The 144179-nt window shown below is 34.3% G+C and overlaps 11 protein-coding genes across 23 annotated transcripts in view; 8 read left to right on the plus strand and 3 right to left on the minus strand.

Moving 5' to 3' along the window:
- Positions 1-9932: 9932 nt before the first annotated feature.
- LOC105321586 (uncharacterized) lies at positions 9933-14263 on the plus strand. Its single transcript, XM_034480703.2, has 7 exons — positions 9933-10264; positions 10699-10821; positions 11091-11353; positions 11532-11628; positions 11786-11905; positions 12758-12842; positions 13114-14263. The coding sequence occupies exons 1-7, from the start codon at positions 10204-10206 to the stop codon at positions 13694-13696; spliced, it is 1332 nt and encodes a 443-aa protein (XP_034336594.2). The 5' UTR covers positions 9933-10203; the 3' UTR covers positions 13697-14263.
- A 13069-nt stretch (positions 14264-27332) lies between these two features.
- Positions 27333-33146, plus strand: LOC117692530 (uncharacterized). Of its 6 annotated transcripts, none has more exons than XM_034480706.2 (3): positions 27333-27485; positions 30346-30433; positions 31575-33146. In XM_034480706.2, the coding sequence occupies exon 3, from the start codon at positions 31671-31673 to the stop codon at positions 33006-33008; it is 1338 nt and encodes a 445-aa protein (XP_034336597.2). In that variant the 5' UTR covers positions 27333-27485; positions 30346-30433; positions 31575-31670; the 3' UTR covers positions 33009-33146. The 6 variants fall into 6 exon arrangements, with proteins under 6 accessions (XP_034336597.2, XP_034336598.2, XP_034336596.2 ...); XM_034480707.2 differs by lacking the exon at positions 27333-27485 and adding an exon at positions 27913-27936; XM_034480705.2 differs by lacking the exon at positions 27333-27485 and adding an exon at positions 28463-28776.
- A 4231-nt stretch (positions 33147-37377) lies between these two features.
- LOC105321652 (telomerase-binding protein EST1A) lies at positions 37378-53546 on the minus strand. Its single transcript, XM_020064607.3, has 20 exons — positions 53387-53546; positions 50886-51052; positions 47795-50199; positions 47502-47663; positions 46469-46655; positions 45952-46175; positions 45700-45778; positions 45494-45604; positions 45182-45358; positions 44977-45038; positions 44721-44860; positions 44053-44308; positions 43051-43148; positions 42747-42850; positions 41855-42031; positions 41614-41754; positions 41149-41299; positions 40790-41004; positions 39740-39821; positions 37378-39529 (listed from the first exon to the last, which is right to left on the minus strand). The coding sequence occupies exons 1-20, from the start codon at positions 53490-53492 to the stop codon at positions 39399-39401; spliced, it is 5175 nt and encodes a 1724-aa protein (XP_019920166.3). The 5' UTR covers positions 53493-53546; the 3' UTR covers positions 37378-39398.
- Positions 53547-57337: 3791 nt separating this feature from the next.
- LOC105321584 (cysteine sulfinic acid decarboxylase) lies at positions 57338-61068 on the plus strand. Its single transcript, XM_011419925.3, has 6 exons — positions 57338-57485; positions 58544-58966; positions 59091-59404; positions 59527-59922; positions 60033-60284; positions 60396-61068. Exons 1-6 carry the CDS (start codon positions 57467-57469, stop codon positions 60657-60659), a joined length of 1668 nt encoding a protein of 555 aa, XP_011418227.3. The 5' UTR covers positions 57338-57466; the 3' UTR covers positions 60660-61068.
- A 2373-nt stretch (positions 61069-63441) lies between these two features.
- LOC105321582 (armadillo repeat-containing protein 5) lies at positions 63442-71009 on the minus strand. Of its 2 annotated transcripts, none has more exons than XM_011419924.4 (6): positions 70668-71009; positions 69502-69535; positions 69149-69335; positions 68511-68651; positions 65204-67096; positions 63442-64416 (listed from the first exon to the last, which is right to left on the minus strand). In XM_011419924.4, exons 1-6 carry the CDS (start codon positions 70935-70937, stop codon positions 63636-63638), a joined length of 3306 nt encoding a protein of 1101 aa, XP_011418226.3. In that variant the 5' UTR covers positions 70938-71009; the 3' UTR covers positions 63442-63635. The 2 variants fall into 2 exon arrangements, with proteins under 2 accessions (XP_011418226.3, XP_065936246.1); XM_066080174.1 differs by having other exon boundaries at positions 68469-68651.
- Positions 71010-76523: 5514 nt separating this feature from the next.
- LOC105321580 (ras-like protein family member 10B) lies at positions 76524-84802 on the plus strand. 6 transcript variants are annotated; one of them, XR_010712352.1, is made up of 4 exons: positions 76524-77074; positions 77159-77209; positions 81997-83008; positions 84345-84802. XR_010712352.1 is itself a non-coding variant. In XM_011419918.4 (2 exons), exon 2 carries the CDS (start codon positions 82024-82026, stop codon positions 82654-82656), a length of 633 nt encoding a protein of 210 aa, XP_011418220.1. In that variant the 5' UTR covers positions 76527-77074; positions 81997-82023; the 3' UTR covers positions 82657-84212. The 6 variants fall into 6 exon arrangements, 1 of the variants encoding a protein (XP_011418220.1); XR_002198845.3 differs by lacking the exon at positions 77159-77209 and having other exon boundaries at positions 76527-77074; positions 84345-84747; XR_004603864.2 differs by lacking the exons at positions 76524-77074; positions 77159-77209 and adding an exon at positions 77378-77483 and having other exon boundaries at positions 84345-84801.
- A 12508-nt stretch (positions 84803-97310) lies between these two features.
- Positions 97311-105955, minus strand: LOC105321579 (MAP kinase-activated protein kinase 5). Its single transcript, XM_034480716.2, has 12 exons — positions 105796-105955; positions 105378-105451; positions 104925-105098; positions 104359-104557; positions 103860-103955; positions 102718-102795; positions 102360-102547; positions 100463-100577; positions 99863-99990; positions 99350-99462; positions 99068-99169; positions 97311-98085 (listed from the first exon to the last, which is right to left on the minus strand). The coding sequence occupies exons 1-12, from the start codon at positions 105835-105837 to the stop codon at positions 97982-97984; spliced, it is 1413 nt and encodes a 470-aa protein (XP_034336607.2). The 5' UTR covers positions 105838-105955; the 3' UTR covers positions 97311-97981.
- A 411-nt stretch (positions 105956-106366) lies between these two features.
- LOC105331906 (ubiquitin carboxyl-terminal hydrolase 30) lies at positions 106367-114119 on the plus strand. Of its 2 annotated transcripts, XM_034480713.2 has the most exons (12): positions 106367-106546; positions 108291-108416; positions 108748-108846; positions 109010-109108; positions 109272-109340; positions 109590-109754; positions 110257-110357; positions 110808-110891; positions 111384-111587; positions 111791-111949; positions 112263-112447; positions 113364-114119. In XM_034480713.2, the coding sequence occupies exons 1-12, from the start codon at positions 106447-106449 to the stop codon at positions 113758-113760; spliced, it is 1788 nt and encodes a 595-aa protein (XP_034336604.2). In that variant the 5' UTR covers positions 106367-106446; the 3' UTR covers positions 113761-114119. The 2 variants fall into 2 exon arrangements, with proteins under 2 accessions (XP_034336604.2, XP_065936247.1); XM_066080175.1 differs by lacking the exons at positions 108748-108846; positions 109010-109108 and having other exon boundaries at positions 106368-106546.
- A 5212-nt stretch (positions 114120-119331) lies between these two features.
- On the plus strand, positions 119332-133609 carry LOC105331903 (atrial natriuretic peptide receptor 2). The gene is made up of 22 exons (XM_011434266.4): positions 119332-120382; positions 123030-123203; positions 124133-124291; positions 125657-125901; positions 126337-126454; positions 127511-127717; positions 128729-128822; positions 129036-129168; positions 129269-129349; positions 129458-129535; positions 129640-129744; positions 129937-130008; positions 130099-130264; positions 130495-130647; positions 130769-130946; positions 131322-131462; positions 131576-131699; positions 131932-132000; positions 132186-132459; positions 132584-132678; positions 132790-132866; positions 132957-133609. The coding sequence occupies exons 1-22, from the start codon at positions 120100-120102 to the stop codon at positions 133420-133422; spliced, it is 3492 nt and encodes a 1163-aa protein (XP_011432568.3). The 5' UTR covers positions 119332-120099; the 3' UTR covers positions 133423-133609.
- A 2038-nt stretch (positions 133610-135647) lies between these two features.
- On the plus strand, positions 135648-137312 carry LOC105331904 (uncharacterized). The gene is made up of 5 exons (XM_011434267.4): positions 135648-135882; positions 136074-136238; positions 136371-136544; positions 136649-136790; positions 136934-137312. Exons 1-5 carry the CDS (start codon positions 135703-135705, stop codon positions 137050-137052), a joined length of 780 nt encoding a protein of 259 aa, XP_011432569.3. The 5' UTR covers positions 135648-135702; the 3' UTR covers positions 137053-137312.
- A 5087-nt stretch (positions 137313-142399) lies between these two features.
- Positions 142400-144179, plus strand: part of LOC105323644 (small ribosomal subunit protein mS23) — a 3497-nt gene continuing 1717 nt past the window's right edge. Inside the window, exons 1-3 of the mRNA XM_034480719.2 lie at positions 142400-142517; positions 143297-143464; positions 144085-144156. Of these exons, the coding sequence (XP_034336610.2) occupies positions 142474-142517; positions 143297-143464; positions 144085-144156 (284 nt within the window). The 5' untranslated portion in view covers positions 142400-142473. The remainder of the gene's footprint in view (positions 142518-143296; positions 143465-144084; positions 144157-144179) is intronic.

A 144179-nucleotide genomic window follows, 5' to 3' on the forward strand; every position in this document is an offset into this window, starting at 1 on the left:
TCACTCCTTGTATGTGTCAAATTTCCATTTTATCATGCAACTTGATAAACTGGTTCACAGTTTCCAAAACTCGGAAGTGGAGTGAAGAAAAACGAGGGGAATAATTTTGTTATCATGAGCAGTAAGTACATGTTTGTTCTTAATTATTTTCTTCACCCAATTTTAGCCCCAAGCGAGTTCACCTGTGTCACGTGTTTCTGTTCAATCTGGTTTCTGCTCGCACGTGTCTTACACGTGTATATCTCCATTCTTTGTAGAACAATAGGGTGCTAATTAATATACACAGACTGACACCTGTAGATACTGCCATGTAAATTGGTAGATGCTTTAGGACAATAGGATAGTTATTAGGTATACACAGAATGTGTCTCCTTGGTCAGTTGACTTATCTATAAGGAATTCATAATGAACACAACAAAGACTTTTGATGCTACATGTAAAGCTTATTTGTAATTGACATCAACACAATATTTAAAAGTTATTAAAAAGATATTATAAATGAAATGAATGTGCAAGTAATAAAATGTTGAAAAAGTATATTATCATATATAGTCAATGTAATACAAATCATTGCATTCCTAAAACTATATGCATTGATCTAAATTGATAACGTTTAAATACAGTTTTGTTACTTTACTTGTATTGTTTTTATTTTAAGGAAATATTTATAAGTAATATGAACAGAACCATATTTTAATTTTGTCATTAGTACAATTGGCAACATTTTAAAAAACATTATATAGTCTGGCATCATGTCTATTATAGCTATTATAGACTGTGCACTGTTGTATTCTCTCATTGGGGGGGGGGGGGGGGGGGGGGGAGTGAAGACTTTTGTTAGGAACCGTTTCTATTGTTATAGTCAAATTATTTTACTACTCCTATTACAAAGTAAACTCATATATCAACTTATATTCTTCGAATAATATTAATTATACATGTGTATAAAATTATCGATTATTAATGTCTTTATGCAAAGCATATTTTTACCAAAAATTATTAATTTGATGTAATATATCATATACCATATGATGATTGTAAAACCTTGAATAACTTAATTGAATGAGCTGGACATCTAAGATAGTCTTACCAAACTAATTCAAATTTATATAAGTCCGTTGAATAATTTAAGTTATATGTAAGTAAGTAAATAATTTATTATTGTGACATGTGTATCTTTTACAACTGAGTAGTAAACAATTACATAAATCAAACACCTGCCCATTGGACTTATGATAAATCACTGTTAACACTAAGTTATGATTTTATGCATGGGCAAGAACTTAATTAATATGTCTTAATTAAAATGCAGAATGAATAAAATTTGCAGCTAATGTCTTGGAAAATAACAAATGAGAGTTTGGATTTAGAAACTAGAGAAATTAGAGAGATTATTTGGAAAAATAACACTTTGATAAAGTTTTCTTCTGAGACTGTAATCTAAGTTCATTTCAGAAGAAATTGGAATGTGTCCTCTACATGTATTTCATCTACAGAGTTTTCATGTGCACTCAGTCTAGACAAGTTCACCCTGAAATGGTGCAGTCTCTATTTTCAGGGGTAGTACCCCACATCGAAACTGTGCTATTGTTGATCTAGCTAAAAATATGTTTAGGAATGTTCATTGAGATGTATAATTTTCTAGGCAAGAATTTTCCTTTGATAGTTTTTATGTTCTTAATTTAGGAGTATTTAATGTGGATATCCATTTGCCATCTTAGTTCATGTTCTAACTGCTGTTTACTGAAGTACATGGGGGCATATTTCCATAGGCTGCCAGTATATCTACATCATCTAGAATAGACATTGTGGTTTTATGAATAGTCCTTGTTACACTACTACATGTACATTTTAATAAGTGTATTGTCAAACAACAATATTCATGTACATGATATATACCATATGACTGCCCAGAAAGACAACAACTTCAGTAAATAATGAGTAACATAAATACAAGGCTTTTAGTTACTAAAACATCTTGTCAATGAATAGAAGAAGTCGATCAGAAATAATTAAGTACTACATGTAGGTAACTGCAAGTTAAAAATCAGAATTAATCCTTTAAAACCTATGGCCAAAAATTTTCAGAGAATCAAGAGAAAGAAAACAAACCCGGTATATATAATCATGTTCATATTAATTAACTTTGAAACAAACCGAAATCATTCATTAGGGGAGAGAGAGAGAGTTGTTGAACATTAGGGTTCACTGGTTAAAAATACATGTATGTATTCAGAGCTTTATTTATTTATGAGTATTAGGACCAATATTCTATGTCTGTCTGTCGGTATGAATGAATGAGGTGATGGGTTTATAAATGTAGGAATGAATGTGTTCATGTATATGCTAAACAACAAGTTAATTTATCATCATATGACAAAAGTCAAGCTTATTATTTATTATCCAATTATCCTTTGTTTTGTATACAAATATATCAATAACATATCACTCTGTAAACTGGTAAATTATACTACATCATACTATATTATACTACATTCTATGATTATTATACCACTTCTTGACTTTGTATTTTGGAGAGGGTTTATATAGGCTTTGCCTGTTGCCTAATCCATTTGAATACTCAATAAAATATGCTTAAATTAGAGTATTAGGAAAAATTTAATATGAAACATAACTATTGAATAAACATTTAAGTGTTTATAGTATAACCTCACAATATCCATAAAAGTACCACTGAGACCAACATAATACAACTGCATAATAAATAAATGTTATTCAAGAAATTAATGGGTTCCAGCTTCTGATCCGCCATTCAGTAGATATTTTAAAACAATCTTGACTAATAAATGTCAGTCATATAATAATGATTCCAATATAAGTCGATCAGATGAGCAAATCTAATGTTTTGAGGCTGTATGATCGAGCTATAATTTTTGAGAACCTTAAATTTATCACTATTATGGGACCCAGTTCATTTAACAGGCATGGGACAATTACTTTTTCATAAAGGAAAAGCATGGTACAAAAACTTCCTTAGGTACCCGTGGGATGAACACTTCTTTAAAAATGAGTTACAATTCTCAACTCAAGAGGAACAATTAATATCTTTAAACATATTTTATTTTTAAAAAAATAATCATTTAGGAGGGAGTTACTCTCATTATTATCCAAAACTGTGTGACTTGCTCTCTTTAACTTACACTAAAATTCTATGAAAAGATGAAATTAGAAAGCTTATGCAATTCTGAGAAAAAATATGCATCATATTGCCAATTCCATTGAGGTCTAAGAAAAATATAGCCATTTAAGTGAACCTACCATTTCCCCACTCCTCTATTTAACACAGATTCATGGGGCTCTCCTTTAGTAAAACATATTAACTTAATCTTTTAGACATCAATTGTTGTTCAACCTCCTTGAATAAGAAACCTTATTCAGTACTACATACATCTACATAATATTACCATGATAAAAGCATCAAATCACTTAGAAATACTCTTACATGTATTACACTCCCCCTATTTTGATTGTCATAAAAAGCATTTATAGTTTGAAATATTTACCTAATATTATGAAATTTGTGGCAATTTTCTAGGGTCATTTCTTACACATATTTGAAATAATCATCACTGATGCTCAGAAATTGCTCTTTTTTTGGTAAATTGGATGATTTGTAGCATTTTTATTCACAACTAGACATGCCATCCTGCATGTGTTTTTTTTTTTCATGAAAATAGAAGTTTAACAATCATATTTAGTGAATATCTTATCTATTCGGGTTTCTAGTCTCCTTTTGATAAACCATATGCATGCTAAAACAGTAGGACCTGCAAGTATGATATGCCTACCTTTAATTTAAATAAAATTCAAACACACCAGGGTAGCTGGAGATGGATAAGAATTTCATGAAAAATGTTCAATTTTTACATGTATTTCTACATTTTTGACGCATATATACAATAAAAGGGTAAACATATGTTGATTCTTGTTCGATTCAATAGAAGTACCATAAATATAGTAGCTAGATGTTATTTGAAGGTCAAGTGTACCTTTACATATCATACATGTATATGCGTAATAAAAGAAGAGAGATGATTTTTTAACTAATGTAAAAACATCTTAAATATCACTTTTGCACAGGATACATACACTTGGGTTTTTAAGGTTGATACTATGATAACTACATTTGTTTACATGTAATTACTACATTTGAAAGAGACATATTCTTATAAAAAAAAAATGGGTATTTATAATTAGTCAGGTTTCTTAATGTTATTTCATAAAACCAGGGAGCAACTTCACTGCAGATTTATAAATTTAATGATTAAATTGATAAAAACTGTTTTTATCGCTTATCTCAGTAATTAACTTAAGCCTATAAATTGTCATCAGGATAGGAAATTCCAACTTTCTGGGTAGGCCAAATTTTACTCAAGTGGTGGCCATTCTACACATGTAACCGAAGAGGGAGTATAATTTATAAACTCTCCTTCTGTATGCATATAAAAATAATTGTTTACATTGTACCTTTTGTAATTAAGTCTCCCAAAAGAAGTTTGGAGACATTGTTTTTGAAAGCGGTTTCTTCTTTTTCTTCTTTCTTGCCTTTGAACTTGTCCATCGCGTTTCTCAGAGATGGTTGAACAGAGTTGTACACAACTCAAGGATATGATAGGCCTGCATACCCTGTTTTAAATTTTGAATTTATTGTTTTTAAATTGGGGTTGGGCAACCATAGTTTTGGGGGGTCAAATAGGGGTGGGGTCTAACATTGAATCCTTAGGGAAAAATTATACACTATATTGTAAATGGTTATAACTTGAAAACCGTTAAAGATATTGACATGGATTTTTCAAATGCTAAATATATTGAGTGTTAATTATGGTCAATACATGGTACATTATAGATATGATCTCTGGGGACTATATATATTCCCCAACCCCCAGGTTAATGGGAAATTACTTAATATTTGAAAAACCGTGACTCCTCACCCTTAAACCATAAATATTCTTGTTCCTTTTGTAATGGGGCATCATATGGTATATAGGTTATGGCCATATGGGGGTGGTTCCGTCTACCCCTGACACAGGAAATGCCCTAATTTAAATATCTCATTAAATTCCTATGAGATCCCCAACCCCAGACTACTTACATTCTTGTCATTTGTGTTAAGGGGCATCAAATGGTATGTAGGTTATGGGCCCTGGGGGTTTTCCTGACCCCCATTGAACAGGAAGTGCCCAAATATCTCAAAAATGGTTGAGATCCCCACCACTAAACTAAATATATTCTTGTTCCTTGTGTCAAGGAGCATCAAATAGTATATAGGTCATGGGCCCCAAGGGTGGTCATGACCCCCCTACCCCCCCCCCCTCCCCCCCCCTTTTGAACAGGAAGTGCCCAAATATCTTGAAAATAGTCGAGATCCCCGCCCATTAATCATATATTTTCTTGTTCCTTGGGTCATGCCGGTTCACCTGATGTACAGTATCAAATCAAATCATATCAATCAATCAAAATTTTAAACAAAAATGAGTCTCCTTGCAGCAGTGAAAAGTAAGAGTTTATGGGTTTACATAAACAGAAATATTTTAATTCATTAATATTCAATAGAATTGGTAATTTTTGGTATTTATTTTCTCAGAATTTGTGAAATCTTATTGTTATAAGCTCTATTAAGTCATTTCAAGAAGAATATGTTATTGATAGTACATATAATTTAGCACATGTAATTCATTAGATGGATATAATGACATTATCTAATAAATTAATACATTGGTTTTTTGAATACTAGTATTGCTTTTACTAGACTATATGATCAGACAATTGAATCATAAGAGTTTGTGGGTTTACATAAACAGAAATACTTTTATTAATATTCAATAGAATTGGTAATTCTTGGTATTTATTTTCTCAGAATTTGTTAGATCTTATTGTTATAAGCTCTATTAAGTCATTTCAAGAAGAATATGCTATGATGGTATATATAATTTAGCACGTGTAATTCATTAGATGGATATAATGACATTATCTAATAAATTAATACATTGGTTGTTTGAATATTGCTTTTACTAGACTATATGATCAGACAATTGAATCATAAGTGTTTAGTTAACCCCAACATACAATCAATCAAGATGATATATTTAGAGGACTTTTTATCCTCTGGGATAAAATATCCCAACATGGTGATTCATAGGATTTTAAATCCTATAAAAGCCTTTTAGAGGATTATTTATCCTATAAACACCAATGATGGGAGAAAAAATCCCACGGGAGTTTATATCCCACAAAGATTTTTTTCTCCCATGGGATTTTAGTGGGGTTTGAGATGGGATGAAAAATCCCACCAAAATCCCATGGGATTTTGATATTTGAGAGACAATTACAAGAAAGCTAGAGCAATGTGTACATTCATGCTGACATGATAGGATCAAAGGAAAATGTCCCACCAAGATATATAAACAAAAGTAAGCTATGTCCAATGGAAATGGTAGCTAAAAGCCCGGACTTTGTCATGTCCGGACTTAAATGTCGCACTGTTTATAACAATCGATTAAAAAATCTATAAAGATTATTATAATTACCAAATTTAAAAAAATGGCTTTTTTGGGGTTTTTTTTCATCATTTATTTGACTTTGTCAAACGGTCCTATCGCACTGCTGTGTAAGAATACTATGGAAATTCGTTCCGTTCTAAAATAATCTCTTACATTTTAAACAGCTGAACTTGACCGGACTTTCCAAAACATGGTATCACGAGATCATGGGAAAAGTAGAAAAAAGTATGCATGGTAAAAGAAGACTAACACACCTATTGTCGCACACTCAATTGATTTTTTCTCAAGTTTACAAAGCTTTATATAAGCAAAGACAGCGTAATTACACTATTTTATTTGTGTAAAATGTGATGGCAATTATTCATTGCGGTGGTGCGATGTCCATGACGTCAACACCATCGATGGATATCTGCTGTGTATTAGGTAACTAAAGTGTTTTTTGACATACCGCAAATAATTTTATTGATTTTATAATCAAATATATAATATAAATGTATATGTTTTAAGAATATAAAAACAGAAATCAGTAAACATGAAATGCAAACGGGAGTCTTATAAAACTGGCATAGAAATGGACAGTTCCCTGGTTCTGAGGCAGAAATCTACAAAACCGAGAGTTTTGTAAGTTTTAACACGATTTTCCGAGATTTAAATTCAAATTTTGGCAAGGAAATAGTAGATTAATAGTAGAAAATTTCTATAAAATTCAAAAGAGCAGGTAGAGTGTTTTTGATATCACTGAACACCCATACTGATGGTGTATAAACATTGATTTGGAATGAATAAATGACTTAAGCGTATAATGGAATAAATCTTCTTAAAAAGTTGAAAATAATGGCAGTTAAGCTCTCACAATGTCAAGTAAAGATAAGAAAGATGTCCGAAATAACATAAACATTTTAGCCTAATTAATATACAACCCCTTAAAGATTTATTCCAGTCTATTTAGTCCCCTACCGGTTTCACCGGAGGGGACTATAGCTTTCCTCTGCGTCCGTCAGTCCGTCTGTCTGTCCCACTTCAGTTTTCCACACTTTTTTTCTTTATGCGTTTGAGGAATAATATGAAATTTGCTGAACAGCTTCAAAATGTCAAACTACAGATCAAGTTTACTTTTGTAGCGTCTGGTTGACATATTTTCGAGAAAATTATTTTTTTTATATTCCAATTCTTTAATGTTCGGGTTCGTTATCGGGTTCGGTGTGTATTGAATAAACGGGGAAAGTTTAAAGTCAGTAATGATATCGTGCATTACTTGTACCATTCCTTTTATTGTTTCTAACAAACAAATAAGTTCTGTAAAATAGTGTCAAGCATTGTGTTGTAAATTTAATCGACAGTGTTTTTGTATTAATATGTAAACGGTGTGACCGTTGGACCGAGCGCAGATTTAACACAGTACAGTTTGATATTTGTACAACAATTTATTTGAAATGCACACATTGGATCCGCCTACTTTTAGAATCATTAGCAAAAGTTAAACTAAACGTCGCGTGTTCAGTCTACATTATGACGTCATGTCTCGTACGTAAAACGTACAAGTTTTGTCTTCGGAAACAGCCGAAGAGAGTTACGTGATTCCGACAAAATTTAATTTCTTCTTTCATTTAATTCATCACGACTACAGGTAATAAAAATTGAATACTTTATTCAGTGTCTATATAAAAGATCAGTTCCTTGATGTTTATGTTTTTATATTCCATCTGATAATTTAATAAGATATACGTAGAACTAGTCGTATTTCTTGATTGAAGCACTCTTTAAACTTATCTGTTTTTTACTTGAATTTTTTAAAATTTAAATTACCTTCTATTGAAACATTGGAAAGTTTTTAATCGAGTTTAGGAGCAATAAACATCGATAAGTGCCAGTCAATCAATGATCAAACTAACTTTTTAAAAACAAAATGGCGGCCAATACGGCGGCGCCCAGGGCTGGAAGAAATTTTTTTAGCCCTTAGCACCCCTGATTCAACTCTCATTTTTCACTGATTTTCTTACATATACGTGTTACCATTAATCCTCGCTTCGCCCGCCTCTCGCTGCGCTCGGTATTACAATCGGGTTCGTTTTCGGGTTGGTCTCTTTATTCGGGGTACAGAAGACGGTAAGAAATGATATTCTGCATAACAGTGCATTGTTTTCACAAATTTCTAACAGCAAATACTTAATGGACTTGGCGAAATTACATGAGATAAAATAAAGAGTATTTTACCCATTTTTTATTTCATTTTCATATCAACGATGTAGTTTGAATTTCCTCTGTTCTTTTTTCTCTGATTAAAGCATATCATCTCGTTTAATATGTAAACGGTGTGACCGTTGGACCGAGCGCGGATTTAACACAGTGCAGTTTGATTTTTGTATAATAAAATCTTAAAACGCACACAGAAGGATCCGCCTGCATGGTTGCCTACTCAATTCATTCGTCAAAGTTAAACTAAACGTCGCGTGCCCAGTCTACATTATGACGTCATATTTCAGACGAAAAACGTTCAAGTTTTGTCTTCGGAAATAGCCGAAGAGAGTTACGTGATCCCGATTTTTTTTTTATTTCTTCTTTCATTGTTCATTGATTAAAGTCATATGAATGCCGCTGTAATAAAATTAAATATTTTATTAAGTATCTAAAAGATCAGTTCCTTGACGTTAATGTTTTTATTTTCCATCTGATAATTTGATAAGACATACATAGAACAAGTCGTGTTTCTTGATTGAAGCACTATTGAAACTTATCTGGTGTCCTTTTTTATTACTTTTAATTCAAATTACCTTCTATTGAAACACCGGAGCATTTTAATCGAGTTTAGGGGCAATAAACATCGATAAGTACCAGTCAATCAATGATCGAGCTAACTTTTTAAAAACAAAATGGCTGCCAATATGGCGGCGCCCAGGGCTGGAAGAATTTTTTTTTGGCCTTAGTACCCCTGATTCAACTTTCATTTTTCACTGATTTTCTTATATATACGTGTTACCATTAATCCTCGCTTCGCGAGGCGGGCTTCGCCCGCCTCTCGCTGCGCTCGGTATAACAGTTTTGAAATATATGTATGCTTCGAAGCTTTCATAAAATAATACAGACCGGTAGGGGACGTGTATTGCTTATGCAATACTCTCAGAATGCTTGTTAGTCCCCTACCGGTTTTCACCGGAGGGGGCTATAGCTTTCCTCTGCGTCCGTCAGTCCGTCTATCCGTCCGTCCGTCCGTCTGTCTGTCCCACTTCAGTTTTCCACACTTTTTTTCTTTATGCGTTTGAGGAATAATATGAAATTTGCTAAACAGCTTCAAAATGTCAACAGATCAAGTTTACACTTTTGTAGCGTCTGGTTGACATATTTCCGAGAAAATTAATTTTTTATATTCCAATTTTTTAATGTTCGGGTTCGATATTCTGTATAACAGTGCATTGTTTTCACAAATTTCCACAAACCGGTTGGGAACGTGTATTGCTTATGCAATACTCTCAGAATGCTTGTTGAATCAGCTTTTGTCAGTAAAATCTCGATGCAGTGATTCAGAACGAATGTATTTGAATACATATCAAGATATTATCTATAGTAATGTACAAAAAAAAGTTGGATGCACACCTCCTCTGTATTGTTATTTTTCTTCCTGCTTGATTTTCCCCTGTCGTTTACTTCTATCGAACCTTGACATACACCAGTATCTCTTTTCGAGATGACAACCTTGAAGTTATATCTGTGGTTTTTGATATTTATTTGGAAAGTTCCACAGAAAGGTAAGTGTATTTAATATTATGTTGTTCAATAAACTAAGTATGAATGAAAAATTGACAATCTCTTTCTACAGAAAAAAAGGATAGGGTATTTTAAATAGGGATACATTTTTTGTCAATACTCTGTTGATTAGATATTATATTTTCTTTAAAGATTGATAAATCAGTTAACATAGAAATAAACAGTCTTGTTTTTCGTTAAGTTTTGTATGGAAAGTTATTTGCAAATATGAAGAAAACATTCAGATAACATCCATGTTAGGTGTTTGTAAAACTACACAAAACTTCAGCCATTTTGTGTAATTGAAGCCATTGCGCTGAAAAAAGCGTATAGTGTTGCAGGAAGATGAATGGCAACAATCACGTAAATGCTTTTGTTGAGTCAATTTATAACGACAATGGAAGAACATAAATAAACACATGTTATTTACTTTTAGGGGAAACTGTATCATGCAACTTCGAGTCAGGTGATGCATGTGGTTGGAAAAATGAGAACTTTACGGTGTCAAAGTTTAAAAGCAATTTAGAACAGTCTGGTCCAGAAAAGGCTTTTGAAGGAGGTTTGTATGACAACAGTTTAATTTGTCACTGGTTTTGTTCTTTGTTCTTTGAATCACAACTAGATACTTGCATGAGCTTGTATTAACAAAGAAAACACTATCATTGGCTAGATGCATAGAATCTGAATTAGGTAACCTTTATAAACAATATTCCTTAGATTAATAATATCCATATACCAAAATAGGAGTAAATGAATATAGTGATTTCAAACTACTAGTGCTTTAATATAGATAAAAATCGCTATGGCAATGTACATTTTGCATCGTAGATTTCTATGCCTTTTTCTATGAGGAAAAAAATGAAGAAAGTGGCGCAATCTTAGAATTTACAGTCCAAGAGAGCAACGACAACTGTTTGTTTCTGGCCTATCATATGTGGGGAAGTCAGATGGGGTCCCTCCAGATAGAAGTTTATAAGACAACAGCGAATTCGTGGGAAACTGTGAAAAAATTTAATGGCAGTTTAGGGAACATGTGGCACTGTAATGGGATCGAACTACCTTCCATTGCTAACACTGACACAAAACTGAAGGTACCAAAAAGTTACATTTTTCTGTAATTGACGTTTAATCAAATTTTAATAATATTCACATACTACTATGTATTTTGTCTAATATTATATAATTGTATATTTAAAAAACTAGTTCACTTTAAACTGATTAAAGAAAAAAGCTAGAATATACACAGAGTGGATTAAATTTTTTAAATAGGTTAGAATTCACGCTTTACGAGGCCAGGGGATTTACAGCATCATTGGAATTGACGACATACGTGTCTTTGAAGCCGGATCAACCTGCGTAACAGACAGTAGGTTCAGGTTTCTTACAACACTACGGCGTCTACACAAAATTATGCATAACCTATTGGAATTGTCAAAATCTTAGATTTTACGAATTTGTTTTTGCTAAACAACTAAAAACATATAAATCTAAAAATTAGCAACTTGGGATCCATTTTTCCATAGGCTGTGTTCATCAGCCACAGACTACAGGAAGTCTGGCAGTGACTCATACTTCACCAACGTTCTCGGGATCACCGAGGGCCACCACCACAGAGACAATTCAGACGTCCGATTTTTTCAAAGGTTTGTGTACACCTTGCTCATTAGACCTGTTTACAGATTTTCAGTCTTTAATAGGGTCAGATACCATAGTCGGAATCCCACTTTCAGTCTTGAATCTTTTTTGTTTTCATTATATATATATATCATTCTCAAATCACCAATGATAAAACGAAACACTATAATGTTTGGAGGTAAATGTATAAAACGACGACTTTATGAGTACGAGAAAAATTCAGCAAGATGGCCCACGGTCAGTAACAGTATTTGATCATGGACGTGGGTTTCCGAAGATAGTTAAATACATGCTCTAATTTATGGGGGTTTTTTTTGGGGGGGGGGGGGGAGGGGGGGGGGGGTTTGCTTATCATCAAATCAACTAAAAATAGGAAAACGTGAAAAATTAAATATTAAAGCAAAACTTACTGTATTTTTACGCCATTCTGAATGAAGTTTATTCGAATAATGATATGTTTTCATCTTTCATTAAAGAATCAATATTGATCAACTCTTTAATAGCTTACAGAATTTTACAAAAGCATATCTTGTTAAAAACAGTAAATGTTTTATCTGTCTTTGATATGTATATACATATATTGGTCTTCTCAGTAAAATAAACACTTAGAATTAAATCTGTTGATTTGTATTTTTAAAAAAAATCCTGAAACGTCCATTATAATTATTCCCCAAAAATGAAACCAAAAATCGATAGCATTCTATACTTTGGGCTTTTTTATTCAAGGCTAACAAAATATATTCCAAACCAGCTATCTTTGTTGAAAGTTGATACTTTGTCAGTAATGGTGTTATGAAAATCGTAATGAATTTTTATCGAGAAACAGATGAATCATGATCTCCCTGTGATTTTTCTTGCAGAAAACCTTCCACTGATTGCCGGGATACCAGGGGGTCTGGTGACCTTCTTTGTCATTATAGGCGTTATTTATCTCCTCTTTCAAAAGTGCGTAATGTTCAACATGTAACTACGACTTTATCAAAATAAAATGACTTAATATTATTCAAATATGTGTACCAAAATTATCTTGAATTAAGAATAAAATTTCCTGTCCAAACGTTATTCAATATACATTTGTACTAATATAAACTTCATGTAAATGAGTGGTATTCATCGAAATAACAATTTTTTTTATAATGCGTAGTCTATTTTCTTATCACAACATTATAATGTATCACGCAGATATTCACATCATAAAATATTGATCCCCTTGCAGAAACAAAAAGGATAAAAAAGATAAAGCCCATCATGATGATTTTTTCCATGGTCAATCACCACTTGGTTTCCGGGCCGATCGATACCGTTCATTTCCCCATAACCACCATCTCCACGAAGAGGAGGTTTACGACGAAATAAAGGACGAAAATCGTACGTCTAAAGTCAGCAACCTTAACTACAGGAACGGGCCACAGAATAATGGTAATATTGGAAGTTATTCCAAAGATGAGTATCTTACCCCTTCCTTTGCTGGTGAAAATGGACAAGATTCATACCTTACCCCGGTGTCCCTTCACGACAAAGATTCAAGCGATTACACTGTATTACCAGCTGTCACACTACCCATTGATCAAATCACTGCAAAGTATAACCCGGGAGGCAGGGATACAATGAATCAGGAGAACGGCGAGTACGTAGAACCCAAAGACCTCAACATGCCTAAAACACGTGGCAAAAAGATCTCCATCAGTGATCAGGGTGAAGTTGTTTATACTGACGTCAGCCAACATAGTAGATATGCAAATGAGAATATGGTTAACAGACCTTACACGTCATTATCTACAATTAGGTCTAAACGCTGATCAGGTAAAACGTATAATATACGTCACTATTTGCTTAGGGAAGTTTTCGGTCGGTTAGAATATCGTCATTTAGAAACACTTCATTGTATATCATTAAAAACCAAGTCTGTATGTATTTTATTAAAAATTAAGCAAAATTGGTGAAGTAAAAAAATCCTTTAACATTTACCACCTGATATTATACCTTTGACATTTAATATTTGATATATATATATATTGAAATTTGATACCTTTATTGTCTCTGCAAGAATAATTGTAATAAATACTTTTTTATGTTTTACTACACTTTTATTTGAATGTTTTGTCGTTTTGATTAGAAACAGATTGGTTAAATGCTCCGTCAACTACGGTAAAATGCTCTGTACTTGTTTTGCTAATTCTTCTACATTGCATACATTTCCAGAGATCAAGTATTATTGATTTCTTTTTCTTTTCTTTTTACAGATATATTGTGTTTTATTTTAACCATAATATGTTGGTTTTAGGTCACTGTATGTATGAGTTTAAATACTAGTAATAAAATCACTTAATGTAATATTAGATAGTAACTTAAAAAAGATTATCGTTTGTTTTGGTTTTTTTTTTTATAATTTTCTTTTATTGATGAGCCGAAAAAAAAAATGAAAATGGTATGTTGGTAAGACAATAAAAAGAAAAATGGTATAAACACAAGTGTATGGTATCCTTATGTTATTTTACTAACAAAGGAGGAGGATTGTATGACACAGATAGTAACGATTTAAAAAAAAAAAGGCATAAAAAACTTCAGAAGATAAACACATCCGAATATTGCAGAAGTTTATTCATCTCAAAAAGTAGTGAACAATAATAATCTATAAAAAATGTGATTGTAAACGTGCTTTGATATCTAATAAACTTTTATATTTCGGATGATTATTTTTTATTACAATTTTTCAGACAAATCAAATTGCTAAAGCCATGGGTTAAGAAAAATAGGTTTTTTAACTAATACTGTAAGTCGTTTTAATTCTACGGTGTTAAAATTTCACGATTTCTATTAAAGTACCAATCGCGATGGTTTTAATTTCACGCTGTTTAAAAATCAGTTGATCAGAATATGTAAGCATTGAAACGTTTTTCAAAACTAATGATAGTATTCACGGTGGGTTTAATTTCCCAGGAAAATATTAAATCGCGAACATAGTGAAATTAAAACCATCGTGATTATTTGCCATTATACAGTATTTATGACTTAATGATCAGTAAGTTCCCTTTATTTTTTGTCGTAGCGTTTGGAAATTCATTCGTTTTATATGCAGATTTTGAATTCTTTTGGAAACCTGGATGACTCGAGGTTTTGTGCACGTGCATCCGACAGGTAAGTCTAGGTATGTTTTCACGTACTGAAAAACACCGTCAACGCATCGCTTCTCTAACAAGGGAATCCGGTAAGACACTGGTTTACATTCATAATTTCCCATCCCATCTAAACAACTGCTGCATCTGCATCTTGCAAAGTGAAGAACTTGGGGATACCGATTTTCGTTAACGTCCTCAACCAAATCCCAGGGACAAAGAGATCTTTCGTTTAGAAACACAGGCGATGCATCTAGATATGGGTTAAGGCACCGCGAATTGTCAATTGGCTGACTAAATGTATTGTTTAGAACTTCTATTCCGCGGGCTTCAAAGTGTAAGTGCTGAAGTTGTCTTTCAAACTCATCGTCGCTAAGTCTGTGTGAACAATGCTGGCAGTTTGTCGATACAAGCAAGAAGAAGAAAATACTTAATGTTAATATCCATTTTTCCTGCAATTTAAAAAAATTCAATAAGTTTTAAGAGTAAATATGTATGCATATTTTGTTTTTGAATTTAACCAAAAAGAAAATAAACGTGAATGTACGTATAATAAATGTTTCTGGCGAACAAAGAAAAATATTCTCAAATTGTATATTTTTATCAAATTTCTTATATAATAATTGCATTTTCTATGCGCTAAAGAGCGGGGTTTTTTGGCAATTTGCCATGAGAGGTAGTTGAAGATGCCAGACCAAATACCTTTTCAACGATACAGATGGCAACTGACCATCTGTGATATTTTGTGGCAGGTAGCCAAGAAGATCTAAATGGTAGAAAGAGTGCCAACGTGATAAAAATCTGTTGAATGCTGAATACTGAATCTCTTTTTATTTAGATATACATTTATGTGTTAACGAATGTAACCAGTCCTAAAAAATCAATCTAATACAGGTGCACTGTTGGTCACGTCCTAAATTAAGTACGATGTTAAAAGAATCTTCAAAAGCTATAAATGAGGCGATTGTTTATGTATTTATTTATTAATGGACATATTAACTTTGCATGGGTGTTTTGAAATGAATAATGAATTATGTCTTCCAATATCAAACGTATTAAGGGAACAGGACGTTGCAGTGTAAAATTATTTGCCAATGTATTTTTTTTACTGCTTTTTTGGCAAATCAACATTAAGATGTCCCCTACAACATATATTATTTTCATGACTATTTTCTTACCTTGCAAAGGATACATTTTGATATGAATTACCCCCCCCCCCCCCCCCCCCGGCAAAGATAATTTGATAGTACACCCCCCCCCCCCTTTTTTTTGCAATATGAATTTCTTTTAAATTTTTATTTTTCTGCAATTAATTTATTTGGTGGAAGTTTTCGCTAATTATATTTATTAATTTAAGAACTGTCAATAAAAGTCTCATGACCAATGTCCGGTCTCCCCTTAACGAACCATTGTGTTCATTTTAGTCTTTCTTTTTATGTACTTTAATCACAATTTCTTAAAGAACAAAAATTGTTTGCTCAAATTAATTTTTTTCAATTACAGGGTAACCATTTCCTGGTCTTAAATTTCAAATAAAACCTTAACATTTTCCTTCTGGTATATTCGTAGGTTTCCAATATTGATAAGCAGTCGAGATCACAGAACTTTTCGCTCAAGGGTACATTTTCATTCATTAGATCCATGGTAGGTGGGCGCATTAAATAATGAAGCAATGTTTCAAAGATATCATATATTCTTAATTAAAATGGAATGCTAAACCTATATACCTGTGGCAAGAGTTTGACTGGAACCAAATTGTGAACTTAGGATCAATAGATATTTTAAAATAAGTGTATTTGGGAATGTATATAAAATAACGTATGCTTTACAAATGTACTTCTATAATATTCTAAAGATAGAAAAACATGTTCCTTTTTCTGGAGTTGGACTTTTCACATTGGTACGTAATTACGTATCACAGAGCATGCCTGATAAATTTAAGAGTATTTTTTAAAACTTACATTTTGCTTGAAATGATTCAAACATTAAATTATGCGATATCTTAAAGAAAAAGATGTCACACGCAAAGACAAATTTGACGGCAGTCCCTTGGTGTGTTTCCATGACAGCATCAAAAAAATAATTCGCAACATGTTTTCAAATCATTTCTCACTGTCGACTTTGACTAATAATAATTGTTCTGTCGATGTTTGTATATTTATAATTTAGTAGTCTACATCAGTAGAATTGACTCCTTAAAGAAAGGCTATACGAGGATTAAAAGTTATGAAAAAGTTACTTTTGAAATTAGCACAGAATTTAAATGGCGTCGGTAGCTTGTTTTGATTGATACATGAAACAGCAAATTAACAATAAAAAAGATCTGATGTAAAAATTTATAAAAAAGATACTAGATATAAATAATACATTGTAAAATGTTTCTTAATTGTTGCAATGTTGTTAGAAAATCAAATATTTGTTTGTCATTATACTATGGACTTATGGCCCTTTTTTATCAATCATTAAATAAGTTCTACTTAAAATATTCAAATTTTTATGCATTCCAATTTCTCGAATTTGCTGTGAAACTCGTACAAAATTTTTTTTCCTAAGGTCATTAGAAATAATCATTTTATTTGCTAATGAAATAAAAAAAAAATATTACTTACCATATTCGAGAGGATTTTTTCAAAGTTTGATATTTGACATTTGGTGTAATTCACAAACAAGTCACACAGGTAATGGGGAAAGATCTCGGTTATTATATACTATCATTTACGTAATTCGCCATCTTGTAGGATGGTTATGCTAATCATGCAAGTCAAATCTATCCATTTAATTACAACGAATAGTTACTGTAGACAACTGATACTGTTTTTATTTAAGATCATTGATGTGAAACTTGAAACCACATGAATAAGAACCTACTATTGGTTAGTGGTGTTGTTAGCGTGGAGGTGAACAGAGGAAACTCATCTCTTATAAAGATTGCATGATTTCATTTGATTTCTAATCCTTGTTTCTTTGTTTTTTAAACAGTCTCTTTATATTTCGATAAAACAAAACTTGTATAGGGTTTTAAATTAAGAAAAAAAATGTTGTGTACGATTTAAACAGCAAACAAATTAACAATCACAAAACATACCAACATCTAATTTTGGAAGCAACCACTTTGATGGATCGATTGCTAGAGGTTCAAGCACAAACATAGAAAATCTTAAGCCCCATGAACGTAAACATTGACCAATCTTAAGTCGAATCGTATATTGATAACATTTATTTGAAAAAAATATGTTTGTAAAAATTGTGGTTTGAATTTTTTAAATACAATCATATCATGAACAAAATCATTAAGTTACATTTAAATATTGATTATTGTTCACAGTTTTAATAGTCTCACCGCGGCCTTATCGGATAAATCATAGTACAATGCATATTTGCTGATAAATTATGATATATATATATATATATATATATATATATATATATATATATATATATATATATATATATATATATATATATATATATATATATATATATATATATATATATATATTCATTTTGAGATACAATGTATTACCAGCAAAGGCCTTCTGAGCTTAGTTCCTTTCGATGCGTACAACAGTGTGATTTTAACCAAAGAACACTTTAATTACAATGTTTACGTTCATGAGTCTGAAAGGCTCTTGCAAACAGACAGTACCGATTTTTACCTTGGCTATTCTTTTGACCATGATATGTACGTGTATGACTTAGATGCCATTAATGGCATTAACATCTTTTGTATTCAATTTTATAATATAGGGATGAAAAAAAAATTGCTTCCTGGCAATGCTCTTGGGGGGGAAAACCACACTTAGAAATTATTTTTCTTAAATAGAAGATAATATTTTATTGTACAAATAATTTTCCCGCCGTTTTTCATTTTATTTTTTGGCTTAAAACGGCTCATTTTGAGGTAGTTTTTTTTCTGAAAACATTGTGTGCATGCTGGAACAAACAAAATATTTTCAGTAAAGATTTATCTAAAAAAGACCAATACCTGACAAAAAGATTTTGCTTTTTCAAAACTGCGCTGTATATTTCCCATTCGAAAAGATAAGAAAAATGCAAATATTTGACTATTTTTGATTTAATTTTAATATAGCGTCACTTCTGACACTATATCTTGCCAGCGAGTGAAATAGAATTCCATAAATAGATGAAAAATATATTTAAACCAAATCTTCTTCAAAATAGCAAAACAATTTGATATACCTGAAACATGTTCTAAAATCTTGAATCAATGGGGCCAAATTTGACTCTTATCATACAAAGTCCTTTGAACATAGTACCTACCTGTAAGATAAGTAACCTCGCACTGGTACCTAACATCAATGAATTGGAATTTCTTCTCTTTCTTTTTTTAACATCAGCACAGTGTGCAGAACAAATCAGAGTGTTCTATAATATAACTTTTGTCATATTTACGGGGTTCTTTACGCTATTTTTTTCCAATATTGAGAAAACAATTTCAGAATCACCTGGTATTAAGGTATCAAAGTTTAATATAAAAAAATACCGTAGATGGTTTTACTTTAGGTAAAAGAAAAAGCTAATTCTTACCTTTTCCATACTTTGTCATTGATCAGCCTGAGATGTAAAATAAGTTTTCGTTGGAATCATTTCGCTTAAATATCGTAAAAACGTATACTAGTACACGGAAGAAAAAAACAAAAATGAATGCCCGATTAAAAGTATTTGACATACGTAAACATCCGCCGATATCAAAGCGGCATATACGTGTGAAAGGATTTAGAGCTCATTCCGGAGATGCTGCAATTACTTATTTCCCTTAGCAAGTCGCATTCTCTTTGATGACTAAAAATAAAATGGAAAATATTCCAAAATTATCATTTTTTTCATGATAACTTAACAGCATCTTTGAATCATAAACAAAACGAACAGTTAAAGAACTATAGGACTAATCCATAACCTGACGTACTTTTTTCTCAAAATATTCCAAACATTTAAAATAAGATTCGTTCTATTTTTCAAAATAGGTTTCGCGGTAAATCAAAGCGTAAGCTATTGATCTGGGAGTTGTAAATTTGAAATCTGCTGGCCATTCATAATTTTTTCCACTATAGATCTACCAAAAAAGAACTTTATATGAAAGTTTTTAAGTCTTTCAGGTACCTAAATTGTTATGTTATTTTTAGAAGAGTTAATATAAGATAGTTTGTTCCTATTTGTTTGATTGATTTATTAACAGTAACTCATTAACAGTAAATCAAAATTCAATTAAAATCAGTCAAAAATTGACATTTTTCTTATCTTCTTTTGAATGGGAAATATAGAACGACACTTTGAACAAGAAAAGTATTTTCTCAATTGTAAGTCTTGGATGGAGATATTGGCCCTTTTAAGCTAAAAATACAAACATGGTGGGAAAAGGTTAACTTTATGATGTCATATATTATTTGCATTTGGGTCAAAATGAAAACTTTGAAGAAAAAAAAACTACATTTATAAATGTACAAAGAAAACAAATAGATACAGTAGATTGATGATTTTCATTTTAGGAGTCCAGTTTAGGCCCGATATGACCTATATACTAGTATATATGTATATGTTCTTTTGCATTTTCTGGTAAGTAACGTATAATTTAAAAAATTCAAAAGTCAGATAATTATATATTGGCTTTTCATCTATTGCACATCTCGAGGGGAAAATGCCACTTCTATATTGCAATATCACTCGTATGTCTATATTTGCATGGCACGGCGTAAAATACCTCTAAATTAGAAACGACTTGATTTAAATAATTCTGATTTTCAGAAACATGTATTAAAAACAAAAAAGAAATACATATAAAAATGATACACAAACATGCAAGATTTAGCTATAATTTTACTGCTTTACATTTGTTGTAGGCCTTTATAAAATATATTCCTGTATTTTCAAAAAACAATACAACATATACATCGTTTGTTCAGGAGGCTGGGTGGTCAACAAACTAACCTTCGGATCTGCCTTAAGGTCAAGATCTAGTGAATGAAAGGTGCCTACATATTCATGAAATTCAAGATATAAATTCTTTCAATGATGCTATATAATAATAGCTTTGTTTCACAGGGTGTACCGGGGCTTAAATATTTGGTAAACACAATGAAAGTTCGTGTTTAAAACAACCATTCTCTATAAATTATTAATGATTACAGTAACAAATCTCGGAGTTTTGTCCATTTTTGACTAATGAAATATGACTAGAATACCTACTGTCTCTCCAAAAACGTACTTAAACAAGCTCGTGACTTCCTCTTTAAAATGATGTCAAATTGAATATAGATACCGGAATTAATTTTGCCATCATTTAACATAAAATTCCAAGAAATTGTTTAATTTTGTAGATAAATCCTTTAAGGGTGTTGTTTACTCAGGGTCTGAGTTCTCAAATTCGGATTGTTATAAATGCAATGTAATGAGTAAAATTTGTTCTAAACATAAAGTATTTATAAAATGAATTATTGACAAAACATTCGATACTTTTACTTTATCATGGGATTAGGCTCAAACAAAAGAATAGAGGAAATTTGGAGTAAATTTTCCAGATTTTGAAATTTGGCAGTACTCTAATATTCAAGTTTAGATTTTTTATTTTAGTCATGTAATTCTGCATAGTTTCTGTTGGTTTACCTCACTTTTTCATTAAAATAATCTTATGGCACGAAATGCACAAATATTGAAACAGGCTTAAAAACGATAAAAGACACCATATCTCAAAAATTTGATCGTTCACCTCATATAAATTGTATGCAAACAGAATAAGGTCAATATAAGTAGTTCAATACTTTAAATGTTTTTGTATTATCATCATTCAATTTTTTGTAAAATTGGATCAAAAATGGGTAGGGATTTGAAAACTGATAGAGGAAATTCAGACTAGAATATTTTCAAAAATTGTTGCTAAAATCCTAAAGCTTTGTACTTATTCAGTGCCACTACCATTCATAAACTGTATCTTTTTTAAAGTGTTTTATTATTTGTAATATTTTTACAATTAAGAAAATCTCAATTGTAGAGTAAAATTGTATGGGATTTTTCTTGATTTTTCCCAAAATATTCAATGGCCATTTACTCAAAAAGTAGGTAATTGACCTACTTTTTTAAAAGTGAAAAATAACACTACAAGCAAATAATATAACACACGATATATGGTTTTTCATTATCACCAGTGGATTTTTTCCATTCTGAGTAAACGTCATCCTAAAAGTACGTACGGGAAAAAGATTCTTCAAATCAGTTATGACGTCATAATGGTTCTAGCACCAAACAGACACTCTGGAATCATTTAGTAGATCTTGACCTTAATATTTGCTGTAAAATATCATTTTGTGAAGAAAAAAAACATTCCATGTATTTTAGCTTTGAAATTTCAATGATTTACTATATCTTTATATAGAACTCTTCTTTTTTAAAGCACAATTATTATCACTCATAGTAAGCCGGTAAAAGGCTGTCTAGTTGTATAATTTAATTGATTTTTGTGACATATATGGTGTGTAAGTATCTGTCTTTGGGGTTCATGTGGTAATGAATATATAATGAATACTGCACGTTTAAAGTTAAAAAATAAAAATGCATAACCTGGTCAGGGGTAATAAAACTTATGATTACCAAACTAAGGTTTATGAAGTCAAAATGAAAATGTTCAGAACACTAAATAAGTAAGAGATGAAGAGTCGCAACATTGCGACTAGATTAAAAGTAGCAATTACATGTACGACCTTGAGTTAAAAAGCGATCAATACCATGAAAAAGTCTTAACTACGAATTCTGCTGCCATCAAAGAAAGATTGCAGGACCAGATTATTCAGAAATGGGAAAATTATATAGATAATTCTAATATTTAAAAATTTATAAACAAAATTTTGGATTTAAAAAATACTTCAGCATTCTTACTAAAATAATTTTGGAAACCACTTATTAAATTCAGAACAACAAATCACCGTTTACCGATTGAAACCGGTAGATGGTATGGAATCCCTGTATATAACAGATAGTTATGTAATAGTGGTAAATTAGCGGACGAATTTCATTTTTTTTCCTCGAGTGCAAATTCTTCTTAACTTTATGTAAACAATTTCTACACACCAGGTATTTTCAAAAACCAAGTACATTAAATTTAGGGAATTGTTGATGACAACAAACATCAAAACATTAAAAAGTTTAAGCTCTTTTATTTTTAATATTCAGGAGCAAGTCTGCTGTCCTGCCTAAACTATATTATCATATTCTTACTTTTACTCTTCGCGTATTGATTACCAATAAAACTCTGTATTCTACATGATCATCCACTTTTTCTACCACTTTTTGTATTATTACTATTTTTCTCTCTTATTTATGCTTATTGACACATGTATTACTATGTTGCATTAAAATATAATATACAATTTATTAGACCCTTGACATCACAATTTAATGCAAATATGTTATTGTACCTCATATACCACTGCATGATAATGGTTTGAGAGAATAAATTGAATTGAATCGAGTAGTAAAAGTCACTTTAACGATATAAAAACTGTAATTATCTTATTACTTATTAGTAATATCATAAGTATTTCAAGAAACTTGTGTACGTAGAAGTTATGATACTGTACTAGCTGTTTGAACATATTTTTTCTTCATTGACAAAAAAGGGTATAATCATGATTTTGACAAAATTTATTTTAAAAAAAGGTTGGTTGGAATTTTGGACTATACTTATTCTATCTGAGGTTACATGTCCTCTAATTGAATAAAATAAACTCGTTTTTTAAGAGAGAATGAAATGGTTAAGTCAAGTTCTTTTTCGCTGACCATCAATTTCCCCAAGGTAAGACTTTAGAAACCAACGAGGCCGCTGCATTATCCCTGATCGTGTTCCTATGTCCAGGATCTGAGGAGCCACATAACATGGTAACGTCTCTCCTTACCCCTTGTCTGGTAAACGATATCCCCAAATGTTGCCAGGGACTTCCCACAAGGACGTGGATAATTTGTCACGATAATAACTAGCTGGCGAAATCTAATATATTTGGAAATAAGAGCATAGTCGGTCATCGATGTCATGGGAATTATTACTTCATTTAATGATTTATATTAGGCTAATTAATGATTATACATGCGTACATTCATTTTTAACTTTTCATTTTTTTTTTCATTTACCTGATATTTCGTTCACTCCTTCAGTTAGTTAGTCATGATATGTCTGCAGAAGGAGGGGTCATGTATAGTTATATTTTGCGGCTGAATCAGTGAATAAAAACCTGGAAAATGAATTCTATATATACATGTATTGGTTTTCTTAAGTACAATTTGTAAACAAAAATAATCAACCAAGTATTTGTATCATTTGCATTTTTCTGTATTTATTGTATGGTTACGTACATCACAAAATCCATATGTCAATCTTTCGAGAGTGAGGGTTACAATGTAATTCACTCCATGCTTCACCCCGCCTGCATGATGCATCGTGACTTATTTAGATACGATATTAATTGTTGATAGGCCCTTTAGTAACACGTGGAAAGGTAAGGGTCATATAATATCTTACCAAGCACTCTTGTGCTAAGCATGTATTAGCACCTGGGCTGCGTTCAAGATCGTAGCAGCTAGTCTAGCCGCTATAGGTCGTAGATATCTAGGTCTATTGGTTAGCCGCTAGGTCTCAGATTTGAAGTTGGAAATATTCAATTAAAGACTAATTTCATCGACATAATTTGTTAATTTTAAGCGGAAATATACATGTTAAAATTCATTATAACTTAAACGATGATCAAAATATCAATAAATAGATTTTATGTTTGTTACAAAGTGGTAACTAAGGTGGCCATCTTGAATTTGATGCTTAGCAATAAATATTTAGGCTATGAATATCTACGTAACGATTAGGTTAGCTTACCGTTCAACTACGTAACCCTACGTAGCAGTTATATACGATTTTGAACGCAGCCCAACAATTTCGATGTATATAGTGGAGTACATTTAACAATAAAATGCTTTCTTTGGTGATTCATTCGGGATATGAAGGTAGCGACATTGCAGAAAAAATACCGGACCCGCGTTAGCGGGTATGTAATTTTTTTTCTGCAATTATACGTTGCCTTTATTTTCATTTGTACATTTTTTCGTGCATGCAAAAAAATTGTCGTTAGTTAATAGGGAGAGAGCGATATGAAAAAAAAAATCAAAATTCAATGACTCCTAATTATTGGTTTATGTCAGCATACTATCATCAATAACATCTCACATGCAGTTAAACGACTGAGGGGGAACAAACTTACGTTGCTTCGACACATGTAAGTTTTTCAATGGTCACTGTGTTAAAACTGTTCTACTTGCATGGCTTTTGATGCGATAATATCAGGCACGTAGCATCAGGGGGGGCCAGGGGGGGGGCCTGCCCCCCCCCCCCCCCCCACTTTTTCTCGCAGCAAGAAATTTTTTAAAATTTACATATAAAAAAATGAATTATAATGGAGTTGGCCCCCCCACTTTTTTTGAAGTTAGTAAAAAAATTGATATGAAAAAAAGGAAATGAGTAGTCAAATGAATATTACCTCCCCCCCCCCCCCCCCCCCCGCACGGAGTAGGAATTTCATGATTTGGGAAAAAAATTTTGGTAGGGAAGAATTTTTTTTTGGAAGTATAGTTGAGTGCCCCCCCCCCCCCCCCCCCCCCCCCCCCACGGATTAGGATTTTGAAGATTTTTGGAAACTTTAAATTTCCCTTTTTTTATTTCTTTTGCTTGTAAAGATTTTTTGGATGGGTCTGGCCCCCCCCCCCCCCCCCACTTTCAAAAACGATGCTACGTGCCTGAATATGCATCATCATGGTCGATGTGCCAGAGCTATGGTAATTACATTACGTTGTGATCGCTTTCCAAAACTGTTGTTTACCCTCAATGTTTGCATTTTAATTTATTTCTAATTTTATAAAATCTCTGAAAAAAATGTTCATTTTATTTTGAGAGTTTTTTTTATCCTATTGTATTTTGATTGAAAATAGTTGTTGATATGATATAGAGCAATTTAACAAAAGCTTGGACTTTCGATTGGTTGTAAACTATCTAGCTTGCTCATCAAAAACAAACTGTTAAATTTATATCGATTAGAAGAGAAGAGACGTTGTTTTCAATTGTATTGATATTTTTAGCCAACGACCGGACAGTTAACGATGAGTATACCCCGCCTACATCAAACTGGAGTTAGACGCGCACTGCATGCCCAAAGTTTAGTTCTTGATAATGGTTCTAGTAAAATTATTACTATTATTATTTATTCTTGTGATATTATTATATAAATGGAGTATTATAAAGTATAAGCAGTGCTGTGTGTTTTAAGCAAAATTCAAGGAATTAGATATTGGGGATGAATAGCAAGAAAATCGAGTAATGGAACTAATCTATTTGACAAACGAAGGGAGGGAAAGATAGAACAACAAACTCAATAACAGAGTCTAACAAAAGTAGGTGTGACGAGAATCCAATTATTTGGATTATTCTTTTCACACACAGTTACCTCGTTGATAAAGTCAACGGACTTCGTTTTTTGTAAGCCGGGTTTAATTAAAATGTTTCAATTTTTCTGGGATTTATAGTGGATTAATTTGTTGACAATGGCTGTGCAATATATTCATTAAGAGTATTGTTAAATTTTTATCTCTGTATTTAAAAACATTAATAAACTACAAGAATTGTAAAATAAAGTCGCTCATGTACAGTGAAATTAAAAAAAAAAATTCATATAAATAACGAATGTCTGCAAATGTAAAATTACTGAAATGACCTAAAATATACCTATGCCACTGTGCCAAAGAGTATCATCAAGCTCATGCTTGTGTGTACATTGATAATTATGTATTAAAAAACTGGACTAAAATAAATGGTGTAAATTGAATTCAAGTCAACATTGGAATTTCGTTTCTGACACAACCCGGCACCCTGGATGATTTCTAGGTGTCATTGTCACTTTTACAACGCTACCATAATAAACGACCGCAATCAAACGTTGCATAGACATACCCAGATATCTTCCTATGCATATAGACAAAACACAAATAAATGTGTCTATATAAGTAAATTCGCCAATATCCAGTGATACATTTTGGGGGGAATTGACACCCCCTCCTCCCCTTGTATTTTTATATACATATATGTCCAATGTGTTTAATAAAAACCGTACAACGGGTCTACAGAACGGATATGGGGATGGTTGATGAATTTAAAGTGTTTGGTTTACAAAAAGAACAAATACCGTCAGAGGCCGGGCCATTCATTGACATGTAAATCAGATTTAAAACGGAGATGGCATATCATCCACTTAATATTAAATCCATATAAATGTCCACACAATCATTATCTTTCTGCGAGTCTAATCGGGTCACTTGAAGTTCTTTGTGTCTTGTTTGTTTTGATTTTAGACACAACATTTTGACTGAAATTATGTTAGCAATATCAACGTGTTAGAATAGGAGCGGATAAAGGTTAGGAGGCATTTAGTGTGTAAGTACTCTCTCTCTCTCTCTCTCTCTCTCTCTCTCTCTCTCTCTCATATAACGAAGATATGGGAAATGTGTCACTTATCAATGGAGGAATCAATATCATTTAAATCGATCTAGCTTTAACTTTTTATTAACTATACGACTTACAATTGAATTTTATTCAAGAATTGCGGATGTGTATGAATTTAACAAAAGGGAATTGAGGATGTACATGAATTTAACATAAGGGCTTTATAAATATATATTAGAAAAACTGTGTTATATTTAAACATTATATCCAGAACAGCAAACTGAGCAAATAGATGATAAAAGATCTGACGACTGTTTGCGATCCATTCAAATTGTGTTACTTTGAGAAAGGATTATTTGTAGCGTAGATATTTGTACAGAAACACAAGTAGGATGCTTTGTTTTCGATGCCTCGGTTAATTCTTAGGATGCTGCTTTTCAAGGTACACTCCTTCAATTCTCTCTAACTCTTTAAACTAAGCCTAGTACTTTAATGTCTTGTTTTGCTGAAAAAAATGATGTTTTTCTAGTATATGCGAGTGTATAAAGTAATTAACCTATTTCTTGTAGCATTCAAATCTGTGGTTTTTTCCCTCGATGTCGTTTTGATATTTTATCATGGCTCTGAAAAGACAAATGATCCAAGAATGATGAGGCTTTTAAACTGAATCAGCAAAATAGCGCGAAGGTGTGTCAAAATGTTAAATGTATATGCGAAGAATGTATTCGTTCATGTTCAATTCTCTAAAGGTTTGGTGTAGACATCTCATTTTGTCGTTTTTTTAAAATTTCTTTTGGAGTACTAGATGCAGAGTTAAATTCATGGTGTAATTAGAATCTAAAATCATATCAAAAAATTTAAATAAAAACTCATTTAAAATATTTTAAGAACATTACAAAAGAAGAAAGTAAGCTCCGCGAAAAAGTAAGTTGCAGAACTCATATAAGTAGAAAACCTCCGGGCACCTGTCACGGCTTCCGACTGTCGTAACACATCAAGTTCATGACAGAGAACTGCAGTTTTCGACAGCTGTGGGACAAATCGAATGCAATTCATTTGACTGTAAATCGATATTTTATTTCAATATACTTAGTATTTCATCGATTAAGGGAAGGGAGAATAAGAGTCGATAATCAGTGTTTGTTTGCACAAAATGAGAATGAATGTGTAAAAGTGATAAAATGGGCAGGGGATTACAGATCTTGGCGCAAGTTTTATCGCTTTCAGTACTGCATTGGTCACCCTGTATATAGAGGCATGTAATTAAGGCCAGCGTATTAAGGTCAGTGGTTTATAAAGCATTTTATTAAAACTGTATTTAAAAATAACGATACTTTTTATATTATTACAAATGTTAATCTTGTAATCTCTCTCTCTCTCTCTCTCTCTCTCTCTCTCTCTCTCTCTCTCTCTCTCTCTCTCTCTCTCTCTCTCTCTCTCTCTCTCTCTCTCGTTTGTCTAGGTAAAATAAACTTTAAGGCTTTAAGAACTTCGGTTTTCTATTTCACGTTTATGTTTGATTATCATTTACTTTAAAACCAATAAACACGCAAGTAAAAGTTGACGAAAAGTTCTACCTAATTGGATTCTAGATAAGTCTGTGTATTTCTGTGAACTATTTAACAGCACCCTTGGCTTTTATTTCTTGCACACGAAGACAATTTCCCCGTGTGATTCCGCCCAATGAAATAAATAATAAATTACTTGCAGAAAACCAAGTTAATTAAAGTACAGTGGTGTACTTATAAACCGTTGATTCTTCATAATGTGCGCAAAACCCATTCTCGTAGAGTCGTAGGTAGGTATAGCTTAAAATAGTTTTCATTTAGCTATGTTTTTAATCCGATTTAAAAGAATTCTTTTTAGAAAATGTATATACAAGTCATTAATTTTTAGGGTCTGTTGTAAAAACTTTATCTCTTTATCTGTGATAAAAAAAACGTTTTCACTTTGAATCAAGGATGAGTTTAACAACGTGTTGAATCTGCAGATTTAAAAGAAAAAAATCTTAGGCATAATAATGTGGTTAATTGTATACAAGTTAAAAGCTTATTTCTCTTATTTTTCAGACGTAAACATCAATGATTTTTAGACAATCATAGATAAAACTTTCCCTCATAAAAAATTGATGTATTAGCTTTTCTACTTAAAGTCGACGGGGGACCCAGCGAAACTCTCAAACAATGGAAAAGCATATTTAAACAACTTGCATTTTTAACTTTCCTGAATTTCTATGAGTTTTAGACATGCATGTGAAAAGTCGGCATTATAAGAAGTGGCTTTAAGAGGAACAAACAATTGTCAGAGCCTGACCATTTCGTTTTTGGCCCAATTCCTTTGGTGACAGTAATTAAAATTGGTCTTACATGTGACAGGGAGACGGTAATTGAAATATGTAAACATTGTCCAAAGAACTCCGTTGCCGCTGAAGCGATCGTACAATGATCAATTCAATGGAAGCCCCAAGTCTGTAAAATACGCTCAAACTATGAAATTAGCATTTGAAACGTAAGTTGAACTATTAAATAGGCTGTATGGAGTTTAATGTTGCCATTTTATTTCTGTTTTGGGCGTGGGATCTGCAATTGTGAAGCAGCTTAAAGGGTGAAGATACTGGTTTAATTACCAGTACAAATTAAAATGAAAAACATCATAGGGACCAGAGAAGAATTCACCTACTATCCCTTCGTCAGGTTGTCAAGTATATTTTCTCTGAAGGATATTAAGAATCATGTGAATTAGGACGTGCTGTACAGGGGATTATGGTAATTTTTAGAACGAGTTAAGGATTATGAGATTATGTTTAAATTTAGGTTTTGATATCTTGATTTTTCTCTCTTTACGTGAACAGTATCGGGAGACACCCAGCTTCTGGTAGAATGACAGTAGAGAGTCAGAGTGGGCGTCATCACTTAATCCTCGGGGACAAACTTCATAGGGTAAGTCTAATTTCTACAGAAAGCGAGCAAGTTGCACTTTTTACAGTATTTTTATGTGGTATTTATTTGTCTCTTTCAAAATTAAAATCTCTCTCTCTCTCTCTCTCTCTCTCTCTCTCTCTCTCTCTCTCTCTCTCTCTCTCTCTCTCTCTCTCTCTCTCTCATTTCAGTTTCAGAATCATTCACTATGCATGTCGAAGTCGAAAAGTACAAATCTATTTGTAAACCTAATTTAAAGTTTGTTGTTAAATAAGAGTTAAAAAGAAAATAATCGAAGGTTACCATATTACATATAAAACTACAGGTGCCCCATGCACTATTAAATACATTATGGTGGGGTCTCTTTATAATATCTGGCTTGATTCGATGACCAGACCTAGATGTATCGATCAGTGGCCGCTGATTTTTCTCGATTAAAAGGCTGCTTTAATCGATCGCTCGTTAAATTCGTCTTTAAATTGTTATATCCATGGCTCAGCTACGGATTGCAGATGAAATCTACAGATAAATGGGCTTATTTATGAATTATACACCAAGTTAGGTATCGATTTATGTACAATGATTCCTCCTGAGTTAGTACTTTGAATGCAGAATATGTCTGCAAACACCGTTATGAAATCGACACATTGAGTATGAAAGTCGTTGAATGTAGACGGCGATTTGGTATTCACTTTCAAACTCATTTTATCAATATATTTTAACGATTCGCGGATGTTACAAAAATGACAAAAAAAAGAAAAAAATATAGATTTCTTTTCTTTGGTTTGATTTACAAAAGAAGTACTCTGGTTAAGTTCTCTAGCACAAGTGTCGACTTCAACATTCAGTACACAATAGATCCCAACAATCAGATATCGACTTTCAAATACTAGTAGGTATCAGTCTGGCTGCGATAATTGACATTTTACTTAATACAGTAACTAACATTCTCTTATTGAAAAAATCCATTAATCGCAGTCATTATCTCATTGTAATATCTTTTTTCGACCCAGCATGGTATCAAACCCTTATCTTTAATTTTGTAACAGAATGCCAAAACGCTATTGTCTTTGGTATAGAGATCTGGGTATTGATCGAGTTACGTATTAAATGTAAAACGCATGTCAATGAGCGATGAATTTATCCATTTGTCTCGTTTCAGCATTGGTTCTTTGGGATCAGCGCCTCCATTTAAAACCCACTGATATCCATCTTCCACACAGATAATGTTGTGTGCGCGGTGCTGCACGAGGTTCCGATGACAATGGAAGGTGTTAACACAACTAGACTTCCGTCGATAGTTCGGTTCCAGGTCGGCGGGTATGCGACGGAAAGAGAATCACCAGAGCGAGGCTGGGCAAGAATCCGGACTTGTCTGATCGACAACCCTTGTGATTCGGGACAAAATAAAAGACAAGAGATTTGGTCGTACCATAAAAAGAATAGGGGAGTCTTAAGGTCTCTAGTTAAAAGCTTGCCCAACATTCCATTCCGAATAAAAAGGAACAAAAAGAGAAGCCATTCTGACCACGAACTGAGTTCCAAAAATGAGAAAGCCGAATCATTTCTTCCAAAAATTTCTCCAATTGGAATCGAGTCGCCGACGAAAAATGGAAAGATTCGACCCCTAGGGACAGTGAGTAAAAGTGATGATATCATTCCAATTGGAAAATTGAAGAGTGTACGGAATAGAGAAGACAGTGCAATACGACTTACTTCCACTGACACCGAAAACTTACCGGCTACAGGGGTAGATAGAGTAGAGGAACAAAAGAGACTTGAAACTGGGGACGGGAAAAATAATTCTGAGAAAAGATGTGAATCTCGCTTGCCTAGATTACTACCATTTAAACAACCTCTAAGTAAATCAAGAGTGGTGTCTTTTTCTACGAACGATTTGCGCGATTCTTCACAGGTCAGTGATAGAAGCGATTCAAGGTCATCTTGTCTTAGCGAAGACTCGTCCAATTCCGAGAAAGGCATCGAAAAGGTGAATTTCGGACATTCTAGTCAACACATAACAGAACCTATTCCTAGATCAGTTTTAGATATCATAACTGGAAACTATTTATCAGACCCGAGAATCATGGGTGATAGAGCCAAGAGAGACAGAAAAACCGGCACATCGGAGACGGCAACCTTTCCCGGAGGGAACGCGGAGAAGGAGTGGTTCGAGAGAGTGTTGGGCGATAAGGAGATCATAGACATGTCTAACTATGAGAACTTTGCCAGAACGCCAAGAACTAGGCCAATCAACGACTCCATACCAAAGTATCAGAATGTTCTAGGCGCAAGCAACCTTCCGGACCGGAAACCAAAGACTGTCACTTCCCGAAGTCCTCTCAAGGTACAGTTCGATATTCCCTCGGAAGAGAAACCCTCAACAAAACCATCATACCCGACTACGTACCCTAAACAGGCGGGGGAGCCCATTGCAGCGTACCAAAGAACGACCAATTCCCCGAGTTATTTCCCCTTGTTCAGCCGTGATGGATCACCAATCCGTAAAATCGGCGGGCCACCAAAAAACAAACAACAGCCAGGCGCCAAATTGAGAATATCTTTTCCAAACAGTACACCGACCCAAGAAAACTAAACACAGTGAAAATAGTCCCTGTTGCTTGTTGTTAAATACTGTTATTTTGTTCGTTATGTTTCTATTTATATAGATTGTTGAATTGTTTGTTTTGTCACATGTATAAAACACAATGATTAAACAGAAATACTAAATAATTATACTTTTTTTAAAACTCTATAAACAGTCGAAGGGAGATGTCTTAAATACTTCTTAAATTTGCATACTACGCAATACTCCGTAATTTGTGTGCTTTGATTATACCTGCTACTGCAGCACATTATTCATACTCGGAAGCAAATGGTAAAACATAACGAAACACATGTAAAGGTAATACCGTGAATATTAACTTTGCTAAAGACTTTTCCCTAAGGAGACATGCGAACGATTTCCGGTTTATCTTTTACAATATGGCCATGTATAATATATGTCTGTTTCCTTTGTCTATAGATAGATCAATACATGGACAGTACAAAAGAAGGGACGTACAATGAGTTAAACTGTTGTTTTCTATCCGAGATGTAAAATAGTTGAAATTATGTAAATAGTGCCTGTTTGGGAGGGTAACTGTTGAAATTGACACCCCGAGACAACTATTGTCAACCGACGCGAAGCAGAGGTTGACAATGGTTTTCGAGGGGTGTCAATTTCAACAGTTACCCTCCCAAACAGGCACTATTTATTTTATTATACTGAATGTCTTAATTTAATAGGAAATTTTACTGCTTTTATATAAAAATGCAGTGAATTCTATGGCGAACCGTACGCGCATAATATTCGCGCATGTAACAATTCGTTGTGTTACCCGTTGCTAAGTGCGTTGCTAACGCTGAGGGTAATAGAACAGATTACCAACTGCGTCTAAACAAATCAGATTTCAGTATTTAACATGAAAGTATAATAATACTTTATGTTCAGTAGGAGCCCTATGTTCCATATTGCTCAGCTGAACAGCAGCTACTCAGCGAGTTCCGAAGTATAAGTGCGGGAAAAATAAACCTGACATTTCTTATATAGATAAATGAGTCCTTTCCGGTGTATCGATGTATCATATCGATAAAATATCAATATTAGGAAAGTTAACTAATTAAATACCTGAAACACATTGGTGCTTCATTGTCAGTGACCAACATTTTAATGTAATTTTTAAGGCAACTTCGTCTATTTTGTTTTTCCTCATATTTCTACAGCAGTTTGTTTTGTTTTTAAATAAGGAATAAGGAATCATTCTTTGAGTATTATGAGGTGATAATTTTGATCGGGGCGTGATCAAATCCAATAAAGCCCGAAGGGGTTTATGATAGATTTGATCACGCCCCGACCGAAATTATCACCTCATAATATTCAAGGAATGATTCCTTATTACTTATATTTATATAATTTTAAACCATCGTACGATTAAATATTTAAATATAAATAATCAAACCCCGCTGGTGCCTCAATTTGGCTTTATGAGTTAAATAGTACAAAATCGATACGTAGTGTTATCACAGGCAAAGACGCTGGAAAATGTAAATATATGGAAATCCTTTTTTCGATATAAAAAGGGCACTTTGTTCAATGTAACCTTTCTTAGTCGAATACTTATAAAAATTTACTTTTCTTAAAAAGGTTCCCCAAGATAAAACAGAAATTACTATATGATGACATAACTAAATTGTTTAAAGGTTTAAACAATCATCTCATTATCATTGTGGTATCATGAAAGTAAAACTCTACGTAGATAAACAATATCTAACTATATAGGGCATTAATCTAATAAAGTGGAACTTAGTGAATAAATACTATTTAACTGAGACAGTTGTCTTTCACCTTGGTATGCCTTTGGTAAGGTCCTCTCAAAATGAAAAACACAAGAAACAACCAAGTTAAACATGTGCAATACTTAGTGGGCTCAACGTTCAAGGCAATTACACGGGAGATTATTTGGGGCATCGTGTACAAATCGGAACCGGAGACACCGTGCACAGATGACAGGGAAGCAGGAATATAGGATTGGTGGAACATTGGACTCCGTACACAGATTGCAGGAAACCCAACGCACTGATGAGAAACCACAGTTCGTGCTACATAGGTTTCTTCCCTTTTCATTCAATCTTCTTCAAGAGTCAATTATTCTGTAGCTCCCGGTCTGAAAAATTTGCAGTGGACGACCTTGGCGTCCATCCGAATTTTTTCAGAAAGGGAGATACAGACATGGGCTGCGTTCAAGATCGAGGCTGCTACGTAGGGCTACGTAGTTGAACGGTTAGCTAGCCTAATCGCTATTCGTAGCCTTAATATGCTAGGCATCAAATTCAAGATGGCCATCTTAGTTACCACATTGCAAACATGAAATATATTTATGTAGTGATACTTTATTCATCCTTTGAATTATAATAAATTTTAGGATGTATATTTCCACTTAAAATTAACCAATTATGTCGAAGTAATTAGTCTTTAGTTGAATTTTTCAAGCTTCAAATATGAGACCTAGCGGCTACCCTAGCGGTGCGTTCAATAGACCTAGATATCTACGACCTAGCGGCTAGGCTAGCTGCTACGATCTTGAATGCAGTCCTGCAGCTACGATAATTCCAGTTTGAAATAGAAATGTTTGTATGCAAATCTGAAGATGCCTTTATGTAGGAAAATTTGTATTAATAACATCTATATACATGTACAAGTATTTGTGCACAGAACTATTTTGGAACTCAATAATTTATAGTATCTTTGTTAACCAACGCAAACACTTCAAACAAATTGTGAATGAACATGAACAAAGACATAGGCTTTAAACTTTACTAGCATTACATTATCAGTTTCGTTTACTCGCAATTGTTCGTTTCTATTGAACGTGACATTTTGGCCCAGATACACTTGTTGACGCATTGGAAATGATTCCGGTGAGATAAAACATTAGAGTCGATCCGGGTTTTTGAAGACAGTTAACACCTCTATAATGACAACGGAAAACTTTAAGGAAGAAGAATCTTTGTGATATGTTCTAGTCATCAGTGGTGAAAGGAATCAAACTGCAGACAAGCGGACTCTGCAACAATGCCAGAACTCTGTGAGGTGTGTAAAGGTAAGGGACAGAAAGTGTTGGCCGCGGTCATATGTACCGACTGCAGACAGTTCTTCTGCTCGGCCTGTAGGGATGTCCACCGGATGTTCCGCTCCACGAAAGACCACAAATACGTGGATCTCGTTGCTGAATTGTTTGACGAGAAACCCAAAGCAGACGACAAACCAAAACCACTTCCTGCAGTAAACAGGCAATCAGAGAACGACGCAATTCATGGGAAAAACTCTTCAGGGTTTTTTGATGTCAGCACACCAACAGATTCTTCTGTGTATCAAGTGGAAGGTTCAGAGTTCGAAGTTTTATGGAGAACCTCGTTCTTGACAGAGTTTCAATGCAAGACAAATTATGAGAAACAGAAATGTGAGCTTTGTGGCGCAGCATTTATGTCGGATGGGCGAATTCTAGCGATGGACAAGGCCAATAATTGTCTGATTTTGTTCAATAAGAGAAACGATATCCAGAGCGTGTGTCTGATAGGTGACGACTTGAAGCCGAGCAGCATCGCTGTCCGCCCCGACGATAGCCTGTACGTGATGTCGGGCAGATTTCTCGTCACATTCAAAGTGGTAGACACTGACACTGGAACATATATCACAGAAAAAGACAGCAGACGATTGCCTTCCGAGGGTCGCTTAGTGAGTTTGAATGGAACGAAAGTCTGCATACTTAACAACTATAAAGTGACTCTATACGAAAAACGTTTCCAGAGAAGCAGGCCGGTTGATATTTCTATTCACATCAGAGGGCACAGTGTCGTTCAGTGCTTTCTGGAGAACAAACTTGGCAACAAATTTCTGTTTCCAGATCATAACCAGCGGAAACTTCTGTGTATATCTTGGAAGAAGGAACTGATGTGGGAGAGGAAGTTCAAGCATCCTGTGAAATGGATCGTGGAGGTCGAAAACAAATTCTTAGTTCTCTTAAGCAACGGCGAAATATTCCAGCTGAACACATTAGGGAAACTGATTGGGAAGATAGGAGAATCCGAATTGGATGACGTTGGCTGGATGTCTTATCACGTGGCCTCATCACGACTCCTCATCGCCGGGCATGATGGGAAAATTCAGATCGTGAAGTTGGACCGCGATACCTATTCCAACTTGTTTGACACTCGGGGGTGAATTCCTCATTTTTTTCCCCGCAAAAATTCATTTTTTGGTGTTTTGGTGGATATTCAATAGCGATCACAACCCTTGAAACATTAAAATAATATACCTTATTAAATAACCTTCAAACCTCGCATTCAAATGGATTTTTAAAAAAAATATGCATATATTTACATGTATATGATAAATCAACACATAAAGAAAATAAAACTCGAAGTAATTCATTTAATTTATTCATTATGATTATATCATTTCTAAGTTCAATATGATATGTGCTAAATGACAAAATTTAAACTAATGAAAACCGAAAAACAATGATAATATAGATCAGTAGCACTTCAGTGAAAAACAGTATCAGGATATTACTGACAGCTGTGTTCGTTCATACACGTTCTGTACAGAAAGCAATTCTATTGGTCTTAAACTTTATATTCAAAGTATTTTTTTAAAATTTCATAGAATTTAGACACAGATTGCTGAATAGCATTGCAATCAAGTATGTTCCAAAGGTTTGATGTTGTCTCCAGACATTAAAATACAATGAAGTTTTAAAAAAATATTCATTTGTTAAAAAACAAAAATTGTACAAGTAACCGTTTCATGAGGTAATATCAAGGAACAATCCGGTGCAATAATATATAAAGTTCCTCCATGAAGGCTTGGTATAACATGGAGATGGTGGAGAGGTGCAATACATGGAACTGGAAGGTGAAACCAAGAGCTATCATTAACAATAAAAACACCAGACACAGCAAGGGATGAGGGACCCTCCATTATAAATTTCATGAAAAAAATCCTTCATCTAAAATTTACAAATGGCAGACAGAAATCTCAAACCAAGTTTCCAGGACTGTTTGAAATAAATGAGGGTGCTATGTAGAAACAAAGAAACACTACACACAAAGTCAAAACTATTAAAAATGCAATGAAGTACAATAAAACCGTTAATAGCAAGTGGGTATCATCAATCCAACAATGAAAACCATTTGTCTACAAATCAATTCACAAAACCACTCAATGATGAAAACAACAAAATTTATACTGCAACAATACAATATCTGTAATGAGATAGAGGCTGCTGACTTTACTGACCTATCACCCTTCACATGATAAAGCTATATGTATTCACTGTATGATGAAAGATCTTTACAAACTCTTAACAACTGATCCAAGCTGCTATTAAACACAAAACACTTAGGTAGAGATGAATTCAGCAAGATTTGTAACAAACCAAATCATTAACTCTACATTTGAAACTCTTCTTGTAGCAGACATAAGTAGTGAAAAGGCTTTGTTGCTTTCTTCCATTAAAAACTATCAAGTTCCTCTGAAACTAATCGTTCTAGCTCGTCTTTGTCTGATGTTTTAACATTACATAACAAAGAATTCTTCTCTTAATATCCAGATGTACCTTTATGAAATAGTACACATTTTTAAATTAAATATTTACCACAAATATTTACAACTCAACTAACAAAGATACAAGTAAAACCATCTACAATGAGCTATGAAGAACTGAAAAAGAATGACACTTAAAGCTACAAAGCTGAGTCCCATAAAACGAAATTTAAAGCTTTAGCTTACACAAAGATAAAATCTTTAAAACTTGAATTGTTTACATTGCTGGTAATATTTCACTCCAAACTACTTAGTAGTTCTGTAAAAAAAATTTCAAGATATAAATGCCTTTTTTTCCCATGGCTTTCACAAGGTTGAAATATTCCAGTTTGTTGAAATCAAACACAGAATAAATTCCCATTATCACTGAAATATTTGCAACTTTTAGTTGGGAAATCACAAGTGTCACATTTTATCAATAGAATTCAGTTTAATATGAAACTCACTGTCCATGCAGTCTAAACACTCACTGTCACATCAGTTCAAATAATTCACAGTTAACAGAAAAATAGCCGAGGGAATCAATCACATCCTCAAAGCCTCACTCGAGCTACAGATTTCTCTAAGTAAAATTAGAATCAACATCCCGCGTTGAGGTATTTCTTCAAACTGGTTTGGGTTAAGCTGGGGAAAGACAAAATTTCCGTTCAGTATTACGTAGCTGCTCCAAATATTATGTTTCTGATGTAGGCTGTTGTGACATTGAACACAAGCCGGACAGACAAATTGTTCACACTATATAAAGGACGTTAGTCGACGGTCATAGCTGACCCACTAGACTGATTCTCTAGAGGATGGTCTCCCATCAGTGCTCATGCTTCAATCCTTGGGGTGCTCTCTTCAGGTGATCTTGCTCCACTTGAGGAAGGACAGGACATCCTTCACAGGTACATTACAGGTGTGGGCCTTCAGTCGGAGGTTTCTGTCATCTGTCAGCAACACTACTTCCCTGTATAACCTCACTGGGGCATCTAAAGGGTACAAGCAACTGATGCAAATCAACAGACTGACATAAATACAAACTATTCACTCTCCACTTATCTTATCTACATATTTATGCATTGCTGGAGACACCATTTCATTAACCAATTCATGTTACTTCATGTAAATGAATAATTTTTTTTAAAAATATGACACATTTTCGAATTTGGTCTACAGTATGGATTCTACTTGAGTTTTACCTTTGTCTTTCGGCATGAATTCTCTGGCTTTGTCCTTGCAGTAGTGAAGACAACAAGATAGGATGATGTCGTCATTGATTCCCTACAACAACATCAACTTGAATACTGAATTGCTCAAATTAAGATTATAGTTTGATGTACAGTTATATAGAATGCTAAAATACTTGTTAAGGTTGGTCGCGGGTTTAAAATTTTGCGCCCTCTGTGCAGGGTATTGCGCATTACTTTCGTAAAATGCAAATGCAAGGTAAAATGTTCAAATATACAGGTTTTCATGTAACGTTTTTATAAAAAAAAAATATTTATAGTTTTGATTAGAATAATGTTAAGAAGTATTTAAATCATTTCGCCGCGTCTTCAAACCGCATTATCAATGTCAGAGTCAATGCCTTCTTTATGTAAAATGGCTGCCACGACATATTTTTAGGACCAAACTATGTGTGCAGATAGCATAAAAAATATCAAGTCAATTTCGTTTTATTTTAATAAGACGTTAAGTTATGAGCTATCCTCCCTTCGCTGAAAATTAAAAGAAAATCATATATTTGTAATGTTTTACATATGAAATTGAAAATGAAAACCCCTTTTTCCTATATCATCCTGCATAAAATGTTTGGGATGATTCAGACATTCGACCAAAATTTGAGTGTGGCAAACAGATAAACTATCCAGTCAATTAACTTTATATTTTGCATATACCTTACTCAGAAGTTGGCCTTTCACTGTAAAAACTAAAAGGAAATTGTATGTTTGAAACATTTTCCCCCGAGACTCCTTAATAATAATGAAGATGAATTAACCAACATTTGGATGGAACTGCAAGCTTTCCAATGCAATTCCAGAAAATTCATCAAAAATAAGATAATTGTATTACTTATACACAGATAACTTAATATATGTTTGTCAGATTTAAAACATGCATTATTAATTATCTATTCATACGATGCAATAATGCATCAGGGTAAGTACACTGAAGGACAGATTACACATGTATGACAGAACAGATTATGTCTGAAAGAAAGGTGCCTACTGTACAGCAGTGATCCTTACCCCACTCGAGTCCCCTTCCTCACTCCTAAATGAAATTGTTTCTAAGACATTTCCCTTGGAGGTCAGAGCCTTCACATGGGAATTCTTCTTTTCAAACTCTTCCTCCAGAAATTCCACAGTCTGTTTTGATCTTTCTCTAACTTTGGTTGCCTGTTCTGTTGAGTCATACTGCCCCTCCTTGCTGCCTTTTGCTAAGCCATCCAATTCATTGATAACTTAAAGAAACACAACATGGTTATTGACACTTTAGCTAAATGTCAATGATAACTAAAGGAAACAACACATTCAATCATAAAATGATGAGAACTTTACAAATGTTTACAAGATAAGTCTTTCAGTGTCCAACACTACAAAATTACCTATAAGTGGTACAACCACTGTATATTTCTTCAGCTGTATGAGTTGTTTGAGACTAGAGAAGTGATCTATGAAACAGTTGGTGTCCGGGATCAAGAAAATTGGATGAATCTCGAGCTCAATGCAGCGATGCCGATCCTTTTCTATCAGTTTCTGAAAAGTTAAAGTGTACACCATTGTATTTTTTTCTATGGTGATTTTATGAAATCTATCACATGATTACTTTAGATAGCTACAAATACTTAAAAAGAGGAATTTCTAACAAATATAGTGAAAAGAAAGTCAAGTCTGAGTGGGATAGCATTTCAATTACAGTTTCCATTATCTATTCAATACGATCATCACAAAAGTTATGTTTTAAATCAATGCATAGACAGATCACAGATGTTGCAGTCTAAACCCATGTCAAAACATCCCTACTTATGTCTGGTAATGACACTATATGTCCTCTACCACTGCCTCAGTACCTGAATGTTCTCCTTGTCTCGCAGCTTCTGTTCCTTCCTCTTACTGAGCTCCTCCTTCTTCTGCCTCAGGTGACGTACATGTTCATCTCCCTCCGCCTCCTCCGCAACCTCTTCCTCACTCTCAACGATCACTTCAGCTTCCTAAAAGTTTCTCATACACTCAGTAAATATAGTCTTCTTATACAAAACCAAAGAATAATGGTATCATAGACATTTGAGCAATATGACATTTTATTTTTACCTCGTCTGAATCTGATGGCAGGTCCCCATGGGGAGCCTCGCTATAGTCGGTAGAGGGTGCCACTGAGTAGTACTCTTTCTTGGCCACATCAAACTCCAGCATAGGTGGCTCCACCCCACAGAGGTAATCGGCAAACTCCTGTAGAACCTGAATACGCAAACAGTCCCTGGCTATGTCCTGTCAAAACAAATAAATCATGGCTGCTTTATACAAAAAAACCTATGATAAAGTCGCTGTTCTGTCAAAACAATAGTTGCATTTTATAAAGAACATGCGACAAAGTTGTAAATCTTTTTACTTTGATGGAATAATGCACAATGCCAACAAATTATTTACATCCAACTACATGCATTTCAATTCTATAAGTAAACAGTATTTTACTGGTATTCAATAAAACAATAAGTACGAATAATTGTAAATGAAAAAATAAATGTGAAATGAATAATTAGCAATTAGCAATTTAGTACATGTATGTTTTAAGTCCTTTTATATAACAGTGCAGATCTTTCTTCAAATGTAAAGATACAACATTATAGTGTTCCCTGGTATTCATATTGTAATAATTAAGCATATTATTGTCATTATTTAACTGGATGATGACACTTGCTAACAAATGATATGAAGTTCTAAACCCCTTTACGATACTAGCCTCACTAAATATATTTATACTTCTACATGGTTAACATTTCCTTTAAAGTAACACACAGGTACAAAAATTTAGTCAATTATGTTATCTGCTATAATTAAACTGGACGTAACTCCAAATTCTCAAAGACAGAGATTTATTAACAGATATGTACCGTCGTTTACACATTGGAAAATATCACTTCTTCACTACAATTGCGAATGGAATTAACCAACATCGAATTTCAATATCTAACGATAGTGTTACCTTGTCTACAGTGCTATGGACAAAAGCCAGTTTTAATGGGGCACTCATGAGGGGAACAAATCCAGATAGCATGGTGTCCTCAAACAAAACAACCGGCTCACAGCCTGAAAATAATCAAAAATTGAAAATAAAAGACCTTAAAATACATTTTCAATGTGAACAACTACATGTAAAAAAAGAATAAACAATCAAAACCAATAAAATAATCTGGAATTCTGATTTTTGCTGGAGTTTTAGATTTAATAAATCTTTTCTAACAGAAGTAGACCATAAATGTACAGTACTGTGGCAGTGCCAGTCCTACCCTCTCTCCTGTCCTCATATAACTTGACATGACTGACGTCCACATCTTTCAGAATGTTGGCAAACTTGGCAGTCACTTTCCACACATCCACACCAGGCCTGTGTAAAAAACAAACACAAACCTATACATGTACTAAATAATGAATCTATCACAAGTCAGTTTAGATTTACATAACAGAAGTTTGGCTTTTCAAATCACCAAGGTATGATATGGTAGATCAAATGAAAACCTGTGAAGATGAAAATCAGTAATCATTGGACATGTGATCAAAGATTCATTTAGAATTTGTGATAAAATATGCATTTAATCCCCTTGCATTTCTACTTGTAACTCTAAGTGAGGGAAAACACTCACTAGATAAAAATCCAATCCAATTACAATTAAAATAAACCACATGCATGTACTATGTAGATTTGACATTATGTATTTCAATCTAAAATACCGCAAACAGGGGAAATATTTTCCCCCCTTTCGCCCTCTTTGTCAGTGGGAGAATTTAAGTGATATGGGACACCTTCATATTGTAACAGGCTTTCTACTAATATAAACAATTATTTTTTCTTTCCCAAAATTGTTACCTAACAGCATAGTGCAATGTGTTAAAGCATTAAGTACTCTGCTAGTCATGAGTTCAAATCCTGTTTGGTCTTTCATATTTTTTACCTTTCCAAAAAATTCTAAAACATATCTTTTGGTCAAATATTGCAAAGTTTGAAAATTCTTAACTGGTGAAAGTATTTTAAGTATAATGTACCTATATCCCCATTAATATCAACAGATGTCCCATATCACCTGAAGACAAGGTGAATTCAAAACAATTTTAATATTGCTGTATTAATCAGGAAGAGTACTATCATTAACTGCGTCTAGGTGAATTCAAGACCGGGCGAAACCATTTAAATTAAAAAAAAAAACCATGGCGAAAATGATCATATATACAGTATTGCAACTGGAAGAGTTCTTGGACTATCCAGTCAATGTTTTTCCAATAGTGAGCCTTACCCAAGTGCGGTGTCCCTGAGAGAAGGGGGTGGGTTCCACAGCTTCAGGTTGGCCAGCATCCAGTCGGTCCACTTCTTCACCCCGGGAATCAGCTCCTCAAGCTCCCGACTAAACATGTGGCTGGGGTAGTCAGAAGAGGCCAAGTGCTTATTTAACTCCCCTGCACAGCAGTCCAGGAGAATCCCGAACATGTCCAATCCTAGCTGTACTGCGTGTTCCTGGAGCTCTGATCGGAAATCTTCTGCCATCGATGGATCTGTCAACACCAGAAGTTAAACTTTAAACTGAACTAGATGAACTTATTTTCTAATCAATGAAAGAAAGTTTGCTTAAAAAATGCCAAATAAATGACTGGCCTTGCTTCTTCAGAACTATATACTCATGTTTTTATACTGAGTGATACATTTAGAATGCTCAATTGATATGCACCTAAAGAAAAGTAATGGAACTTAATAAGACAGTCTTTGCAGAGAGAAAACTTGCCCAAAGATACTTTACAGCAGAAGATCAGAGATGTGAATTGTTTACAGAAGTAGATCAGCAGTGAAACAATTAAACGAAGAAGGTTTTTTTCATCAAGTACAAGAAAGATTTGTTATTAAAGTAGAAAATAAGACGAGCCATTGATAAACGAATATATGGTTTATAAATGTTGTATTTTTTTTTACCTTTCAGTGCTGTGTTTTCTATAGCAAACATATTGATGGCCATGAGCTGTATAAGTCTGGTAGGTGGCAAAGCTCCGTAGCGCAGCAAAGCCTGGAACTCTTTCAGCATCTGTCCACAGCATTCTGGGAAGTTCTCCCGCCTAATAAACAGGATTCATTGTAAGTGTCACTTACATGTTAATAATGAACATTTCTAAACAAAATGAATGCAAGATTAATGCCAATGATTTCTTCATATAGTATAGCCAATACATACCCTACTTTCGTAAACAGCTTTCCATGGACATTAAGGAAGCTCAGATTAAATCTTTTATTCAGCTGGGAAAAAAAGGCACACATCAAACACATGCAAATATATTTCCAAATTTATTTCATTTCAAACTTTTGAATAGTAAAGTATAAATAAAACTTTTTTTTTCTATCAAACACGTTGTATGCACTACAACAATATAAATTCTTACCTCTACAGCCTCCAGTTTGTCAAGGTCATCCTCATCTTTGTCCTCTGTCTTTCCTTCAGAGCTTGTCCCATCTGGTGAGACCCAGATTTCTATTCGCTGACCATGGTGGGGTTTTTGTGGAGCCAACTTTTTCACTTTTTCTCTTTCCTCTTCCTTCTTCTGCTCAACAGCTAAGACCTACAGTAAGATGGTATAATCTGAATGCTTCAAATTTTAGTACTTGTTGATTCACTTTTAAAACTTATATAGCAGACTGAAAAAATCTAAAAAGAAAAGAATTTTGTCTTTCCTTCCTGGCTATTCATGTACTACCTTTTTCCTGGCTTCATCAAACAGATTGAGAAGACCCTCCCTGGCTGTAAGGAAAGGATTACTGGCGGCGAGACTCCTCATGTAGTAATACACTGCATCTAGCTTCCTCCTCTACAATACAAAAAGCAAGTCATTATGTGTGTCAGTGTTTCTGAAACATAACAGCTTACATAGCAATGGTAAGTTACAGAAACTGTCAGACTTACTGTGTAGAGGCCAAGAATTGCCAGCTGGTTGTATGGACGTCCATTCTTGGGAGCCAACATTTGAGCTTTGGTGTACCAACTAAGGGCAAGAATAAATGCATTATGGAAAGTGAAGAAAACAATACTTATTCAAAATCAAACTTACAGTTATACCAGTTAAATCGAATTTGGGGAAAAGATGCAAAGCAACACATACATTAAGCTAGTGCATGTATTTAACAGAATGAACTGTGTACTGTGCTGAGAGCTCACCTTCTAGCCCGCCCGTAGTTAACCTTCCCGCTGTGGTTCATCTGCTCGCGGTAGCGGGCGATGTCGCCGAGGTTGATCATGAGCCTCTGGATGGAGAGGATGGCCAGCTTGACGTGGCGACTCTGGTTCTCCTGAGAGGCCAGGCTGGACTCCATGTAATCCTCCACATCAAAGCCATATTTCTGCTGCAGTTTCTCCAGTAGCTTGTCAAAGAATGTGGTGCCCTGCAGAGAAAACATTTACTCAGTCACACAGCAATGTCCAAACAAAAGCTTTATGCCTAAAACACACTTGTTTTGATGCTTGGTTTATAACAGACACAGAATCTCATTAGTAAACTATCCCTTGGGAAAATACTTATGATAATTCAATCAAAGTCTATGCAAAAAGTATTTATCCATTGGGGATAACCAATGTTCTAGTCAAAATTATCAGAGATGATGTTACTGGATGAAGATTTCAGTTTTACCAAGTATTTGCTTTATAGGTTCAACAGTTATGCCTGAGATACACATACCTCGTCCAGGATTTTGGAGAGTTCTGTTTTGGGCCCCTCCCCCTCCTTGTCCTCTGACAGCTGTCGCCGGAACATCTCTATCACCTGGTAGTACACAGACTTCCACAGCAGCTGCTCTGCATTGTGTTTACTGGCCACCTCCACATCCAACAGAATTATGTGCTCCAACTTCTGCTGCAGTTCATGTCTGAAACACCGTCAGAGGCATGCCAGAAAATGCATATACATGTATCACCAAAAAAATACGTTTTAGAAAACACGTTAATTAATACAAGTAAATGATTCAAAATTTCCTATCTTGTATTACAAGTAATTCAAAAAACATCATAAAGGCAAAAAAATGCATTGCCTTCTTTCCTATTTTCCTATTTGGCATTACAATTAATTCAAAAAACATCATAAAGGCAAAAAATGCATTGTCTTGTTTCCTAGGCAATGCGGTATCAGGTTAAATGCAGTCACAATGATTAAGTATGTTGCCATATTGAAAAGCTTTGGTGTATATGTATATAAAACATTTTGTAGTTTAAATATATATATTTACATTCTACTGTGTTTTTCCATTAAATTCTGTGATCTTCAAATGCCTCTAAATGCAACAAGTAGTCAAAGGTCAAATTGACGAGTTTTATTATGACGTCACAAACGTTGAACGCTGTAAACTGCAACGTCACAAGCGAAAATCAAAGTTCACGCTTGTGGCTGTTACTGTGGCTCTTCCATTAATATTAACTTAGCCTTTGGATAAGATAGGAATTTTAAGGTATGAATCACATTTTCAGACATGGCATGAAGTTAAAATAATGTAAATATAAGCATTAAATCATGATTTTTTGAAGTATACACTCTCATAACTGCAGCGGTGTGTGCATACAAATTTTCATAACGCGCTAACGCGCGTTACTCAATTTGTATGCACACACCGCTGCAGTTATGAGAGTGTATACTTCAAAAAATCATGATTCAATGCTATAGTAAATTTGATAGGGTTAAACTATCAAACTTCATCATAATAAGAGTATTTCTGACCCACCTTAGCCTATACACATGCTGTAAAGTGTCAGCAGACTGTCGTCTGGACACAAGTTCAGAGAGCTGAGAGTCCATATGACATGCCTCCTGAAACATGTGCTCAGCCATCATCCTGCACTGGGCCCTAGATCTGCCTGCATACATAGGGTCAATTTCACCATCCCTGGAACAAAATATTTTCCACTCTTTAAAAAATTGACCCTAACACTCCTTTTTTAAAATTGCTTTTTTAAAAACATAATTATTTTCTTCAATTCTGTCACATACTAAAGCTAATGTTTCTGGATTTCTTACCCTGGAAACTCAGCATTATCCTCCCTGAACATTGGGTTTTCTCGGTACATCCCTGGATATCCATAGTAATAGCCTGGCATTGGAGGGCCAGGCATTGGAGCTCCCCCATACATAGGGTCCGGATAGCGAGGATCATAGCCTCCATAAAATGAAGGGTAGCCTCTATACTGGGAAGGCATTGTGGGAAAACCTCCAGGAGGGGGCATCAAGGGGTGTTGCTGTGAGGGGGGAGATTGGGGAGATTCTGAACCAGAGGGGTCCTTAAATTTGAGTTGAGAAGTAGAGGTAGAGGGGGCAGGTCCTGGCACCACTATCATCTTTTCTGGATTTTTAGGATCAAATAGCATTCTCTGCCCTGTATTTCCATGAGAATGGGTTTCTCTGGGTGCAAGTCGGTTTCTTTCTCCTCTGTGCCCTGAAGTGTGGAACTCCACATGCTGTTTACTGCTCTGGCCTTGAGGATGGGTTTCTGAAGTGTCTGTGTTAGTGGGGAGTTTTATTATTCCCCCACCATGTGCAGTACTTTCAGGACTTTTTCTTCGCTCTCTCTCTGTCTGATGTCCTCCAAAATTTCTGCGATCATATCTATGGTCATACTCTCTTCCACCTTTTGTCTCATAGTGACCATAGCCATCTCTTTTATCGCCTGAGGTTCTTCGTTGTCGAAATTCATTCCCTGAAGCTCTTCCATTACGTCCTCCCTGCTTATCTTCAAACCCTTTCCTATGATAATTGTCTGAGTGTTTGCCCACATTGACATCCTCTCTGTCCTCTCTGTGACCCCGCCCCCTGCCCCGCCCTCTCCCCTTAGGACTTTCTCTATCCTTCATCAAAACCTGTCTTTTTTCATCCCTTGCAAATGTCACTTTCAGATTTAAACTGGTTGGATCATTTAGAACTTCCTTGCTGCGAGATTCCTTCAAACTGGCATTGCTGCCCCTTCTACGGTTCCTTCTTCTGGGCCATGTGTCTGTTCCATACATATCATCTTCTGTGTGGTAGCTCCTGACACTGTGAGCGCTGGACACACTGGAATCACGACTACGTCTTCCAGCACTGGATCCTTTCCTGTGTCTGTCTTTCCTTCGACTCCTTGCCCCATCACTATTTCTCCTTTGTCTGAAACCATTTTCATACTCCTTGTGACTATCCTGATAATTTCTGTCATTTTTAAAATTTTTGGTATTCCCATATTGCCTGTTTCCCTGCTTCCCATAGCCTCTTTCCTCGCCAGATCTCTGCATCTGCTGACCTCTTTCTAAAGCTTGCCTGGCTTTATCCACTGTTTCTATGGCTCCATCCCAGTCATTAAATCCACCTTTCTGATCCAGATATTCCTGCAGCTTTGGAGTTTCATCTTGAATTTGTTCTGCCATTTCTCTCTCTACTTCCACACTCCAATCCAGAATTCGGTTTGTGGTCTCTTCATCCATACTGAGATCACTTGTATTGCTTACATCACTGCTGATGCTGCCTGCTCTTGGACGCCTCATGGCTGACAGTGAATACCTCTTAGATCCAGGCTTACCACTCCCATTATTACTACCTGATGTGACTTGGACCTGTTTGGAGTTTTCAGATTCCGCAGGAGAATTACTCCCATTCTTTCTCTCAAACACCATGGTTGGTATGATGTCTTTCATGCCTTGCTCCCTTTCAGCACTGTCCGCTTTCTTCTGGTCACTCCCACTACTCTCTGCCACCCTGTCTCTCCTCTCTCTAGGCTGTCTTTGAGGTTTAGGTTCTTCCTCCTGCCAGCCACCTCTCTTGTTATCTCTCCCTCTACCAAATCCCCCTCTTTTAGACTCCCCCCTCCTGAACTCATTATCACGGCTACCTCTATCATATTGCTTGCCTTGACCAGGCCCACTGTGCCCACTGTGTTGCGGTCCCTTTTTCTGAGCAGCCTCTCCACCTCCAAACCTTTTCTCTTCAGAATTCCTTCCACCACTCTTTGGTTTATTCTCACTGTCTCTCTGATGCCTTGGTTTATTGGATTGTGGACCAGATTGACCTCCCCTGGACTGGTTTCCAGTGTCTGTCTTTGACTGTAGTCTTTTGGGAGATTCCCCCTTAGTTGTTCTGTCCAGTGGATTATGGGGATTTGGAGGATGCTTAGGCTCAGGTTTTGCTCCAACACTGGGCTGGGCAGGGGATGATGCCCCTTCATTCACCACCACTGTCACTTTCAAGTCTTGTTGGTCATTTTTCAAATCAATTTTTCGTGGAGAAACATCCACATTAGTTTCTGACTCGGAGACATCATCATCTTTGGTTTGTTGTTCCAGTATCCTGCCCTTAGGGACATATCTTTGAATTTCAGGCCTTTTTGACCGTTGTTTCTTTGGATCAAAATTTTCTCTGCTAAGATGTAGGTCTTTCAGATTTGAACTCACATCATCAATCTACAAAAAAAACCAAAAGTCTGATTCATAAATAATAACCTTGCATGAAAAGAGAAGATTACTTCCTGAGGATGCATATTATAAGATACAGTAATATTTTGGTTATATATCCATCAAAACATCATCATTTATGTGAATTGTTTTTTCCCATCCATCTTGGTTGTGCATAAGTTATGTAGAAATTGATACATTTTTTTTGGCATTCCCCTATCATATCAAAATTAAGTCATCCAGACATCTATACATTCTTGAAGCAGAGATAAATAGAATACTTTTTATACTAATTAATTTTTTCTGATAGACAGAAGAAAATCTGGATAGATACAAGTACACATTACTGTTACATTTGTTAGACATAGAAATTTTTAAAAAAATATTTCATTTTTTCAGACATGGAACGAATTCACACAGCTATCTGTAACAGATTTTTCTTCATATTTAATTGAAAATGACAGGTTAAAAGACACCATGTTTACCTAAAAATCATGCTCTAATACACCTTATATCACAAAACTATTGTTTTTAATTTTAACATCATTAAATGAACAGATATACCTCAAATTTCAGAAATCAGTTGGCTCTTTTCATTTCCTAGACCTCGAGCTGTTCTCCATTGTAATTAATATATTTGTACACCTATACTTAAAAAAAAAAACATCTTAAAGAAATATTGGCCTAGCTCTCACCTCTCGCTCGGAGCTGTTCTCCTTGCTTTCTGCAGAACTAGGAATTTCCTCATCATCCCAGTTCTCCCCCTGGGAACCCCTTCCCGTGTTGTCTAGCACCTTAGGGGACCGTCTTGGAGGCTGATATATACCCCTTGTGGGCCTCTTGCTTCTCTTTTTTTGCGCTTCTAAACAAAAAATACAGCTTGCCACATTCTTATCGTTATACATGTATATTTACATATTAATAGATCATTCATTGTCTGATATGGTTGAAGACAATGAATGATTTAAGGAAAGTCAGACAAAGGTGTAAACAGACTAATTCAGTGATCTTTTATTTTTATTTTTTTATTTTTTTTTTTACAGCTTATTGACCAAAAGTCAGAATATAGGTCCTCTCATTACAATACATGTATTAAATATTAAGAATTGTTCACCAATCATTCTTTTACACCGCCCCCCCCCCTCCCCCCCCCCCCCCCCCCCCCCAATAAAAAAATCCAACATCTCTGAAAATTCAGTATTTGGAATTGGAAGTTGGTGTTGTATCTTCTATTTGGAATTTTTCAGATAGTCATTAACATGTTTTTATTCATTCCTTTATTTATTTCACTTGAAAACAATAAATCTTCTTTAGTTTTATCAAAATATCAAATACTTTTCCTCATTCAAAAGTCACAGCCATTTCTAAAAATTGTGAAAAATCATTGTCATTAATTTAGACACTGTCATTCCAACAAAAATAAAGAGAAAAAGACTATCTGTACTTACATGTACAGTGTATTTACTTTCTGTATTAAAAGAAATTACAAATTATCTTTTTAATTATGTATCTTTGTTTTGATTTGTGAAGATTCTAAATTTTGAAAACTTGAAAGTGTAAAATGTAAACAATTGGATTAAATATTAACAAGGAAGTGTCAACTCTTATTCCTCAATAAAATGATTATCTGTTCTGTTCCTTAGGTACCTGTTAAGTACAGGGTCTTTTGCTTTATCTGGCACCACATTTATAGAAGATGGAGGATAATCTAGTTGATATAATCACTTGAAAATGTTACATATGTTAGCTCTGTTGTCATCTATGGATGTGAAACACGGGAGTTTCAAAAAGCCAAAGCTAGGAGAGTACTTATTGATTACTGGGACATGAAAAAATGTTTCCTCAATAATATTCAATATACCCAGTACTTTAGTTATATGTGGTAGGCATTCAAAGTATGTGCAAAGAAAACTTGTAATTTGTTCCTCGTATAGAAATTGTAACCTTTAAACATGTTGCAAAGAATTGTAATGTAAATATAAAAAGCGACAGGGAAAACATGATTGAGAATGAAATGAAATTAAACTTGGGTTTATATAGTCTGGAATCAATCCCCAAAATAGATTAATGGCCTGTTTGGGTACATACATTGTATTAGGCCTGATTCAAATGGGATAAACATTTACTCTGCCAAAAAATATATTTTTTTTACTATAAAATTGAAAATATTGTCTTGCACTGTATGTTTAAATATCTAACTTGGGATATCATATGGTATCTTTATCAGATATCAAAATCCATTCTCATATAGGCATATGTCTTAATCTGTAACATTTGCATGAATATCAATGTTTATTTCTGAGAACAGAAGGCTACATTTATCTACCTGGGCTTGTGTAGAAAAAAACATTGTTAAAAAAGTGGGGAAAAAAACAAAGTGGTTTATAAAAAAAACGTAAACTGTTTCAAACAATTTTATATCATGTAAAACTAATAAATATTGAATTCAATGCTTATAATTTAATTATTTTACTCTTCATTGTAGATAAAAACGGTCATTTGACTTTAAACAATGACGTAAAAATTGTACAAAATTCAAACGTAACATCAGGCGTATTGATACGTTTTTGAAGTTAGTCTTACTAAGACGTAGGCAACATTCTTTATACAATATAAAATAATTTTTTAGCCAATCAGAAAGCCCGTTACAACCAGAAATATTTTAAATCCAACAACTTTTGGTTAGCAAGTTTTCTCATAAGCCTATAGTTTGTAAGATTGATCCCCATTTTTGTCATGCATTAATGTTTAAAATGTAGAAATAATAGGTCTGTTACGAAAAATCAGGAAAACTGGAGTCGAAACATGGGTCGAAGCGTAGACCGTCTTCGATTCCGACATTAACACGTTTATCAGAATCAAAATATGAGGGCTTGCTAGGAGAAGTGGATGTAGACTATGCCTGTCCACTTCTTTTAAACAGAATACTCCAGCTGTTCAGTTTATCAAACATTCCCTAAATACTTCGATGAAAGGTGACAAACTTTTAAGATCGCTTAAAGTAATCATAAACAGAGCATAAATTACAAATATTGCATAAAACATAAAACGACAAAGTACCTAAAGGTTATTTCTTAAATGTGGCGTAAAAGCCTTGTTTGAAATTTAAACTGTTAAAATGAAAACAAAAGTAGCTCCATTGCACTATTAACTTGTATAAGGAACAAAAAACAGGTACATAAACATTCTGTATTACCATCATTGCTACTTTTGTCGGTATATCGATGTGATCTGTCTTTATCTTGAACAGAAGACTCCAGTTCTTTGTATGTTATCCTAACGATTTCAGATTTGGAGGCCATTTTTCATAGCCGCCATCGTAACTTCAAACATAGAAGAGTTCCTTTAGGGTATATTACTCTGTCACGCGAAAATATTCATCAGCTTATAACTGGATTATCTCGCTTGTACCCGATAATTAAGAATAATATTCTTAATTCGACTTTTTTTCATGATAATTATATATCTCTTGATATTAGTTTTAGGAAATAAGTTAATTGTTCTAGTATTCTTATGAATCAACTAAATATGAGGATGATTATTCGATACTCTGGTTTCATTTGAAACATATTTGCCGTAATAAATGAAAATAATTTCACTATTTATCAATCGCGCTTGAATCGAGGAAGGGTTCGGGATTTGGGACTACATATACCATTTTGTTATTCAATTCAATTGGATATTGATTCACTAATCAGAATGTTTGCACGCAATCATGTTACAAAGTAATGATTTGTCATTCATTCTTTATTTCTTTAAGCTTTGCAGCATTTTATGAATTAAGTCCAAATTTCAATCATTTTTTGCGTGATTTATCGGGTATGAAGGTAGCTAGAATTCACAGGTACCTGACGTTATGTATATTTCTCATAATAAAATTACATGTATATAGCTTTTATCTTCTACCTAATAATATGCGTGTATTATTATATACGGGCACATTGTATCTAATTTTTATCATGTGAAAAAAACTATTATGAGGTGCCGTACGTTCTAGAATTATAAAATAAACACATAAAGAGGACAGATCATACTGAGTTTCTGCATGAATTACAATCGATTTTATTATGTTAATACTTAAAGAAAAAATACATTATTTTATAAACGATGTTTTTTTCTCTTTACGCGCAAATATGGTTGTATACAAACTTAAACCATGTTGCCCGTATCTTAGTGGTGTTAATTGCTATCATACTATTAAAAAATGTCTGCCCGTCCCTTGATTGGTATAAAATTTGTTCTATGTTTAAAGCTCTTATCTACCGCCTTTTGTTTTTGTTTGTTTGTTTTTTGTTGTTGTTTTTTTTTTTGCAAGATGTAACAAGCACTGAGTATAAACACTATGTATCAAGATTTTGTTATAAAATATGCCGCAAAAAGCAGAACATAGATACATCATAAATTATCAAAGAATACACCATGCATAAAGAAACACACCAGTTGGTAACACACAGTACTGGTCAATGTTTCATTATGTCGTATCATATTCTACATGTACATGTAGTAGGTAGAACGATCGAAAGAGTTTGATGATTTATGAGTTATTTCGGTCATTATTTTTCTGCAAATCACCAAACTCTTGATATGGTCGTGTAGATTGCTCAGAGAGAGAGAGAGAGAGAGAGAGAGAGAGAGAGAGAGAGAGAGGAGAGAGAGAGAGAGTAATCCCTCCCTTTCACAACATGTTTGTGTAACTTCTTAACATTGAAAAAGTCCCCAGCACAACAGACCGATTCAGTACCTGAGTGCTGTAATGTTCCAGACTTACGTTAATCGGATTAAGAAAACAAGACGATTTATAATGTTGTATATAACAGCGTAAGAAACTTTCATGGAAAAGTTTCAGAGGTGTACACCGCGGGGATAGTTCTGTATCCTGTTTACAAACTTGCTTATAGTTATTTGCATGAACTTTAAACCGATGCTTGTTTTTGTAATATTTATTTTAAAATATAGTTATTATCCTTTAGCTGTTTCATGATATATGCATATTTTTGCGGGCGCAGTCGCCTATATTCTAGTATGCGACACAACTTATATATGGTATTTAATGTGGGAGGGAGATATGCACAAAAAATAATAAAGATCATTTTACATTTTTTTTTTTCAAAATAAGGGTTATCCTTTTTTCAAGTTACATACATTTAAATTAACATTTACAATATTTATTTTCGTACTCGGTTATCAATCACGAGAGAAAGAGAGGGCTGAATTGAATGAGGTCACAAATCCTTGAACCGCTTATTTCGGACACATGCACACAAATGTCACGTGGAGGAATTTAATGGACAAATGGACAAAACATATATATGTAGCTCAAACAATCCCATTTTATTTGACTCAAAATCAAATAAAAAATAATTCCAACACAACTCTAACCACAAAATGTATATATATCTATTAAGATAGATAATAATAGTTTTGTTCTAAAGATAAAAAGTATATCTCTTTATATCTAGTATACACGGCCTGACAGATCGATCTTTACCGTGGGAAAATCTTAAAATAGCAAAAATTCTCTCTCGTTTGATTGGTCAAAGGCATTTCATTCTTAAGTCACGTGATTTACGGTACAGGTGGATAAAGGTATTCCACCAGTCAAAAGCGGTTCCCTGCAGGTGGAGGGGGGGGGGGGGGGTACTGCATGCATGCCGCAATATATTTTATAGTATGTAGGCACAACGCCGTTCCTGAACTACCTTCACGTGCTGTAGACATGTTTACATGCCAAACATTGTACTATATTAGAGGTAAAGATCCTTACACGTATACTGCTAGAGAACACATAATTTTGTAAGCTGTGAACTTTGCAAAGTTCGGTAAAGACACGTACTTAATTATGAGACGGAAGTGTGAATAAACTACAAAACGCGTTTATAATATAACGTTATTCAAATTAATTAAGTTACATGTTTCTCAGCATCTTCGATTCGCTAGTGAACGATCTTATTCTTTTGAATCTCATTTTGAGAAGACAATATATCGAGTCGACGCTTTCGCTAGCGAATATGAGATATCATAGGTATTAATAAAACTTCAAGATGTAATCTTTTTACAGGTATAATATACTTAAATGTGTTATCAAACTTCGGAAAAAAAAATAGCTGCGATGTTTGAAAAATACTAGTTGATCTGATTGTGTATTCGTTGACGTTGAATTCTTATTTTATTTATTTGGATCAATGAATTAACGAAACCTGGTATTTGCATGTATGATTGTGTCAGAGTAAATTTCGAAATAAAAAGATTTAAAATATAAAAGTTTGAATGCCGAAAGATGAAAAAATACTGATTTTTTTTTTTAATTAAGCGAAAGAATAGCTGATATTATGAAATGAAATTGATCCATGCACAAGAAAGTTGATAAATATGAAGCTCCGTCGGCGTTATTCTGGGTGACATTATTTTCAGAACATCATTGCAATGCACACCTACGACGGTTATTTCTGCTAATTAGCGCTGTTAAATTTAAGGTAAATAACTGATCTCTAGAGTATACAAATATATATGATATTTGGGGATCATTATAATTAATTAATGAAAGTCACAATTAAATTAATGAGTCCATTTTAAAAGTCTAGTTATAGAAATCTTAAACATGTACATACGCCCATAATCAACCTCTCTGATTGAATTAATTATAATTTACAGCAATATAATTTCATACAATCAATTTAATTTCAACTTAATTTCATTAGAATATACTCAAAGAGTATAAAACAGCAAAAAGCTTTGATCGGAAAGAAATCCAGTTTTTAGTGATAAAATTATTCGAAAAATGAAATCTCTCTTATTTGGTTTTTTATTTTCATTTTTGGGTAAATCCACTGGTCAAACTTAATTATCTTAGGGTTTAACGGCCGGTTTTACATACATACACACAATGAAAGCTTCCCGGTAATATTCCCGATGGTCAATTATGGCCGAATGCACATGCATTTGAAATTACCTGTGCGGATAAATACGGATTTAATTCAACGATGTGGTATAATTCCAATTATGCATATTATTTGTTGAAATCTTGATCAGAAGCAAATAATAATATTTTAGACTGATTTTATGATTCATTTTTATAAATTAATCTTGTGTTACCGGTATTTTTCTGTGAAACGGAGAAAAATTATCCGAATGATATGTAAAAATTCCTATGTGAGGGGTTCAAAGGTCAAAAAGGTTATTCCATGCACGTTCTTTATAAAGAGATGCTACACTTTCAACATGCATGTAGTCAAACGATTGCATTACAAAGTTGAAGAAGAACATTTTGAGAAGAGAGATGGCCAGTTGTATGACAGGTGAGTCTGCATTTTTACTCAACTTTTTAAATTAATATTATTTATCGACAAACCATGCACTCTCAATTAATTGACTATTGTTGTTTAAAATGTTACATTGCTTAAATTTCAAGGCTTTTTAAATTGATGATTTAGAAAATATAATATTCTGCAATATGTAGCATGAAACGTTTGTAAATTATTGATAAGATTAAGCCATGTCAAAATGAACGTATTAATCATTGCAATTAAGACATCATTTTGTAACAGGCCTTAAGTTAACGTTTGTCATGAAAGATTTCAGTTATATAAATTATAATAACTATACCTACAGTACATGTGTTAAATATTCGTACGCATCGTTATGTATTATTCAAACATGATAAATATAGTATTTAATAAGCATACGTAGTTGGATATATTTTACGGTGTACGATCAGCTGGTTCTATCTGACCCTAAACGTCACGCGCAGGTCAAACACGTGGAGTTTAATATTTGTTTTTTGTTTGGATTTTATTTTTAGGGTTGGGGGGGGGGGGGGAATCCACATTTCGTAATTATTATTCACACTAAACGCGCTGGCTGAACCTAACTCTGCATGCATTGTAACTGAATTAATTGATATCACTGTACAGTATGATAGATTTATGTGTAAGCGAGATTCGGGGTTTCTCGGGGTTTTTTTTCGATTAATGTAAAATTGCAATGTAGACGTGGAAAATTTTGTAAACTTCTCCGGTGGGGGGTTTCTCCCGATAATCGGCAAATGACAGAGACGAAAACACACACGTTAACATATAGACTCTCCTCTTTCCCAAATTAATAATCACTGTGCTTGCCTTCAAAAAACTTTAATTGCGATCTTTCTGATCACCTAATGTCAAATCAGCCGGTTAAAACCTGCAGAGCCGGCATAAACTCGATAATACCAAATAAGCTGTTCGCTAATGTATATAAGGGAAGTAACTCTTGTTTGATTTTGTATTGTTCTTGATATTCGACGAACGGTCACATACAGCTAGAGGTAGGATGAAAAAAAGAAATAGGCGTGTTTTGAAAATATATTTATTTTCTTCAGAATCACTTAAAGTGCACAGTTGTGCCCACAAAAGAATCCACGACAAAAATGACTTCGAAGTGGAGCCCACAGAGAAGCAGAGAATTACAATGCTCTCTGACAAGCCCGTCAGGAAATCCAACAAAGAGAACAGTATGTGTAATGTGACAATTAAGACTAAAGAAAGTCATAGTGAGAACCACAAAAAGCATGAGAAAAAGGCCCCCAAACAAGAAAAAGCAAAACATGAATTCTTGGACAAACTCTACGAAATGATGATAAAAGATGGGTTTATGAAGGCTCGTGACCGCAATGAAAAAGTAGTGGAATTCTCCTATCCTGAAGAACTAAAGCAGAAAATTGACTTTGATCTTGGAAGCAAGACATCTGATGAAAAAATACTTAGCCTGTGCCAAGACATCATCAAGTACAGTGTGAAAGTTGGTAAGTATAGCATTAAAGAGGGAAAAAAATTAAAAAAATTAAAATGTAAAGTGAAATGCAATAAAGATGATAGATCTGGACATGTTTTAAATATGCTTTCATTGATGTTTTCTGCTTTTTGCAGCCCATCCCCGATTTTTTAACCAGTTGTATGGAGGACTTGATGAGTACAGTTTGGGAGGATGTTGGTTGACAGAGACCATGAATGCCAGCCTGTACACCTACGAAGTGTCCCCTGTGTTCTCCCTGATGGAGAGAGTAGTCATCGACAAAATGCTTGGCAAAATCGGATTTGAGGATGGAGATGCCATGTTCTGCCCTGGCGGTTCTATTTCCAACATGTATGCACTCAACATTGCCAGATATTTTAAATACCCAGAAGTCAAAAAGAAGGGGATCAAAGGCATTCCCGACATATGTGCCTTCACCTCTGAAAAGGTAAAAATTCATCTCTAATATTTTGTTGAAAGCCAATGAAATTGTCTATTATAAAGTATTTTTCAAATTAACATATCTATGCACTGAGCAATTCTTGAACAGTTTTGCAATTTTTTTTCCAGTGCCACTATTCTATAGGCAAAGGTGTGGCTTTTATGGGAATGGGCCTTGACAACCTCATCAATGTCAAGACTGATGCTAATGGAAAAATGATTCCAGAAGACTTGGAAAAGAAAATCTTGGAGGCCAAAGCTGAGGGCAAGACCCCATACTTTGTCAATGCCACTGCTGGAACAACTGTTTTTGGAGCATTTGATCCCATCGATGAAATTGCTGATATTTGCCAGAAATACAATCTGTGGATGCATGTTGATGGTGCCTGGGGTGGTGGCGCCCTCCTGTCCAAGACCTACAGTCCCCTTTTGAAGGGAGTGGAAAGGGCCGACTCCATGACTTGGAACCCCCATAAACTCATGGGTGTTCCCCAGCAGTGCTCGCTCGTCTTTACCAAACACAAGGTACAGTTATGTTTTAAGAAGGAAACACTTAAAAAAAAGGAAACTGGAAATTTTTTTTATAAAAAATCATTAAACATGAATTATAGTGGGAGGTTTCTTAATTTTTCCAGGGTTTGCTGGAGCAGTGCCATTCTGCCAATGCCTCGTACCTGTTCCAACAGGACAAGTTTTACGATGTCTCTTACGATACCGGCGACAAGTCCATTCAGTGTGGCCGCAAGAATGACGTCCTGAAGCTTTGGATCATGTGGAAGAACAAGGGCGATGAAGGCTTTGAGAGAGACATTGACAATCAGTTTGAATGTGCCAAATACCTGGCCCAGCTCGTCCAGGAGAGGGAGGGATTCGAGCTTATGCTGGAGGTAAGGAAATGTTTCTTCTTTCCAAGATTTTTAATTTTGTTGAAACTTAAAAAAAAAAATCTGTAATAATGTAAGAAGAAAAATTAAATGGATGTTTCTTGTATTTTGCAGCCTCAGTGCACCAACGTGTGTTTCTACTATATCCCCAAGAGACTACGTGGTCTAGAGAGAACTCCAGAGTGGTGGAATGAAATCTCCAAGGTGGGGCCAAAGGTCAAGGAGGGAATGATGAAGGCAGGCTCAATGATGGTCGGTTACCAGCCTGATGGTGACTTTGTTAATTTCTTCAGGATGATCATCTCAAATTTGGACACTGTGAAAAGTGACATGGATTTCGTTGTTGATGAAATTGATAGGCTAGGAAAAGATCTCTAAGAATAGTGTTCAAATACCAAAACAGTCTTTCATCCGTTTTAAGGCAATTATTATGAGACAATTTGCTAAAACGAACAAGTGATTACATTGAATTCGTCCTTTTATCTGTTTTATAGGCGTTCATTAGTACATGTATTACAAGACATTTTGTTGAAATGAAGAGGCAATTACATTGAATTTCTTCACCAATCATCCCTCATATTTATTTCTTGTTTTTCACTGATTTGTATATTTATTTCGTCTCCTGTTCAGATCTATGTATATATTGTTGATATTCTGTACATGCAAACTGTTCTTAAGAGTTGTTACTGTTATGAATTAGAAAACTGAAAAAAGACAATAAAAAAAAAAAAATAGTGAAAAATGCATTGGAAAAAATTGAGAAAAGAATAAAAAATATTCCTTAAAAGATATTATGTTTTAATTCGAGGTTGTTGTGTGAATACCATAAGTGAGCAAGTCTTGTAGCGGAGATATATAAAAAAACGTGCGAGAAAGTTCACGTGACACTTGGCATAAACCTCTTATTTCAATGGGTAATTTAAAATCAGATTGTTAAGAATGAGATGAACGACAATGGGAACATTTGCAGATTGGAAGGAAAAGAGTGCATCATGCGCGACTTGCTCTAATTAAAGACTTGCAGTGCATAGTACTAAGAATTGATTTGTAGAGAATAATATTATATAATGAGTTGAATTTTCCGCAATTGGACATTGGAAATGCTTTCCAAAAACATCCTACCCTTTGTATTGGAGTACGCTTCAAAATTACATTTATTTGTGCGTTTTTGCATTAAGAATTATCATAAGCGGGTACGAGATTATTGAAAATGCCATAATAATAAAAGTTGAATCATAAGGCGATTAGTATCATATTAATGGGTCAAAAAATTGTATCGATCTGAATATATGGTGATTTGTAACCTTTATACCATCCCCCAAAAATCAATATATAAAATGTTAATTTGTCGTAAGACTAGCAGCTAGGAGTATTCTGTTGACAATGATTAAGAGGTGAAACTTTGGTTAACTTGGTAAGTACTGCAAGGCAAGACATTGACAAGAATATCATAAAGCAGTGCACAACATACACGACGTGTCTTGAAGGACCCCCTCCCCGAGCTTGCCGCATTCCCCAGGTGTCGAGTTCACTCACAGTTGATGAGAGGTCGTTGATATATTTATAAGTGTGTACACAAGGAAGAAAAGAACATGTTAGGTTCAAGAATTCAAGGACTCGCTTTGTGCCAGGCGATTAGCTTTATACATTGTGTATCCAGTTAAAATTGATATTTTTTATTACGTGTCAAAAATGAATAATTATTGAGAAAAGATAATTTAACACATGAGTGGAGGCAAAATAACTGGTAGTAATCTTGTCCAAATATAAAAAATAAATTCTAAATATAAACTAGATTACATAAGCACATTCCAGCATGCACTACTACGACGCGACCCCTTTCACATTTCAATGGGAAGGGAATGGGAAATTTCCCGGCAGAATACTGGCATCAGCTGATGGAGGCGGAGCTAACGGCCGACCTTGTACGCGTGGCCAATGAATCAGCGGGTCAAAGTGGGATAGTAAAATAACAAAAGGAACTGTTTCCAATTAAATACATGCACATTTATAACAGATAACGTTTTAGAGTTGTCATACACTTTTTATACAAGGTTTTTCTTTTAACTGAAACAGTACAAGATCATTGGTAGAATGAGCAATATCATTTAAATTGTTGTGCTAGCTATCCATTGGCAAATCTTTTCTTTATTTTTTTTAATTGTTTCTTGTCTGTTCCGGGCTCTAATTTAGAAATATATAAATGGATGTTCTGTTCTATGTAAAATTATATATTGATTGTGATTCGCCGCGACACTCCAAGATTATTTTTCCATAAGGAGCTGGCTGTAAAATAAAATCGATTGCTGTGCAAACACGTACAACCCTGAATATCTCCAGGATGTAACGTCAACGTAATCGGTTAACTATTACCGCATTGAATAATTCTGTTTTGTCAAATTATGCACAGAAACCTGAAGTTATATATTTTTCTCATAATAAAATTAATATATACCCTCTACCTGATAATATTAGGTAGAAGGTGTATTATTTTGTTATGAGAAAAATATATAACTTCAGGTTTCTGTGATATTATGCTAGTATCCTGTCAGAAGTTATAATACTTCAATCAGTGGTAATCTTTGTTTACTAGAAATCATTAATAAAACGCGATGGGACACTTCCATATTGTGGCGGTACTTCCTACCGAAATAGACAAGTAAAATCAAGTATAACTTTACCTATTTTTCTTCCATGAAAATTTACAAGTACCTAACAGCGTACAATGGGTTAGGGCGTTAACCAAGAATCTGTAAGCCATTGCTCAATACTGATGGAACTTTTATAATTTTCCCATTTCCGAAAAATTTTAAAACTTTTTTTTTGCCAAATATTGTAAAATATGAAAATTCTTTAACGATGAATTCATTTTATTACAAAGTCATGCGCGGATCTAGATGAAGGGGTCGGGGGGGGGGGGGGGGTCCGGATTTAATTTCTTAAATTTACGTAGTAAAATTACCAAAATATGCTCCGGTACACCCATCCCCCCAAACTTAACTTCGATATAACACCCCACCTTGAAAAAAATTCATGACTTGTCGCTAGGTTGGTGTTGATATTTTACGAATAATGCGGGATAACTCTGGTATTAGTTTTGAACGCGTATATAAAGCGTAGACCATATAAATTACAAATATTAAAGATATTGTCATGTGAATTGAAAAATTTATTTAATTTTGTTCCATTTCATAAACAATATATGTACATGTAATTTAAGATCATGACAGTACAAGCAAATAACAGATAAAGAATATTCAAATTCATTAACAATTACATTCCTGAACTGTTGTTAAATTTCATTCTGAAATAGATATTGTATTATATGTATCAAGACGCTGAGACAGAAGTAAATCAATAGGTTCTTTCTAGTAAAAGATCAAATAATACATTCATGAAATTCTCAGCATCTGGTCCAGTCAAAAAGTTCTGAAATCCACTCACTTTTCGAGCAACACTAGGTGACGAAAACATTAATTTAACACATCTAACAATGAGTTCTGGAAAATCATACGTCAAAGCAAAGTGGAAAACATGGCAGGCATTTTCTGGAGAGAGCACATCAATCAGCCTACAAAGCAAGAACTCCACCACACTGCTGAGCATGTATCTGTGACTTAAAACAGCTGCATCAAGCAGGTTACACAGGGCTTCATCAGATTTATCTCCCTTGGAGACCGATCCTAAAACATCACAAGACTGATCACAACCATGTAGATAATGAAGAATGAATCTCACAGCAAAAGGTGTGGTATTGGACAGGTAGATCTCTTGTGTCTTAGATTCTGAATAGTGACCCTCTAACATGGCCTTGAATAAGTCCGAACTTTCCACCAACACCTCCTGATTTCCCATGATAATTGTGTCTTGAACACGAAAAGAAATATTTTTGCATTCAATGTTGTCAAATTTGCAATCTGCATCTGAGGTAGATATGTTTTCGACCGGCTGTAGATCAGGTCTGTCACTACTCTTTTCTGGTTCTTCATCAGATGTGAACACAATGTGTCCCACGAAACAGAGAGCTTCAATGAAAGCTTTCCTGGAATGTCTGTTATCATCACTGGTCAAGTGCTCCATAATGGTTTCCATAAAGTTCTGCTTTATGAAGTAGTGTTTGGTCATCCCTGTATTCCTAAAAGATAGAACAAAAGCATATACTGGTATAAAATAGTACAACTTATTTCTTTTTATTCTTTTATTTTATGTGTAGCTTTCCTACAAATAGTAAGCATGCTATTAATTAAATCAGCACATGGTATATTAAAGTACCTTTGGTATATAATCTAAATATTGGACAAAATGAAAAGATTTTCAACTATGTAGCCTAGCAGTAAACCAAAATATATAATTATCTTTAGGTCAAGATCTAGTAAATGATTCCAGAGTGTCTTTTGGTGCTGAACCATTATGACATCATAATTGATTTTAATAATTCTTTTCCCATACTTTAAAGCTTTAAAGGAATAAGATACAAAATGTATCAATTTCTTGACATTCTAATTTAAATCACTGGAAAAGTAATTCCATTACCTATATTCATTTTGACATCATTTTAAAGAGGGGACAAAAAAGCTTGTTTAATTCTGTTTTTGGAGAAACTAGGCATTCTAGATATATTTCATTATAGTAAAAAATAGACAAAACTCCGAAATTTGTTACTTATTTCCTTCATATTTCATTGACTGAATGACATTTCAAAACATGATTTTTCATTGTGTTTAGCAAACATTTAAGCCCCGGTACACCTTATCAAACAAAGCTATTGTTAATATGAAGCATCATTAAAAGAATTTATATCTTAAATTTCATAAACCTGTAGGCACCTTTCATTTACTAGATCTTGACCTTAAGAGAATCTTTCCTTGAATGTGCTAGTTTCAGTGGCAAATACAATCTAAAAACAGAGATACTTTACTTACCAAAGGGCGAAGAGAAGTGAGAAGATAGTTATATTCTTTACATCAGGGTCCATCTTGTGAAAGCAGTGTGCCACCTCTCCACGTCCGTAGGGACTGTCCACTTGCGTGGAGACGTCCTGGAGCAGAATAAGTCCCGCTCGGAAAGGAAAAGACAGGTCCTCATAGTCCTCAGAACAAGTCTTCTCCTTTGGACGTGTACTGGTATTGACCATCTTTGCATCATGATTTTTCTGAGGTTCGGGGGTTTTATCCGTAGCTGGACAATCATTTAACCATGAATCCTCAATGTCTAGAAAGGAGAACTGTGAAGAAGTGGAGTCCAAACTGTTTGATCGACCCCTCGGGTCACGCCTGTCTATGTTTTTAAGGCTTTCATGCTTTGACCTAAGAAATGACTTCAGAATTTTTACCCCATAAGATATTGCTACATTCTTCAATAGTTTGTGGTATATCAATAAGGGCATGTGAATATCTAGCAGGCTTTTCAAACACAGGGGATTTAAGATGATTCGGCAGAGAGTCCTTGCCATTCTTTTCTCTGGTTTGTCCACCAATGCCAAATAGTCCAGGCAACAACAGATTGTGTCTGATGTCATCAAATGTTTACTGGGATCATACATCTGGGAAATTCTTGACAAAATGATTAAAATGTGCTGCTCTGTAATGCAGGCTCCATGTCTTTTCTTTTTTGCTGAAGCAGCAGTGGTCTGAACAGGCTCTTCCAAAGCAATTAATTTCCTCTTCTTGTTAGAAGTTTCCATCATTTCTTCATCTTCATCTGACATCTCTACAGCGGCCCTCTTGTGTTTGAAAAGGTTGATTCTAGGGACTTTTGCACTCAATTTTGATTTGTTTTCTGCTATCTTCACTTCTTTCTTGATTTTTGGTGTTGATACTGTTGTACCTGTTTTGTCTTCATCCTCTGACTCAGAGTAAACCTCTGCTTCAATGGTAGAGTTTCCACATTCACCTTTTCCTGGAGAGTAGCCCTCTAGGCTGCTGGCATCTGTTTTGTAAGACATGCTGAACACAACAGGGTAGCTGGGATCACTGTTCACTGCAGAGGAAGCCATTTCACCAGGACTTGATGGGGGACTGAAGTCTGATGCGGAAGAGAGACTTGGTGAGTTAAACGAGACTGTACTCATTGGACTCATAGAGGTAACCGAGGAAGCCCTGGTGTCTCCGTTCTTAAACATCTCCTTACACTTAGCCCCTGATCTATATTCTTCCATATTCCAATCTGATTTTGGTTCGTAGGTTGGACTGTCAATGCTGAACACATTTTTATTTGCATTTGAGTCTTGTTTACTTTCATCAGATTCCTGTTTATGAAGTAAATGTGGGTAAAATCTTTCAAAAATGCCAGGTGAAAAGGCAGATGGAGAAGAATCATTTTTCTCTGTACCAAAATAATCCAGCAAATTCACTGTCGTAGATTTAAACCCTGCTACTCTTTTGAGGTGATGCATAAGAATAGGAACCAAGTTATGTTCAAGGAGAACATCAAGGCCAGCTTCATCAAATACAAAACACTGTAGGGCACTTATAACTCGGTCATGTATTTTATGGTACTCTTCATTATTGAGTGTATCACAGAGAATTTTCAAGCCCCCAAAATTTCTTACTTTGACTCTGTTTACAGATTCTTTACAACACAAGCACACAATATTTAGGATAGCCAGTTGTTTGGGTATATCCGTCACCTCACTAAACATTTCTATGTATGTTTGTAATCCACCGGTGGAACCAAACTCTGGCCTTATATTGGGTATTTGATTCAGTTTGCACAAGAGAGAGAAGCTGGAGTTATCTTCCTTGTCACTAAGCTTTGCTACAATAACCTTAAAAGCTCCAGATCGTATCAATTGGGTGGCAAATTCACAGGTTGGTCTAAAAGAAATACATCAATCAATCAAGAAAAATTCAACAAGTTATAAAGATCAAAAGATCCAAAAGTTATATCAATTGCTTTAGTGTTTTGTTTTAATGATATTCTTGCTTTAATTGTAAAATCATAATATTTTTCTGATATGAATTTTTATACTATACTACTTAACTACCGGTAGTACAAATACCATATATCTAGTAGTGTATCAGCCCTGATACATATGTTTTGGACTAGGTGACACAGCAACCAGAAGCTAGTGCTGTATCACCCTCGGGGCTGATATTTCTCTGTCTCAGCCCATCGTCAAGGGGGCGTATTGCCCTCAAATTGAAAATTGGTTATTCCCAAATATCTCTGCTTTGATTAAAACTACCGTGGTAGTTTGTGAAATAACGATAGAATAACAAATAAATAATACAAAGCATCACTTTACACATCTGAATATTTTTAATTATTGCTGAAAATTGAAAAAAAAAAATAAAGATCAAAAATAGCGCAAAGAGTGATACGTATCTATGTAAGGGGAGGTAACCTACACTACGGTTGTGTATATAGAACAATAGCACGCTTTATTTAATATCAATCAACATTTAAATTATGGAGGATAGAGAGAAGGATGGTACGAGACAAAATCGTAAAAAACCAACCAGAGTTTAGATTGTAAAAATTAATTGGTTAAAGTAATGGATGCGCTTATGAACATTCTCAACTTGCTAAAACTGAATGGATTTTTATGAATCGAATCTGACAGAAAAATTAAGAAATCCCAGTGAAAAAAATTGACTCATTATGAAGTTGCGTAGAATGAAAGTTTCTCTCTCGATAATTTTGAATTCTAGAAGATACTAGTGCTTCATCTCAGACAACAGACTCCTTCCTAGTTCTACTGTATTTCAAATGACGATGGTTTGTCAACAAAGTCCGACAACTATTACACTTCTTAACATATATAAAAAGAAATTTTTAAAACAAACGAGTTATTGCAAATCCGAAAAAAAATATACTGTAGCTTCTTCATGATAAATATTACTCATTTGGAATTTTCATTTAAATAAAAGTCTTTGATTTTAGATATATGATGAACACGACATCACACTGTTGTTTTGATCTCGTTCCTGGTATCAGCCCGAGTCAGAGTGGTTGGTATCGGCCCAAACCTGAAGGGGTCGGGTCGATACCATCTGACGGCTAATACCAGGGCCTAGATCAAAACAACAGTGTGATACTCTATATATATATTGCATGTTTTAAGAAGATTGTGAACAAAGAAATAGTGAACCAATTGTTAACTACATTACTGTACTGTGCAGTGATGAGTGTGATGTGAGGTTTACATACACGTGCAGTAATGTGTGTAGTATGAGGTTTACGCACCTGTGCAGTGATATGAGTATGGGCTGTGTGGGGTTTATGTACCTGTGGACGGCATAGTCCTCAATCACCTCATACACCTCCTTCCTGACTGCCGAGTCCTCAGATTCAATCAGTTTACCAACATGATACAAAGCATTGTGTGACAATACTCTGTCTTTCTGGTGTTGTGTTTTTCCTAGTAATCTGTAAAAGAACGTTCCTTGTAAAGCACGAACTGCTCAACTGTATATAATAATGGGCCATATACATGTACATATACAAATGTACCCATCATCTTAGTAAAAGTTATCAAGTGAATTCTAAACTTTCTTTTAACTTTGAGCTCAGGAAAGGAGAGGGGTGTATAAATTTTTTTTTAAAAATCCTATTTCTTTTTTTTTTTTAACTCTTCCTTCTTCCTGGATCCCGTTAATGGTCAAAGGTATAAACTGTTTCAACAAACAATAAGACATGGGACGACAAATTATCCGTTAAGCTTGCTACAGCTTACAGGCCAGATGTGGTTACTCTGAATTACAACTACTGGTATAAAAATCATTCTTACAATTTTTATTCCAATATATGGACATACAATAATGTACATTGTATACTGTATGATGAATAAAATGAAATTTATTGATGAATACACCAAATATTGCATACATATACAAATGATTTAATGAATGCTCATGTCCCGGTACCTGACTGCTCGACAATATGTGTGTTGGTGGTGACTGTTTTCAGTGGCTTCCATCCTAGAGACAAGTGTCTCCATAAAATCTGTCTTGTGAATATTTTCACATAGTCCAGGGTGTTTGGAAAGATTGGCTAAAGTTCTGCAGCTTCTGTTCTGAATGCCTTCATGGTCGCATTCACTAAAGTAGAGGACTATCAAAAGAAAAAAAGATATATTCATATTCACGTAGTATTAATCAATTAGGTTCATTCAAAATGAAAAAAATTACCAGTACTTGACTTCTACTTCATGAGTTTAGTTTTTAGTGTACCCGGTAATCTTAATTTTTAGATTAAAGTAATATGTAGTTTTTCATACCAAGAGATTCCAATCCATACAAATGCTTGTAAACCTGAAATAAAAAAATAAATTTATATCCAATTACAGATTTAACCAAAATTCATATTTATCGAGAAATCATGTAATATTAAGTACATGTAGTATACTAACAAAGGACCAATTTTATTATAATAATATCATTTGTTAAACTTATAGTTTATAAACAATACCAGCTCCTCCAAAGAAGAGAAACTGTATCAGATTTTGAAGTAGCTGCAGGTCTGTAGGTCAGTAGCTCTCGGTCTGAAAAAATTTGGATGGATCTGGAGCTACAATGCCACCCATTGAAAAAATTGTGCTCTAGTTTTGGACCGTTTATCCTTACGTATGAGTGTGATGTGAGGTTTACATACATGTGCATTGATGTGTGTAGTATGAGGTTTATATACACATGGACTTCATGAAGTTATATAAGTTAGGTTTCTGCACCTATGCAGTGATTTGTGTAGTGTGAGGTTTATGTATCTGCATGTGCAATGGTGTGTGTGGTGTGAAGATTATGTACCTGTAAAGGATGGCACTGTAGCTCCCTGGTCATCCATCCATATCTTTTATCAGACCGGGAGCTATATACCTGCTATATACCTGCAGCTAAACTCTGTTCTGAGTTTTTGCTTCCACTACTTTTCACTTGATATTTTGATAATCATAAATACCTTTGTGCTCAATCTACGTTCATCCACTAATATGAAAAATGTCCAGATTATCTGTTTTGAAACACCCCCTCTTCCGATTCTGGTTTCAATACATATCCCAAAATAAAAGGTCTACAGGGACTTTGCATTGCATCAGCCATAAATAAGCCCGGATGATAACGTTGAAAAATTGTGCGATGCATTTCGAGTGAGTTCGGAATTGAGAAAAGATGTAAATATTTCCCATTATAAAATCTTCGTAAGAAATTTGTTTTCGTTCCTCTGAACTTTTATGAGTGATAAATGATAATTTTTCAATGAAGATATCTGGGATATATATTACCTTTTATCGATTTCAGTTGTATTTCTTTCACAGGTATGTGTATTTTTATTAAAAATCATCAAAAAGTGATGGAAGCAATAACTTGGAACAGACTATAATTGTGAAGCAGATTGTCATCTTTTGTTCAGTAGTTAGTAATTAATTTAAGAAAATCAATAGATACATACTTCTTCCCGACATTCCTGCAGATTACATAGATCGCCAAAAATACTGAACAAGAGATTAACAGTTGTACGTCGACGATCCGTCAAATTCTTCACTTCAACCAACTCCAAAAGTTGAAAGAAGACTGGGACAATTCTGCATTGTATCATCAACAAATGGTTTTGTCTGTTGTTTGCACGTTTCTTTAAAACGATAAGAGAATTGTACGCCGTCTGTTCATCTTTAGACAAGCATGTTTTCATCAATTTTTCACATTCAACTTTCGTTGCCATCGTCTTGAGTCACAGCCTCTTCTCCCATTTTCGGTTTGACAGAATCGGTGCGTCGAATTACCCAAATGGACTGGGGAGTAAAATGACCCAAATGGACCCAAATGAACCCAAATGGAGCCAAAATGGAAACCCAAATGGAAACAAATGGAAACCAAAATGGAAACAAATGAAATTGAATGGCATTATTGAAGATTTTATTTAATGATTTCAATCATTATTTTAAATATACATGTAATGAGTTTTTTAATTGAAAATTTTCAAAGAAAAAAATTAAACAACAATATCTGCCCAAATGGAAAAAGAATTTGATAACATAGCCTCATCAATTAGTTTCATGATTTAAATACATGATTAAAATGTTTTTCTCGAATCTATTTATGGGATTGTTAGCCGTCATAAGTAGTATAACGTTGCCCAGCTCTTGCCACGTTGAGGCCATCCCAATAAGAGCCATAATTTTGAAATAAAAATATTTAAAGCCTAAAGAACAAATTGAAATAGTTTTGAAATAAAAATATCTAAAGCTAAAAGAACAAATTGAAAAATTAATCGTAAAAATGATAATTTCCGAGCAGAATAAGCAAAAAAAAAAAAAAAAAAAAACCACCATGATTTTTATGTTTAAAAATAAAATATGCATTTTCAAATAATTAATGGTTACTTAGAATTTCATTTGACCTTAAAGGAAATTTCAGCTGGAAAAAAAATCGATTTAGAAACAAAAAACATCATATCAAAGCATGCACTACATGATTGGTTTGAGCTACTATTTTATAAATGCACTATTATATAGAAGAAACAACCGAACGGCACTTTATTTACAACACCTAAATTATTTAACATGCATTACAGGAATTTGTCATCTAACTATAACTTATATACATTTATATTTAGAAGACAATTATGGTACTTCAAAGATAAATATTTGTAATATATTGTTATAATTAAAAAGGTATATTGAAATGATTATATATCAACAGAACAGTTATAAACAGTTATATATAAATTCATTTATCAATAAAAATTCATTAACAACACAAGAAAATTGTCGTTTTAGAATTCATATTTATTGATTCTTCGTCAAATAATTGAAATTATAAGTAAAATATTCAATTAGGCCTATGCCATTCAAGTTCCATTTGTTTCTATTTGGGTTTCGTTTTGGGTCCATTTGTTTCCATTTGGGTTTCCCTCCATTTGGGTTTCCCTTTGGGTCCATTTGGGTCATTTTACGTTCCATTTGGGTCCATTTGGGTAAATCGACGCACCTGACAGAATCAAGGCAAGTCGTACAAAAGCTTATTCGTATTAGATGAATTCAGAACGGCTTTGGGTCTTTTCAGCCAGCTGGAAAATAGGGTTCTGAGACGAAACCAAACTTTTTTTAGAGTAAAAGTCTGAGACACCATTATATCTAATGAAAATTGATTTTAAAAAATGCATATAAAACACACAATATTTTTTTACACACGAAAGAGGAAAGGATTTTTACGATGTTGTTTAACGTTACTAGTATTATTTTGTTTTGTATATCTAATATCTATATATTGTATTGCAAATCTACAGAGAAGCCCTTCGGGGTTCACATAATTTGCTCACGTGACCAACCATATTTATTTCCCGGTAAAATTTTTAACCTGCTGCATGTTTATTTCTTATATGATTTCTGTTGTATGTCCATTATTACTACATGTAAATTTTTCTATAACTATATGTCATATTTTTGACAATTCAATGTGTATTTATTATTTAGTTTGAGTGAATAAACTGAATTTGAACTTAAACACATCAATTTAATAGGAAGAAAACATTGTAACTTTCACTCTATGTAATTCTGAAATTCTTTCATTGTAGTATGAATCCCCCTATAAATAATATTTCCTTGTTTTAAAAAAATATTTTTTCTTGCGTTTTTTTTGGGGGGGGGGGGGGTGGCAATTCATGTAGGATATGAAGAAAGAACATTGCAGGAAAAAAACATAACCGGCGTTAGTGGTTATATATTTTTTTTCTTTTATGATTGCTACCTTTTTAATTAGTCCGCATGAATCATCACAGATAGCATTTTATTGTTTGTATTACATCTTTCTTGTAACAAAGTTATTGAATTAATCATAAATGGTAAGTGAGTAAGTAAATTATTGTTAATGTGCATCAGGACGTTAGATAAAATAAATAGCAAAGTCTCCATTTGAATTTGAGTCTAGCATCGTCAGGATTATTTCGTGCAGTCCGTAATTTTACTTACTTTGTTATGAAAGTTTCGACCAATTGATAAACTGCATGGTTAGAACTAGATCGTGTAGATTTCAACCCTGTCAGTTTCTATAGCGCTATATGAATTACAATCATTTTTCTTAAGAAATATAAGAGAAAATACACAGTCAATGTAAATAAAATTTAAAGTCCATTTGTGTGTAGGTGTTCCTGTACGTCACACGCAAAAACCCTTCCCCTGCCAAACCAAAGAAAAGTTCATGATAAACAAAGGATCCATATGACGTAAAGTTTTATTTCTGTAATGGTATGCCCCATGTCGGAAACAGTTGTTCTAAAGATCGTCCATTCGAATAATACGTTTTTGTTTGTGTATGATACTGTTATGTCTTTCAAAATTGCAAGCATAGGTAGCATACCTTGTTTTTTAAGTATACGGATTTTTTTCCGGATGCTTACTGTTGGGTATTGTGTTTTATCTCGGTGGAATTCACACACATTCTGTTTCTACGTGGATTTTGATAAATCTCCATTCTCTAGTTCCTTTGCACTTCTTGTCGCCCGTTTTCCTTCTGAATACCAACCCCTTTCATATTGAGTCCCATAGGTTCTTCCATATCATATCGTTGAAGATACGTGTATGTAAACATCACCATGATCTCTACCAACTTTCTGACAAATCCATCACAAATCTCACAATAATTGTTTTTTAAAGTTAATGCCATATTTTGATGCTTTAGTTAGATTTTAGATAAAATTAAGTCTTGTTTCTGTTAACTTCAGTTTTTTGGTTATACATGTTGTATATTTTGATTCCGTCGCATATTACATTGCTATATATTTCTTTGTTATACAGAGGCGTAGTCACAAACTTAAAAGTGGGGGGGCTCAAATCCAAGAAAGATGTAAAACGTGTAATATAAAGAAATTAAGATGTAAAACATGTAATATCAAGCCCCTGTCTAAGTTGAATGAGAGGACTTCAAATAGTGCATTTAAAGTTGATTGACATTCATCACAGGTATACCACAATCAGAATCTCCAATACTGCAGCTATCTTGTAGAAATTACTAATCTTGATGAGATTCGGAATGGCTATAAGAATATATTCTAAAGTACATATATGTAAACATAAAGAATACTTTTCAGATGCAAAACAAATTTATTAAACTTATACATGTAGGTTTGAAAATGAAGAGTCCTTAGATAATTCAATACTTAATTCTTGGAAACCAAACTGAAAGAGAATAGCGTGAATGAGTGGTCTTATACAACAGTTTCATCTATGATGTATTAATTCTATATCAATTTAATCATTTTGCTAATAACACAAAACAAAATAATCATAAAAACTTACTGATTGAAAGAGATGGTCAGACTGCAAGCATATAATCACTAATGAATCAGCAAATAATTAAAAAATCCAGAGGTTTGACAAATCTTACTTCACGGCCTATGTGTTAAACAAGAAATGAGATACAGCAAATAAATAATGACTTTTAGATGTCAGCACAAGGGGCAGCTTGTACCTCTCATGTAATTTTGTTAGATAACAGATGCTGAGTGAAACAGAAACGTCTAAACTTAGGTCAAATTTATGACCCGCACTCCCTATCCCAAACATGCGAACACAAGAGGTCTCGACAGATTTAATTACTATACATTACTATTACTTCAAGAGAAATGCTTACTCAGTTGTTGCTGAAAATAAAATAAATTTGCCATAAAATGAGAACTGTTATAATGGTTTAATATAATTTCAACATAGCTGTGATTTTGTTCGACATTAAGTGGGGGGGGCACAGACATACTCTTGCCCCCCCATATCTGAAAGTGGGGGGGCTAGTGCCCCCGCTGCCCCCCCTGTGACTACGCCTATGTTATAATATAATAACGTATACCGAGAATGATTGCCTCTATTTCTTACGGAAACTTCAGTTAAGAACTGAAATCTACACTATATTTTACATTCGTGAACTATAGTTAAGAGGTGTTTATGATATAGTTTCACAATCATGAAGCTATATTTATCAGATGAACTATGACATGCGATCGTAAATGGTTGTTTCAGTGTCAATTATAGTTATAAACACTTCTGAAACATAGATGTTCGCGTTAATTATAGTTTACAGATGTAAATATAGAGACTAACGTTAACTATAGTTTACAGATGTAAAATAGAGACTAACGTTAACTATAGTTTACAGATGTAAAATAGAGACTAACGTTAACTATAGTTTACAGATGTAAAATAAACTAATGTTGTTATCTATAGTTTTCTGTCCGTAAACTGTAGTTTACAACCGTTAAATCTAGTCTATTGACAGTCAAACTATGATTAGCTCATTTTTGTGAATTTGGCGAACCACACACACACACACACACACACACACACACACACACACACACATATATATATATATATATATATATATATATATATATATATATATATATATATATATATATATATATATATATATATATATATATATATATATAACTGCGGTGGTAAAGGTTATCAGAATTTGCACTCGCTGAAAACTATGAATTTGATATACATGAATTAATGGAGATTTAACAAATTTCGAAAAAGAATCATTCTATTGGTTAAGCTTTGTTAGAAAAAGAGACGACCATTGTTGGACATACTGCTTTCTCGCCGGAAAGGAAATACACGAAATCAATTAATGTTTTTGCAATTAGCCCCACATCTTTAGCTAAGACTGTTAGTATAACAAAACAGTTGTTGATTGGGATATGGACAATATATGTGATTCATTGGACCTAGCTTAAAACAGGAATGTCAACATTTCTTTGCTTCCAGCAAATCCTAATTTATATGGTGCCCTTATACCCAGGATCCAAGAATTTTAATGACACTTAGTAAGATCAATCTTTAAAAAAGACACAGTAGCTCTTAGCAATCTTTTAATTTTGCAGTATACGAAAAAAAGCGTTACTTTCTTATTCGATTGCACAAGCAGAAGCAAACCCCTTTATAAAAGAAATGTACAATATGTAATAAAATTTCAGTCTTATCTTTATATCGCTGGATGTACTTATTTTGACATTTAAAATGATTATCATACATGTAACTTTTCGTTTGGCGCAAATGTTTACCCTTATTTTCTACGTGCTAAAGTAAGAGAATTTTGCAATTATATAAAATCATAGCGTACCACATAATAATTCAGAGTTTTTGGGTTTATTGCAGACAGAAAACAATTTCGCTTCAAGGGTAAAATCACAGAAATTATTTCGTTATGTATCATTTTACTACGTTGTGAAAATCCTTCATACACAACAGCTGATGTCGGCTATGAAAATGACATAAATTAATCCGATGAACAACTTTATCTGCTCCGAAGCACATGTTGGCAGTGTCGCGAGATTTGCTAAGCTTTCAATGACCGAAAAAACGTTCTCGACTGCAATCGTTTTAAGTGATTAATACAATGAAATAAAACAAAGAAAGAGGTGATCATTGAGTGGTCTGCAATCACGCACAAGTCATCAGCAACAGTGGGCTATAAATCAGAGAAGCTGACATCAAATGATGTCTTAGACAGTCCTCCAAGACTGAGACCATGAGAATGGAGCGCGCCTTGTCGGATCGATAGACCCGCAGCAAACTGCACTCTTTTGGCGTGATGGTAGCCAGGGCTGCTAGAACTTTTCCATTTGATACAAGTCTCGATCTAAGTAATGCCACTTCCTTATTAACAGTTGTTATAATGGGATATTGCTTTATCAGGTTCAAGCGGGTGTTTCATTAAAGCCTTCCAGGTATTTCACGTGTTGCTGGTATCGAGCGAAATATAATAATTGCATACGCGCAGTCCATTGTCACGCGGGTTACTGAGGTGAACCTCTCTTCATTAATGATCTGTCACTGCAGGAACGGATGAAGAGAAAAGGTAAGTTGTGACATTTTCAAATTGTGGTGGTTTTTTAAGGTTTGTTTTTTGCGTCTGTTCTGATGGCTAGGTTTTGATCTACAGAAGTGCTGGACTTGATGAGTACTCTCAGCATCATGATGTGTCACGCAACAGGTTGTTATTTTTTGGTTCAATGTGTCAATAACAGCACAATAAGTTCAATGAACAATATCTGAGCTGTCAGAGGTTATTGTGGGAAATTATAACAAGTCACTCTCATAAATTGGTACACAACGCTTGTCAGTCGCAGTACAGTACAAATTGTTCGCTCTAGCTGTCAAATTGATAAAGTTAATCGCATAATATCAAAAAAAAACTTTGTATAGTACGGTTGATGCTAATGGATTTCTCTATCCAGAATTGGTACAACCAAAAGTATAAGATAAAGGTAAGGATATTGAGTCAAACTGAAGCTTAATTGGGTTCAGATCTTCAAACCAGATGATTGTCTGTTGTTGTTTCCTAAACTGGTCATTAATAACCATAACTGTATAAAAATATAAACAATCTAATCCTTTATCTCCAAGAAAGCTTGGTCTTTTTTATTGATTTGTCGTTTCTAGCATGAGTTCATCCAAGAGATGAGCATCTCTCGAAGTCATAAAATGACATAGAAAGGTCATCACCATATCTCGTGGTTCTGAATAAGAAGAAGGCATATTAGATTATAAACTATGATCTATTACGTGTTTGTCTACAAATCCTTGGGATAACAAGCCCTCTGAGAGAAGATCTGTTAACGTGCTGTATGGGATTTTGCGGGTTCTAGCTTTTACGACTATCATAAACCGAAACAGTCATAAACTCTGTTTATTGCATTCTATCGCGAGTTGGGAGTCAGTTGTGAATTTCCGAGCGCTTTTCAATATATCACTGGGAAATAACGTAATTCTTGATTGTTTTATTTACAGACAGGAAACAAGAAATTAGTTTAAGTACTTAAATTGAACTATTGATTTCAATTAGAGGGAAACGATTGGAACTTCTAACAGTCAATGTTTTTCGTCTAAGAACATTTAATAATAATTGAGAATTTTAAATGCAATCTGTTATGATTGATATTGCAATTAATGATTCGATACAATTTGATATACATGTATAATTAAAAATGTAGGCTTTTGTGGCAGTGTGTTTTCTTGGTTTTATATATCACAATTATGTCTGTACATGCAATATTTATTTTTCAAATCTTTAAATTAACGAAAGTATTGCAAGAACTTAGAAATCAACAAAATTGACAGATTAAAGAGTTTAAAAATGTCATTCAGGAATGATGTTATCAGTTTGAAAATTATTAGACGGATGTCAATTGAATAATAAACATTGAACCTTTTTCGAGACTAAATAAAAATAAATTCATAAACTTGGAAATACATGTATCTGCTTTGAGTTTTTGACATTCTTACACTGAAATATCAAACCATTTACGAGTAGTTTTCTTGCTTTTAACGATATCCAAATTATATGATCAATAGACATACATCAACATCACTGTTGTTACAAAATGGGGAATGTTGGAACATTTTGTTTCCTCTGAAGTGTAATTTGGAATACTTTGATCTGTTTTCCTGACCAAATCGTAGAACAAAGCCCGCATGGGCAAACAGAACTAAACATACTAGCCTTGTTTGTTTATAGTTGCCTCGTCTGGATATGGATTTGACATGAAATCATGAATTAAAAATCGCTCTTACCAAATTTCTAATCAATATGTTTTTTATCATCGAAACGACTTCATTGCTATATTGTCCTGTAGTTAGATGGATGGCATTGTCGAAAACTCAAGCCCGATCTCTAATATACATTATGACTGCAGACCAACTCATTGAACTTTTCTCGTTCTCATGAATAATTTAAACCGAAGTCTTATTGGTTTCCTTACACTCTTGTGAAGGAGTCAAACCAGTTGCCTTAATGCTAATATTCTATCAACTGAATTTTTATGATCGTTTTCAAACGTCTAAAAACCAAAGAGTTTTCCTAAAGAAGGATTGATAATTATAAATATATGATTTTAAAAATGGAGAAAAATTAAATGAATTGACCCACGGTTAGTTATACGCAAGACTGGCCAGTGGTTTCCGACAATGGCTGGGTCGAGAATTGCTATGAGCTCGTGTATTAGATATAATGTACAAATATACATGAACTAATGTACAGATCAAAACATGGTGGTTGTTTTTTGTTGATTGTGATATCATTTTGTAGATCATTGAATCGATGGCGCTTAATTGTTCACAGTGCCAGTTAACTGATTAAAATGAAACGAAAGTGAGAAAGAAGATTCGTGGTTTTCTATACCGCGCTATAATGCACAAATTCAAATGAATGAAGTTAAGTTTTTATAAAAAATGTTATTTTTATCCAAATCCACTATCTCTAAAATGGATTTAAATTGGGTGTGGGGGTTATTGAAAAAGGACACAAGGAAATGACATATTTTTACAGATTATGTTGTACATGTATATTTTTGTGAGTTCATTGATTATATTTTGCCGTGATATCAGAGAGAACGACACGAATTTTACAAAGTACATGTAGTATAAAGTGTTTTATGAGCATGTGTTTGTGTCCGCTTCGCTCAAATGAAAACTGAAACACAACACGCCTTAATCAAAAATAGGCCATTATCGACTTATCCTTCGAATTTCATTCGTAAGAGTACCTTCTAGGGGATTTGCTAAAGTGCCTGAGCAGACAATTCAAAAAACAGAAAAGCAGAGGAGAGTTTGAGTGAGAAGTGGCGATATCGCTGAATGCTGCTCACTAATGTCCAAGTGTCACGCAGAGGCACGCCAAATATTACGCCGTTCTCCTAATCGATCCTCTCACAGACAGAATGGGATTTACCATAAGTTTCAATCTTTATTATGTGTCCTTTTTGATCTTTGTTATAAATGAAATGCATGTATATTGTACAAAATCGGAAAAATGCCATCGCATTATCATTGCGCTGCCTTTGCAATGTTTGTCGACCGCACCTTTTTCATAATTTTTTATATTGAAAGAGGCCCGTATGACATATGGTAGTTTTGTCTAATATATATTATAAACCGTAATTAAAGTGGTTTTATACTTTCTGTAATTGCAATAAATCTTTGACGATATAACATATGAGTTAGTACGCAAGTATGATGGAGATTTTTTTCATATTTTACATCCAAAAAATTATCAATGAATGACACATGATTTGATCATTAGCTGATACAACGACTCAAAAATATTAATTGATTGAACTATTACAGCTATATATGCTTGAATTATTCAGACATCGAAATGCATCAAATTCAGGAAGCCGAGGATTCAACACCGAGAGACGTACATTATTTTCCTCTGTACTCCCCAGATCAATAAAATATGTCACCGCATTAGTCAGTTTTTTTTTTAAAAATGAAGCATAAATGACTTTGAATTTCTAATGTGGAAAAAAGTATACTGGACCTTTTTTGAAACAAAATAAAGCTGTACAGTGTAACACTTTTCTCTTTACTATATGCATTTGCTATTATTATACTTTCATGTTAAAACCTGAAATCTGATTGGTTTAGACGCAGTTACCCTCCCAAGCAGGAACTATTCATATAATGGCATTCGTTCTATCAAAAACAACATTCAAACGCGGCTAATTAAAACAAAAACGCACTTACATATTTTAACAAAATATTGTCTTTGGAGGAACTTATATAGTACATGTATTTAAATAAACCACGATCGAGTCTCTTTTTCTTCCCTCCCCATCCATGTTCCACTATTGGCACAGTTTGTTACCTATTTTACAGGGAAAATCTATGTACCGAGGGCCGACAAAATGTGCAGCGAGTGCAAATACATATACCTGGTGTTGTCATCGGCGACTTCATCAAAATAAACCGTCACGCGAGTACCAAGTGAATAATCAAATTGATAACTTATTAAGACAACTTCTTAATGCGTTTCGGAACTGATGCCACAATTCGCTTTTAAAGATGGTAAAATCTATCAATATTCCATTAGAAAAAGTTAAAAGAACCAGAAACAAACATAAAACCGAATGCAAGGTTTAAAGTTATTCTGCAGAATTTCAAATCGATTAATTTCGGGCGGGGGCGTGAACGTGCAGGAAACAGGGTATGGTAATAGGTAAAAAATGCTACAATTGCAAATACATCATCTTCAGGGAGCAAAAAAACCTATTTCTTAGGGAAATTTGATTTATCGATTTTTTCCACTCGAGTTTTCCTAATTCACAAAACGATTTGGCGCACAAAGACAAGGAATTTGAATAAAAAGCAGTTACAGAGGAGTCCATTTGTGATGGAAGGTGGTTCTGAAATAGTAAAAGCTCTTGGATTGCGATCGTTTTATGAAACGATTATTAGAGATTGGTCCCATCCCTATTGAACCTTTTCCGTGCACGCTATTCAAGCAAGGCTCTTCATTAGAGTTTGTTACCGATTTAATTACATTGAGTTCACGTCCAAGACGTCAACCCGATCTAATGGTTGCGAAGTATTGGGGATTCTATGGAATATAGGCTCTAGGTTTGTAACAGTGAATGATTCTGCCAGTAGAAGTGTCAGACAACGCTCGTCAATCGCGAAGTGACGTTTTCTCAGATGTGAATTTCTTCCAATATTTTGTCTGTAAAAGGAGCTTATTTGAGTCCTGCAATTTACATTCTGGTAAAGTGATTTATGGTAGAAAAAAATGTGCATGTAAGATTTCAATGTGAAGAGAAAGAAAATAAAACCCGAATAAGAAAGAAAGTTTCAATTTACATTCCAAAGGTTGCCGATTTTTTTACGATGGAAAATGTAAATTGTAACTATTTGTTGACCCTTAATGAATAGTATTACTAGTATTACCTAGTATTTCATGTACATTACCTAGCATAACATGTCATCAATGCTCTCTTTTCTCAGGTGAAGAGGATGGTCAGACACTGACCAATGATGACCTCAAGTCAAATTGATCCAGACAATCAAAAAATAAAGCTGGCCATCTTAGGAGCTCCAGGGGTGGGAAAGACATCTATCGCTAAACAGTTTGTCCACAACTATTTCACAGAAGACTACGAGCCCACGGACCAGAGAGAGCTGTACTATCCCTCCATCATCATCAACGACCACCTGTATGACCTCAAAATCATCGACTGTCCCTACATTCCCTACTTCCCGGTGAACTCTCTCTATGAATGGACGGATTTCCGCGGCTATGGACTCAGAAACGCGACCGCGTACATTCTCGTGTATGATATCACATCGGAAGACAGCTTCCAGTACATTAAAACCTTGCGTGAACAAATTCTGGAGAGCAGGAACATGCACGATGTTCCAATATTTGTTGTGGGAAACAAACATGACTTGGCGGACGAGAGGGGCTTGTCCCGGCGAGAGGTGGCCAATGTGGTCAAGAAACAGTGGAAGTGTGGGTACGTGGAATGTTCGGCCAAATTCAATTGGCATATTATTCTGTTGTTCAAGGAACTAATGAAGACGATAGATTATATTGATCATGGACATAAACCCACTTCCGTCCGGGTACAAGCCGCACTCAGAAGAAACCGGTGCGTTATTCTGTAGAAACAACGATCTCTCGTGCTTTGTTGTTGCCAAAATAACACGTTCAAATGCTGCGAAAGCTAAAATAACATTCGTCAATTGGGAAATAAATTTCCGCAGAAGCAGGGTCTGGTCTTTGAAGCTTAGACAATGAGAAAACGTCAGAAGACATAGGCGGTCGCACTGAAGTAAACATTTGAATGCAGTGCTTATTCCAATTAAATTGTACCGTTTGTAAAAAAAAAAGTGTTTTGTTCTTAGGTTATTTTCTAGGAAGGATGATCTTTTGAGAGAAAACAGAGATAAGACGGTGATTGGCATGGGCTTCTTTCTGACGGAAGCAAACCTGAAACGTTAAATGAGAAACTCAATGGTAAATATTTATAATCTTCATCAGCTATATGTGTAAAGCCCCTTTGGTATATACATCTTCCATTTGATAACGAGTGTACGTCGGGTTTTACAATATTCCTATGTATATATGTAATGCTATAACGGATAATTCCCCCTATAACAAGATAAATGAATGATTTATATCATAAATGGAAAAAAAAAAAAATCAACCAGGAAGACTTATATTTTCATGTACGCATAATTTTGTTTAGAGTGTATGGATTTCTCCGATTAGAACTGCAATCATCTTTTTCAAACGTGTTAAGGTTAAAAGTTAACAATTGATTGCATATCATGCAACTGGGTCTCAACATAATTTCGAATGATAGAATACAACTGGAATTTTATTTCCATCAGGACCTTTCAATGACATTTGCTTTGCTTAATCCTTGTATTGATTGCCGTATAGCGAGGTGTTTAATGAAATTCCTATAGCTTAATATAGTTTCTCATTTATTTAAAAGAGGTCGTTTTCAGAAAACCAATTCACGACACCGGTATTATTATAAGATAAAATATGAGCGAAAATATCCACATTTAATTATGAAAAAGAATAAGAGATATGCATACTCTGACGAGCACAAGTTTCATCATTCTTAAAAATGAAATGAGACTAGTATGTGTTAATATTCGATTGCATTCTCCATATAAAGACATTACAAGAAATTAAAGAATGTCTAACTATTGTTATTTATGAAGCAATAGATGGAAATATTGCAACTTTATCAAAATGAGACAACCTGTTTTACTATTTAGATGGAAAACGCGAAGAGTAACTTTAGACCAGGAATTTTTCGGTGATTGATCTTGAATATATGCTTAAATCTGATACATGTATTTTAACAGAACTGTGTCCGATGTTTTCTTGAAGAAACACAACTTGAACAAACAATTTTATATTCATTAACATGGCATCTTTATCACATAGATGTTATAGATGCTACAGTGTACGAATTAGTTTAAAATTAATTACTGTGGTTTCATCAATGTTCGTTGGATACCAATTTTCGTGGATTTCGTTTATAAGTTTAACCATGAATTTAAATGTTCATTGAAGTGCATTTTCTACTACCAGTTTGTATTGATAGGGTCATTGGCCACGAATTTACGTATCCTTGAAACTGTGATTTTCACTTTATCCACGAAAATTGATACCCTTGAATATTAATGAAACCACAGTATTTTTCGGGAGGGGTGGAAATTGCAATCACAATCATAATAGATTTTTCAAGTTTCCTATATAAATAATGAATGTACATGTATTTAAAGAAAATCGAAAAAACGAACAAGAATTTCTTTTCTTCTATTTTCGTCAGATCAAGGTCGATATTCCATAATTAGCACCGCGAGGAGACTCTGGGTTGTTATATCGATGGAATGGTTTTGATTGGGTCGAACTTCTGACACAAAGCTCGCCAATATCACCAAATCTCACCGAGGGCTGGCAAAGGGGTTAAAAAAATCTAGTATATTGATTTGGAACGGATCATTCCAGGAAATAATTCTCTTATACGTCTACTCTGTTTTACGATAAATGGGGCTGGTTTTTAGAGAGATAGGAGAGTTCATCTGTTCTTCCTCCGAACTGTGCTCACCCAGTGTGAGGAAAATCTTAGTCCCAGAACGTCGATTTAATATAGCATTGAGTACACAGAAATCTACAGACTTCAATCCATTCGTAACAGTCTTTATACGATTCTCCAAAGCGCGGTGCATATTTAGTAAAAACGATCTATAGCCATAAAATAGAAGAAGCGTTACAACAGGATGATGGAATAAATCAGCATTGTCAGCATTGAAATCAATCCCCTTTCACAGGAGTACTAAAAGTCTCTCCAGATAATGGAACCTAGCCACTGAAATTGATTTGCGACAAATGATCCCAGCTTGAACACTTCTCTGAATTTTAAGGATGTTTAAAGATTAATTAAATTTTTTGACTTAAAACAATATTTTTTTCATATTCGATTTATCCTATTTTAAGACACTGAAATAATAAATCACAGCTAATTGTGTCTCTCGTGAAATTCGCGCAGTAAAGCTCAACTTGAATTCACGCGAAGTTTACATTTTAAAATCAATTGAATTCAACATAACATTCATGTGAAATTCACATGTATTTTACGTGAAACGTGATAGTCAATTGTCTATGTAGTAAAAAAATTGTCTACTACGATGCCAACCACCAATTATGTCAACTATTTCACTGAAGCATTGCAAATTCAATCGATGGAAGAAGAAAAAAAATGAATGAATGCCCCTACAGCCTACAGCTAGAAACCATTTTATTCCTTAATATCTTCAGATGATCTTTTTGTGAAGTAATTAGAAACCTAAGTCAAGCCAGATTATACTTAAACTTGCTTAATATGGTCTTACATGGGGATAAACAACATTGACAGAGGATATAGCCCGAGGCAATCCGATGTACCAGAAAGCCGATCTGCAAAGTAATTACTGAGCCGATCTTTAATGCCCTCCATTTTCCGTTAATGTATACAAATGACATGTTTCCCGCTAGGATTATCCGTCATTTGCATTTAATTTTCCGGACAAAGAAGCCACATTACTGGCAACTACTGAGCAATATACGATATTAATGAATGTATACATGTTTAATGACGTATTGTCGGCTAAAACGCATGATCTCTAATTTCCGGAAATGGGAGTCGAAATCAGTCATTTTTCAAAGACCTGTTCGAAATTAAAGATAATTTATTGTTTTGTTTAGGATTAAGCCAACGAAATCATATTCAGAGATTTCTAAGAATTCAAACTAGGGAAGCCAAACCAGATAATCAGATCGACTGTTCTGTAGAACCATGCCGTTTACTATAAGTATTTCTATGAAGTACAAAATGGTTGAATCAGACAACTGTCTGCATAACCAGCACTGCAACAGTCTTAGTTCTTGTGAGTAAAGACGGGTGCATGTGCGCCTGTTTTATTTCAAATATAATTTTACGGATTGTACAAATAGCCCTAGCTTAAGCGCTCAAATCGTGAAAACGCCGGAAACGCCAAATATCTACGAAAGCCTAGCAGTATCATTTATGTAACTGCAAAATAAATGGCGTAATAACGTACAACGCGAAAAAAAGGCGTTATAGCATTTTATAACGCTTTGCCAAAAGGCGTTATAACGCGAAAGGCGAATTTTCGCTTATAGAGGCGTAACGGTTATAATTTTTTTTTTTTCAAAAATCATTTTAAGGCTATAAATGCATAATACCACCTTCCCAAAAGACATGATAACACCTTAAGGTAACGTAATAACGTTTGATGTAAGATTTTAAAAGATTAGTGCGAATGTTTCTTGACTTGTTGCAATACTGCTGTTGTCAGAGGCAAAATCCCATCATGAGCCCTGGACCGGTGTTGTATAGCAGTTTTTCCCCCATAGTAGCTTCTCCCCCCGGAAAACCTACTATATAGTAGCCTTTCCCCCTGGGGGGAAAAGCTACTATATAGTAACCTTTCCCCCATAGTAGGGTTTCTCCCTCATGTTTTTGGTTCAGAATTTATAAAAAATATTGATGGAAATCCAGTAAGGATTAAAATTAATGTTTCTACACTCCAAGGTTGCAAACATGTACAACTGCATTCATCTATAAAGGCTAAGTTTCGTTTTGCCGATTTATTATTTTTATAGACTATGCTGAAAATTGAACATGTGTGTAATGGAATTACACATAAAACTTAATTTAGGTAATTAATTGAAAAAAATACTTGGTTTTACAAGTTATACACTTATATGTATAATTCTGTGTTCTGAATTTTTTGATAAATCTATCAGACTGTCTGTCTGTTTTTGACAATTTCATCCAGGCTAAATCTCTGTTTTAAAGAGATTTTGTTTCCAATGTTTCAGAGCCCAATTTTTAAAATCCTATTATAATGATTATAGTGCATATTCTTAAGGGTCCAATGTCTCATAAACTAGAGATGACCATATCACCATATTTTCATAGTGGCAGTGGTTTACCACTTGTAGATAACTCTGATAATTTCAGCCCTCAGGGTGGGGGCCATTGATGTTTCAGGGCCCGATGTTTAAAACCCCATTATAATGATTGAATAGTGTTCTATAAGTGGTGACCCGAATCTCATATTCTAGAGATGACCATTTAATCATATTTTCACAGTGATAGTGTAATACCACTAGTAGATGACACTGAAAATTTTAGCCCCCATGCAGGGTAGGGGCCTTTGTTGTTTTCGAGCCCGATGTTTGAAATCCAATTATACAGAAAATGTATTTTTTAGGGCCCCATATCTCAAAAACTAAAGATGACCACATGAACATATTTTTACGGTCATTTAAAAGTAAAAACATCATTTAAAAATACACAATCGCTCATATATTTCCTTATCAAAATGATTGAAAATTAAGATTCTGCTTTTCTTTTTTAAGAACTATATATAATATGATTTAAATTTGGCCCCCATAATTCGCAATTTTTTAAAGTGTTTCGGGTACAGTAAAATGTTGTTATTTTTTAGAAGAGTTGATTTAAAATATATTTGTTACCTATTCATTTGATTGATTTGCACTCACTTGCAGTATATGACGTCAGAAGTAACGCTATTTCTACAATTCAATCAAAATCCGTCAAAAATTGACATTTTTCTTATCCGTTTACGTATGGGAAATATAGAGCGCATGCTTGAACAAAGATATTTTTTGTTACTTATTAGTCTTGGCTATATATATCTCTGATTAAAAAATTTTGTTTGTTCAAGCATGCGCTCTATGTTTTCTGAAAGAAAAACTGCTTGAAAACAAGCTGTTTTATGCTACATGTAAAATTGCAAAAATGGCGGGAAAAGGTTGTCTTTACGATGTCATATTTCTTAAATGTGAGCACTTGAATCAAAATGAACATTATGTATAAACATCACATATATATCTGTACAAAGAAAAAAAAGAATTGAAGTAAAACGACGATGTGCATTTTAGGGGGCCATCTAAGGCGCCCATATCATATATATATATATACATGTAGTCAAAAGTTTACGAACAATTTTTTTTAAAAAGGTACGCAGGTAAATTCATTATTCTTCAAAACATTTAATCAATTCATAAGATGACTAATGATATAATAAATAACTAGATAAATAAATCAATAAACATTTATTCATAAAAGGAACAACCGAAAATCAAAAATAAATAACCAACCTAAGCGTATACATGTATACGACTTTTTTAACTTGTTACTTGATTAGAAGACCAAGCTTATATTTAAAAAAAAAATATGTCAGCTCATCACAATAGATGTGTCGGTTTTTTGGGGGTTTCGTTTTTTTTTTAATTACCCTTGTTTCATTGTTCGAAGAAATAATATGTACACAAGTAAATCTTTATTGCAAAAATATGAAACAAATAGTAATATACGATTTTTTGGTAAGTGAATCGTGTATCTTGATTTATATGGTATCGTTTTCAAAATTGTATATTTATAAATCACGTTGCAAACTTAAAAGTAGAAAATTAGCAAATACTGAGTGTAAATATATACATAAGGTTAGTTCAGGCTCCATTTCACATTTTCCAAAGTAACCAGCAAAGATACCGACATTGTTCTGGTTGTGAAGACATTTCCTTTTTTTAAACAAAATGTTTACATCATAAAATCTCGCGTTTCGTAAAAAATGTGCTAAAAAATATGAATATGCGTAACTTTAAAACAAAATTGTAAACACTAACTTTTCACATGCTTTTAATATATAATCAATTAAAATACCCCTTACCCATGATTTAGAACCCCATCAATCAAAATAAAAATAAAACATTTCAGTTTTCATCATATCATTGCACCCTGTCTCCCGTTTGATATTTAGAAGAAGAAATATATAATTGTTTTTAAGATCGTCAATTCGAACGGTATTAATTTAAAATTGATAGCCTTTTGGACGAAGGGAGAAATACATTTCCACTTTTTATTCCCATCCTCTACAAAATTAAGTCAAGATTGTACAGTTACATTGTAGTTCCCTCGGAGAAGCTTATACAGAGATGGTAATACATTTGAAAATTAAAGTTCCAAACCAGCGTATTTTCACTCAAATGTGTTCTCACGTGTTCTTAACGTCGAAGTCGAAACTGTAGATAAGCATCGATTAGATGAAAAAGATTCGAGGTATTCCGAAATCCGTGTAAAAGGTGTTCCAAAAAGGTGTAAAAACAGGTGAAATAAACGATGATGACACATGAATGTTATGGAGGCGCGTGCCTTAGTTCATATTTGGGGTTAAAAAACCATGAAATACTATTTTATTCTATGTATTAATAAATGCCATAATTATCCTTTTTTATGAGTAATTAATATCATATCAATTATTGCAAATTATTGCCACGAATGGTCCACCATAAACATGGCCGGAATGTAAAAAAAGGGGGAAAATCCACTATATAGTAGGTTTTCCGTGGGGGTAATCTGGCTATAAAAAGGGGGAAAGCCCACTATATAGTCAGCTCTCCCTGGGGGAAAAACTGCTATATAGCCATTTTTCCGGGGGGAAGAACTGCTATATAGCCATTTTTCCGGGGGGAAAGATGGCTAGGGGGAAAAGGCACTATATAACACCGGTAAATGTCCGAGTAAAAATAAACTGGCGACTTCGAGAGAATAATGACGTATATCTCCACTATTTTAAGACCCATCAACTTGAAATTCGGCATGAGTGTATCTAATACATTCCTTTTCTGAAAAATACATGCATATTGCGAGTGTTTTAAGAATTAATTGATTTATTAGGCGTTTGAAGCGAGCTGGTAGTGTTTTATCTGGGTCAGAGTTTGACCCCTTTCTTTATTTATTTATGGTTACACTGAAATTAATGTTAAAACGGGCTTGGCCCCTGTGGCTAGAATTCAGAGTAAGATGGCTTAACGTTATAATACCCGCGCCCGCAAAGTTAACTCGACAACGATATTTTCAAATTATCCAAAGCACGAAACATAATCATGTCGATATTACTATCATGTAAGAATTTATATTGTTCTATTACGCCTTTTAGAAAAGCGTTAAAATGCCTTTCAATAAAGCGTATTTAAGCCTTCTAGAAAGACGTTATAATGCCTTTTTCGCATTATAAGGCCTTCTTAAATATAAAGGCATTATAACGCCTTTATTTTCATTATTACGCCTTTTTAAGGGGGCATGGTCACGATTTTGGTCAAAAATTATTTTTCCGATTTGAATAATTACAATGCTTCAGAGAGGCATTCTTAATAGGCAAACAAAATTTGAGTGTCATTCGTGGAGTTATAAGCGAGTAACAAAGCTTACAATTCTTTGACATGTAATCAAAGCTTTTGTTTACATTTTGAATGTTGAAGTGAAAATTTCCAAAAAATGAACCTAAATTAACCTAAAATGAATGTATTAAACGTTAGGAACTGTTTGTCTATGCTTAAAATGAATAAGAAGATAGAAAAATCAGCTTGAAAAGGTTTTTAAACCTAAACAAAAACAAAACAGGGCACGAGCCTTGTTTACATGACACAGATTTGTGAGCTCTGTATCTTACTTAAAACTTAAAGACTGACTCTTAAATTTCATTTGATCATTAGAAATGCATTTCTGAAGCATTATAAATAATAAAGATAGATATATAGAATTTGAAAATCGTGATCTGCCCCTTTAAAGTAACTCCTTTTTTCGCTTTCACGACAAGAGTTCGATCCGCTTGATCGACAGTGGTTGTATGTGAAAGGGTATTGTGGTCGCCAACTAGGACACGTGGGTTTTCTCCGAGCACTCCGGCTTTCTAGCTTACACATCAATGACCTCCTCGCGCTAACACCCGTGCCAACGAGAAATATTAATATAAGTTTTAACTTGTTTATCAATCGTTGTAAAATAAATAAAGTTCAGGGGTTTTTTTTGGAAAATATATTTCATTTATGGTTAATTTCCCTTTCTTAGAAATATCCACTTGCGCTTATGGTCATTCATCAGAGAGGAATAACACTGGGCATTTAATCAACATACAACATACCATCCCCATTCGACGCAAAGATCAGCTTCTTTTCCAAAGTCTTGAACGCAGAATTCTAACCTCATTCCTCTTACACAAGCGAAAACCAAAAACTTCGTAAATAGTGAATTATAACAATTGCCAATTTGTCATGGTTTGACTATGTATCAGAGATCTGACTTTCATCTCAAACAGCTGCTTCCGGTATGCGTGTCATAGGAGTATGAACCGTATATGTCTCCTTAATTTGTTCACACTCATGAAAGTTTCTGTTCTGCACTTGAAATATACCAAATTTTTTAGTCTGTGTTTGAAATCACCGCATCTATCTCATTATCATCTGTATTACAAAAACAAATTATCATCGTAAGCACTTCTGCCGGGGGACAGCATTGGTGAATCGATAACCGTGCACTGAATAAGTTACACGTGCATCGCTCGTTATTGCTATTCATCCAAAATGTCGGAAGTCAATTTCTGTTTATGTTAAAACTCAAAGAATGTCCTTGCTGATAGAAGATGATCTGAAGGACAGATCTAGGATATACATAAGAAAGTGAGCTGTAGTTTGGCCTCCAAGAACAATCCTATATCCTTTGTATGTCAGTTATACAACATCAAAGCCATACAGGCGGTGAATTTAGGCACGTTTTGTAACATGTACTTCACACACACACAAATCTGACGGTTTATTCCATTAACCGATGGGAATGATTCATTACGATACCAATCTAATTAAAATTAGACGTTCTGAATCCGCTACCGCTTCTCAAAGAAGCGGTAGCGGATTCAGAACGTCTAATTTCAGAACGTCTAATTTTAATTAGATTGTTACGATACCAGCATGGAAAATTTCATTAGAATAGCATTGCTCTGAGCTAAAAGGATTGGTTAGCAATTGATCTTTACCGTCATATTAATATTAACTACATGAACTTCACTAATCATAATTGACACGTTATCACAGTTGAATAACTTATTATTTAACTTCTGTTAAATTATTGATACTATATCAATCAATAGAGCGTAGGTAGAAATATACATGTGGGTACATGTATATAGTCCACTAATGCATTTTCCATAGGCGGTAGTGTTAAAGTTAGGGTTCATAGCTCTGGCCCTAATTTTCAATCAGCAACGAGGGAACTCTTGTATGAAAGCTCATCAAACTGTCTCTTTCCTGTTAAAGTTTCGTGGTTCGTTTTCCGGCAAAATGCGTCTGTATTGAAAAACTCTGAAAATGAAAGTGAAAGTACTAGGGAATTTCACAGGTTTAGAAAGGGTGTAAATTATACAATTTCAATTCTTTTCTTCAAATGATAATTCAAAATAAACACTTGCTTAAAGGCACTACTTTGTTGTCCTACCGATTCTAAAAATAGTTAGAGCGATATACCCATGTATTTACCAAGACTACCTAGCTTAGTTTAATACTGACCTCTGAATATAGGCTATTTTTAAAAAAGATAGTTGTGCATTTTTATTAAACAAAATTAATAAATTTAAAACCTAAACGAGGAACATTAAAAAAAACCACACCGACTTTTAAGCTCTTTATCTTATTGCTTTTAAAAAAACACGATAAGTAAACATTGCATTACATTGTATCTTCTATGTAAACGTTTCTTATCAATCTGAAGTAAATTATTATTTCATCAAAATGTAGTAATGTTATCCGATTTTAAAACGAGCATGTTATAAAATGCATACATGCTAACAAGTAAATTAAATATGCCCAGCTTTGCTTATACGCTTACTGACAAGAGGTCAACTTGCTTAATTTTTCTCGTTCTAAGAATTAATTTAGGTCGCATTGTGATTGGCTCCTTCAAACTTTTGCATGCATCTATTTATGACTGTACCTGTAAACATCTTATAGGTGCGTGATGATCCCGTCATCAGGTGGTGGATCCTCCTTCCTCGGTTGTTTCGGTGCTGTCCACGACAACCTCCAGAGGTGCGCTGACTGGGGTGATCAGCTCCCATTCCGGGACCATCCAGCTATCCGCCTGTGTACCGATCTTACATTCACAACCGTCTCTCACTGTTTTCCCCACTGTCCATCTCTTCTTCTCCACAACCATAGCGATGCCATTTCTGCCTCTCTGCTTAGTCGCCATATGAGCTTTCTTCTCTTCAACCCAATAACCCAAATGACTCTCACGACTCGCCACAAGGATTGTCCAACAAAGCCCAGCACGCCAACCCCCACTGGGAAACACCATACTCTCCACCCTCTCCCCTGACAATCTGCCACAAGCTCCTGATATTTCCCCATTTTCCGCTCATATGCGTCTTTCATTATTTCCTCCCACGGAACTGTCAGCTTCACTATTATGAACTGCCTACTTGCCCGAGACCAGATCACTACGTCAGGTCGCTTGTTTGTGGATGCTACCTTTGTTGGGAATTGCATTCTGGTCTTCAGGTCAGCTCGCATTTGCCAGTCTCCTGCCGTGCCAAGAAGTCCTCTACCCTCCCCAGTGTTGCCAATCTTCTCCCTCTCTCCTGCTATAACAAAGTTGATGACCTTGAGCCGCTTGTCCTTTAGTGGTGGTCTCTTCCTGGCTTTTTCGAGAGAGTCTGCAAGTACCGAAAGTATCTGGTCATGCCGCCATGTATACCGGCCTTCAGACAATCCCACGGAACATGATGACAATATATGCTCCAATTTTGCTGGTTTTCAACAGAGCTTGCAATTTGGGTCATCAGATAAGCCTCATACTGCCAAATTTGTTGGGCTTGGTAGCACGTCATATACTGATCTTAGGAGAAACTGCAATCTGGTTGACTCCATCGACCATATGTCATTCCAGGTCACTTTCCGCTGCCTTGCTGCTTCCCAATTCACCCAGCTTCCTTGTTTCTTCATGCCTACTGCTTATACCATTCTTGAGTCTTCCTCCATCACTCGGACTACCTTTTGCACTAGCTTCCTTTGCACTCCTTTGTCTGCTGTTCAACATCTGGTTGATGTTATTGTTCCCAAGCCTAGTCTCTCGACTGCTACATTTCCCACAATGTCTGCTTGCTTTATGCGTAATTCTGCTTCCAGGACCGTGTCTTGAACAGACCACTTCCTGTCTGCTTCTAGATTCACCCTGGCTCCGCGCATCTTTTCATCTTTACTGTCTCTAAGTGTTAGATATTGTCGCACTTTGGTGACCTTGTATTCTTCGACAAGAGATGATAGCGGTAATTGTAGTTTAGTCCCTACACTGTAGAGTCCAGCGCTGCTAAAGCACTGTGGTATTGCTAGCCATCGGCGAAGGAATTTTGTAGTCAGGCGCTCCATAGCTTCTACCCTGGACATTGGTATGTCGTACACCTGCAAAGGCCACAAAATCAGAGGGAGTACTCCATGCTGGTATATCCAGGTTTTGTATTTTCCTGGCAGTCCACTTTTGTCTATCGACTCCATCCACTGTTGTAGTTGTTCTACAGTGTTGGTTGTGTTCTTGGTGTCCCTCAGTGTGTCATCAAAATACTTCCCCAGGCATTTCACTGGCTTCTCTGAGACTGATGGAATCTCCTGTCCAAGCTGGAAGTCGTAGTTTGTCACCCTTCCATTCTTTAGCACCAGACCTCTCGACTTTTATGGTTTGATTTTCATCCTAGCCCAACTGATAAGCTCTTCTATTTCTTTGAGAGTCCATTTTGCTTCAGTTGCGGTCTTAGTACTGATCGTCATGTCATCCATGAATGCACGCACTGGTGGTTGACGTATGCCTGACGTATGTGTTCACATCATGATCTTCATTGCCATGCTTAGAAAAATACTTCGTACAAAAAAATAGTTATCAGTCAAATAAACCCCACCCCATATTTTTACATTTCTTGTGAATTGAATTGATTCATTACAAAATTCATAACAAAATTAAACGATAAATTTCCAACGTGTTGACCTATATTCAATAAGCGTAAATAAGACTGGTCGAGGGTTTCGGGAGAACCTCGGGAGTTCCGTAAAAGTTCGTGCAATCTTAATAAAGGGACGTTCATTGAGCGGACGCCTTCCTCTGGTTGTTTCCGTTTCAAATTTTAAACATGCTGCCGGGCAGAATGGACTTCATCGGACATGTCCGATCCTGAACGTTCAAAATATGCAAACTAAAGCAAACGGACAAGACTAGAGTGAATTAAACAACTTTGTTAGAAGTCTACGTCTTTATCCGGGTAGGTGTTATTTTGTCTTTAGTCAGTTAAGCCTCACTGATGAACGCTAGAAATAGGCTTCCATCGGATGCGGTATTTTATCAGGGTGTCTTCGTTTGCAAACGTTTTTTGTCTTTTTCTTCTTTGGAAAGTTTTGAGCATGCTGAGAACTTGAAACGGACACCACCGGACAAAGGTGTCCGCTTATAGTCCGACAAGGCGTGACAAGCTTGCTCGCTATTGAATACTGCAATAGTTGCCGACAAAAATGACACAGTTTGTCAAAGTACAAATTTTACAAAAACACCGACTTGTAAATCGATGAAGAATTGCAACCAGAGCTATGATCTTAATTTCCCCAATAAACCATGGTACAAATTCAGGCCAATTACGGTAACTGTCATCTTTTGACAATAGAGAATTGGTGATATCAGCATTAAATATGGAACATTCTAGTGATGTTGCGCTGCAGAATATTTCGTATCTCTGCTTGCATGTATCACATATTGTTACATGTGCATGTACTTTAGTTGATTCATGACGATAATCAAAGAAAAAGTGGGCAAGCCCACATACCCCACGCTCTCCAATTAGTTGGACAATGCTACACATAATGAATGGCAGGGTATGCATTAAATACATGTACGTAAAATAGCAAGAGGCCAATAGGCCTTAAAGGTCACCTGAGTACCATAGCCCATTCAAAAAATTGTGGAGCAGTCTCATAAGTGCATTTAATTGAATTATTGTGAAAAGGACTCTTAATCCTTTTTTCAGCACAAGACCCATCGCTCATATCAGAGTGTATGACCTACTATTGAAGAGGTGCACAGCTTCCGTATATAGTATTTTTTTTCCCAGGTGTGTTAACTTTCACAACAGGTTTTAGGTTCACATGTTTTCATAGATAAACTAAAACAAGGTGGCTGGTTTACTACTTATTACTTCACTATTAACAAGTCTACTTGTTTATTTTAAAAAATTTAAAAACTGTTTTTGTTTTAATTGATAAAAAAATACTTGCATAACTATTTTCATCATACAAGTTCTCAATTATACTATATTTAATGATTAATTATTAAATATGAACAAGCGAAAGAAGATAACTCCATTTTGAGTGACTCAGGGGACCTAAAAATACATGTACATAAAATAATTTGAAAAATGGCATATCTCAAAAAAGTCATCAGATCAAAACTTCCTGCAAATATGCACATCTACTTTTTTGGTCTTTAACAATTTGTACACCTACACATTGTGTCCTTTAAAATACATGCAAAGTTTTTCGAAATTCCGTGTGGCGGTTTAAAAAAACCCAGTTCATGTATATTCAATGATTGGCCAACATTTATAACTTTAAAAAACCCGAAGTCCAGGAAAATAATAGAATTGGAATTTCCTCATAATATGCACATTAGCACATTTTATCCTCAATGCCTACAAAGATTCACGATCGAAATTCTATGCAGCGGTTTTAGAGGAGTTCCGCTTACAAATTGTTCAATACTATATTCAATATATGGCCAAATTTTAGTTCAGAAGTGCCAAAAATCCCTGAAAAATAATAAAATCATAATTTTATGGGAATATGCACATCTACACATTGTGTCCTAAATACTTTTACGATGTTTTTTTCGATGGTAATCCCGGTTTTGGAGGAGTTATGCTTACAAAAAAATTAGGACTGACCGACGGACGGGTTAAAAAACATCATACTCCTCGCAACTTTTGGTTGCGTGGGGGTAAAATCATCCCTATTTAAATATTCCTAGAATAGTTTCCATTACAATTCCCACGTTATATTGTCGTTGATATACAGATGCGTTTCGGAAGAAAACAATGAATAGATTCTCAGATTATAATTGGTGACGGCATTTGAATTTAATTTTTTAAGCAAACAAGTTTAGAGTTTTCATCCGAGATGTACAGTATATCGCTAACTAATGCAATCGGTACCAGGTCATCAAACCCTTCAGTGGGGTTTTTGATAAGCCACTGTTGATGGACGGCAACAGAAACCAACAGTATAAAGATCAAATCAAATTTGAAACCAGCAACTTGAAATTACAATTAATGATACTGGTTAATTACATAGAATTTACCATAACTACTTTAATGTTTCAAAATAATAGTTAACTCCCTGGTATTAAACTTCTTTTATTTGGTCAGCATCAAATGTAAATATGTGTATACAATAATACAGAGTAAAGTAATTGCACAACATCGAAGGCATGTAATAAATAATTTGTAAAATCTCTTCAAAACGTTGACAACATGGGACCACATAGTACACAATGTTTATAACCGGTACCAAAGTATCACATTCCTATTATGCATTCCGGAGAGACTATGGCTCTCCTATCGTCTCTATCCAAATAATTTAATTCTGGTTATAACATGCTAGATTTGGTTGACTTTGTATTTGCTTTTCCTTTTACTGAAATCACTGGGATAACAATTACTCATATCACTGAAGAGAGATTGGAATATGGTAAGCGAGAACAAGCATGAAAATAAATCCCTTGCACACCTCATGCCAGTATTCCAGCCCATTGTTCCATACATATTTACTCAAAATAAATAATACTGAACACTATCACTAACATTATAGAGATATAAATTAAAAAAAAATCAGTGTTATTGAAATAAAAATTACATAAGGCATTAATATTCAGTAAAAATGGTTCTATGTAAATGAATAAGATATCACCTAGTAGGTAATTTAGTCATGATATAACATTCACAAAATCATGTTATGATATGGTCCTATTGTGTGACCTTTTGAATTGTATACATATCTATAGTTCACATATCATCAGCTACTGCTCTCATCAGGATTGACATCTGTCATAGATTTCACAAGTTCACTAAGCTGCTGTGCAAATTTCCTTTTTTCAACCTTTGTTTGAAACTTTTCTCCTACAAGATAAAATATTCATGAAATAAATGATATTAATGAGCAGATATGTATAGATATCTCACATGATTTATGATTCAATGTGATTTTTACCTTTCAAGTAAAGTTTGTTTTTGGCTCACTTTCAAAAGGCATTGTTGCCCAGGCGACTTATGTGGCCCATGTACCTTTTGTTAACATTTATAATGGCCAAAACAATAAATACAAGTGAAAAGCTGTCAACGTGACAGCAAATCGGGATTTCTTATATGTGAACTGGCCAGTCTGCCTGCCATTTTCACCATTTCGTAAACCCCATTTTTCCTTTGGAAACCTCGTTTAAAAATTAATGAAATCTTGGATAAAAATCTTTACATCTCAAATCATATTTTCTAAAAGTTTGCAGGTAGCAAATACTATAATACTTGACAACATCATTGCCTTAATGTGCTTACTTATTTTATTTTGTCTTCAATTTATTTAAATACAAAAAGTTAGAGACCTTGTTAAAATGAAACACTTATGAGGTTTGTAACTGTCTACAGAAATGTGTTGGGTTGCTAAAGAGGCTGGATGGTCAAAAAGTTATCCATTGGATTTACTTTAAAACTTCAGAAATGATTTCTTTAGCCAAAATGTCATTTAGTAAAGAAGAATTCCATATATACATATGTTAATGTATTTTGAATAGCTTTAAAATTTAAAAGATTTCCTATAGCTTTAAATAAGGCTCTTCTCCTCAAAGAATTGAATATTGTCTAAAAATGGCCATGCCCATCAAGCCCTCTTAAAGTGGATAAAAGGCTTTCTTACCATTGCCTCACTTTCTATGCACTTTAAAGGTTTTTTACCACATTTTCAGAATCACCTTTAGATATATCCCTTGGTGCATACATCATACACGTAAAATATTGTTGGCTTATTTCTGTAAACAGTCAGTGACAAACATTTTATGTAATATATTAAGATAAAGAGCTATGAATATGAACTAAATATCATGTCTACCATCCCAGGACCACTGCTCTAGTATTGACAGGAGCTTGTTGTGGCAGCACACACTGTTCACCGCATTCAATATCAGCCGGTTCAACATGCCTTCTTTTTCATCTGAAAGAAGACAAAACAGTTTTCTGAAATTCATCAATACAAATTGATCATGAGTATGAATATCGCATTTTTGTTTAACACACCTATTGTAAAAGAGAATGATGAAACTGTATTATCACAAAATTATCATGGTTATAAATGCAGCGTTTTAAAATGAATATTCGTTATTTCATTTTTTACCTTTTGGTGGCATAATACAGTAAGCAATGATATCTCGTAGTGGTTTTAATTTCAGATCCTTTTCTCTAATCTTTAGTTTTATTTCTGCACTATTCTCTTCTTGACTGTTTTGCCTGTTTGCAAAATAAAATTGATTAAGTAAACCAGTTTTTCAAATCATTCACAATTGTTGAAGAATATATAAACTTGTGGGAAAATGAAATAAAGTTATATGCATCAAATACTGAATCCTATATAATATTTACTGCAAACACATAATAGTGTTTATTAACTTGTATAATTTTGGTGGAAATTGATTTACCAACTTGAACAAGGAAGCATAGATCTGAATTAGTACATTTCTGAATCTATGTATTCATACAAGTTGCGCATATCAGACAGGCATTGCCAGTCTAACATATGTATGCATGACATTAGGCTCTCACTTGATTTGACTAAAGTTAAGTCCAACCAGAAAGTTCAAACAGATTTACAAGATAACCCTTATTTGGTAGGTATAATGTCAATTCACACCTATGTTTGCGTTTCCTGATTATGATGCTCTGGGACTCGTTAATAGACTTGAGTGTGATGGATATGTCAGGCAGTCTCATCTGAGTAAGTTGTTCTGCATGAGCCAACTTGATGTCTTCTAATCCTTCCTGTAAGATAACTCAATCAGTACAATTATCCGGTACTAAAATTCCACGACAAAAAAAAATTCTTTAATACCGAAATTCACTACCTGAAACATATTAGTCACGTACTCCATGTTTTAGTACTCAAAAGTTTTTAGATACAGTACATGTACAGGTAAATGACAGAAAAAATCTGTCACTTATTGTGAATATTGATAAATGGATGCTGTAACTCAAAAGATTTACAAAAGCATGGAACAATCATTTAAAGTTTTTTTTGGTGTTAGTTTGGTTTTTATTTTAATAACACATGTAGATGTATAAGAATAAATATATTACATATATCTATGCTAATCATTTTTACCACTTATCATTCACCTTTGATTTTTTACAAACAAAAAACCCATAGTTTGGCTTGAGATTATTTTCAAATAGTAATAATCTAGTGGTAATCAAAGTCAATTTTCTGAGACTGGTGATTTTTCTGACCCCTGACCTTGTTAGAGAAGACGGCTGGGGACTGAAGCACCGTGTCTGGGGCATCTGTGAGCCAGGGGTGGGACATCAGCTCCTGGACATTCATCCTACAGCCAGGGTCCACATGCAGGAGCCTGCAGAACAGCAAAGGTGATTGTCAATAAACGCAAAGTCTAAAAGGAGGCTGGGTGGTCAGCAAATTAACCATCAGATCTACCTTAATTTATTTTTATTAAGATAGTTAATAAGCTATAAACTTTTAATATATGCAGAGAAAAAAATCCAAACATTTTAGCTTTAAAATGTGAACAATTTTTTTTCTATGTTTATACAAAGGTCTTCTTAAAGAGATCAATATACCCTAAAGCCATCCAGCCCTCTTAATTTAATTTGTCTGAAGGTTTATTCAAGAATGGAAAAACATCTTGTGCTTGTGAATGAATGAGAATTAATAATGTAAATTCCTTATTTTATGTGAGTACTTAATTCTGTGATTCAGATGCTTTGTATCAAATTGTGAGATTCAGAATATATTAAAATCTCGATCACCAGATTTTTGTTATAATATCCTATAGTTTAAAACTCTCTTAAAAATAAGTGATAGATGTACTTTAAAATCTGCAAGGGTTGCTTCTCGCGATTTTATTCGGAAATTAATTCCTCGCGTGTAATTGGGAATCAACAGTATCAAAAAATAGTAATCCTGCAGTTATGACTGCATAATATTAAAAAAGCAATATGCCATCAATAAATATTTACAAATCTTGTATATCCGGTCCTTTTCTATTTTATCTTGATAATTATTTTGTATGATGCCCAATTTAAAGAGACTTGCAGTAATTACAATTTTGAATCATGAAATTGGTGAAACAAATATTCATACGAAGGGAGTGAATTTTATAATAAAGAGGAGATATGGCATTCTTAAATCGTCACAATCCTGTGACATCCTTTGATCATTGTTGATGTTACTATTAGAGCTGACATGAATTCATAAAAGCATTTGGTCGCCATATTAGTTTCGATCGCTCCTCTACTGCCATTGGGGTATATATACCGGTCGAGAAAGTTACGGTCGGTTGCTTTCCGATCGAGGCATTCAGGTTGCAAGGACTTCTAAATGCATGAACTTCACATTCTAGTAAAATGTTTGTAATACAGAATAAAGGAAAGAAAAATCAATTAAATACAAAATATATTTATTCTTTGAAAGAATTTCCAAGGTACTATAACTAGTATCCGGATTATTTTGCACAGACAGTGCTGCCTTACTTCACATCGAACACGTGTGTCGTTCATACAGAGTGCACAACGTCTGCATCTTTTTGAAAACCCTGGCGGCACTACCAGTAAATTTAACCCAGTAGCTAAATGATAGTAAATCCAAGAAAGTAACAACATGACATCGACTCGTTTCCATCGATTTCTACAAAAACGCTCCGTTTCTAAAATCCATGCTTTCATTGACATTGCTCGATCTGCCACCACCGTGTGTGGTTGCGCATGTGCAATGTTATAACATAACAGGAAAACAGTCTACAAGTATCGAGGATTTTTGAAGTATATGTGCCTGGATTTCAGTCTGTCTTGTTGCGTTGTTCATTGGATATTCCTTGTCAGTGCAGTGGTTGTCATATTATTTTTGTTCAAAACGCGTTTCTTCCCGTCTTTTCGTTCAAGGTTACGTGTTCAGATGTATGAAATACCTGAATGCGGTGAAGCATGAATAGTGCTCTAAGCCTTATATAGGGGGTGTGTAGCGATGAGCAGAACAATAGAAATCGACAACTAATATCGCTGTAGTCGGAGATAAAAGGGAAATAATGCGTATTGATGAATTCATGTCAGCTTTAAGATTGTGTGATAAGTTGGTGTTAAATGTTTATAATTCAGCACTTCCCACAAAAAAATCTTACCGCCTGACAACATCTTTAGCTGCATCTGAAATGAACTTCCAGTCCTCTTCAGGAAATTCATATTTCCCTGAAAGAATTTTTCTTTTCATTTCTGAGGTGATGTGTCTGGATGGAGTTTCTGAGTAAAAAGGGGGGTAACCACACAGCATAATATACAGAATGACTCCTACACTCCACATATCACAGCTCTGCCAAAGAAATAACAACCCTGCTGTAGACAACAATAAATATCATAACATGGAAGCAAGGACTGCTTCATATAAAAACTGATACATAAACTGCATATCTTTATGTTAATCTTTTCAATGAAACAGCTATACTTGAATTAGTTTTATTATCATAAATGCTAGATACAAACTTTGTCATAAGTATAAGGTTTGGAAGTCTGTATAACTCCTTTTCTCTGTTTTGATTTGTATTTTTGAGCCTCTAATACCTACAAAGAAAATGTAGATTACTAATATGAGGTTCTATCTGAAAACAAAAATATCAAAACTGATAACCCTTTCACACCTCATGGGGATGGGATAATGCTAACAGAGAAAAAAAATTAAAAACCTGCGACCAAATGCAGTCTGTTGACTGTCCATCTATTAAAGTACTGGTACATGGGGTACCCTCCAATATCAGAGGTTCTTACAATTTGTTTATAAATTCAAAATAAATATGAACTAGAATTACTAGAAGAAGGATATGTCAACTAACAGACTTTCACAATTTCATTCATAAAGAAATATCAGTTAAAACAACAAAATGTCCAACACATGAGCAACTGAAGAAACTGTTTTGGAGCTGAGGACTAATGTCTAGGAAAGCCTTATTTATAAACCAAGATTTATCCTTTTTTTAGGTGGTAGTTCTCTGGTTGTGACTTGGATGCCGTGGAAATCAAGGGGAGCAGATTGGTCAAGAACAGAAAAAGAACTGCATGAGTTCCAAATATAAACACACATTCATAAATGCCATACTTTAAGAGGACCATAGTCTGGTGCTGTCCAGTTTAAGTTTTGAAAATGCTCAAAACTCTCTGCAAATATAAAAGATTTCCACCAAACCTTCCCATTATTGAACATAATTGAAGAATTAGGATAGGAACACAAAATGCATGTAAATTTATATAAAGACATTGAAAAAAAAAAAACTGCTGATGGACATTTGTTAGCATTATCCATTGGGGTGTGACTGAGTCTTAATTTTGTTTGCTTTATTGATCAAAGCAATGCACATTTCTCTAGAAAAAGAAAAGTAGGAAAAATCAAAATGATAAAACTATCCATTGCAAGAAAAACACTTCCAGTTACACTCTATGCAGAAATTAATATTCCAGAACTGCACAAATACCAATAGTTACGTTAAGTTGTAATCATTCACTAATATTGTAGAGCCACGGGTGAGCAATGCTCATAAACTTTACCAGTTTCTTGATTTTGATCAGATGAAGCATGGTTATGATAAAGAAAGGCTAAAAATTAATTTAAAAAATGGATTAATGTTGAATACCTGAGGTGCAACATAATAAGGGGTGAAATGAGGGGTCTGTAAATTACCATCATCCACCTTTGCAAAGCCAAAGTCAGTCAGCTTTATCTCTGCATCCTGCAAGAATACAAAAACTTTACATTTCTCCACAAGATTCCCTTGCTATAAAGCATATGCTTTTAATATTTCTTAATTTCTTCAGACATCTTTGAAAGAGTACAGTATTAATCTGATACTGAAAGAGTAAACATTTTTTAAAACCCAAAAAGAAATAGTATTTTCTACTGTATACAGAGCTAATTTTTCATCCAATTAACGTTGTAAAAGATTTCACTCTATTTTAAATCCATCCTAACAATGTTGTGGTTTAAAGGAAGTAACTCACAGATTTCAATTAGCCCCTTTCTAAATTCATCCACAGTCAAAATAGGGTGAATGGGATAAAAATAAATAAGGGTAAAATTTTCCCTGTAGATGGTTTTGTTCATGGTTTTAATATAAACAAACAATTGTGGAATACCTCTGAGTTATTTTTCAGCAGGAGGTTCTCTGGTTTGAGGTCCCTGTGGGCAACATTAAGACTGTGGCACCGGTATACTGCTTCTGTGATATGGCGGAGGTACTTAGCAGCCTTTCTTTCAGTGAACCCACTTTCCTTACTGATTCTATCAAAAAGCTCCCCTCCCTCCATAAATTCCATTACCATTAATAAGCGTGCTCTAAAAACATAAAAATATTTCAAAAATGTTTAAAACATATAAAATGTTCTTAACAGTGGTTGATAAAAAATTGTAAAATACATATATATAACCCTATCTCAGAAAAGTTGAGAATGATAAGAAAGGGTATTAAGGCAAAGGATTGAAACAAACAACAGTCCTGTTACCAAAATGAATATAATGTTATAATTTTTTTCACCTACTATTTGAAAATGATTTTAAATTGCCAACTATTCAAAAGCATGCAGAAAACATGAATCAAAATAATTCTTGCATAATAAGCAGAGTATCACAAGAACAAAGAATATACACTCATGTGCCCATCAAATTCACATAAGGACCTTAAGCTTACAAAAGTTTGGCTTACTTGGGGTGGGGGTCCCCAGGAAATAGAACATCATTAGCGTAGACATCGAGTACACGTACAATGTTGGAGTGGTCACTGCAGAGTCTGTGTAGTTTGACCTCTGTGTGGGCCCTAGGACCATCCATCAAGCATTTCAAGGCAAACCTTTCCCTGGTGTCTTTCTTGATGCATGGTCTGAAATTACCAATTTTAAATGTTATTCTAACATTGATTACCAGTAATAACAAATCTTTTAGAGCAAGGTAAGAGTTAAAAGTGACAAGAAACATGCATACATGTAAATTGTTCCGTATGCATGAGTTGTTAATGTTTGATGCATTGTGAGTTAATTACAGACAATTTTTCTTTTATTTCAAAACCCAGATAATAATAATAATTACAAACATACTGAGCATTGATATAGGTGAACCAAATAAGGTTCTTTTGATTAAACTTGGTTTATTTATTTATTACCTGACTGGCCCTGTGATACCAGTTCCTAGCTTCTCCTTCCACAAGACAATGTATTCATCTGTTATAGAATGTGTCTGAAATTGTAATTCAGTATTTGTTACTAATTCACAGAAAGAGGAAGAAGGAAGAAAATCAAATAACAAATCACTTATCTAAAATTGTTCATTAGGAGTCTTAAAAATTAAATTGCATTCATTATCATTTAGATTTTTTTAACATTATAGACCAAAAGGAAAAAAATCAATCTTAGCACTTCAAATTTTTATACAACTTTGGATATTATATTCCAAACGTGCTATTATGTGTAACCCATGTGGGCGATTGATACTTGTACAAGTGATGAAATATCGTGCATGTATGACAATGTGCATATCAATAATGAATATAGTTTAATTATCTTTTTTAATTACATTCTTACCTTAATGTTGAAATTGTCACATCCACCGCTGGAGCCTGACATCCTAATTTATAATAAAAGACGGATATTTCTGAACTAAAAGAGATTCTGACATTTACTGTTATTAACGTTCTGCTTAAAAGGAAGTGTAATGGCTACTTTCACTTTGAATGGGGATAACCAATACAAATAAAATTTGGAAAACCCAAAATCCATCAAGATTTTTTTTTTTTTTTGAAAACTAAGTATAAAAGTTACACTTTTTTTCTCAAAATAGTAATTTGTTAAGGAGATTTTTGTATTGTATTTATTTTAAGCTTTTTCTTTTTATCTTCAAACCCCTTACTGATAATGGAATGTTCCAATGGAGGCTGAAAGAGGTTCTCACTAAATTTGCAGGCTTATACATTTCGGACCATTTTTGACATTGCGTCGCAACATGAAATTGTGTTACATACTTATTTCAGTATGTTATCATCTTAAAAATATCTATATTTTTGAAAAAAAATATGATGTTATTTAAGAGCAAATAATGGTAACAAGGGTAAAATATGAAGAGCCAGAGTGTCAAAATTCCGGTCTGAAACAAAAAGGGTTTGAACACCAGTCACAATCGTTACCGTGGTAGTTTATATTCTGAACTCGAAAGATGTTCAAGGTGTCACGTTGACAATGGATAGAAAGTATTGGTTATTTGGTGGCATTACAGCTGCAGTCATATCAGGTGCATATGTCTTCTGGACTTCATCTAGTAAATCAAACAAGAAAAAAGGTAAAATATTAGGGTTAAAAATTAGTTATCAGTATAGCAACTATTTTATATCATCAATCTATAACATGGAAAATTGATGTTTTACACATACGGTTATTATCAAAAGTTTTAAGAAATCATAACAAAACGAGGCATTTTAATACCCCCCAACTTGCCAAGAGTTAACCTGTTAACATAACTTCCTTTGACTGTTGCATCAGTTGGCAGCACACACATTAGAACATAAAATATGTGAAATTATCATCAATTATTAACCATAAATCCATACATGATGTAAGAATATCTCCATACAATAAAAGTACTACATTATTCTCCTATTGGTATTGCTCTTTTTAAAGTCTACATGCAGTTATCAATTATTAACTAAGACAATAATATGTTTTACGATGCTACCGTTTTGGCGAGCGCAGCTATAGCAAGAATTACACATACCTTGCATCATTGTCATGTCATTAATTTATTAACTATAAAAAGAATTTGAGAGAGAGAGAGAGCGCCAGGCAGAGAGGGCAGAGACAGACAGGGGGAGGGAGAAAGAAAGATAAACAGAGAGAGAGAGAGAGAGAATTATAAGATTTCTAAGTTTAAAAAATTCTTACAAAATACATAGATTTGTTTCCACCTAAAAGCGTTCTTTACTTTTGGGGAGATGTGATCAGTGTGTCAAAACGTAATTTGTGTTTAAATTTGCCAAAACCAATAGCGATGAATACAGTATTATTTTTTGGTACCCTGTTGTTATCTGAATTTTATTTGTTTTCTTCCTGGTTCATATTTTTTTTCATTTGTTTAGTTTTGCATTCTAATTACATACGTTGTATCCTTGCCCCCGGTCCCTGTTTGTAGGTGTGTAATTTTCCATTTTCCAATTTAATGGTTTGACAATATGCAATATCTGTATAGATTTTTCAACATTTTTTTTCTTTGTTCTTTTTTATTTAGTTCAAAATGACCTATTTTTTAAAATCTTCCATACTAATATTTACTGAACATGCATGCAAAATTAGCTTAAAATTTAATCGATATGACAGTAGAGTATGGCTCTTGCTAGTGTATATTTAATCTCTCTGTCAAAACCAAAAAAATAAAAACATCATCTGAGGCAGGTACCGCAGTCTATACGTAAATTGCTAGTACATGCATTACAGATGTTTGATCTACCTCTAGTTTATCGTGGGAAATATAGCGCGAGAGCACTGTGACGTCATCCATGAACTTTTTTGTCTTTGTTTACGTATCTTGACTCAATATGAAGGTATTAAAGCATGTAACAAAACTCTTGGGTCTCGCCGAAGCTTGTTCAGTACTCAGAACGTGTCATCAAACCTCAAGACACCGTAAATTACGAGTTAAATGTTGGCCATTTTTGGCATAGCACCACGGGTGAAAACATTAGAGAGCATTATGGGACGTGGACAAAAAATTTTGTTTGATGAATCTATAGGTTTAGCTCATTCTTTTTCTCCGCGCACACTGGTAATTAAAGCTCGCTTTGCTCGCTATTAATTTACTTACTTCAGCTATCTGACAAAAAAAAAAAATCACTGCTTATTGAAGTGGATGTGAAATGGTTCTTTTCTAGATGACTCTCTTGATAATTGAAGTGGATGTCCAATATGGGACATCACTTTTTTTTTTTTTTTTGGTAGACCTCTATTTTTATCAGCATTTTGTCAACCCTCTTTTCATTACTTTCCTTTCCACAATCATCATTTCTATATTGCTGTCATCCTCCTTATCTTAGCTGCAAAGGGGTTCTCCTTAGCATCCCTTCTGTTCAGCACTCCTAAAGATGTTAAACCTTGCACAGAAGAAGGAGGAATTGCTGAAGAGGAGACCAAAGAAAAAACTCCTCTCTGTATAGTACCAGGTGAACATCTAGTTACCAGTGAAGGAATGAATCGAGTTTTACTTCCATCTGAAAAATAACATGTCTAAGCTCATGGTTATGGTATCATATCACTAATGATTATTTTCAACACTTGTCATATCTTTATGTTATTCTTTATATATCAGACATAATTTATCACATTTCTCTGAAAAAACCATTTTACTTTCATCAGTCTCACTGAACAGAAAATATCTTTATTGATACTCTCCAATTTGTAAGGTTCTCTTTCATCTTATATTTCACTGGAACTTCTGCCTATTCTGTCCTCTTTTTACTGTCTTCATATGTTACCAATCTTCATTCTACTTAGCTGCCTCATCACAGCCTCCCACCTCATTACTTGCCCAAGCAGTTAACTCGGAGTCCTCTAAATCAGAATCAATTTTGGAAGTTGAATGCATTTATCCAGGTGACCTGGCATTTATGATCGTTTTACAGTGGAACTAATGATTCTATTTACTTAATTGTTACTGCTCATATATAACTTTTTCATCTTACACTTCACTGGAACTTCTGCCTATTCCGTCCTCCTTTTGCTGTCTTCTCATGTTACCAATCTTCATTCTACTTAGCTGCCTCATCACAGCCTCCCACCTCATCACTTGCCCAAGCAGCTAACTCCGAGTCCATTAAATCAGAATCAATTTTGGAAGTTGAATGCATTTATCCAGGTGACCTGGCATTTATGATCGTTTTACAGTGGAACTAATGATTCTATTTACTTAATTGTTACTGCTCATATATAACTTTTTCATCTTACACTTCACTGGAACTTCTGCTTATTCTGTCCTCTTTTTACTGTCTTCTCATGTTACCAATCTTCATTCTTCTTAGCTGCCTCAGCACAGCCTCCCACCTCAACACTTGCCCAAGCACTTTTGGAAGTTGAATACATTCGTAAAGGTGACCTGGCAATTATGATCCTTTAACATTGAAACTAATGACTCATTTTATCGTTATTTTTTACTGCTCCTAACTATTTCATTGGGTAGATGTGATATTTATGTTTTATTTAGTGTATCACATGTTCATTATATTTTCATTAACACAGATGTCATACACTAATATTTACATGTTTTTTTCTGAGCAAGTATTTTCTGGCGCCAACAAGAGGTAACCTGGTTTAACTTGGTTTTGATTTTGTTTGTGCAGATCGATGCCCGGGACTAGAAAATCTGGGTAATACCTGCTTTCTGAACTCAGTGCTCCAAGGGCTGGCCTCATGTTCGAGAGTAAGGCTCTGGCTGTCTGACTATGTAAACAGTGGACATCTGCAGACCCCCTCTCTCACCAGGACACTTGATGATGTCATCAAAGGTACATTAGGATTTATATTATTGTGGTATACTGTAGAATCATTAGAATTCGTGGTGGCTCAATTTTTGTGGTATTCGTGGGTATTCCTTACCCACAAATTTAAATCCTCAACGAAAACAATTTAAGATAGAGTTATCTTTGTTACTGAATCAGTAACCGACGCATCCACGAAATTACATCCCCATGCATGAGCAAAAAAGTCACACTCCACGAAAATCGGCCCCCACGAATTTAAATGATTCCACAGTAACTGAATTATGCTTAGCTTGTCCATTTATCTGCTTTCTAATAGCAAATTCAGTATTTACTTATATGCTGTAAAATTTGTGTACATTGGTTTTGAAATAAAGAATTTATGATTATAACAAAAGAGAATTAGTGCATTAAATCAGATTAAAAAGAGATAATTATACAACCTTTGACTTGAAAAAAGGAGTATGCATGTTGCATATGCATTTTTATAGTGATGTGTTAATTGGAGTAATTTTCTTGTTATTTTTAGTGTTGAACAATGAGACAGAATTTTATGATGATGTTCATAACCCAGATTATGTGTTCAACACATTGGTAATCAAAGGATGGTGCATCTCTCCCGAAGAACAGGTAAAAATATTGACTTTTTAAAATCCAATTTGATTGTAGAAATATATAAAACTTGTTTTGTTACATGTATATACTTTATAGTGACCTTTCTGAGCACTGAAAATTAATCAGTTCTTATTTCTTGAATAATTGTTTTATAGATCTGAGTTATTTTACATCTAACTTAAAAGGGCTGGATGATTGTGGCCATTAGGCTATATCTACCTCCTTTATACAAAGAATGCTACTTAAAGATATACGAAAAATGTTTAAATTTCAAAGCTGAAATATTTTATTTATTTATGGCCCAAAATATAATATCTGAAAGTTAAAGGCAGATTGGAAGGTTAATTTGTTGACCATTTAGCCTCCCTATTCAATTTATCGAGGAAGATTTTCTAGTTATTGTATTGTTGGTAAGCAGATACCAATGTATTTAAACTCCAAAAACTTTAATATTTTTTCCAACAGGATGCACATGAAATGTTTCATGTATTGACTCAGACAATCACAGAAGAGACCATGAGTTACCCAGGAGTTGTCCCCTTGTTCGAGGTACGGTTAAAAACAGAGACACTCTTGTGTAATGTAATAAAGCTGGATGGTCAAGGCCATTTGAAGACTATTCAAACCTTGTGGTAAATTGAACTCTGAATACATAAAGTGCAAGCTTGAGCATGCATCTTTCATATCATAAATGTATGTATCTTTAGTAAAGTTACTTTACATGAAATATTTGTTGGAAATTTCCATTTGCGAGGCTACACTTCATGTCATCCAAAGGAAAATCTTTCAAGAACAATTTTGTATCAATTTTATCAAATTGCTAAACCTGTACTGTCATTTTCATCATCATGTACTGCATTCAAAATAGATAACAAAAAGGGTTGAAAACATAATGTATGTTAAATATTTTAATCAAAATGTTGATTATTTGGGAACTGCAATTGACTCTTATCATATGGATAGCCCTTTTCTATGTGTTTTTACTGAGCATTCCAGGCTGTATCAGTAGTGATATGACTACACTGTAGATTTTACTTACAGAACCCCGATGTTGGGTTTCGGGAGAATGACCGAGCTTTGTCAAGAATCGAGAGTCCACTCCCCCTCTTGCCTGAGCGCCCCATGGACCACCCATTCCAAGGCTTGCTAGCCAGTCAGCTGGAGTGTATGGAATGTGGCTACAAGAATCCGGTCAGATACGACCATTTCGACAGTCTTTCCTTGACATTTCCTCAAAGTGTCTGGGTATGCCCCAAGATGTTTACATTATCAGAAATTATTGCCCTCATTATTTAATATTTTACTCAGTTTTTAGAAGACAATTTTTGTGATACTGATACAAATATTACAATATTAGTTTAAATCTACATTATTAAAATGATATGTAGTTTTTTTTTGAGATATGCAAAAGGAGGTTTTGTAAACTATCTACATGCTTAATATAACAGGTGGATCGCAGTCTAGAGACCCTGCTTTATCACTATATCAGTGTTGATACAGTGAGTAATGTGGATTGTGTGGGATGTAGCAAACTAAAACAAAGGCCTGCTGGGTGCAAAATGCCACTCAAGAAGACAACTTTCAAGAAAAAAATGACCATTGGAAAGGTGGGAATAATGAACTGAAAATTACTGTGGAATGATATTGTTTTGTTGGGAAGAAAAACAAGTCATTACCCAGATATTTAAATGTATACACACACTCTAATTTGATGACTTTTAAAGATATCATTAATATGTGAGATTCAGTCAAATCAAATCAATTCATTTTAAACAATCCAAGAAGATTGGCTAACCTGAGCATGAATGATTCCATAGGATATATATGCCATAGCATTTAGTATTTAATAGTATACCTGTTTGATTTTCTTTAAGCATGATTCCGATATTTAAATAGTTCTCTTTATCTGTCTTCACCCAGCTCCCACAATCCCTGGTCTTTCACATCCAGAGGTGCCAATGGCTGAATGATGGATCAGCTTGCAAGAGACAAGATTTTGTTTCATTCCCAGAAATCCTGGACATGAGTAACTATGTGTACCATAAAGTAGCTGCCAAGGAATCCAAGAAAGGTGTACTTGGAGGTGGCCAACAGTTCCTCTTCGGGTAATGACTTATCTGCAGCTACTAGCTGTACACCATAATGTTTCAGAGAATGATGTACCGGGTATGTGTATTAAGTCCACTTACATTATGGAAACAGTCTGGTTTTCTAAATGATCACCTTTTTATCCATTTATTACATTTATGACCCATTGTAAAATGAAATTTTATTGGTTGAAGTAGGTTGAATTATATTGTTTTGAACATATTTTATTGATTAAACAAAAGGATCAGAAACAAGTTCTAACACCTTACAAGTTCCTCTCCTTAAATATAACAATAGTTGTCATGCATATGAATATAGAACAAAAGAGAATATGATATAGATATACACAAAGAAATATTATTTAAATCTCAAGGATTCGTCTATAAACTTTTGTACAGAAGCAAAAATACTTTTTTTGATATGTAAAGGTAGGTTGTTGTTGCCATATAAAAGTAAATTAGTATCAATATTGACTAAATCTAACATAAACAATTGATCAAACATGTTGTTTCTCGCTCTAGAGTATTTTTTACAAGAAAAAAAGAAATGATACACATCTTCTGTTTGACCACATAAACACAGCGTATTATTTATAATATTACATTTACAAAGATCATACATGTAGTTTAATACACAATTATGTCTCAGCTTTGTATGAATAATGTTGGTACAGCGTTTGCCAAAAGAAAAATAAATAGGGGGTTTCGTAACTTTAGGCATATGTTTGCAATGGTTGAATTATATCTCAATAGCATTAATTTCATCACCTTGTACTTTTGTGTACCATTATATTAGTTGTGGGCATTTATTTGGTGTGTTGGCAAATTATTATATAATATGGATGAATAGCAGATTTTTTTGATAGATTTTTTATCATTATTGATAGGAATATATTTATTTATTATTAATGGATTTATTTGTTGTTTGTTTCAGAGCTAGCAGTGAACCTAGAACTGAGAGTTTTGAATCTGCACCTTCTGTTACACTCTTAAGAACACTGAACTATGATAACAGGAGAACACAGAACGGCTTGTTCATCCAGCCTCAGATGGAGGATCATAGCCGGGATTCAGACGTCAATCACAACGGCCCGGCCAGTGTCAGTAAATCCTCCGACTCCTCACTCACTTACAGACTCTGTGCGGTGGTGGTGCACATTGGCAATATCTCGTCTGGACACTTTATAACCTACCGCCGCAGTCCTAACACAGTGAGGGGCAAGCGCCGCACAGACAAGTGGCTGTGTTGTTCGGACAGAAAGGTTGTACCAGCCAATAAGATGGATGTGTTAGCAGCAGAAGCTTACATGCTGATGTATGAGAGGCTCTAATTACATCACCTGAATGGAGTTCTCTCTGTTTATCCTTGTCATATATCAAGAGAAGATTCCAAATAAACACCTGCCTGCCCTTTAAGTGAATGCCACATTTTTTTTATGTCCATTTTATAAAGAGTGTTTTTAATTAGTGTACTGAGTTGGATGAAGTGTGTTTGAAGTGAAGAATGAAGTGAGAATGTAAGATGTCTCTGTGTTGCTTCCAATAGTTTTGCATTTATGATTACAACATTTCTCAATGTTTTAATCATTTGTGCATCAATGTTTAAACATGTATGTGTTCATGACATGGTCAGTGTGCAATGTCAGAGTGTTCAGTGGCAGTCTGTCAGAAGAATGATTTTTTTTTTTTTTTTAAAGAAAAACAGTTTTGTTGATCAGAGTTTGCCTAAGTATAAATATGGCATGTAAAATTCCTGTCAAAATGCCCAATGTTTAAATGTGTGCTCACAGATTTTAGTCAAATGTGTAATTGTGGTACTTATCATGTATTGGTTTTAAAGATAGATTTTGTATAAAGTAGATTGAGTTTGAAATCTGCTTTTAAGATGAAAGTATTTTTGATGCATTACCAGTGCAAGTAAAGCGGAAATTTTATGTGTGATTTGTCTGATTATAATGAATGCTAGCATATCCAAACAGCTGCAATAGAGTGATTGGATAATACAATGTATATTCATGTTTACACATTGTTATTGTTGAATATTTATTTCAAAATGCTGCCTCATTTGTAAAGATTACCTTGTTTTAAGTTGTTACTAAAGTGCTACTGTCATATTTAATAATGAAATTGGATATATAAAAACTGGATTTCATTTTTAACCTTGTTAATTGTTTTTAATTTGTCTCATCATTAAATTCTGTTTTGACATCACTAGAAGTAAATAACTTGTAAGGAATAAAAGTTTTCGATTAACAGATTTTAAAAATAAATATAAATTCATTTACTTGAATGGAAATGCCTAGTGTTTTGTGTAGTCCAATGATCAGTTTAATACATTCATTCGTTCATAATTTCCTCCTAATGCAGACTTTATTATATACGTAACACATTTACAATGTCATAATATTGACGTATAAACACGAAGAACATGTACACAACAAAATTTCTAAGAATTTATCCTGATTCATGTAAATAAAATAATTTGAAAATTACGAAATAAAATAATGCAAATTTTTCAACATTTCGTAACTGATGTCTTTTAATTCATAGCACAGAGAAAATAATTAAGACGACAGAGATTGAAATAATTGGTATTCTTCTGCGCGTGCCTAATATGATAGGCAATATTTTATGATTCATATTGGTCTTTGTTGCTAGTTTAAAAAAAAGACAAAAACTCAACATGGCCGAAATGAGCATTTAGAAAACAGCCAGAGTCGATAGAATATTGGTGTTTGCATTGTTTCTACGACTGATCGTACTTGCTTTAAATTTGCGGTTTATTTTGTCCTCGACATTATCTTAAATTAAAATATTAAGCAATCCGGAGGAAACATTAATTCGATTTAATTTTTCTCTTCAATAAGTGCACCGTCATTTCCATTGGCAACTTAAAACAATCCAACAGCTCTGAGTGAAATTCAACCAAAACGGAAGTGTTTGTGATATTTAGGTCAAGGTCTCGGGTCTCAATCAGAGGTCAAGGTTAACGCATCGTTCTTAACTATTTGAGAGTTAAGTGGAAATCAGTCACCTCGACTGCAAGACAAATAAATGTGTTTGTTTCATATAGTAAATACACTGTACTGGATGAACACTTGAACTTTGGTTCAATGTAAAGAAGTCCATGTACAAGTAGGTGTCCTTAAAAGTCCTAAAACAGAAAATAATTGCATTATGAGACTTCTATATAATACGTGGTCGCATCCACTCTAAATCTTAAGCAAGAGTTTAGCGACAAAATAAAAACGATTTCGATCCCCTAAAAATAGGTGATCATTCCTTCGACATATACCACAAAATCCTGAATGCGTTAACTAACGATGATATCCCATCAGGCTTCCCTAAGGTTTCTGCACATAAGGTGTGACATGTTCAAAAGCATTTGTAAAAGATAAGTTAAATATTAGCACGTGTCTCAAGAGTCCACAGTTTGATATAAAAATGTACAATTCCACTTCGCAGAAATTTTCTAAAGAGCAACAGCGGTTTTCCTGCATGAATGATGTTGATTAGATTCAACGGGAGGACTGACAACGACTGGCGGTTGGTCGCTGTGGATTTTTCAACTATTTCCAGATTTTTAAGGAATGAAGCATTTGTTTTGGTGGAGCAATAGGTGTTCTTGAAGTGAAGCAAAATATGTCTGGAATTAATTCATAAATTAATTCAATGATCCTGCTTACAGGTGTTAAGATTTGAAACAAAATGTTGACATACGTCACGTACATCACAACTCCTATCCAAAGAAAACAGAGAGAAAGGCGACTTTTGTGTACAGTTTAGCTACAAATTCTGGATTCAGATGCTCACATATTTTGAAGACAAATCAGTGCATTTACCTTTCTTTGGGCATTAAGCTATTTCATTATTTAAGTTTGCAAGATAATGTCTAAATTATTTATTTTATGTTTTGCGATTCACAAAATTGCCATGTAAAGAAAAAAAAATCGACAAGGGTCTCTTGTGGATGAAACATTTTAACATGCTAGATTTGTCTGCGTTGAATTTTAATCCCCCTTGTGTGGAGCAATCGTACGATGTTCCTTGGGGTATTGGGCGAAAGCGCAAACAAAAGAGATGCTGTCAGCGTATAGTGTTGGGTTTGAACTTGTTAAGCTGTAATGTGATAGTAATCGACGCGTTCAGATTTTTTGGAGCAGATTGGTGACAAACAGTATGTAGACAAGAGTGAATAGAAGACCTCCTTGCATGATACCTTGAAAAAACTAGTAAATGAACGGGAAATCTGCCAGAGTGCGTTTGGTTTGACAAAATTTGTCAATGGAGAAAAAGGCATTTACATGACAGTTATTAATTAAAGTCAACAGACGTCCAGATACCAGTGTACAGAATACGTGCAGGTAGTGAGTATGAGCTGGACCCTGTCTACATGGTCAATATACAACAACAAAAATTTCGAGAGATGTGGAGGAGCGCACTCAAAAGCATAAAAACTGGAAATTTATTTAAAACACCAAAGCATTCAAATTGCATAATTAGTACATTAATACCCTTTTATAGTAAGACGATGTAACATTGTTACAAGCCTTAAGCTTTAAAAAAGCCCGATGTCGCATATATGCATTCTGGTGACAGCACCATTGTTGAGTAGATGGATACATCATGTTACTTTCTGTCTCCAAACCATCTCTAGAGAATTCAGAATTCCGTCGCGCGTTGCCCTGATCATTTATGAAATGCAAACGGTCCAAATGAAATACTTCCTTGGAATTGTAATATGGCAATCGATTGGAAAAACGAAGAAAACCCAAATAATCTCGAAGAGCAGTTGCAATATTTATTTTCTTGAACAATAAATCAATTACTCCGTGCCGCCTGTAGGTAACGACTCCCTTGCACTGGGATGACTGTTTCCCCTGAAGACAAACTACTTAAATAACCTCAGAACAGCGGAATTTAAGAAATGTAGTATTCTTTAGATTAAGGTTGTATCAAGTTTTGCGGGCGGCGATTTCCTCCGAGTTAATGCACATTAACAGAACAAAGATTTTACTGATTGGTTAATAATAGTCTAATATGCGTCCATTTTCTCAACAATTACAACAATAAATATTGCAAAGAACAGCTGAGACCAGAGACATGTAAAAAAAAACAAATCAGTTTATTTTCAACAAAATAGTTTGCCATTTGAGAAGAAAATATCAGTAACTCGCACCTTTTATATACTAATAATTTTTATAAGGTAATATAGATATCAGTCGTAGAAAGACCGGTAGTCAGAGTGACATGTGTAAGTAACTTTCATAAAGAGAACGTTCGACTATGTACGCATAAATTGAACATTTTTATTGTATAAAACATATACTTTGAATGGATCGGAAACAATATGTACGCATAAACAGATCATGTTTTTTTTTTTATAGCCAAACTTTATTTCTCGCTCGTTCCTATATACGCCTCTATTATTAGAACTGGAACAGATTTCATCCAACACTTGCAGCACAGAACGTTGTAACATCACTGCATGAACACTTACAATCTTGACTTTCACGAGATAAAGAAACTGTAATTTTGTTCCAATATTGCGATGTTTCATAATTTTGATTCGCGGTAAACCAATTCACGCCCTTCATTATATTTTGTGTTCTTCTTTCTCCAAACCCAATATAAATTCCATAATTGCTTGCTTTAACGCATAGGTTGCGAATCCCTTCACCACCTTTGATATCCTTCGTTATTACCAATGATTTTAAGTGCTAGCAGAAACAAATATAGATTTTTATGATCAACAGCAGAAGAGTGCAATATGATCTAGCTTATTTGGAGCTATTTCTGCTGATTTTGAATTAAACCATGGTTGCTTTTTCCCGTTAATCTTCACATAATTACAGTTGTTATAGAAATCGCCAAGGGAGAGACAAGTGATGCGAACTGCACTGTAGCGTTTGGCCTTCTCCTCTGTCAATAATTTGATAAGGTGTTTCCACATCTTAAACATCCCAGTAATACGCAGATAAAAAGGACTAACTGTACATATTCCATGATCTAATTAAGCATTGTTTGACATATCGCTTATTCTTTTATTAAACTATTTACATGTATCTTCATATTCAAAATTCAAAATTGAAAGTTTGTCATGTTAACAAGAGTATAGTACTAGCATGCAAGGTTTGGTCTTAATTATCAACCAAAGACTTTCCCAAATCTTAACCTAATTTTTCTTTTCGTGCATGTAATTACCATAATACAACGGTTCCATTTAACTGATACCGTTATATATCCTCTAAGCAAACTGACTGTCTTTTAACTTCTCATGGTGTAAATCAAAATATTTTGAAGAAAGTGCAGGCCTACTTAAAAAACTCTGACTGCAGTTGCAGGGTTTTCCGTTATGTCTAAGAATGAGATAGAATTTGTTGGTGTGGAGAGAACATTTCGTCAAACCATCTTGTAGTGTAAGAATTAAAAAAAAAACATCAAATTATCATTTTGGTGGGATCTTTCTTTCTTTTTTTTTCTTTTGCTATTATTAATTATTACAGTTATATGAATAATGTATTTGGTTCCAAACGTATTCGTACCAATTGCTACCAACGATCATTTGTACAATACAAAAAAATAATAAATGGCGTATAACACTCATCAATTGGAATGATTTATAATAACCCTTTCCAACAAGAAGAGAATATCTTTCAATCCCTTTAAACATTTATTCAGGCCTTTCTGAAGGCAGTTTTAGAAAAGACTTGATAAATGAATCAAAAGGTTAGGACCATACGAACGCCAAGTCTGGGTGCGACTTCTTTCTCCGGAATAAAAATAAGGGTTCAGTGTTGTATCACTGTGCTAAAGCGCTATCTGATTACATTTCTTGGTTGTTAAAGAAATCCCAATTTCGAATCAGTTTTCGATCATTTAAGTCCCATTCGATAGCCGTGCGTACTCTTTAATGATAGTTTTTGTTTAGTATTTTTAAATACACAATTACGAGAGTGAACGGAATTTTGATTGGCTTAATATTGGATAATATTTTCTTAACTAATTCTATACTCTAATCTAAACGTTATTAAACTCGGAGAAATGCATCGTAACTGGCTGTAATCGCTGACTACCTAATATCTTAAAAAAGGTTTGGTTGATATAGTATTCCGATGTTATTCCCTGGGGAATATGGCCATTGACTTGGATAATAGATTTGAATGCATGGCCCAGTGAGCATTACTCCAAACAAGAAACTGCTATGATCAGTATAGGAAAACAAGGATTTTATCAGGCTGCTTTTCTAGCATTTCAATCAAGCGAATTTATGTGCAAAATTGCATCGTTTTAACCAATGGAAGGAAACGATCGTTCGCAAAGCAGAAATCAGAAATAAGTATCGGGGAAGTAGGGACTTTGTATCAAGCGACTGGATTTTCGGTACAAAAGTTTGTCAAAGTAAATTATGAGTTTGTTATGTACGCCGTCAATCTTGGTATCGGAACAAAGCCAATCATGGCAAGATGATCGTGGACCGGCTGATTAGATAGTGTTTTTGTCTTATAACACTGCAGGGATGGGGTGATTTAATCGGACCACGCCATCACCTCTCAAGACACGACCAGAATATATTCCGGAGTCGGACAGTTTTCATTGCGCATCTCTTAGAATTACTGAATTTACAGGTTTCCAAGAAATAGTAAAAAAAAAATTTAGATGTGAGGAATATGCCTGCATTTTTTGTGTTGGTTATTATTTGCAGTTGTTTAACACTATGTTCGGGGTCTGAGCCAATAGGACTTCTGATTCCCTCGACTTCTACCGTTCCAGGACTCCCGTCCGAAGCTACAGTGTCTGGGGCTTTAAGTCAAGCCCTCGCCAATGTTAGTGGTAGTCTGCAATTCAATGTATTATCCAAGAATACAAATTGTGACGAAGGAACAGCCTTAAATGAGGCGTTCAGAATTAAGGACAGCGTGCAAAGCTTCATTGGTCCAGTCTGCGAGAAAGGTGAGATCATTTACCTGAGTTTGTATCCGCCAATTCCTGGTAGAATTAAAATGGTATATATACGTGTGTTATTTGTACATTTGTAAACACTGTTTAATCACTAGGTAATTTCAAAATAAAAAATTATTCGTTAATTATTTTCTCTTTTAGTTCTAAAGTTTAGAGAATTTGATGAAATTTATAACACTTGTAAAACAATGGCAATAGTACCCTCAGTCCACTGTTTAGGATTAGTAATACGCGCCGTATCTTGAGATTAGAATTAACGGTACATTAGCTATATACTAATGCTACATTAACCACTGTACGGGAAAATCCTACAGAATTTGATTTGTTGCGGCAATGTTGTAAATTTTTGTATAAGAATTGACAGAAAGAGGGCCATCATCTTAAATCAACTCTAACTGATGTTGATGGGATGTCTTGTACAGAAGCGAGGATGCTCAGAGACATTGAATTTTTATCCAATTCACGTTTGCCATTCTTGGCTTCAAATCTTAAGCTTTTTAAAAGTAATTTAAATTCTGAAACTGTTTAGGTTTTTTTACGAAGCAATTTTGTTTAATGATCATGAAGTATGCCATTTTTTCTTTTTCCTTGTTTACACGCATTGCTTTGACTCTAATCAAAATATAAAAACTGTCTTTATTAGCATACAGGGTTTGGCGCCTTTATCATTTTCTCGCCCATCCCGTTACTCTTAATTCGGACCTATTTGTAGAGGTAATTTCATCTGATGATTTGGATGTCATACTGACAATCACACTAAAGATATTGGTATTTTTGTCAGAAAAAAGAGGGGAAGCATCGTAAATCAAAACCCCTCCGAAAGTTCGTAGACCCTGCAAATTATCCGCATCCATTTCTGAAGTTGCTGATTACAAGGATGAGGAGATTCCTGGAACCCCATTAGATTTTCTACCTTGAGTCAGCCTGTTAATATACTTAATCTTTAGAACTAAGTCGTGTTACCATTATTTATTTTTACATTGGGTCATTTGATAGTATTTGATTGCTCAAGGATCATGGAAGGTCTTAGAAGAACAGATAAGAGAGTTCCTGTTACTTAAATTGGCTTACAAACGCCGGTTATCCAAATATAGAAGAAATCACTGAATGGTGTCTTTGTGGAATAGTTATAAAAGACTTGGAGATAGTTTCGTTAGAGTATCGTTTGATAAATATGCCATTCAGATAAACGCACATATAGGAAAAAACCCCATAAATTTGTCAATTCTAAGCATCTCTCTGTCAGTGACATTTACATACCAGTTACTTGAGATATTTTTAAAATGTGACCAAATATTTTGTACGTAAATAGAAAATTTTAAACTTTGAATTCAAAAAGATATTACGAAAATTCTCAAATGAAGTATGAAATATCTAACATACCATGTTTATTCACTCCTTGAGTAAAAAAATAACACATTAATTTCCTATAACCTCAAAATTAAACATACACATAATTATAATATTGGTGATTGCAATTACAACTAATTTCCATACTGTTGTTTTCAACGATTTCTGATTTTTGTTCCGACATACCTGGTATGTCTTGAATAGCCATATGATCGTTCATAAAATTTGATTAATTGAAGCAGAGGTGTAGAGTACATCAAAATATACTGTAATTTAATGTTTCATTATTTTGATTTTCTTTTTTGTTTCAGAAGTAACAACAACGATTTTCATTTTGACAGTAATAAATAAATAATTTTTATGTAGATTAAGCTTGGTAAAAGAACAATGTCGATAGGTAGTGAGTCAGGCTATATATTTACTGATGTGTCGATAAACGGTGCATCCTTGTTAGACAGGTAACAGATTATGGCTCAAAATCTCAAGAGCTTTTTCGACACAACAATGAGATAATCAGCTCACGATATTATTGTGATAAGATGAAAATAATATATAGAGTTTTCGTGATTGCTGGAAACACTGGCCCAGAAACTGAAGTATGAACACCGGGCGAGGTGTTTACTAATCCTGCCATGTCCCTCCTTCAATCCTCATTTTGATTTCTAGTCCTGATTCTTATCGACAACTTCTCGCTGTGATCGAGATTATGATGGATGTAATCAAATTTAACCTGGAAATGCTGTGGCCCTTACACTTCCAGTCGAATGCTCCACTCTGGGGGAATTTGGTACATTGTGGTCCATCTTTCCGGGCCTTCAATCACTTAATGTAACCTAATTTAGCGAAACACCAGAGTTTTTCTGATTAATATAACCATTAATTCGGTGGAAGAGTGAATTCTGTTTTAGCGATAAGCATCGGCACTTTTTATGATAAATAATTATAATAAAAGATAAAAAGAAAAACCAAAAATACATAATGGTCAGTGTATCATTACTCTTGGGGTGTTTGTGTTTCCGAAACGTTTCACAAGAAATCATTTTCACACAAGACAACATACTGGTGAATAATAAAAGTAAATCAAGATTGAGAGAATATACAAGTTAATTGTTTGAAAAGAACATGGAATCTTAATTTGGTATATTTATTAAATAAATGGCTCAGAAGACATTATTGTAGAAAGTAACATTTTCTCAGTTGTTGTAATTGTTTTTCTATTTCGAAATATTGTCGTGATTATACATGTAGATGTTCAATAAGTGTTAGGAGATTGTTTTTGTTTTTGCAGCAATAAGAAGCATTGCCATGATGGCCGCGTTATGGAACAAACCAGTGGTCACGTGGACGCCCATTAAGGAGGACGCCGACTCCTTCCCTACTCTCATCGCCACCCTGGGAACGTATGAGGACATCGCACGAAATATAGCAACACTTCTACAGTGTCAGGGCTGGAAGACGATAGGTAAAAGTATATCTGTAAACGTTCCCACAATGTCACACATTGGACAAACAGACGCTGCTAAACACTCAATCCCAGAAACACAGTGTATCTCTCTATATACAACAATCTTGAACTTTTTCAAGAGCCGTTTTCTGATTTAGGTCATGCAAACGATTCATTTGATAAAGAAACCTGTGACTGACAACAAGACGGGATGACGAACACCCCTGATACATTTTTCTAAAGTTTTTCCTGGCTGGACAGCGCCCAAATGGCGGATTAGAAAGCCCTTTATTTCGAATTTATGATAATTCTGACGGACAAAGATAAAGCGGGAGTTTTTTTGATGATATGCAAATAATGTCCCGACAAAAAGAATTATCTTTTTGATGACATTTTACTTGACACCCCCGGTAAAGGCCAGACGATAGCGAGAAATGGAAAACAAGCGATCGGCAACTATGACCGGTAGAGGGATCAATATATTTCACACAATAAAACGCTTTCAAATCTCTTGTGTCATTTAGGTGCTTAGAAATTCTTGGCGATATTCTAGTTAAGATTAACAAATGCATAGGCACGTATATATCTTTAGGATCTATGATAAGACCTGTTAGAAAGTAAGCACTTTTCAATGCTCACTTTCCGACCTCTTTTAACATAGAAATATAATGTCTTTTCTGTTGCTAAACTATTTTACATCTCCCACATTCTCATTTGTTTTATTCCTGGCATCCTTTGAGTTCCTTAATATAGAAACAAAATGACATCAATTTATCAACTATCTAGCAAAAAAAATCATTGTGTGAAAAGTTTGAAATAGTTTTTATAAACGTTGTCTCTTTTGGTAAGTTGTGGACAAGTTAATGGAAAACTATTACAGCAATAGAAAAATATCAAATATATAAAATGAAAAATAATAACAAATTACAAATGTTATTTTTCTTTAGGTATAATACACGCAAATACTGAAATACATAGACAGATGGCGGTGACTACAAAATCTGTGCTGCAGGATGATGACGTCACAGTTAAACGTGTGCTCCCCACCAACATGACTGGTGACTCAATGAAGTCCACGCTTTCTTCTATCAAGGCTTTGGTCAGAAGTAAGTACCAAGACACAACAACCTCTGCACAAACCAAAGGAATCGACCAAAATAAAAGGGTTCGGGCGGCTTTTATTGCCCTTTACAATGCTTCGGTCTTCATCTTTATGAGAACATAGAAACTCTATGGCTTTTGACCATCAATGCAAAGATGATTCTCTTGAGGTTTCAACGTGGATTAGAAACACAGACCAAATATCGGTTTAGACAACTTCAATTTAATACATGTAGTTTTACTTGTATCTTTATATCGAGAAGCAGGGCTTTGATAAAAAGAATGAACAGAGCTCTATCAATACGAATTAAAAGTTAGTACACTTTGTTGACAACTGGTTGGCTCATTTAAATTCCATTGAATAAGTTAGAGTAAACGTCCCACTGACTACCCGCTATGGTGCTGTAAGTTATATTTGTACTCTTAATACGTTAATGCCCCTTTGTTGTTTTGATAATTCGAGATCAGCACTACCAACATGCATTATTCAATTTTAAAAGTACAGTCCAAGTTATTTAGATGCTTATCAATGAATTAAACTCGCTATAAATACCAACAAGTTACGTCACAGTATTATTCAAAATTTAAAAGTTATGGAGAGGATATGAAATCTATTGGTATTAGTGTGTTGATCAACATATAGGTTCCCTCTCTATAGACCAGCATTTGGTTAAATTATTTAGTTTGCTCAACAACCTACAACATGCAATGTAAAGAGAAAATCTTGACCAATTTGCATTTTGGTATTTTATTTACTTTATTCCACAGCCTACATTATACAATGCTCCATACACCGGCTTATGGAACATACAATGTATTTACCAAACTCCTTTTTGTATGGCATGGAAGTAGAAACTACAATAAATGGCATCGGGGCTCGTTAACAGACACATATTGTTGATGGTGGTTGACTATGTTGCCCATCTACAAATCACAAAAAATAAAAACAAAACAAAACTGCATAGCTAGTATTGATTCTTTGATAAATAATAGTCATGTAGACCCAAAAGACTACTACAGTGTACATGTAGTATTTGAAACATCAGGTACGCTTGAATTAGTAACCCTCTAGAACTTGAGGATAATAGGAGGTTACTTTTTAACTGTTTATTAAGAGGGATGAGTGATTATAGTAATTTTTAGACCATATTTATCTCCCTGAGTCAAAGACCTTTGTACAAAGAAATAGGAAAATATTCAAATTTTAAATCTTATATATTTGGATTCTTTCTAGATAATCAATATAGTAAATAAAGTGTCATTCATTTAATGGTAAAAAATCATTTTTCAAGTTTAGGGTAGATATGCCCCGGGTAATTTTATGCATCAAGCTTTCTTAATTTATTTTTATTGTTTTTTTTTTTTTAAAGTCATAGTAGTGCTTGTTCCTGAGATGTTTCTGGAGACCTTCCTGACGGCAGTGACGTCAGAAGGAATGAACGACGGCTCCTATATGTTCATTCACTGGAAGTTCAGCCCTGCATTGAATCAATCCTCCGGACTTAGCGTCCCACACCCCAAGAACACGCTCCAGTCACTACTTCAGATAGGACCATTCACAGTCTCACAAAGCAGCTACGACCAGTTCACCAGTCACAACTCATTGTCACAACCGGTAAGCTAACATTATGTACAATTTATAATTATGTGTCTTTCTTAGATCTAAATGATCATCATAATTTTTGAGTTGTTTCCTTTTTTTAAATGGTTCTGTTTTAAATTATCAATGTTAACACCCCCGCCTCCGTTTTCGCTTTTTCAATGCTAGCTAATTTCAAGTAAAAATAAATACATGAAATAGCAAATAACAATATTTTCTATCGAACTTATTAATTCGTTCTATAAATTAAAGGTTACGTACACATAAAAAAAACCGTTTAATAAGTGATTTATTAACAATCGACCATATGCTTTATAGTGAAACCTAAAAAAAAATAATTAAAAAAAAAGGATGAAAAAAGTTGCTCATTGTAGAAAACGTCAATTACATACATATAATACTAGTTAGTGATACTTATTTTATGGTTTACTGTACGACGCTCTTTTTCAGGCCAGTGAGTTCTATGCCTACTTATACGATGCCGTTATCTTGTACAGTCACTTTGTAGTCCTCAATAATACCAATCCATTACAACTTCATCAAAACCTACAAAGAATCAATTACACAGGTATGTTTCAGATAATAAAAACTAAAAACATGTTTTTTTTATTTGTTATCTCATTGTTTAAAAGTTACATGTCTAAGCAGTACTACTCTAAATTAAAAAAAAAGTATATGTGGTTTGGGCTGCGAAGGTATTTGAAATCAGGATTCGAAACAAGATCATGAAGATGTGTAAGCTGAAAGTATATTTTGTCTTCTTTTGTTGTAAAATATTCCGGTATGTGACATTGCTACATATAGCAGTACAAAGAGGCAAATTAACAAACAAGTTTAACAATTTAACAACAACATGTCAATGACGTATATCATATACAAGTATTAATATTTCTTTGTTAACATTTACCACTTTATATGAAAAGCACGCAAAACACTTTGATCTGGCATGTTTGAGTGTACACAAGAGTTTGTCGGTACTCATTAATCTATATCTTTGCTGCCGATTCACCCTTCCTTCTCTCCAAGAAGACTTTCACGTCTACAATAATTTGGAATTTAGTATTAAAGGGGATCAGGACGTTGCAGTGTGAAATTATTTGTCAATGAATTTTTTTTTGCTTTCTTTAAAACATCAACATTTACATGTGTTTTACAACATATAATATTTTCGTGACCACTTTTTGACCTTGAAAGGGAGATATTTTGATACGAATTACATCCCTTTTCAGGCATTATGATTTTTTTTCCTGACAATTTCAATTTTCTGAGATAATTAATGAATTTGAGGGAATTTATTTTCAAATCTTATTTAAAAGTTTTTAGAATAGAAATAAATTTTAAAAAATAATTACAACACTGGACTTTTTACAAATCAATATCATAATTTAACGAAAATATTGATAAAATCAACACTTTTTTCAAATTTGATTCTAAATTTGAGCATAATGTGATAGCGTATAAAAAATGTTCATTGAAAAAAAGTAATACATTCTTTGGATTTACTAGTATTTATTACTATTAATAGAATGATAATTAGAATATATACCTATGATCATATTAACCACTTATGATTTTGTACATCTACATTGAACTGACTGATCAGACTATTTTATAATATTCTAAGGCTGGACAGGTCACATTCGATTCAACAATTCGTTCGCAACACGAGCCTACCGTGTCTCCCATTACCAACAAGGCAACTTCTCAGTCGTGTATGAGCTGTCCTCTGACCAGTGCGTCAAAACCCCGACTCCCATGGAATGGATCGGGGCAGGGCCTCCACAAGACACGCCCAAGTGTGGGTTCACCGGCAGTTCCTGCAAAGATAACGGTATCTATTAAATTGGGTTTTCACCTTTTTACTAGTACAATGTACATGTACGATTATTTTTCATCGTTCGCAGAAATAATACATAAGACATGTATACACATGATGATGTTTCCATAAAATGTCATATAGACAATATAATAATAATTCCTATTTCTTTTGTAGGATTTTCTAAAAACTTTATTTTTCCTATAGGAAATAAATTATTTTGTTAATGTTAATTATTCAAACAGATACTTTTCTACAGAAACTTCCTTTTTTCATACGAATTTTCAGTTCTATCATATTTTAGTTCAAATTCTACAGAATTTAAAATTCTTTAAAAAATATTTAGATAACGTTGCATCTTATATGAAAAAATTCTACCATAGGAATATTTTTTTAAAAAAATGCATCACAAACAAACGCAAAAATGCCATCGGCAAAAAATTATCCGGCACAGTACTAAGATTTTTTTCTTCTTCATTCATGGTAGTCAATCCATAACTATCATATTTCTAACTAATAGGTTGATAGTTTGATCACTAAAATCTTAGTGTGACTTTAAGGAGTTTATTAAATAACAAAGATTCACCTTTGAAATCTTAAAAAAAAAATTAATATTAATAACTTTATCATATGTTGAAGTAAACATTGAAGTCTATGGGAAAAATGCATTTTTAAATATATTTCTTTAATACAAGTAATTTTCTCACATTTCTCTTAGTAAAAAGTTGCAAAAAAAAGCTTTCCCTTTCTTCGAATATGCTAAAAAAATGTCATAGTTTGCCATACATATTTTCAGAAAAATTATCCTAAAGGGCAGACAACTCTTTTAAAATGTTTTAGTGCAAAAAGTTCATTTAATTGACTACATATACACACCCGAGTTTGGTTTATGTCAGCCTCATAATAGCTTTAAAATACGTATTTGATATAGTAAAGATTGATCAAAAGCGTTAAATTTGCCTTAGTTATGGATGGACTACCTTAATGTTATTGAATTAAAATTTAATTAACATTTATTTTTTTCAGACGATGCGAATGAGAGAGGGGCGATAATCGCGGGGGCCTGTATTGGCGGATTGCTCAGTGTCGCCGCTTTCATTCTGGCGTTTTATCTTTACAGGTGCTTATCTCATTTTAAAACTCAAATTTACAATCAGTGTGTGAAGTTATCATTTAAAGTTATGCACGCAATAAATTGCGTTAGTTATTAATGAAGGTGAAAACACATATAGTACAAGTTACACTTGCTGTAAATTACAACAAAGATGCAAAGGAGTTATTTGCTTTGATAGACATATTAAAAAAATAAATTATTTTTTTGCACAAATTGCAGAAAAATGCGCTTTGAAAAAGAACTGATGGGAATGTTGTGGAAAGTAAATGAAAATGAAATCAAACTGAGAAACAAGCAGGTGGCCCCTAAACAACAGGCAGGCCCACACCCGACCAAAAAACTTGTTCGGATGGTAAGCAATCAATGTTTCATCTTGCTGGATCACTCATTTCTTAAAACTCCTCTAATATATAGAAATTAAAAACGTATGATGAACACAATTTCTTCTGCAGGAAACTAGGGGCACGCTGGGGTTTGGTTCCTCTTGCAGTCTAGACAAGAACTTCCTATTTGCTCCAATCGGGAATTACAAGGTATAGGTCTTAGAAAGTAAAGATGGGTGGTGTATATAATTTACATTATGAAATGAAGTATTCATGCTTTAATCCTTTTTTATCACTATACGTAAACTGAATTGCTAGGGTTCTGTGGTGGCGGTGAAGAGTTTACAACGAAGGTCTATCAGACTGACGCGAGATGTCCTACGAGATCTCAAAACGGTAAGACTTGATTATTAAATATGTATCATAACGTTACAAAGTGTTCAATCTTATTAATTGAATGCACCATGCAAGTAGCAATTATTTGTATCAATCTATTTCAGTTACGAGAATTACATCATGACAATTTAAACCAATTTGTTGGTGCTAACTTGGAGCCAGAAAATTGCTATGTTCTGACCATGTATTGTCCCAAAGGAAGTTTACAGGTAATAGTTAGTCCCCTACAATCAAAGCGTCAAAAGATAACTCTGGTTATTACTGGAAAAAAAAAACTACGTCGATGTGTTAATTAAATTTAATTATAAATCAAAGAAGTAAATGATTATAAGAATATTTATTTGATTGGCGAGATTATTCGATTAAGTTTTTGTATAATTTTAACTATTTTTTCTGTTTAGGATATTTTAGAAAATGACGACATCAAGTTAGATTGGATGTTTAAGATGTCGTTTGCATTAGACTTAGCAAGGGTAAGCATTTGTTTTAAATTTTTATGATTCATAAAATATTGTACAATTAAAATCCAAAACTAGAATAAACCTTTGTTTTTGTAATTTCAGGGCATGGAGTTTTTACACAAGTCTTCCTTGAGATCCCACGGTAACTTGAAGTCCAGTAATTGTGTGATAGACAGTCGGTGGGTGCTAAAGCTGACCGACTATGGCGCCATAACGACCCACCCCGAGGAACCCACCCAGGAGGTCGGGGAACACGAATTCTACACAGGTATTCATATTTGATAACATTCTGATATTCATATTTGTCAATGGTTTGTTTGTTATTAAATGCACCAATTTCTTATAAATTGGTGCATGGTGCGTGTGTTAAAAGTATATTATGTAATATCAGCAGCAACAAAATATACGACTTTTATTAGCTTTTGCAAATATCAATTTTAAAGAACTTCATCTAGTAGGAGTATTATATTTTTAAAAGAAAATTCTTGTCCTTTGTAGGCTTATTCTGGACAGCACCAGAGCTGTTACGTCTGCAGAAAATCCCTCGAAAAGGGACACAGAAAGGAGATGTATACAGCTTCGGTATCATCTTACAGGAAATCTTCCTCAGAACCACTCCATATTACTTCAATGTCGTGTCGTCTCCCAAAGGTGTGTTTGCAGTCATGTTTGATTCAAAACATATCATAATGAAGAAAATAGTTAAGCTTCATTTTGCTACAAATATATCAAATGAATGTTTATTTCTTAAAACTTTACCCTCTTTTTTCAGAAATAATAATGAGGGTGCGGAACCACGAGGTCCCCCCGTACCGACCTCACATACCGGATGACAGCAATGTCCCAGATAAAGCGGTCTTCTTGATGAGGTGCTGTTGGCACGAACATTCTGAATCCAGGCCTGATTTTCATAGCATCAGGAAGAGGCTCATAGACATAAATAGTGGAAGGTAATGCTACACTTCTGAATATACTTGCACTTTTAAAACAAATTAAAAAAATTTCAGTTTTACATGTTAAATTTAAGCAATAAACATTGTGTTTTCGCATGTAATTTCTAGGCTGGCTATTTCCATTATCAGGGTAAATACGAATGCCAAACTAAGCAATTGTAATTCATGGTACCATCTTCAATGAAAGAAGTTGTTTTTATTTTTTATGTTTACACAGAATTTTTAAAGAAAATATTTAATATATTTATGAATGAAATGGTTTTGAAGTACAATCTAAATCGTGTCCTATATATATATGCAAACATCTAATGGCGTATCAACCATTTTGCTTTCTTGATCTAAAATCACAGGAAATTGAATTTTTTTTTACAGAAAGATCAATATTATGGACAACATGATACAGATGCTGGAGGCGTACAGTAACAACCTTGAACAGCTGGTGACGGAGAGAACTGAGGAACTGGCCCTGGAAAAACAGAAGACGGATAGACTGCTGTACAACATGCTGCCGCCGTGAGTACAGTTCTTAACACGCTCATAATGGAATCATGTGACTCACCTCTTGTTCACGAACATTTAGAACACCCTGCAATATTGGTCATTTGTTGCATTGTGATTTACTGTAGGTTAGTCGCGGAGCAGTTGAAACGGGGGGAGTCTGTTCAGCCGGAGTGTTATGACGAGGTCTCCATTTTCTTTTCCGACATTGTCGGCTTCACAACGATAGCCAACCAAAGCGAACCACTACAGGTGTGTGCTCAATTCTACAAGGAATCGTAATTACTAGAGATTCCTATTCAGTAAAAAAAATCCACTTTAAGCACATTTGTAGAGAAAAGGCAAGAAAAAGATTTGTGTTTCTAGTGGCAGAAAGTTAATTTAACCACGCCATTTTTTCCTTCGTCCTACAAGAATTTACTTATTCATAAGTTGAATAATAAATAACAAAAATAAGGCCTGATATACTATTGTTCTACCATAGGTTGTGGATCTTCTTAATGATCTTTATACAACTTTTGATGAAATCATCGCTCGACATGACGTGTATAAGGTAACTGCACAACTAACCACCATAAAACCTGGTTTTTAAGTATTTGTTTTATCCATTAAATGTCTGTAATGATGGGACAAAAAATAAGTGTTCTACAAAAAAGTCTTTGCCAGTTGAAAATAAACCACTGTAGCTACAAAAGTGGATTATTACAACTATGATTTTCATTACTTTATCACCGTCAGGTGGAGACTATCGGTGATGCCTACATGTGTGTAAGCGGCCTCCCTCGCCGGAACGGGAAGAAACACTCTGGGGAGATCGCCAACATGGCGCTGGACTTGTTGAATGGAGTCACCAACTTCAAGATCCGCCATCTTCCGGGGTCCAAGCTGCAACTTCGGATCGGTCTACACACGGGAGGGTGTGCCGCAGGGGTGGTAGGCACGGCCATGCCCAGGTACTGCTTGTTCGGCGACACCGTCAACATGGCTTCCAGAATGGAGTCTACAGGGAAAGGTATATAGGACGCCAAACACTTTTTGATTGACGCATTTATTGTTACAGTTTCACAAGAAATACGTTTGAGTTCAATATTTTGTCTGATGATTAAAATGTACCTAATGTGGACGTTTTTACGTAGCATTGCATATCCACATAAGTGCAGGAATGAATTCTGCGCTCAAGGATCTTGGTTGGGGGTTTATGACGATGGAACGTGGAATTATTGATGTGAAGGTGAGTTAATAATCGTGCATTCAATAACAACATATCAAATTGTACTGTAAATGTTTTTTTCAGAAAGTGAAGTTTACAGAAATAATGAAATATTTCTTTTTGTGTATTAAGGGTAAAGGTTTGCAGAAAACTTACTGGTTGATTGGAAAGACAGGATACTCGAAACCATTGCCACAAACCATGATCAGGTAAGGAATCAAAATTTGCAAAATTAATTTTAACCTAGCATAAATATTAACAGAACAAGATGAAAACCTTGTATAAATTATTTATTTTAGCTTACAAGAAAAATGGCGACAATCTCAGGATACAGGCAGACCATGTTCTCCAACAGAATCTCACATCTCAGATCGTGATCATAGCGACAGTATGTATGGGCGCGCATTCCGGAAGACATCAATCGCCATTAGTTTCCTTCACTCTTTGTCACGTGACGCGCAGAATTCAGACAGTCGCTCAGTATCTGAGCTTAGCGTTCAGGACTTACATTTGTCGTGTGAGAGTTTGAAGGACAAAAGACCCTCTCCCGTGACCTTGTCTCCAGTGCAGAGGTCACAGAGCGTGGGAGAGAGTAAGATCAGGCCGATGATTAACAATCTGACCAAAAACAGGAAGTCCAGACCGGAACTGAAAAGTAAATCTTCAACGGACTCATCTAGTGACGAAAGCAAGGACAGTGATCAAAGTAATTCGTCCAAGGAAACGCCAAAGAAATTTGCCATACCAAAAATAGAAATTTCGTAAACTGTCTTTCATGGCTTTATTTGCCAAATCAAAAGCAATGTTTACCCGTTACAATTTTGAAAAGTCCATGTGACAATTAGTTTCTTCCCTAAATTGTTCTGTTGCAATATAATTTTGTTACTGGTATTAGGTATTGTATATACAATTGCATGTTATTATTTATAAAAATTAAACTTATTTTAATTTATTTTAATTTTGTTTACTTTATTTAAATGTTTATATTTAAAACACGTCAAGAACACGCATGTAAACTAGAGAATAACTATATAAAGTTTCGTTATTCCTTGGTTTGAAAAATAATGTATTTTAAAAAAGAGGGGTAACTCTTATCTATGTAGATACCACGTTCTATCAGTGTCTTAGTCCAAATCCTTAAAAAAACTCAGGTAAATAAACATACGGCAAGAAAACAATACAACTTTCCAGTACAACACATGACTTTACTAGACTTTAGTAGACTTAATTTTCAATATTCAGACATCAGTATTGATACAAGGGTCTGTAACCCTTGTAATACTTTTTCAGAGGAGACATCGATCTGTAACCCTTGTAACACTGTTTATGACAAAACTTTAATCATAAAAAGGATTTGGCTTTTATACATTACTTTTCCCCTAATTTGGCCCTTCATGAAGAACAAGAAGTATGCTCTCGGTTTAACAGGGTTACATAATGTTGCCGTACTGGGAAACTACTGGATTTGAGACATTTCTATAGAGATGTCAACGAGTACTCGAGTACTCGACTATCGCTTGAGCACGATGATCATCGACTAAAATTGCCCCTTAGATTGACATATATTATATACGAATTAAAATTGTATTTTTCAGGATAAATTTTAAAGTAAGGATATTTTATATCAATAAAGATAAAATATACTAAAAGCAATCACCCCCCCCCCCCAAAAAAGGAAAAACAAATACCTTTCGAAAAACATAAAACATGGTATGGAGGTATTTTTCACCGGGGTAATGTCATATTACGCCTTGTACATGTAATACCTGTAGTGTGACCATAACGATCAGTGTACACGTAACACCAAGTAACTCATAACAAAGTCCAACCCGATTTTACCTATTCAAGCCAGATCTCCGATCTCTCCAATTGGGTATAATATTGTAACATGAAAACAAACCAACACCAGCTTCCTGGTAGTCATCACTAGATTTACTAATGGTTGGAGAACATTGGACATTAATGTGTGTGGCCTTAGTATCCACATGTATATATGTACCTTTATACACAATCAACAAACTGGTTGTTGATTGGTTGTATCATTGCATGCTCTTCCGCGTGTCTCACATTTTAGTGATCATGATGAATTCGGGTAATACTTGAGTACCAGTTACCATGTGTATAATCTTTGGGTTTTTTTTAGAATAAAATTATAAAAAGATTAAATGATTTATTATCATTTTTCATGCTTTTTTAATAAAGATACCAGTCTTGTAATTTCAACTCATACATTTATATTTAAACCAAGTCGATTCTTCTTTTATTTGTTGTTAAAACGGGTACTTTTGATGATCGTAAGTATATAACTGGAAACTTTAGAACAAATTAATATTTCTTCCTAAATTGCTTAGCTTTTCTTTACAGATTGAAGAGTCTGTACTGAAACAGAGCACAACATAGAACCAAATATACATGTAATAGAATAAAATTTAAGTGTCTTACGGGGCATGACATATAACAATCATGATTACATATAATACACTTGGAACAGATGTGGTACAAATTACATGTAACTTATTGGCTCATTGTTCAGTTTGTATAATAATGTAATGTATTGATTTAATGCATATATTAATTATACTCAATTTGGCTCAAAGAAAATTGTACAGCCACTTCTATTTTCTTAAAAAAAAAAATTGAATTTTTTAATGATGGCAATGAATCAGTAGATATATGTTTGCTAAACAAAAACATTTTCGCTTTATCTTTATTTAAAAATCAACCCCCTTTGATTATCATTATCATTTATTCATTTATTCAAAAGTTACTTTTTATATACAAATCAACCACCCCACACATTCCAAATGATCGGTATATCCACACACGTGTTTATGCATGTTGTCAAGTACACCTTACACAATGTAAGATCGGTGTTTCCAGCCCGTAAGACGACGATGACTCGCACTCTGTGACGTATATCTTTGTCGTCATAACTGACCAACCCTCTAGCCAAACACATGTATATAAAAGTAACGGGGCACCGTTCAGTCGGTACAATCTCTCTCTGATTTCTCTGACAAGAACAACAACGAAAACAACAACGAGATGAAGGTCTTACTCCTGGTGGCCCTATGTTGTGTGATGGTCCTGGTGTCAGGCCAGGGTAGGGGAAGACCAAAGTTCTCGCAGCAAGGAAATGGTCAGAACCGAAGACCTGCCTCTGCTCAAAATGGGCAAAGAGGCAGAGGTAAATGGCAACGTCGCAGTGGTGGGAAAGACTGGTCGGTTAGTAGGCTCTAGTAATAATCCATCCCTTTGTAACGTAGATATCCCGTGTTCACAGATATCGCGAATATTGTGAATTAAAAGCAATCATATAAATGGAAATGACGAATAATTAGTTCCGATGGTGTAAATTTACAAGTAATCAACTATTTGTGCATTGAAATTTTAAATTTGTTGAACTTGACTTGCAGGATATAATTAAGGCATCTTGGAACACGTCCCTGCCCGGTGACATTGTCATCAACGAAAGAGGGTTCGCCTCCGACAACAACCAGGTCGGATTTTTAATGTCCAAGGATACTGAACTGACCAGTGCAGGCTATAATCAGAGTTTTGCAATGATCGACTTTGGAGCGGTATGTATTACCAAATTATACATTTTAATCATTGCTCCTTTTTTTAATTGAAACATTAATTTAGAAAACAACCAAGGCAGCACAATGTCTATTTTCATCGTTTTTATTTTTTCTACTTTATTTTTTCGACAGGGTAAGGAAGCAATTCGTGTGGAACTTCGGGATCCAGAAGCTTCCAATCAAAGTGCCGACCGAAGAAGCCGGGAATTCTGGGCCCGTAAGAAGCATATCTGCTTCATAATGGACGCTCCCCTCACTTTTACGGATTTCTCTGAAGCAATTCAGCTTCGTTCGTCTTTCTCATGGGTAAACATTATATAAACAGAAAATATACTTTCGAATATTATTAATAACCTCTCATAACGATCAAACATTTATTTATATTTGCCTCTTTGAATTATTGGTTATAGGCGGGACCTATTCCAACTGGAAACGTGAAGACTTTTGTCGCCCGACAGGCCAACAGATTGGCGGACCTAGGAACTAACGGGGTGATAGATCGCCTCTGTGGTAAAGCTGCGGCCCGCGGGCTGGCATTCTCCATTGTTGCGGGTACGTACACGTACCGTTCTGTCTCATCGGCCTTGTGATTTATCATTAAATAGTACTTCATTAATATTAACTGCTCACATAATTGTGATATTCACAATTCACAATTCACGATTAATTCACAAATCTCTCTCACCTATTTACAGATTCATCAGTGACAGAACCGATGGAGAAGATCAAGGTTACGGGTCATATTGACCCCCTGCAACCTTTGACCTCTGTTCCTTACGAGATCAAGGTAGAGGCCGGCATACTTGCTTCGTAACTTGGTGAACCCTACTGTGTCTCAGAAATCTCCATTTACGTGTTCCCTACTGTGACATTCGTGCGTGAATTTAACGTATGTAATAATGTCTTCTGTTGCAATATCATAGAAGTTGTACACTTTCCATATCTATTTCAGTGGCATTTTTTATAACTTACATTTAAAACTTACTTTAGAGAGCAACTGTTTATTTTCAAAACATTACTTATGTGCGTTTTCTATTGTTTTTTTTATATTTAATAAAATACATGAAAATATCATACTTGCGTTCGTTGCATTTCTTTATTTAGTAATTGGTTGCACTAGAATACTCTAAAATGAAGAAATATTTACAACATGTAATTCAAAGTAAATTGTGTTACAGCCAATGAACCTAACATTAACTGATAACCCCCCCCCCCCCCCCCAGAATCTTCTTTTTTGGTTAATGAAAAAAACACCCCAAGGGTTGGTATCAGCCTGAGTCTATATTTAAACGTAATATCACATGCACATGTATAGGCATATGTATTCAACGCAATAATTTCCGCCTAAATTGGTAAGAGAATTTCTCGATGATTTCAAACCGATGTCATTGTCGAGTCCCGAGTGTATTCCATCTTATGATAAAAGTTCAAATAATGCGTTTCCACTGAAACGAGGAACAGTACGTGTGACTATGTTCATTCTTGATGCAGATTCATAACAATGAACATGCATGCATGCATAGTAATACCTTTGTTGCGAGCCCAAAACCACAGGGGCTCGGTTGTCGGATAGTGGAGTTCTTTATGATTTGTTCCTAAGGAACAATCTATTCTACTATATAAGCGAGCGCAGCGAGGCGGCGCGAAGCGCCGCTCGCGTAGCGAGCTCTATAGACAACGTGTACGAACGGAGGAAATTCGAGTTGAAATCTGCATATTGTTCAAAGAAAATTTTGTGGACTCGCGTGAAAAAGTTCTACATATCCCAATAATGCTTTGCGGTGCATAGCAACATGGTGGAACAGGAAGCGTTTCTACGGAAAATTCTTACCTCTAAATCGCATACATCATTTTCATTTAACAATAAAAAATCCTTTTAAAAACATTAAAGTAAACAACACATATGCTTACGTCAAAAAACCTGTACCTATCTGAACTTTTGCTGACATATGACGTCATTTCTTTCCCATTTGTCCGACAATTTACGAAAACTATCGAGCGCAAAAGAAAGTTAAGTATGACGTCACAGTGATCTTGCGTTTTAATTTCCCGGGATACATTTAGAGGTGGATCAAGCATCTGTATTGGATGTAACGTGTAGGAAGTACTCAGTATCAGTGTTAACGGTGACTCTTTGGCTGATTAGTTTAGTTTTGATAATTTTTTTGCTTAGTAAATACACATGCAAGTTCCATGCTAAAACTGTCATATTCATCCAATCATATATGCATACGTTAGGTAGGTGACAAAAATTATTAAAAAAGAAAAGTCAAATCATTATTAGATCTACGTGCAGCCACGTCATTTTGTAATGAATAAATAAAAGGAAAACAATTGAACTGTTAAAATATCTACATGTATTTGTTATAGTTGCATATGTGGTCAAACCTTTCAAAAATATTGGATATCATACACTAAAAAAGAGTGAGGGCACATGTCTACAACGCTTATAGAGCGTACAAAAAAAAATTGATGTCACAGAGGAAAATAATTAAAACACAGGTAACAGGAAGGAACAGAATGAGAAATAACACAGACACACAATTTATTGTTTACTGATTTTAATAATCATTATTAAAAGGTAAAGTAATGATAAAAAATAATTGTATTTACATTAAAAAAAAAACGGCTTTGTGTTTATCAAAATATTTTAATAAGTCTGTTTAACATTTTATTAATGCTCAGTGGTAGTTTGTTAAGTGTAAAAGCCTAGGAAGGGACCATTGGAATAAAAGTTTGATAACTTCGGGTTCCTTGAATTGCGGTGGTAAAAGTTTTCGAGACAAAGCCAAGTTTTTTGGTTAGGGCAAGTCCACGGGCTGCATTTAACAATGATGACAGATGTGTGGTTCCTTCTTCGCCCGCACCAACGGTCACACCGTAAAACATATTATGTCTATGTTGGTCACGATTTTGGCCAAATTTTATTTTTTTGCTTTATTATTTATACCGAGCGCAGCGAGAGGCGGGCAAAGCCCGCCCTGCAAAGCGAGGATTAATGGTAACAAGTATATATATGAAAATCAGTGAAAAATGAAATTTGAATCCGGGGTACTAAGGCCAAAAAATTTTTTTCCAGTCCTGGGCGCCGCCATATTGGCAGCCATTTTGTTTTTAAAAAGTTAGTTTGATCATTGATTGACTGGTACTTATCGATGTTTATTGCCCCTAAACTCCATTAAAATTTTCTAGTGTTTCAATAAAAGGTAATTTGAATTAAAAGAAATAAAAGAGGACACCAGATAAGTTTAAATAGTGCTTCAATGAAGAAACACGACTAATTCTATGTATATCTTATTAAATTATCAGATGGAAAATTATAAAAACATTAACATCAAGGAACTGATCTTTTAGATACTGAGTAAAGTATTCAATTTTATTACCGCGGCATTTATAGCGAGCGCAGCGAGGCGGCGCAAAGCGCCGCTCGCGTAGCGAGCTCCATAGACAACGTGTACGAACGGAGGAAATTCGAGTTGAAATCTGCACATTGTTCAAAGAAAATTTTGTGGACCCGCGTGAAAACGTTCTACTATCCCAGTGATCCTTTGCGGTGCAAAGCAACATGGTGGAACAGGAAGTGATTATACGGAAAATTCTTACCTCTAAATTGCATACATCATTTTCATTTAACAATAAAAAAAAATCCTTCTAAAAACATTACAGTAAACAACACATAAGCTTACGTAAAAAAACTTAACTTTTGCTGACATATGACGTCATTTCCTTTCCCGAATTTGTCCGACAATTTACAAAAACAATCGCAACTTCTCGGGCCTTTCCGGCAAGCTCGGAAAAACACCTCGAATGTCACTCTCTGGCTCAAACATTCGTCTGAGAGAGGAACGAAAGACAACTCTGCATGGGAGATTGCTCGAATGTATTAACACCACCGGATGTTCGAATTTTATACAAAATGGAGTCGCTTCCCATTAAATTAAATATCGGCTAAACAGCATTATGAGACACTTCTGTGGTATATTTTAGGGTATATCATTGACTTAAATGAAGTCTAACTAACATTTTAACAGATCTTAAAATGTGTTGAATTTATATCAAGTTTTATAAAAAGAGGGGTTGTCATGGACGCCTAGGTAATACATTCGAGGTGTTTTTTCCGAGCCTGCCGGAGAGGCCCGAGAAGTTGCGATTGTTTACGAAAACTGTCGAGCGCAAAAGAAGGTTAACTATGACGTCACAAAGATCTCGCGTTTTAATTTCCCGTGATACATTTAGAGGTGGATCAAGCATATGTACTGGATGTAACACGTAGGAAGTACTCAGTATCAGTGTTAACGGTGGCTCTTTGGCTGATTAGTTTTGTTTTGATGATTTTTTTTTGCTTAGTAAATACACATGCAAGTTCCATGCAGTGATGCTAAATTTATTGTCATATTGATCCATTCATATATGCATACGTTAGGTAGGTGACAAAAAATTATTAAGAAAGAAAAGTCTAATCATTATTAGATCTACATGCAGCCACGTCATTTTGTAATGAATAGATAAAAGAAAAGAATTAAACTGTTAAAATATCTACCGGTACATGTATTATTTTGTTATATAGTTGCATATGTGGTCAAATAATATTGGATATCACACACTAAAAAAGGGGTGAGGGCACATGTCTACAACGCTTATATAGCGTACAAAAATTTTAAAAAGATTTAAAACAAAAATTAATGTCACAGAGGAATATAGTTAAAACACAGGTTACAACAAGGAACAACATGAGACAAAATTTATTTTTTACTGATATTAATGATCATTATTAAAAGGTAAAGAAAAGATAAAACATAATTGTATCTTTAAAAAAAAAACGGCGTTGTGTTTATCAAAATATTTTAATACAATGTAAGTCTGTTTAACATTTTATTAATGCTCAGTGGTAGTTTGTTTAAGTGTACAAGACTAGGAAGGGGCCATTGGAATAAAAGTTTGATAACTTCGGGTTCCTTGCGGTGGTAAAAGTTTTCGAGACAAAGCCAAAGTTTTTTGGTTAGGGCAAGTCCACGGGTTGCATTTAACAATGATGACAGATGTGTGGTTCCTTCTGCGCTCGCCCCAACGGTCACATTGGTAAACATATTATGAATTAAATTGATAAACAATGAAAGGAGAAATAAAAAAAAGTTCGGAATAACGTAACTCTCTTCGGCTATTTCCGAAGACAAAACGTGTTCGTTTTACGTCTGAAAGATGACGTCATAATGTAAACTGAGCACGCGACGTTGAGTTAAACTTTTGCTAATGATTTGAGTAGGCAACCAGACGGACCCTACTGCGTCCGTTTCAAATTAATTTTGTTCTACAAAAATCAAACTGCAATGTGTTAAATCTGCGCTCGGTCCAACGGTCACACCGTTTACATATTAATGCTTTAGAAATGCATTTCTAATGATCAAATGAATTTATGAATTTTGAGAGTCAATTAATCGTAGAGTTATAAGCAAGGCACTTGGCTCACAACTCTTTGTCATGTAAACAAGGCTCGTGCCCTGTTTTTGTTTACATATATTAAATATGTCATTAAAAATCTTTTTTCAAACTGATTTGTCTATCTTCTTTTACATTTTAAGCATGATAGATAAACAATTCCTAACGTTTAACACATTATTTTGGTCTAAAACTGTAATTTTCACTTCAACATTCAAAATGTAAACAAAGGCTTTGTTCAGTACATAACGAAGAATTTCAAGCTCTGTAACTTGCTTATAACTCAACAAATGACACTCAAATTTTGGTTGCATATTAAAAATGCCATACTGAAGCATTGTAAACATTAAAATCGGGGAAATAATTTTTGACCAAAATCGTGACCATGCCCCTTTAAGGAAAGTATAGTGAAATTAATAACATTATTGTAGGTTTATAGCTTTGTTATGTAGATGTAAACAATTCGGTGTGTCGATGTATCTATTTCGTAAATGCCCGATATGTAATGTCAACCCGTGCACGAACTGTCAAAGTCTATATAGTAGTAATAAGTGTATTTGGAAAAGATTCACTGAACTTGAACCCCTGTTTCAATCATGTAAAAAAGGTGTATTCAATGTACGTTGAATATACACATTTTTAACATTGGTCCATTTTTTAAATCATTTCAAACAAAACTGTCATTTACACCAATACTCATCTCTCTCTCTCTCTCTCTCTGTACGAAAGAAAATGGTAAAAGTTACTATTTAAACAAAACAAAAACTAGTTCCTTATTTTATAAGAACCAGTTGAAAAAATGGCGTCCTCCAGAGGACAGTTCATTGGGACAATTTACACAAGGTAAATTGAATCCAAGTTGCAACTATTTATGAAAATGTCAGATAACACGATAAAAATGTTTTTTTGTTATGTACCTGTCTTTTTCATGATCGTACAAAAGAAATGATATGATAGTGAATATGCACATCGCATACATGTAGGACAGCTATACGAGGAAATTCGGAACTGCTTGATGACAGTGTTTGAACATTCGAGGTTTTAATGAATAATAGATACTCTTAATAACAAAGGTTTACCATTTATTGAAAATTTTGTAATTTAGTATTGTACAACGTGACATACATATGTAGGCGATGCATGGTAAATTTTGTGTCATTTGTTTTATTTTGGTTTGTACTTGTAGTTGTAGCTCAACATCAACGATTGTGGATTTCTTGTTGTTTTTATAAAACCGATAGTAATTGGTATTCGGCAATAATGGGTACTTGGCAATAATGGATACAAGCACTTTATATTTAAACTTTTATACATTTGCACCAACTGTTATAGAAAGAATAATCTTACCGTGACCATGCTACGTTAAACTGGGTCTGTGGGACATCTGTCATTTTAACAATACTCCATAGAACATTTTATCTACAACTGCCAGAGACCTACATGTACACTGACATCACAATTTGCTGGATGTTTAACTCAGTTGGCCATTATCAGGTCCAGTACAATCACTAGATTTAGCTACATAGCTCAGTTGACTATTGTGTTGACTTTTTTTAAAATTGCTAAGATATTGAAACTGCTCTTCAGTGCTCTATAGTTTGATTATTTGACTGTCTTTGCAGAACACAAGGATTGATTCGGTCTGGTGCTATGAGAAGAGAAAAAATTCCTCTCTGGTTTAATATTTATGAAGCTTTTCCACCATTAGACAAATTTAATGCGGAGGAAAAAGAGCCTGACCAGGCTCGCAGAATTAAACGAATTAATTACCCAGAGGACCTAATCCGAGTGTGAGTGTAAAATTAGAGGACCATATTGTTTTTTTATCAATCGAGTTTGATTTATACTTTAATTATTTTGTCATTTGAGCACCACATCTTGTTGACATAGTTTCTCTATGTTTTATTTACTGTAGAATCATTAGAATTCGTGGTGGCTCAATTTTCGTGGTATTCGTGGTTAGCCCTCCCCCACGAATTTACATTCTCAACGAAAACAAATTTAGAAAGAATTATCTTTTGTTACTGAAACTGAAAACCTGCGCATCCACGAGATAACATTCCCACGAATAAGCAAAATATTTACAATCCATGAAAATTGGCCCACACGAATTTAAATGATTCCACTGTATTGGGGTTTTAAAATTATTTCATTGTGTATGCATGTGATTATAAAAAGTATTTAGGGATTAAAAAACAATCTAAACAAGTTTTTTTTCCTTTGTTTATGCACTCATTTCATATGCCACCATTTATGTATTGTTAGGTGCATCGTCTGAAAACCTCAACCGGTGAATTGACCGTGTGTCAGTTTCCATTTGAGGTGGTCAGCCGTTTTTGATGTCTGACAATGTAATGGATTGGATGTAATGCAATTAATTTTTTGTAAAATTAATTTTTGTTGACTTTAGCAAATTCTATGAGAGATATGGTACACCAGAGGTAGTGAATTTGGAGAGCAATGTAGACACCCTTAGCCAAAAGTAAGTGATGTTCCTGTCGATAA

This window comes from Magallana gigas, chromosome 3 (genome assembly GCF_963853765.1).
Source record: "Magallana gigas chromosome 3, xbMagGiga1.1, whole genome shotgun sequence".
Taxonomy (NCBI): Eukaryota; Metazoa; Mollusca; class Bivalvia; order Ostreida; family Ostreidae; genus Magallana; species Magallana gigas.

Coding starts and splice junctions, on each gene's coding strand:
- LOC105321579 (XM_034480716.2), bottom strand. CDS start 105,837: ATGTCAGGCTCCAGCGGTGGATGTGACAATTTCAACATTAAG. Junction 99,170..99,349: donor CTGTATTATGCCACCAAAAG/GTAAAAAATGAA, acceptor GTCTTCTTTCAG/ATGAAAAAGAAGGCATGTTG. Junction 98,086..99,067: donor AGAGCAGTGGTCCTGGGATG/GTAGACATGATA, acceptor TTTATCTTGTAG/GAGAAAAGTTTCAAACAAAG.
- LOC105331904 (XM_011434267.4), top strand. CDS start 135,703: ATGAAGGTCTTACTCCTGGTGGCCCTATGTTGTGTGATGGTCCTGGTG. Junction 136,239..136,370: donor CAATGATCGACTTTGGAGCG/GTATGTATTACC, acceptor TTTTTTCGACAG/GGTAAGGAAGCAATTCGTGT. Junction 136,791..136,933: donor GGCATTCTCCATTGTTGCGG/GTACGTACACGT, acceptor ACCTATTTACAG/ATTCATCAGTGACAGAACCG.
- LOC105331903 (XM_011434266.4), top strand. CDS start 120,100: ATGCCTGCATTTTTTGTGTTGGTTATTATTTGCAGTTGTTTAACACTA. Junction 125,902..126,336: donor ACAACTCATTGTCACAACCG/GTAAGCTAACAT, acceptor GCTCTTTTTCAG/GCCAGTGAGTTCTATGCCTA. Junction 127,718..128,728: donor CAGTTCCTGCAAAGATAACG/GTATCTATTAAA, acceptor TATTTTTTTCAG/ACGATGCGAATGAGAGAGGG.
- LOC117692530 (XM_034480706.2), top strand. CDS start 31,671: ATGACAATGGAAGGTGTTAACACAACTAGACTTCCGTCGATAGTTCGG.
- LOC105321586 (XM_034480703.2), top strand. CDS start 10,204: ATGACAACCTTGAAGTTATATCTGTGGTTTTTGATATTTATTTGGAAA. Junction 10,822..11,090: donor AGAAAAGGCTTTTGAAGGAG/GTTTGTATGACA, acceptor TTTGCATCGTAG/ATTTCTATGCCTTTTTCTAT. Junction 11,906..12,757: donor GACGTCCGATTTTTTCAAAG/GTTTGTGTACAC, acceptor TTTTTCTTGCAG/AAAACCTTCCACTGATTGCC.
- LOC105321584 (XM_011419925.3), top strand. Junction 59,405..59,526: donor GTGCCTTCACCTCTGAAAAG/GTAAAAATTCAT, acceptor TTTTTTTTCCAG/TGCCACTATTCTATAGGCAA. Junction 60,285..60,395: donor GATTCGAGCTTATGCTGGAG/GTAAGGAAATGT, acceptor TGTATTTTGCAG/CCTCAGTGCACCAACGTGTG.
- LOC105321580 (XM_011419918.4), top strand. CDS start 82,024: ATGATGACCTCAAGTCAAATTGATCCAGACAATCAAAAAATAAAGCTG.
- LOC105331906 (XM_034480713.2), top strand. CDS start 106,447: ATGGATAGAAAGTATTGGTTATTTGGTGGCATTACAGCTGCAGTCATA. Junction 109,755..110,256: donor ACTTGATGATGTCATCAAAG/GTACATTAGGAT, acceptor TGTTATTTTTAG/TGTTGAACAATGAGACAGAA. Junction 111,588..111,790: donor CATTTCCTCAAAGTGTCTGG/GTATGCCCCAAG, acceptor TTAATATAACAG/GTGGATCGCAGTCTAGAGAC.
- LOC105321652 (XM_020064607.3), bottom strand. CDS start 53,492: ATGGCCTCCAAATCTGAAATCGTTAGGATAACATACAAAGAACTGGAG. Junction 45,039..45,181: donor ACAAACTGGAGGCTGTAGAG/GTAAGAATTTAT, acceptor TTTTTTTCCCAG/CTGAATAAAAGATTTAATCT. Junction 41,300..41,613: donor GAGACAAGGAGAACATTCAG/GTACTGAGGCAG, acceptor TTAACTTTTCAG/AAACTGATAGAAAAGGATCG.
- LOC105321582 (XM_066080174.1), bottom strand. CDS start 70,937: ATGGCAACGAAAGTTGAATGTGAAAAATTGATGAAAACATGCTTGTCT. Junction 69,336..69,501: donor GTATGGATTGGAATCTCTTG/GTATGAAAAACT, acceptor TTCTTTTGATAG/TCCTCTACTTTAGTGAATGC. Junction 64,417..65,203: donor TCACTTCTCTTCGCCCTTTG/GTAAGTAAAGTA, acceptor TCTATCTTTTAG/GAATACAGGGATGACCAAAC.